At 41.6% G+C, this 124,480-nt stretch overlaps 1 protein-coding gene across 1 annotated transcript; it reads right to left on the bottom strand.

Annotated features, from left to right (window-relative positions):
• Window positions 1-5,217: 5,217 nt before the first annotated feature.
• On the bottom strand, window positions 5,218-101,338 carry CRHR2 (corticotropin releasing hormone receptor 2). Its single transcript, XM_014944859.1, has 11 exons — window positions 100,853-101,338; window positions 100,597-100,716; window positions 63,542-63,627; window positions 46,985-47,091; window positions 32,542-32,659; window positions 28,395-28,548; window positions 25,555-25,615; window positions 19,275-19,347; window positions 9,203-9,288; window positions 7,026-7,161; window positions 5,218-5,292 (listed from the first exon to the last, which is right to left on the bottom strand). Exons 1-11 carry the CDS (start codon window positions 100,968-100,970, stop codon window positions 5,218-5,220), a joined length of 1,134 nt encoding a protein of 377 aa, XP_014800345.1. The 5' UTR covers window positions 100,971-101,338.
• Between the last annotated feature and the right edge of the window lie 23,142 nt (window positions 101,339-124,480).

Here is a 124,480-nt window from a genome sequence, read left to right as displayed (position 1 = left end):
CCTGGTCTGCAATTCTTTTTTTTTTTTTTTCCCCAGAGTCTTTGGCAACAATTCTATACAACCTGGTAACATGTGGATAGTTTTGCAGCACCTGCCAGACTGGGATGTGGAAGTTTTATTTTCTAAGATCACAACAGTGCAATTTTGTTATCATATATAACTGCTCGAGAAGTTAGAACAGTTCTGGCTAGTGATAAAGACTTGTCACACATTTTGGGGTAGAAGCAAATGCTGCTCCTTTCTCCTGGGCCACAAAGGACCAGAACTAACCACTGGACAGGGAGTCCATGAATGCAACCAGCCCATCTCAAGCCTCTGTGATTTAGTTGTGGAGTGCTCTGGAGTCACACTCACAACAGCAATGGTGGAGTGGTGTAGTGAAAAGGAAGATGGAGTGAGGAAGGACCCTCAAACCAGATGCTACCTTTCACCATGCCTGGACTTCTCAGTTTTCTCTCTCTGTCAGGACCCCAGTCTGAAGAGACCTACTGGAGTCACAGTAATGAAGGTGACTCTCTACCAGAAGACACTTGGGTGTGGGAGATGGGTAGTGAGAGGATACTTCAGTCCTGTAATGAACTGCTGCCTGGTGGTCCCAAGAGCAAGGTTTGATCCCTTCAGTTGACTCTATACTGACCAGGCATCCTCCAGGGGCATTTAGGAGTAGAACTCACACTGTTGGGCGCCTCTGCTCAGAAAGCAATCATTGTGGGACATGGAATTAAACTTCAGCCCTCTAGTCCACCCCCATATTCATATTTATTCAGTGATTTGAAGGAAGGCTTAATGCATGCCCTTTGGGTTCAGAATGATTAATGTGAAGTCTGCTTAGATTGATGGGCAGGTGGATGACTAACCATTTAGATGGTGATTCATAGCTGGCAATTATAATGAATAGCCTCCTAAGATGATCAGATCAAAGTAAGCCACTTTGAGCTTAATAGATTTTGAGAGACAGATGGTGCCTGGGTACAGGGTCAACACAAAAATATTAAACATATTTATCCTTGCCTTGCACCTCATTGTGAGAATAATTTACAGTGCCATCTAACGAAGTAACCTGTTCTATTCCTCTCTGGTTATGGTTTCTCTCAGGGTCAGCTAATTGCTTTCCATTTTAAATGTTAATTCATTGATGATTATCGATATTGACCAGATAATAATAGAATATGAGGCCTGTTTGAGCTAAGAATTCATGTTTTGCAGGATGATTTCAGGCACAGGCCTTACTAGTTATGTATCCCTCCAGGACATGGTTAGAAATGAAGGACAGCCACCTTATTATGGACATAGGATTCATGAATTATAGAATAATTAAGGTTAGAAGGGACATCAGAAGGCCTCTGGTCCAATGTCATGATCAAAGAAAGTCCAGCATAGAAATTTTATCCAGCTTTGAAATTATGTCAGGGCCTTATCCAGCCATTTGGAGTACAGCCAAGGGCAGGAATCTCAAAACAGCTCTGGGCTTCTCTTCTAGAGCTTAAATAACCTCACTATGATTTTTTTCACTATGTTTAATTAGGATTTCCCTTGTTTCCTTCATTCAGTTTGACAGTGGAGACTGCTCTTCTCTGTCTAGCCCTTCAACCACTATCACTTTATAAATTTGGGTAATTCTTACAAACAATCACCTTCATTCACAAGCATCCTGTTGCGATACAGCTGTGTTACTATCTCCTATTATGGCTGGTAAGGTTTCCAAGGATCACAGAACTCTCTGGGGGATCAGCACTGGTGGTTGTTGGAAATGATATGAAGCTCCTAATAACAAGGATAGGTGTTCTCTGGAGGCAGGGATCCTTCCTCCGTTATAATCATTATATTTCCATTGTGTTTTTGTTGAGGTAGCAGGAGTGGAGCCAACCCTATCAGTGAAGTTCTCGTTCCTTTGAAGGTTTATCAGTAGCTGGCCAGAAATACTTTATTTCCTTTTCTGGGGGTTGCTGCAGCATCTGAGATCTGACCTCTTCTCCTCCAGACTCCAACAAACAGCAGCCGTAAGACCAAAGCTAACACCACCGTACAGGAAGATACATCTGGAATATGAAACACTATAAATGGATTATTTCCCTCTCTCTCTGAAATACTTTGTTTTCTCTCAGGAGAAAACCATCATTAGCAAGGACATCTGGCTGAGAAAGTAGATAGCGCACTAGAAAGGGAACTGGAGGGAAGATCGATCTTCCTTTAAAGATACTTTGTCTGGAATCAGTCAAAGAGAGAACAGAAAGAAGACCCTGGAGACAAATATATGAAGAACTCCTAAGTAAGCTGTGAGCCCAGACAGCAACAGTGTGATTACCGTGCTAGTGAGTGTCACTACTGTTGTCTTCCCTTGATGCTCTCCTATGAAAAGCCAAAGGTGACAACTGTCTTCATTGGCTTCGTAACAGTGAGCCTCTTTTGGTACTGAATATTGAAATAATGAATATTTTCCCTGAGTTTCCTATCTTGCAGACAATTATAAGGCTACACTTCATATGCCTAAAGAACTACAACCTTCACCGAGACTTTTTTCAGTTTCAGGTCTGGCTGTGACCTGGGTAGGATAGCGATGTTTTTATCAAACATTCAGTTCTTGAGATCATTGTCAGAAAAAATTAGAGGTACCATGTGAGATGATTCCCACACCAGACATTCTTTTGAAAGACAGGCTGTAATCAAATACATGCTATCAAGTTCAGTTACTGGATTGAATTCATCAGCTGGTACTACAGAGGCTGAAGATGATTAAATAGTTTCTGTGCATCTGTACCCTCATCAAAACTTACATAAGGATGAGATACCATGGAAGCATATCCCTGGTTACACATTATTATCTTGTTATAAGTAAACTGATCTAAGTAGAAAATTTCATCAACTAAAAAAACCTAAAGATATTTTAGTGAACTGCAATAAAAATTGTCCAACGGGAGTTTGGGGGAAATGCAGTTTTAAGCCATTGTATCTATCCTTGTTCCAAAGAACTCCATCTTAAACTCTTCTTTTTTTAAATCCAGTTTTATATGTAAATAAATTCAGTCTTGTGATCTGTGAGTTGATAGAAAATATTTTGAAGAGCATCTTGATTTTTGCACTCACTGAGAAAGAAGTTCACAACTTACATTAATTCTTTTTAAGTGGTGTTCAATGTAAACGCATACATATTTTTCATTATGCCATTTTTCATAGCATTTAAAATTCTCAGAAACCTCTCATCCTCAATTTTCTTAGAAGACCAGAGATGCTCTTTCAGATTAAATGAAATTTGCATATTTTGGCCCTCTAGTGCAAGTTGATTTTCTCTGTGTCCTAAAAATCCAACTTTTTATCCATAAATCTCTAGGCTAATTAATATGACTCAAGTGCCAACGGCCTCTCGTGTCCATTCACGGCATATGCAGTTTGTTCAAAACAGCTTCAGAACTTTTCAGAAGCAATAAAACATAAAAAACTGTCAACTTTGTATCTAAACTGTTTCTTCTCCTTAGATTCACTGGAATAACTTGTGTATAATGTGTTGGCCAGGAAAGACATTCATATTCAAAATCTGAAGGATGATATCTCTAGTAAAAGGGCTCAAATGATACACACTCTCTCTCAACTAAACCCATCAGATTAATTCTCACTGCAGCCAACAAAGCTAGTCCAAGGTCTGTATGAAATGTAATCTCAGGCCAAATGTCTACTCTAAAGCATAAGGAAATAATCTGAAATTCTTTTGCATAGAATAATAATTTAAGAGCTTTACTTCTCCCTTTCAATGATCCCACTGCTGAACTGTCAGACCAAATCACTGCAAAATCAGGACCAAGACCTTTTATGGTGATATCTTGTATTACCAAGGTGCCATCTTCAGTTAGAGTGCTGGAGGCACTGCCTTCTCCACTAGAACATCAGACCTATTCGAGCAGCACAGTTGTGTGACCCCCGTGATCCAGGGTAAAAGAGCTCATAGGAAGAGAAACACTCTTAAGTCATAAGGACATGTTTGTTTAAATCAAGGGAGGCTACAAGACATTACAGAGAAAAAACTCTTCTCTGTTTCATGTGGCAAACTTCACAGATATAGCAGTGACAAAAAGACAGAAACCTTGATAACTTTCATTTGTGATCCATATACTCAATATATAGCAAGGGTTTGAGGTAACTATAGTCCCACAGTTAAGGTGCCTGTACTTACTGGGGAAGACTTCACCTCCCTACTTATTGAGAGGCAAATGGAATGGTCAAAATTTATAGAAGGAAAGTTGGAAAGAGAACTGAGAACACTCTGCTGCCAGCATACAGAAGTGGCATTTCCCTATCCTGAGAAAGCAGTGTGGCTTCTTGGTAACACCACCTTACAATTAATGAGGAAGAGGAGAAATGAAGAAAAGCAAAAAAAAAAAATAAAAAATTAAAAAAATAGGGGTGCTTCATTGACTGAAGTATAGAAAATGTTGCAGAGGAGCTGGGTGAGAAGACATATCCATTTTTTCTCATGGTGCCACTCAAAGAGCACACAATAAAATTAGGAAGCAGCACGTACAAAACATAAATCAATACAGCAGGAGTAATTAAGGCATGGAATTAATTTCTGCAGAGACCCAAATTTTAACTGGACAAAGATGACACACTTAAATGCAGGTAAATGAGCTAGCAGTGCAAGTAGGAGAAAAAGATATAAATCTCTACACATTTTGGGGTGTAAGTCAAACACTGAAGGATATTAATGAAATACTTCTTGCTCGAGTAGCAGTACCTGAAATTTATTCTGAGGAACACCACCAACCCCGTCCCCAGCCCTCTTTTCTGTACACAACAGGTATTGATCACTCAGAGATAGACATCCACACAGAAAAAATCACTGACTCAATCAGCAAGGCAATCCCATTATAAAAATGGGCCATCTACAGCATACCCTTAACAGGAGCCCAGCTCAGAAGTAATGCTAATGTATGTCCAGAAATCATATTTGTAATTAATGAGAAACTTCAAAGAAGTCTTAAACTAAAGAACAAACATTTTACAATCTGAGGAGACTTCTTTTCCTCTGCCCTGACCTCCCAGGGAATCACCTGAATTTGATAAATCTTTGTGAACAAAGGACACCTGAAAATGAGGGCTGGGAAACTCAGAGGCACATTAACAAAAACTTCTGCAAAAGCAACAGACTGATGGGACTGTGATCCCGTGTAAAAATATCTTTGCTCTCTGTAACCAGGCATCCAAGTAGGTTCCACCACCCAAGAATTAATTACACAAACAGCAAGGGACGCTACTTACCTCACCATTCAAGAAGCAGTAAAATACTGACACAAAGAAACCCTGGAAAGAATAAAAAGCAGTCAATTATTAGGTAAGCATTTTACCCTGCAGTATTGGGGATGGAAATTTATCCTGGGATCATCCTGAGCACAAACACAATCTTGTTGAGATCACCCACGTCTAGACAGATAAGATCTTTACCCTACAACTTGATGAGAGAAGACCCAGTGTTTGCAGCTCACAGGTGAGATCAGAGAGCGTGAATAGAGGGGATTCTCACTTCAGCTGTGCTGAAGCTATCTAGAGCTTCCAGCTGCCTCCCCAGAATGGCACAGACCCCTCACAGGAGCTAGGTCGTGCCTACCAGCTCTTTGTGGATGTCTCAGACACTTACAGGGACGTCAAATGGCCTTAGATGGTCTTGTGTGGGCAAGTGTGTCATCAGGTTGCTCACATTCATCGGAGCTGAATTGCTCTGTGGAATCTACTGACAGCAGTGACTAGACCCCTGTAATGACTGCAAAGACTGTAATGACTATAATGGAAGCTCAGATGACAACACGATGACACTCTCATCTCTAAACCTGTGAGTGAAATCCTACCCATTTTGCTTTCAGCAATGGACTGTAATTATTGCCACCATAAAGGAGAGATTCCCTGTGCTTGCTTTCTTACACATGCCTCCATCATGCTAGCAATAAAACAAGCAGAGTAACATTTTTTTGAGACATAGAGCATCAGCAGATAAAAAAATACAACTAATTTTAGGGAATGAATAATGTGGATTGTTTCACTGGTAAAAGTTAAAGTTCTTTTGTTCATAGATTTAAAAGGACATTTTTCATTTTGGATATTCAGTTGTGATTTCTGGTGGGATGCTCTGTGTTTCAAAGCTAAATATGCCATCAGTAAAAACAATAATCCAAAGATCAAAACTTTTTTAAACCATAACCCTAGATTTGGCTTGACAGGATGCGTGTTGTATATTTGTATTGACGTGCTGGGTATCAGAGTACTTGTTCCTGGAGATATCAGAGGTAAAACATCAATGTCAAACATATTTTCACTCCAGTTCAAGAAGGTCTTTAAAGCAGAGATAAAGCTGTAGCACAAATCTAAGCAGAAATGTGTGGCTGAAATCCATTCAAGGTCTTCAGTCACTTTTGGTTTTGTGCCAAGTCCAGAAAGCTGGGGTAATTACTGGCATCCCCACTGCCTTTTACATCCTGGCAGAACTCCTATTAAATTCAGGGGAGGGAGGAGGTAGGGTAGGAGTTCTCAGCTGGTATGGTCTGATGGCTGAGTGCACACACCATTGCAAAAGAGCTGGAGTGAGAGGCTGGGAAATACAGCTAATGTCTTTATCACATGAGCCCAACAGGTAGGAGATGTTTCCCTTTGTTTTAGCAACATCTAGTCTTAAGTCTCAGCTCACTGTCTGCTCTGTGAAGACAGAGGTGCCTTGGGAGGGTGATTCATCATCCTCTCTCAGGCTAGAATGAAACATCATCTCTCTCTCCATTGACTTTAGATGGAGCCCCAGCGAGGAGCTGCAGCTATAGATTGAACACAGTGATGATGTTAAGGGGGACAAATCCCTCCAGTACACACCTGAGAGGAGATCTCCACTCCATATGACAAGCTTATATATCTGTTACATAAACATGAACAAAGCTGAGCTACTTTCAACTAATATTTCTGTCAGGGACTTCATTGCCCTAAGTTTCATGGCTGAAAAGTATTAGGAATCCTTTCAACAGTACCCGATACCAGCTGCAAACTGGCTGTCTTACCTGAAAAGACTGCAGGAAGGAATTGAAATAGATGAAGACGATCTGGGAAATGTCATCCTCACCAGGGTTGACAAAGAAAAGCATGTAGGTGATGCCTAGCAGAGGCAGAAGAACTAACGTGGCCTTGACTGCCTTCCTGTGGGCAGGAAACAGAAAACCCAAGTGAACACAAGAAAGAACAACTGTGTTATCTGAACTGCTGCAGATTGCCACTCCTGAGACATGCTGCTAGAGCACTTGCTGAGGATAGCAGTGGAAGTCTGTATTTGCACAGTAATAATTTGAGCTTTTTCCCAGGAGGACATCCAAGTTTTAGGCACTTCTCAGCCTGCCTGCACAGGAACAGGCCCAAGGTTTGTGACCAGCGAACCATGTAACCCTCGGTGGAGGCTCCTGAAGTCCTCAGGCAATGAAGAACTTGGGTTTCTTAAGGCTCAGGAAAGGATATTTCAGAGGGAACCTGACTGAGGTTCCAGTTTGTAAGGCTGGATAGAGTTTGGCAGGGGAGCAGGGCAGGAGCAACAGCCTCCACTTTGGGTTGGGAAGCCACAGGTGAGTTTGCTCGTTAACACTTTCTGACCAGTGCCTGACCACCTGGAGAAACATGTTCTGGGAAAACCTTTGAATCCTGTTATTTGTCCCCACACCCTGGACTCCAGGGCACAAATGGGAACCTTTTTTATACCCCTCCCTTTCTCTCTCCAGACAGTTTCTGTCTTATCAATGAGGCTTGCCTTAGGGTGAAGTCTTGAGACTCTCTGCAGGTTTGGTGAGTGATTTCTTATACCTCAGGGTGATGTGATAAATGCACAATTTAGCTGCTGACCAGGGCAGGAACCCTGTGCCCATGAGACCTGTTCTATGCCCATCTTTTGATTCTGTCAGGACTCGAAATGCTTTCTCTCTCTCTGCAACACCTGCACACCCAACTCGGTTGTGAAGGACTCTCTTATAAATAATAAACAAGCAGGTGGTGCACAGTGAAGCGTAAGCAATTATTAACAGAATTACTAGGGGCTAATCTTTGTTATTGGTGCTACAACAGTGTCTTGGGATGTCAGCTGCAGAACAGCACCTTGTTGTGCTAGATACTGTACAAACACAGAAGGCTGCAATTTTGCTAAGTCTGTATAAATCTCTGTATAATTCCATAAGAGACAGACAAAGGCAGGCAGGTATGCAGGCAGGGGAGCACGAAAACATTGCCAGTGTCAGGACAGAGTGACATTCTTAACAAAGTAGCTGCCACATCATTTAATACTTGCTTAACAAACGTTTGGAGTGCTCAGCTTTAGAGCAGCAAGGTTTGCCCCAGGCTTTCCCGGAATGATACAGCTTTCTGTTTAGGCTGTGAAAAAGAAGATTCCCTCACAGAGCTTGTAACGAGGATAAAATCACTGTCATCTGTTCAAGGATGAAGGGCAGTTACTTTAGATTGCCTCAGAATCTAATAACTCTAATGCTCCCTGCAAACTATGGAAGGGATAAAAATGTACTGAGATTTGAATCAGTTTTTTTTTTTTATGCTACTTTTAGTTTTATGGCATGAGGTTTCAGCATGAAAAAAGGGGTGTTTTTCCCCTTCATTTCTCAGGAAATGTGCAGAGCAGAGTCTGAACAAGAAAATTGGACTACTGCATTAACTTCACATTTGTCCCCAAACCTCAGACAGGAGTAAAAGGAAGGAATCAGGCAAAACAACAAATCCCTGTTATTGCAGCAAAACTGCCTCCAAAGTCAAGAGGAGGCTGATTTGAGGACATTGAGGTTCAAGCCCCAGCTTGATACACTGAGATTTTATCTAGAAACGATTTAGAGGAGTGCGACCAACCTTACTCCACAAAAACTGTGTTGTTTCCCAGTGTGAGGACCTGTTTGTCCATAAATGCTCCCAACACCTTACAAGATACTGTGATCTGTGATGCCACCCACTGAGTGGGTACACAAATGCTGGTACCAGCTAAAGGGCTTCATTCCCACACCCTGCACTTTAAAAAGAACATTAAACCTTACTGGAAATACCTGCCCTGTGCACAGTAATCATTATTAATGATACTGCTGTTGATTACAGATGTGATATGAATTTTTTGGCCCAGGCTCTTTTCTTCTTTTACTTCTGACTCTGGTAGGATATTAGTGTGAACAAGGATCTTAATATGCATATGCACATGACTTACCTGTACTGTATCGTTTCTGAAGTGGTTGAAGCTCTCAGCTTTGTCATTAAAATCCTAACTATGTTAAACAGAAATACAAAATTTATCTGGAAAAGAAGGAAGAAAGAGGGAAAAAATAGCACCAGTCAGTCAAACAGTAGCTTAAAGGATGTGATTGCATCTTAAAAGACTCATCCTGCAGTTTCAATCTGATTGAGCACAGCCTTTTGGTTTTACCATTGATTGCAACAAACTCAGAAGTTTACTAGAAATACCAGATTGTGCTGCAAACATCCAACAGCTATTAATGTTTTCAAAGCAGCAATGAAAATGGAGTTAAAAATTAATGGTCCCAGCGCGGAACTTACTTTTACTCCCTTTTACTCCATTCCCAGGTGCCACAAGGAACTAAGGGTGGGATTTATTTGGCTTTTTGGATCTGTCTCTGGCTCGGCTCATCTGTGGAGCATTTGGCAGAGCTGTGCTGTGTTGATCTGGCAGGCGTTTGAAACCATCCTCCCGTTCCACAGCAGGTGGTAATGGTTAGGTAGGGCTCCCCAGACCTGACGTACAAGACTGCATTGCAGAGATCTGAATGTGAGCTAGTCACACTGGACTCCCTCCGTACTCGGTGGAGGCTATAGATTGCACTCCACAAGAGACATTTAAAATCGAGCAGATGAATCATACCTGAAAAATGCCTATTTTTTTTTCTGCACGGGCTTTAAAGGTGAGATGATGGATTTACCACCTCCCTCTTTAATCTGCTGAGCTAGGTAATTATTTCTGTTACAATCTCACCACTGAGAATTGAGATTTGCTCTAATTACTGTTGTAGCATCTGCCAGCAACTTTCTTACATAAGTTTTCTCTCAGTGTAAACAGGAAAGGAAAAGAAAAAACCTGAAAAGAAGATCCTGATTTGTGATCAGCAGAAGGATTTGGCACCTAGGAGCAAGTTTTGAGTTGCTTTCAACACATAAAGTAGGGTAGCTTACAACATCCTGGTCTGTCTCAAATTTGTCGGCGATGTATATGGTCAGAAGTACAGGATTGTTATCTCAGGATTGTGGAGGTCACAACCTAAGCTTGTGAGGAGATATTTCTCTCACACACATTTCCACAGTCCCAGGGCTCCTGGCATTTTGCAGTCTATGAATGGAATAATTCTGTGATTGACTTCCAACTATTTACAAACCCTGTAGCAGAGCTGCCAACTTAAAAGTGTTCTCAAAATATGTTCTTCCCCTTCCCCCCTGCCCCGTGCAATGTGCTATATTTCGATGATTACAGTATCTTGGCATCCATCATATCATTCCCTGCGGTTACTGTAACATGGTTCATAACAAATGGTGCAATAAGCACCTGAACAGACACTGGCAGCATTGGGAATTATGTACATTAAACAATTATTATGTGTGAGAAAAAAAACGCTGCTGTAGGAGTTAACGTGACATTTTTTGAAATTATTTTCTTAGCAGAGCAGGGCCCTAGGGAGTACAAGAAATAAATAAAACAGTGCAGTTTGTATACTGGTTCTTGCTAGAATTGTCTTTGTCATATTTAAGAGCTTGAGGTCAACTGGTTCTCACTTTATTTATCAGAGACAAAAACTGCTCCATATCACTGGTTTGACTTGAATCTTAAACTCCTCACTTTGGTGACTGCACTGTTCCTCAACACCAGAAAGAGAAATGTTCAGGCAGTGTCTGCTGAGAGGGACGGGGGTGTCCTTCACCCATAGAAGGAAAACTTCTGCCTCAAAGTCTGCTACCAATTCTTGAGGTTTCTCGTTAGCTCAGAGCCAAATTCATGTTTCTTCTATCAAGGATGCAAAAAAGGCAGCAATCCAAAACTTGCCACTTTTGCAATCATAATGGAAGGTGCCAGATGGAATCGCAGGCTCTTAGGCAAGGGCAAGTTCCAAAAAACTAATCACATGTGATTAACATGATGAACTGGATAGGAGAAAGCATTTCAAGTTTCACGAGTCCTACTTTGATGTGACAGCAGGGAAGTTGACATTCACATTGCCACAGGCTGCATCAGAAAAATTAGGGATCTTCTCTGAAATTAAATTGCAGAAGTGTGATTCATCAGTCCAGGAGGAGAATTGCTAGCTGAAAAGTTTGAGAGTTACTTCACCGGAAATACTCTTATTCTACATAAACCAGTTTTTCATTCTCCCACTCTTTGCCCAAATTCCCCATGCAAGGGTTGCAGAAAGGAAACAATGATGACGTACAGAAAGGATGTATTAATATTTGTCACCTAGATTTTCATCTAAGTTCGCACTGATCCCCAGTGACAGCTGGCTCATTCATCTGGTTGGCAGCGTTAATACTGATTGTCTTAGTTGTCGCTCACTGTGCTGGGTACCACCACAGAATCACAGAATGGCAGGGGTTGGAAGGAACCTCTACAGATCATCTAGTCCAACCCCCTGCCAAAGCAAGTCCACCCAGAGCAGGATGGGCAGGGTTTTGAATAGCTCCAGAGAAGGAGACTCCATAACCCCTCTGGGCAGCCTGTTCCAGTGCTCTGGCACCCTCAAAGTAAAGAAGTTTTTCCTCATCTTGAGATGTAATTTCCTGGGTTCCAGTTCGTGCTCGTTGCCCCTTGTCCTGTCACTGAGCATCACTGAAAAGAGTTTGGCCCCATCCTCTGACACCCACCCCTTCAGATATTTATAAGCATTGATGAGATCCCCTCTAAGTCTTCTCTTCTCCAGGCGTCTCCTCTGAGTTAGACTGAATGAAATCTATCTTGATAGTCTTAACATTTCCCACTGGAACAGCTGTGAATACAGAATCATGCTGATTTTTGGAAAAGCATGAAGGAACAGAAGAAGACTTTTTTGGCTAATAGTTGGCTGCCTGAACCCATTTGCCACTTGTCATTTACAGAAAATCTGTCCCACTTGCTCACCCAAGGCTCCAGAAACACAAATGCCACCCTACCTAACTGCAGAAACAAACTCAGACCTGGGAATTTCATTGCCTGTCCTCATGCTCATGAATGGCTGCTCTGTAAATAGCAAACCTGGATCCAAACTCCTCTGGATTCTTAGGCAGGGTCCCAAGCTTAAGCTGCTCTGAACTCCAGACCTAATGTTTACTCACACAATTACACTTTGCAAACATTTAATAAATGAATTGAAAATGCCTGTCAAAGCCCTGGTAGTCATCTAAGGACAAATGTCATACCTGGTCATCTGATCCCCAAGCATCAAAGAGTGTGAGGACAACTACTCAATGACAATGACTCACTGCCCAAGTACAGAGTTCTAGCTTTCACCAACAGGCAACTCTTGAGGACTTTCTGAGGCAGGCATTAGAAGCTCATCGCAAAGAGCAACATCAAGTCAGGAGAATCCTATGGCCTTTTTTTAATGCATAAAGTAAGGTTAGAAAAATCATTCACATCTGCTTCTGGCTTTAGAATCTATGAATAATATATGCAGCTCTTTCAAGGCTTTGTTTTCCACTTTCTCACAGGGCGACTTTCCACAGCTGTCACTGCACCAGGACAGGACACGAGTGCAGCCTTTGGGTTGTTATGCACAAAGCTCCTGCTACTGGCTTCATCCCACAGGCTGCTTCAGGAAAGAGAATAACTAATTCTTCTAGATTAGCTATCTAAGAGAGAAAATTGAAGTGACTTGGCCTTGCCTATAAAGCCATTCGATCACACAGTGAGGATAAGAAGGGTAAAAGCATAAGGAGGCAAGTTGGATTGGCATAATTTCATTTTAGATTACTTCTAGGTAGCTGGTTATCCCAGGTTCTATTTATATCCAGTGGAGAGGAACAGGAAATTTTCAACAGTCGTTCATTTGACATATTTTAAATGAATGTTTTTGGAAAAACAGTGCTTGGACTTGAACCAGTTGCCCACACAAACCATCCAGTGATCTTCAGATTGTCCAGGGGTACCCCACCTGAGCTTCAACTGAATGAATGTGGCTGTATCTACTGAGGATCTGTGACATTATACTACAGGAAAGATTAAAAAATGTTTTGAAGCACCAACATCAAGGGTTCCCTTTTGTCTCTATTAAGGTCTCTCTAGGAGATCTTGATGACTTCAATAGGATAACCTCTCAAAGGCAGAGCTTAACAAGCAAAAAATTCCAAAGCAAAAGATGCAAATGTGGTAACATCAAAATACTTGCTTCTGCTTTTGCCTCCTAGAGACACATTTCAGTATGTTCAATTTTAATGATTTCTTTTAAAAGAATGCTCCACTTCAGAAAGACGCTTGGCTCAGTAGGACCTTTAAGTAGCATTCAAAGAGATGTAATCTGAAGATTTTTATTGTCCATTCGTCCACACTGGGCCTGATATGACTGCTCATAGTTGAGTTTGAGTTTGTTCAGGATGGAAGACACAATCTGGGACTCAAACAGGGAACAGGCTGCTGCACTTCAGCAAAAGCTGAAGTCTTTGAAATGAAAAAGGAGCTATTTTCTCAGCTGGAGAGAATCCATACAGTTCTAGTGACTACCACATTGATTCTGATTTACAAGGGAAGAAGATGAAGCTTCTGGAGTTTATTCCTTTTATATATATATATAGTAGCATTTCAAAGGAAGAAAGAGCTTACTACTGCAAAGTGAGTTTTCCTAGAAAAGAGCCTCTGTACTGTATCTAGCAAAGTACACAATGATTTGTCAAGGACTTTCTTGTTGTTATTGGAGCTCTGTGTCAACAAATAAATTTATCTCAGAACTGGACAGCTCTAACAAAACCCACACATCAGTTCCATAAAAGGAGACTGACGAATGTACATTTAAGAGAAGTAATGATGACAGGCAGTGCATCCTTTCTATTTATCTTTACTCTCATTTGGTATTTTTAATAATTTCTGTTTATACATGTTTTCTGCTTCATAATGGAAAACAGAACTAAGGATTTTTCCCTTGATATTTATTGACAGATAAAATTAATCCAAAGATGAGGTATCAAAGACAGAATAAACCATCTTATTTCATATTCTCTTAATTTCATTTATGAAGTGGTAAGAACATAATTCTAGCTGGAATAAGACCCTCTCCAACTACAGATGGGAAAGAAGTAGTTTTCATACCTTGCCAGGGCTTTGGAAGCTTAGCGTTTCCATTTCTAAATTGAGATGAAAATTCAGAGCCCAAAATGGAGTTATAAGCCAGTGATCCAAAAAGCATTTGGACCACCTGTTTTGGCACTGATAAATTATAATCTGAACATACAAATCCAGAAGCTCTTTTGAACCAAAAGAAATTTTTCAGTAAAAGATTTCAGCCATAAAAATTTTCTGTCATAAAACCCAAGTTCCATTTGAAAGGAAATTTATCTCCCTTAGTGAGATGAAATAGCCAAAATATTTCAAGATACCCAAAAGAGGGAATGCTGACTGTGAAGGCTTCTTTGCAGTTTTCCTTAAACTCAGGAGTTTAAATGAGGAGTCGTTAAGCTCTTCTCTTTCTCTTTTGAGAGTGTAATGGGCACCTAGCATTTATTTTGCTCATTTCTGCTGGGCTTCCTATTTTAAGCTTGACAGAAAACTCATACTTCTTTGCTTCCTAGACAGTTTGCTCCTCTTCACTCCTAGGAAATGTAAATATTATTTTATTTAGATTTTGCATTTTTATGCAATGTGGTAAAATTCATCCCAGGATTAAGCCAACCAAATTGGCATCAGAGTAATCATTTTAACTGACTGATTTAGGGACTCACAATACTAAGTGACCAGCCAATAGCATGGCACATGAAATCACATAATATAAAGGTAACACAATGGGGAAGTAAAGCCATCTTAACTTTCCACGAAGAGTTATGAGCTCTGGGTATTTTCATTCACAAAAGAAGACTGGAATTACACTAAGCTCTGGGTATTTTCATTCACAAAAGAAGATTGGAATTACGCCAGCTCCCTGAAAACTTCATCTTGGTTCCCAGTGGTATTCAAGAAAGGAAAGAAAAAATGTTTGGCATTACTGAGAAAGAAAAAGAAAAAAACCCCAGAGAACAGGATGCTGCTATAAAATTCCATTTTTGTGGTCATACTTTGAGTACTGGGGCAAAGTTTGATCTTGCCACCACAGAAGTCCTACATCGTTACCGATTAGCACATCATAAAGACCATTTCATTAAACGTGTCAGCTGTGTCCTGAGCAAAATTCTCCACTGCAGTAAGGATGAGCCCATCTTCTTAAGGACACTTAACTCTTCTACAGCACTTGCCACCCAGGAATGTCAAAGCATTTTACAAAGGAAGATAAGTATCATTAAGCTTGCTTTATAGCTGGGGAAACTGAGAACTAGAGCAGCAATCTGTCTTGTTGAAAGAGTAAATAACTGATGAAGGTAGAGACAGAATTGAACTCCAGGGCTTCCTATCAGCTTGTATACCCACTTATGCCAGCAGTTAATTGATTGTGGTGAATTATTTTCAACGAGATCCAAAAAAGCAGAGGTTAGAAAACTGTTCAGTTCTCAAGCACAAGGGAAAAAAAATCTATTAAACCTGAATGCAATTCAGTTTTTTTTAAAAAACCTGAATATTTGATCTGCCTGTTCAAAAAACCTGAAAATTTAATACAATTTTAGCTCTGAGAAATATTGCAGCTCATATCTGGGGTCAGTCCATAACAGTAGTTACTGAGAAAAAAAGCAGCTCAGTTAACTGCCTCCAGTGCCTATTTTCTGAGGTTCATTCTCTGATCTCGCTGTGTTTTCATGGTTCAACAATTCTTTGACAGGGATACAAATTTAAAATTGCACATAAGAAATGTAGATCTCTTAATAAAATCAGGCTGAAATTCAGTTTCCTGGCATGTATTTCCAACCCTTTGCCCCTTCTTTACCTTCAGAGAGGGATGTATGATTAAAACTTGGTTATGCCACTCTGGGGGGAGATACCAGAGATATAAAATCCCACTAATTTGAAGAGAAAATACCAAAGAGAGTTTATTTTTCTAGTACTATCAGAAATTGAATTTCAAAGCATCTAAATTACCGGATAGTTAGATCTCTACTGGGATATGCTCAAACCAAAATCCATTCAGGAATGAAACAAAGAAGCGTGATTACCTATATTACCTTCCTCACATTTTTTGTCAATAAAAATAAAAGTTTCTCACCCAATATTCAGGATCAGCATTGATGTGCAATTTCCTTTGCCTCTGAAATTGTTTTTCTGTTTTCAGTCCAAGTAAATGTTAATGTTTTTTTCTAAAGACAAGTAGGAAAGCAATCAAACAAACCTCTCTACTGGATTGTTTGAAGTTTTTGTACCCTGAGATGTAATACAAGAATAATATGGTTTAAGGATGGACTTGAGGACTGCTACCACGATCAAAGGGCTTTATTTTTGGCCAGTCTGCTTTTCCCAGTGAAGCTCAGAGCTTCTGAATGACCTGTTTTTGGCATTATGTTATCTTGTGCTGCAGCAGTTCAATGCATAGAGGCAAGGAAATGAAAAATCAAAACCAGTGGGAATAATTTTTGACAGACAAAATCCTCCTTTCTTTTAAAGAGACTTAGCATCTTTAGAAGCAGGTTTTAGCCCTCTGGAACTAAGAATATTTACCAACACGAGCACTTGAATGGCCTTGCCCCTGGCTGGTATAATGATGCCTCTTGAACAGGTAATGATGTCACCTTTGTCTAACAGGTAACCAAAACTCAGCTGAGCTGCACACCGGGCACTTGGCTCTGAAGTGGGTGGAACCAGTTTGAATTGCCACAGGCTGAGTGCTCGCATGCAGGCAGGAACTGTAATTTGATGGAGTTTTTAAAATTTTAGCTTTAAGTGTAAGCCCTCTTTTGGAAGTAACTCATTTCTTCTAGTATCATTTGTATGTCTTTATCTTTCCAGAGGTACACTGGGGTAGTTCTCTCACAGCATCGTCCTGTATGTTCTTTCATAAAACACGAACTTCAGCTGAACATTTAAATTCTTCATCAGTTCAAATCTAACTCATTATCTGTGACTGGAAGAGGTCACAGGGTTGTACTATTTTTGAAATCTTTGCATCTTCCTTTTCTGGTGACCACTGCTCACTGGAGGGAAGAAGAAAGCAGCACTTTGTCTCCATCTTTATATGTTTCTATAAATACATTAGCAACAAAAGGAGGGCTAAGAAGAATATCCACCTTTTTTGGATGCAGAGGAAAACATAGTGACCAAGGCTGATGTATTTAACACCCTCTTTGTCTCAGTCTTTAACAGTAAAAAAAAAAGACGGGGGCACATTTTAGTATTCAGGAGTGTATTGTAACAGGAGTTTTCAGATTTGCCTTTCAGACTATATTTCCAGAGAGCTCTTTACTCACCCAGAAGTCCCTTCTGATGGCAATAACCTTAAGGAGAGGAAAGGAAGAGCTTGCCCTTATGTTACTTCTCTAAAATGCATCAGCTGCTTTCTACCCCACAGTGCAATTACTGTTGTTATCTCATGAATGCTTTAATTAGAGCTCAAGTGCAGGCCAATGTGGAAAGGTTCAATACACAACGTCAGTTCAGGGCAGTATGGTTATAAGCTCAGTTTATAGGAGTCTCAAGGCTGCTCTAAATTAGGGGCAGATATAAAGCTCTGTATATAAAGGCAGCCTTCAACTGTACCTCCATTTTCTGTTCCTCTTTGGGGTCTTTAACTAGAAATTAGTGTTCTGGGGAGAACAAAGTTATCTTCATGACCCTAAATTACCTATGGTATCTGCCAGAGGTGCTATCCAAGGATTTTACAGATCTTGTTAACTAAAGTGCTTATGGTACACTCACAGATTCACAGACTTCTAGTCAATGATGTGAAACCTAAATGCTCCAAGTATTGCAAACTTGCTACCTTGTGGTATCTAAATAGGATTTGTTTGTGAGTAAGTCTCTATATCAGTGAGTCTATTTATTGTGAAGCTCTTTGTGGTTTTGGGATGGTTCCCTTGGTGCCATACAATTACATTGTGTGTATCACACGGATCTTATTTCTCTCCTTACAACATAAAGAAAAGACTTTTTACATAAAACCAGACTCCTGCTACCTTTTCTTCTCTTTTCAGCTACACACAATATGAACTGTTTGCTGCATCTCAACAATTAACACAGAAATTAACTCTCCTGATTTCAGGTTAGGAAATATTCAGTTTGGTAGCTGGCTTCCTAGGCAACAGAGAAGCTTTTTTTCATGCTGAATCACATGAAAGGCAGGGCACTAACGAAGTGAGAGCACAAAGCTTCTTAACCTTGAAAAAGCTGCCAGTGGCTGCCTATTCTGGAGCATTTGCACCTTCCCCATGGGTACTGGAGGGGCGTAAGGGACAGCTATACTGAACCTTGGATCCCTAAGACAGAGGATCCCACTGAGCCCTGTGAATTTTCTGTTAGGACATCTGCCTTCTTCCTAAGTGGCTTTTACTGCAAAGGAGTGGATGAGTAGAATTGGGTCTTTTCAGCACTGTCCTTTCTAATAGCATTGATCTTTTTCATCCACACCCAATATTTTCTGAGAAGGCATCAGTGCACTTTGGTTGAAGGTTCAAAATGGTTTATGCATGAGCTTCCTTCTACTGTTCTTTGGCACAGGAGTCAGTGTTGGGTAAACACATAAACAGCCTGGGAACTGCACTGAAAAGGAAACTGAACAACAGAAAAGCTAACAAACGAACACACACAATGATGAGGAGGAAGAAGATGTAAATGACTACAAGGAGGTGCAATTCCTTACCACAATTATCACATTTTTCTAATCAATGTGCATGATGGAATTGCCCTAGTACTCAAAAGCTTCAAGTAGACGAGGAGATATTGTAATGTACCTTCAGTTTTTGAACATTTTTCCTTCCCACATCTCAAAACATTGTACAAAGGAAGGCAAACAGCATTACAGAGGGAGGAGGAAAGAATTGCCTAAGGTCAAGGAAACAGCCAAAAACAGATCACTGCAATTCTGACTTTCACTGTTAGCTCTTGTGGCAACTTCAGAGAACAGCTGAAGTAGTTTGACCTTGTTTGTTTTATTTTACATAAAAGTACATGTGGAACATTACAAATGCCTATCAAATTATGCCTCAATGGTAGATGGCAGTGTCCTTCCACCCACATACATGCTTACCAGAAGAACAAGAATCACTGGCCCTTGATATATATAGTCGATATATTTCCCTGGCTCTTTTCCAAACCAGCATCTGTAAGAAACAAAACAAATAGAAAAAAAATTTACAAAGGGGAATGTATTTCTTTTAGACTTTAACATCAAGGACACCACAGAGAGATGTTCCCTTTTTCCACAAGTTGTTTAATCATGTACATAATTGGCAAGTGACTGAGTTTTCTGCCACAAAGCCACTTTTTGTTTGGACACAGACCTGAGCCCCATTTTCCCTTCCCATTACACCATTCATGTCCCCACTATGTTATGGCTATTTGCCATGTAAATATTTCTAGGAAATGTGAGAACCTGCTGTAAGGAGGATGCAGAAGAGGTGTCCTGCTGGCTCTCAAAAAGGAACGAAAGAAATATTCTATGAAAGGAGAAAAAACTGTTATCTTTTGCAGAGTCCAGCGATATTTAAATTCCATAAAGTAAGGACTGTTACTAGCAAATATGTCTCAGGCTGGAGGAAATGCTGTCTAAATAAGGTACTGGATGAATAAGGAGTTTATCCCATTGGCTTTGAAACAGGCTGGTGACCATCAAATCCAGTATATAGTATAGAGACATCATCTGAAGCTAGGAAACACCTGATCCAACAAAAGTAAATTTCCAAAAAGGAAATTTCCAAAAGGAAATCAGCTTAGGTTAAGTGAAAGCACAGGTGAAGTGAAGGGCCTCAAACTAGCAGAGAGCCTGGATGGGTCACGTGTGACCAAGTGCTGGCTTGACTCTCACTTCCACTAATTACCAGTGTTTTTCTCCCTGCTGTTGCTACACAACAGACCAAGCTTGTGATTTAACAGTGACCCACCACCGATGTTCATTTCATTCTCTTAACTGACAGTAATAAAATCAGTTATATTTATGTCAGTAAATGAATAAGAAACTGGGATTAGGCCTGGACTCAACCATTTACACCATTACATTTTCCTTGTTGCAGTTTTGGCCTGGGCCAGACAATAGCCAACTCCCAAACGACTTCTGGGGAACAAATCTGGAGCTAGCATGAGCCAGAGGACAATCCCAATAGTCTACAAACTGCACCTACCCTGATTTGGAGACCAAGAGGGTTTAATAATATGGATATGAACTATTCCATGCTATTTGGACTCCAGCCCCAGGAACGATTCCAGGTGCAGCTAATTTAATATTACAGATAAAGCCACATGGTCTGGATCCTGGTTCCATCAAGTAGAGGCAACGTTGCTACCACAATGCCTTAAAGCGTTTTTTTTTGCCCTCAGTGGATACCACACAAAAAGTCCACAGAGCAAAAAAGATGTCTTCCCTGTCCCTTGTGACAAAAGATAAGCTTAGGGCCACTGGAGACTTGAAAACAAGGGTAATCCCTGAGCCAAGGAGGCCATGGAGACAGGTGCAGATTTGCACATTTACAAGCATTCAGGAAATATTACTTGTCGCCTCAAATAGGTCATCTGTAAGACACAACCTCATGAGTCCAAGGCAAACAAATTGAGACAAGGAAAATTATGGTACAAATGGAATTATTTTGAGTCACATAATGCCCCCAAAACCTTTCTCCAAAATGTGTTCCTTGCCTATTGCAAAATCCTCTTACTGAATTGAATGTACAGAAATATTGAGATACACAGCAGATATCTAGGAATAGAACTCAGTATCACACAATTGTTTGCCTCTTCTTGATTCAGTTTATATGTCTTTTAAGTTCCAAATAAACATAAAACATTATTCCCTGGTGCACTGGCTGCAAATTACTGTAAATTGATAATTTTGCAACCAATCTTCCAAAATTTGCTGATGAGAGCAAGACTTGGAAAAAGGTACTTCCTGCAGCTGAGTTATCATCCAAGAAGAATCCCCAAGGCAGTCTTAAATGAAGGAAACTGATTTTTGGGTGGGTTTTTTTGTTATGGAGATGGAAAGATATGAAGAAAAATTAATTGCAAGAGATGCCAAAGCAGGAAACACAACTCTCCAGGACTTGCAAGACCTAGATTTGAGAGAGGTTTTGAAGGGCATTTTGGGAGAACTATATTGCCTGAAACTCAGAGAAGCAAGATCTATTAGAGAAGCTGGCTGTTCTAGCAGAGGAATCTAGCAGAGGGACTAATAAGGAACAGACTGAGGCACGTGGAAGAACTTAGTGGACTAGAAAAAGCCAGCAGAGAATTTGGAACAGAGCTGGTAGAGCACAAATGATGTTCCAGGGCAAAGGCTGCTCATTGCTCTTTGGAATTTGAATACTGCTTAACTGTAAGACCATACTGAAAAGCAAAATGCTGACATATATTCTCTGAAGGCCAGTATTAGACCAAGGCTGCATTGACTGAAGCATCATGTGTATATACACACTTCCACACAATTTGAGGGAACAAGGTTGTTGCCAAAGAAAGACTTCAACACAGGGACATCCGTGGGACCTTAATGCTCCAGGAGTTATTGGAAAAAAAAGAATAAAGAGCAGCAGTTTTTCTAGGAAGGTGTTAATCTTATTAGGCTCTAAAACAGAACTGTTACACTGTAATCTAAACGTTTCTAATACACCAATTGAATCAGGAGAGTAATGGCGAGAGGACAGATATGACATTACATATGTTTGCATATGATCAGCTGTATTCCACATTTACAGTCTAACTGTTCAAACTGGGTCCTTAGCTGAGATATTGCAAACTTTTCTGCCTGTCATCTTAACTCTTACTTTAAATCCAACACAAGCTGTTATTTCTGCAATAGAATCAGGACTGCACATTTCTTTCGAACCAAAAAGAGAAACCCAAACCACTGAAAATTAATTGATGCATCACAAGTTTAATTCCATCTATGTGAAAAAACAAAAAAGCCTTTTTCTTTTTCTTTTTTAACCTCTGAAAGAATAAACAAACACTCCCTGAAAATTGAAGAGCACAATTTAGGAAGACAGTTCTGATTAGACTCAGATATGTAAACATACTTCTATTCAATAGCACTAATTAATATTCTTCATGGTTCTCTGATAGTTCTTTACATAACAAAACCCAACACTGGTTTTATCACTGCGGTTAATTAGATATTACTAATGTTCTTCCCCTTACCAGCTGTCCATCAATGAAATTACAGTAGCTCTTAATCATTTGTGTGCTTTTTCTTATTGAGACTTAACAGTACTTTTTTCAGAGTTGTCAGATTTTGCTAAAGAACTGCTAAACGCCAGACAGGATGTTTGCCACAGTACCAATATTGAGACAAATACAGCCTCGATATGCAGAGCACGGTCCCTAGTAAGAATGAAAATGAAAACATTAGGAAGCTGGTTGAAGCATTTTCTTAATGTTCTTCCCGTGTGAAGGACTATTGTGACTGTTTTACACTCCTGTGTGAAAGAGAGACGTAATTTGAATTCTAGTTCAACCTCCAAACAACGTAAGTTGCAGTTCAAATGCACAGTCAGATGAAGAAGAGCAGTTTCCCGTTTTGATCTGAATTTTGGGCTGTCCACTGGGATACCCAAACAGCCTTGGAAGCTGCAGGAGAGTACATGTTCTCTGCATGTGTCCAGTTTGTTAGGTCTAACCTCATGGGGGAATAACACATGATTTCCCCTGTGGTCAAGATAAATGGAGCATAACAGCTAAGCTGATTGGGGAGATCAGCTTGCTTTCATGAAATAGCTGAGGCTGGCAGGGACCTCTGGAGATTGTCTGGTCCAGCAGAGTCATTTGATGCAGGATGCTCAGAGCTGTGCCCAGCTGGCTTTTGAGTAGCTCCAAGGACAAAGACTCCATAACTTCCCTGGACAACCTCTTCTAGTGTCCATCCTCACAGTAAAAAGGTGATTTTCAGATGGAATTTCATGTGTTTCAGTTTGTGCCACTGCCTCTTGTCCTGTCACTGGGCACCACTGAGAAGTGTCTGGCTCTGCCTTCTTCATACACAAGACATTAGGTTTAATTGTCAGGGTCAATCAAGAGTAACCTGGCACCTCGCTTATCAGTAAGCACGTGGGGCAGATGATGTGTATATGGGTTTGTCCATGGCATGGATTTAAATGCACAAGTTCCATTTGATAATCCACCCAAGGCACAGAGCTTGAGCCTTAGAGACTCAACAGGAGCAGCCCGGATATTCTGCATACCAAATGGGATCACTTCGTCTTTCTTGCTCTGCTGCCTGTATTTTGTATCTCCCTTTCTTCTGCTGCACAGGATCTGGGCCAGTCACACCTTCGCTGGTGAAAGGTGGCATTCATACCTCTGTAAACATGTCGTGTCTTTCTTCACATCCGTAACACAGTGAGGGGAGATTCTTTCACATTCACTTTGTGGGTATACAGTGATGGTGAAAGGAGGCAGTGGTACCGATGGTGCAGTGGTTTCTTCATCTACCCACCTTGTGTGCAGTGCAATCTCAGTTGTTGTGGCATCTATCAAGGGTCCTACCTTCCATTATTTCTTTTGGCAGTGATGAGCAGCCTTCCAAAATGAGGTGTTCAGACCTTGGTGTTGAACTCACAACAGGAATGTTTGGTGTGAATCACCAGTATTAAAGCCCATGGTGTTTTGCCTCAGTTTTGGTATTTTGTTTCATGCTGTTTAAGGTGACCAGTTCCCTCAGCTCTAGTTCTAGAGCTAAAAGCCCTACTTCAGCACAATGAGACAGCTGCCATGCTGCCCCAGCTTGTGCACGACCACAATGAGACAGCTGCCATGCTGCCCCAGCTTGTGCACGACAACCACTAGAAGGAATGTGACCATGCATTATTTCTTTTGGCAGTGATGAGCAGCCTTCCAAAATGAGGTGTTCAGACCTTGGTGTTGAACTCACAACAGGAATGTTTGGTGTGAATCACCAGTATTAAAGCCCATGGTGTTTTGCCTCAGTTTTGGTATTTTGTTTCATGCTGTTTAAGGTGACCAGTTCCCTCAGCTCTAGTTCTAGAGCTAAAAGCCCTACTTCAGCACAATGAGACAGCTGCCATGCTGCCCCAGCTTGTGCACGACCACAAAGCAGACCCAGAATGTTGTGATCCTTGACCCATCCAGAAATAAGAAGGTCTGTGAACACAGAAATTAGGGAAATCTGGTGATCTGAGGTTAACACCCAGGGCTGATTGAACTGGACACCCAAGGAACAGGTTCCAACAGAAGTTTTTCTTGCCATTTTGAGACTACCGTATGAATTCTCTTGTATGGTTATTGTAGGCAGGGATGGAATCACACAAAACTCCCTCGGTGAAAGGGTGTCTGTCTGCTTGACAATAAGTGTAAATTCTGGAAATTAGATTATCACCTTCAAAGTCATCTTTAAAGCTACAGAAGAGAGATTGGTCAAGGGTTCAAAAGTTTGTGGGGAGCAGAGAAGAGGAACTTAGTAGTGCATAACAGAATTCCTCTCACACCTACAGCAGAGATGCCCAAAGCTGAGCCAGTCATCCTCTCCACCTCCCTTTTAGTCAGGAGAGATAGTGAAGGTAAGTCTAGTTCATCCAACCTACTTTGGACATCTCCTTCCAGATGTGATGAAATGCACCCCAGACTCATATACTGCTTTGTCTGATCACTGCTGATCACACGAGACCACAGATTAGAGCAGAGGCAGACACCTACAAGGTGGACACCTACATTTAATCAGACGCACTACAGACAGACAGTGTGGCCATATGAAAAACAGATTAATGGAGAAAAGAATTTTTTTAACATTAGGGAAGGGAGCTGTCACAGAGAATAGACATTGATCCAAACGCTAGTTGAAATGTGCAACCCGAGCTGTATCTGACCAATATCGATGTTTGAGGGAAAAACTCCCAAAACACAGATGCCTCTTTCTCTTCCATATTTTTCAATTTCATGCACTAACTGCTTCCAACTGGAAAAGCCAGAAACAAAAATGCAAAAATTCCAGCCATAAGACTATTCTTGGCAGACTGTCAACCGAATCCTGCACACCCAGATGGCTAAATCCTTTAGCACTCAACTGTAGTTTTTACCAAGGTCTTACTCAAGCAAAACTCTCGTTGAAAGAGATTAACCTGACCCTAAATCATGTATAAAGCTATCAAATGAAAGCTTCAGGGCTCGGCCAAGGATATTTGGGAAAGGTATTTCTGGGAGTTGACTCAGGTAGTGCTCTGAAATTTGAGATGGTCTGGATTTGGATGGAGATAATGTGACCTCTCCTCTTTCCTATCAATCAGGATTATTTCTATATTACCAGTTCAGCCTGCAGCAACTTATTAATTTATTTAGAAAGCCACATAAACACAAACGTTAACATCACTTACTGTTCATTTTCATAATATAGTTTGCCAATGGCCCAGGCAATGATGATTGGGCAAGGAATACCTGCAACAGCAAAAAAATCAGGAGTTAATCACAACCCATGCATGGCTGGATGATACAGATGTAGATTCAGATTTGTGTGAGAAGAGTCTTGATTAATGAACAGAAGACTCTAAATACAAGTGGTCCTATCTTGGTATACTTGAGACATCACAATTGCTAAGGCCTCTTTATTTGTGCTTGGTTTGTGCTAGGCCTTCAGAGTCCAGCTGGTTTGAAGATTTTTTGGAGGAGGAAAGTGTGCTCTTCAAGTGATTGTGTTGTCTTCCATCTTGTTCACAATTGACTCAAAGGATCTGGTGCACATTTCCCCCATGTTTTTTTGGGCATGAACAGACAAAATGTAGCCATGTCCTTTCTCCTACAGATGATCAGAGGGCTGGGGCATCTCTCTTATGACAGGCTAAGAGAGTTGGGGTTGTTCAGCCTGGAGAAGAGAAGACGCCTTATAGCAGCCTTCCAGTATCTGAAGGGGGCCTACAAGAAAACTGGAGAGGTACCTTTTACAAAGGCACGTAGTGATAGAACGAGGGATAATGGCTTCAAACTGGTAGAGGGTAGATTTAGATTAAATATCAGGAAGAAATTTTTCACTAAAGTTGGTGTGACACTGGCACAGATTGCCCAGAGAAGCTCTGGACGCCTGGAGATGTTCAAGGCCAGGCTGGATGGGGCTTTGAGCAGCCTGGTCTAGTGGGAGGAGTCCCTGCCTCTGGCAGAGGAGTTGGAACTTGATGATCTTTAAGGTCTTTTCCAACCCAAATCATTCTATGATTCTATGAGAACATTTGACTTTTCCTTGTGAAGTGAAGAACAGGGATTTGAGCATAAAGATGATAAAAGATTGTGTATGGGAAGGCAAAGCAGAGCTGGAGAGCACCCAAAATGGTGAGAGGAAAGATATATTCAGCTTACACCACTCCTACATTAGTGATCAGAGACCCAGTGCGCTCTGAGAGAGGTAGAGAGGGAAAATACCAGGGAACAACACACGGGGTCCGTGAGAGCTGTGTGAGCAGCTGATTTTCCAGTTTGGTGACAGAACTGAGAAATATTGAAAAAAAAATGGAATCAATTCCCCACATAAACATTTTCTTTCTTCTACAACTCCTCTTTCCTCCCATTTGATTTTGGATTGAATGATATATTTTGTTTTAAAGGCTATTCCTGCCTTCAGAACTGCAATCCAATTACTTTTGCTCAATTCTGAGAGGAAGAGGCATTTCTGAACAAAATGTCATTCTACTTCCAGAAAATAAAATATTTGCTACTTTTTTCCACCTTTCTTCTTTCAACAGAAAAGAACTGTCAAATTCACAAGTTCTGTTTTACCTCAGATTTTGCATTCAAGCAAACAAGCTGTCCACATGGGGCTTGTCTTGCCAAACTGGCCAAGTTAAAATCATGGATATAGTGGTTGGGAAGGACCTCTGAAGGTTTCCAGCCCAATCTCCTGCTCAAAGCAGAGCTATCAACACCAGCTAACCTCAGCCAGGGCTTAGCCTTGCTGAATTTTCAATACCTCCAGGGTGAGAGATTCCACAGCTTCTACATCATCTGTTCAGTGTTGCCCTAACTTTTTGGCATATTTTCTATTTTCTTAATGTCCAACTGGAACCTCCCAGTCTGCGATTTGTGGTAGTTGTCCCTTCTTATAACATATCCTATTATCAAGAAGAATTTGGCTCCATCATCTTTGCAATTATTCTTCAAATCATTCTTGGTACCCAAGAGATCCCTCCTTAGGGATCCCTCCTCTTTGCCAGATTAAACAAGCTCAGCTCCTTCAGCCTCACTTCACATGTCATGTCGTCTAGATCCCTGATCACATTGACAGCCTTCTATTGAATAATCTCCAATTTTTTCACATCCCCTTTGACCTAAGAGACCCCAAACTGACCACAGTATTCCAAAGGCAGCCTTACCAAAGCTGAGTAGAAAGTATTAATAACTTCCCTCAGTCTTCTAGTCCCAGATTATGTGTTTTACCATATTTGTGACGAGGAGGCACTGATAGCTCATAACAAGCCCACATCCACTGCAAGCCCTACAGCCTTTTCAGCAGGGCTGCTACTCCAACAGTTGATTCCCAGCCTGCGCTGATGGACCAGCTTGCATGGATGCAGGTAGAGAAAAGGAGCAGCCTTTGCTCTGGCCCAGGCTGACACAGTAGAAGGGAGGTAACAGCATGCAATGAGCTCTTTTTCTGTCTTTGAGTAGCCACAAGAATAGTACAAAGTTGACATGTGGCTCTATCAAGGGCTGCTTTCTAGGAACAAACCCTTCAGCAGACAAAAGGCAGCTGTAAGGTTGGACTGGCAGATAATTAGGCTTCTCTTCTTGTCAGCTTCTCGCTTAGAAGCGTCTCGTCTGACTCTGGAGACCGAGTGGTCCAGAGGGCATGGACAGTGCATTTTCTGTTCCATGTCCTGTGAAGCAGCAGTGTATAAGAGGCTGTGCTCACTGCTCTGCTGATCAAAACGAAAGGGACATGGTATGAACTGCTTTACTCCCAAAATGCTGAGCCTGGGAGTTCTCTTTCTGTCCTTAACACCAGCTGCCCAAGGATCTAAATGAAGAAGATAAAACCAGCAATAACCTATTAGCTTTGTGTCATCACCGCAGTGAAGAACCAAACCTGATCTCATGTTCTGACAAAGCTAGATTTGAATGTCAGATTTCACCACAGTGAGATTTTTAAAGTCTATTCTTGCTGTTTTTGTCTTTATCACTTTAATGCCAGGTACCACGCAACACCATTTTAAACACACAAGGCACTTACACCATCCTATGAAGAGAAAGACCCATTTCCGCAGTTTGTCTGTGGAGTAAGTCATCACGATAGCGGTGTGTAAGTAGCAGCCTTCCACAAACATCCAGAAGAAGTTGGTCACCACGAAATAATTGTAGACGGTGGTAATACATCGACACCAGGGCTGGAAAGGAAACAGAAAAGAACATTTTAAAATCATGGCGAGAACATTAAAAAAAAAAATTCTATATCTGGTTTTTCCCTTAAAAATCAACGCTAGAATTCATTCATGGGACACAGATTTATCTTGGAAATGGAATATCTTGGGTGCTGTCAGCAATTCCCAGCTGTGTCTGTGAGTTTCTGCTGAGGCTTGGCTTTGACCACAACACGCAGGATCTCCTGTACCTGAGCATGTCTGGAAAGTGAACATGTCACAAGGCACGTCCACAGCAGCAGTCTGCAAGCAGTTTGAGAAGCAGCCACGTGGAAAGAAGACAAGAGGAGGCAGGTCATTTGACTACAGATGATCTTTCAGGGAGGTACAGCCATAGCCCAGGGTCGTATCCAAAGATGACGTAAGAGTCTAAGCATATTTTAAGCGGAATAACCCACCTGCTGAGCAATTCCAAGAAAATGTAAGATAGAAGTTAATATTACAGTCTCGCTTCATTTCCACAGAAGGGAGGAAGCACAACAGACGTTTAGAAAAAAGATATTTCACTTTAAAGATACACTTTTCTCAGCTAATTCATCCCCTCTGTTCCTGCCATTAGTGCTTCAGGGTGGAAGTCACATCACTACACACAGCACCCCTGAATTTTGCCATAACTTCAACGGGAATTTTGTAGCAGTTAAGACATCTTCTCCTAATGGCTGTGCAGTGAGACCACATCTGTGGAATACAAAATCAGCTGCAGAGAGGCAGATGGGAACACCACATCAATAAATCACAAGTAACTGCTGATGGTAATTTCCACACAGAAATCTGGGAAAATTTCTTTCTGGCCAAGCAGCCATTCAGCGTATTCCCTGAAGCATGACATTAATTACCTATGTTAGCTGGTATCACTGATGTCATTTGGGTCTCACCATTCTCCAGCCTTTTAATTAACTCTACTAAAGTATTTGAAACTTTTGACCCTCAGTTAATTTTATTTCAGACTTCATATGCACGAGGTATTGATGATCTCTAGGCAGTCAACAGAGCAGCAGATGCACTATCAAACCCAGCAAAATGCTGTGGACTAAGAATTTATTGGACAAGACACACAGTTACAGAATGAGAGCCCATTCACGAGTTGTGATCACTTCTGTTTATTGAGCTGAAATAAACAGAAGAAATCTTTTGGATGTGTTAATATTTCATTAAGATTTGAAATTTAGTTTGGCTTCATCTGTAAAATAGGATTAAAAACCAGAGCAACTGAGAAGAAGATGAAATGCTTTATTTTCAAAGTTTTGTTTAAACCAAATTAAATTTTCTTTTTTGCTTCTCCTCTTAGCCTGAGCAAAGGAAAATAAAACCACAAACCAAAAAAAACCCCTATTTTTTGGCTAACACCAAACAAATATCTTAGCTCCATTCCTGACCCCCAAACTAGTAAGACCAGGTTTCCAAAGACTCTAAGTCTCACATTTGATTTTTCAAAGTTATGAGCATGAATTAAATCTTTCCCTGTGGTCTCATTCTCATGTAAATTTTCTGATATAATGTCTAGACTCTTGTTCCACTCCTTGGAACTCCTCAGTTGCAACCCCTACACAGTTTTTGTCCTCTCCACGACTGCCCATTTTCATAAGAATTGTAAAAAATAATTATATCTGAGCTCATTGTTCCTGTGTCACAGCTGAGTGGAACTGACCAGTGAGTTGGGAAGGCACTGGGACAGATAGAGACAAATACTTATGGTGGTGGTGAGATCTCCTTCTGCATCGTTTCCATAGGAAACCAGAATAAAATGAATTTTGAGCAATTCCTTTCGGAATTGTGGATTTATTTTTATTAAATAATAAACCCAATTAGCAGAACTCATTAATTTATACCTTTTCATTTATTTGACTGAGGATTCTTGATCCCCACATGTACCCATCATTAGGCTCCAGGTATCTTCAGCAATTCCCCTTCTTGATTTATTAGCATAAGCACTATAACTTCATGCAGAATGTTCCCACATTGAGTCCTTGATGCTTCTGTAACTGCATTCATTATTTAATCTCCACTGATCAGCACAGAAGAGATCTCATCATTAGCTGGCATAAATGATGTTGCTCCCATTGATTTTGGTAGCATTATTTTAACTCTGACGTATACCACAATAAGACCATAACAAAGTTATCACTAAGCTTGTATAAAGCTCTTTCCCAAAAAGACTGCAGTGTTCTGCAGAGACAAGATGCATTAATGAAAACTGAGGCATGTGAGGATTTGTCCGTACATTTATAGGTTTATATTTTCCTTGGTGTTTTGTGGTCGTATTTTAAAAACCATTTGAGTGCCTGACTCTAACTGATTTTTCCTAAATAACTGTAAAAATTTGTATTAAGACTTGCAGTATTTTCATGAGAGTAAATCACGCAGCATAAAACTGTCAACACTAAAGCTCATATACCACCATCTTCTGTAGCCTGAAAATGTCAGAAACACAGACAAAGCAAACAGTGAGTTAACACAAGCCACGTCTTCTCAAAGGAGCATCTGGTTGAATAATAATACAAAGTTATGAACAGATGTCCCAAAAAACTTTGATTCTTAGATTTCTTTATCTAGGTACTAACGACTTTTCTATTTGTTTTCCCAAAGTATGGGATTAAAGTTCAGATATCAAATCTCACATTTGAAAAGTTAACCAAGGACAATGAGTACCCATCTGACAGTAAAATGAGTGGATATCCAGGCTCCTGAGGTGGTTTCTAATTTCTACAGGACCAGCTCCTATGCAAGTGGAGCCCCATTGATTGATATCAGCTCATAATCTATAAGCACTTTAGTCCACCTGCTTTCCAAAGAGAAAGAGTTTGAAGGGGGGGTGTGTGTATGCCTGTGTGTTTGTAGCACACTGTTTTTTCTTGATTATGGAGGTAAATATCAGGGGACAACTCTAAAAAAAATATTCCACTCTAAGAATATTACAAAGGGAATAAGAACAGTAAAAACTTTAGCCGAAGGACTATCAAAAAGAACTATTCCCCAAGAAAATCAAGAGAAATGTTTTTTCTTTCAGAGTGGATGCTTTTAACCCACTCCAAAATCCTTGTATTACTTGGGCTGCTGGGTGACTAAACAGGAGGAACCTTGAACTGGCTCTGACTCTCAATCACCCATCAGAGAGCTGACGTCAATCACTACACCAGCAGAAAATTCTTCCTTGCTTTTTTGTTCGCTAGGTCAGTTTTCCACCAGTTTAGTGAGTTCAGCTTCCAAGGGTTCAGTCCTCTCCAAAGGATCAAGAAAAGGACCAGAGTTAGTGCAAAATAAGCAGCAGGAGTCGGAGTGAAGCGTTGGGGTCCCTGAAGGAAGGAGCCACCCCTTTCAGTGACAGGGACTTGCTGCTGGATGCAGCCCATATCACAGAGGCCAGTATGGTGAAGAAGGGATTAGCAGAAAAATGGACCTTTTTTATTCCAAAAAGGCATCAAGAAGCAAAAAGTGTACTGTTTCAGGCCCTATCTCTTATTTTCTTGGGAGTCCCACTGTCTGCAGACAGCAAGGTGCCCACTGTCATCGAGGTAGCTGACTCAGAGCCTCAACAGCCACATCAATTATTTCTGTACTCTGTTGATGGAGATGTTGCCCTCTGGAATGAATGTTTTCCCTACACAACTGCACATCACTGCAAGATGCTCTGACATAAATGTTCAAGAAACACCAAATTTAGTGTCTCTCACAATACTGTGTCTCACAGTGTATAAATATGGAAAGTATCTACGGTCAATGAAGAACACAGATAAGCTTTTGGGCGGGATTTTTACTTCAAACCCCTCCTTTGATATGAAGTAATGAGGAAATAAATGAAGTTTTTGCAAATCTAAGCTCATATTCTTCATCTCATTGAAATTACATGAAAGTCACTCTCAGCATGTGGAAAGGTGCCCTTTGTAATACTCTGAACAACTTTCAGCATCACTGGCTGTCCCCAAACTACATGACAGAGACATGCTGCCTCCCAGCACTTACTTCATTGCTTTCATGTATGTTGTGATCTATCATTTGAAGCAGGAACCACATCACATTCCTCAGGATGAATGTGGTGATCAAGTTCCAGTGGATAATATTCCGCAGGCATCGGATACTCCTAAACAGGGAAATACATTTTAATCATCATATATAGTGAATATATACATATCTACTTTAATGACTATATAAAATAAACAAGCTAATTCTGTTGACTTGAAAAATTTCTCATGGTTTAACCCCCTCCACTACCTCGATTACACTATGAAACAGGAGGTTTGTATGTCCAATGGGTCAGCAAGAACAGTCTCTGAGGCTGTCTGTAGCTTATATCTTTACCAGTAAGCATACCTGGATCTGGTCTGGGGTAAATTGCCCAGCCAGTTCCACAGCCAAAGCCCAGGTTTTGGAGTGTAGTCATAACACAAATAAATGACATAAATATAAAACAGCAACGGGAAGATGCTTCTTTCCCTTGCTATACACCTTTCTTCCAGAAACACAGCATAACATTTTGCAAAGCCATGTACAACGATTTGTTTTGATAACATGAGGAGCTCCCTTTGACAAGAATCAATTCAAGCAAATCAAACAGGATGTACTGGGAAGACCCAAATATTCAAATGGTCATTTCACCCTTGGTTATCATTTTTGCTCCCCTCCATCCCATCCCATCCCATCCCATCCCATCCCATCCCATCCCATCCCATCCCATCCCATCCCATCAGCTCCGTTATGGGTACTAGAACTGATAAGCCCCTAAACAACCAGGCTGCACACGTTGGAGTCTGTTGCATTGTTCACAGAAGGAGATTTGGTGACAAATACCCATGCTGGAGTGGCAGTGGAGTAGTTTACATTTGATTAGTGTCTTGAACAGGCTTGATGTGTAAAGTTCTAAGTATTCAGACCCATTAAGGTAACAGGAGAGCACGGACTGCCTGGTTTTCAGCCCTGGGCTTAGCTGGCTGTACCAAGATTTCTTAAATGAGGTAGAGCTGCATATTCTCCTTTCCCAGAAAATATTTGTGCCTTGTTTTAGACCTTCCCCATCCCCCATTCAGATGAAATGTAAAATATGAGCTATAATAAGTTGGGACAGTGTCATGAAACAAAAGAGGGGACACTTTAAATAGTGCTTGCTGCTGAAGCCAGACAGAAGGTTACTCGCTGCAGATTCAGTCTAAGACAAGAGCATTTAGCATTTGTCTTCTCATTCTTTGCGAACCAGTAAAGGAAAGCGAGTGCCAAGTTGCAGCTAAATGCAAAAAGCTCCAGTTACTAAAATCACCTCCACGGGGGTTCAAACAGCCAGTGCTTTTCCCGGGCTCATTGGGTTAGGATTCTGCATTTGCCATTGTCAGTCTCCCTGGTTGCAAAAGAAGCTCTCAAATACCATGGGACAAACACAGAAAGTGGTGTTCTTAAACCTGCCCAACTGTACCTGACCGTAGCTTATCCCAGTGACAGCAAAAAGAGAAGGCACAATCCAGTAACCAACTTTGCTGTTGCCTCAGGTCTTTTGCATGACAAACAAGCCAGCCTTTGAAATAACAAACACTCTTTTGCCATCATGAAACACTTATTGCACTTCTCCTAGGACTTGATAAATCAGTCTTAGGGCCAGAAGCAATTCTGTTATGTCCCTCAGCCTCACAAATCTCTCAAAGATTTCACAGCAATCCAGCAAAAGAACAAATAGAAGACCTTCCACATATGAGGTACTGCAACTTACAGATTGATGCTCAGAGCTATAACCCTACTAAGTGAATGTTAAAACAACTTCTGAGTTTAACAACTCAGGCGCCAGGTATGAAATTGATATTTGGTTTTGAGAGCTTCAGTGACTCATGACTGGAGTCAATTTGGAAAACAAATCTCCAGCTCCGTTTGCTTTTATTTAGGCTACAAAACCTAAAAGCGTTGCTCTCAGTGGAACCTGTGCTATCAGGGAACGTGTCAGAGACACGTCTCACTTGGAAAATTTCACTTCTTCACACAAGGCAAAGGTTCATGCTTAGGCTTTCAAAGAAACTAGGCAACCAACCCCTACTGGCTTTCACCCTGAACCCCAGGAACCCACCCGGCTCAGGACAGACTTTGAAATGTGCTATTAAGATCTGTTCTCTGTTTATCATTCTGCACATAAATATCCCGTGGCTGTTGTTCACCTAGATGTTTTATTCACTCCCTCCAGGTTAAGGATTAGCAGATTAAGGAAGGAGTTTGAAATACAGCTTCTAGGGGTAGAGGGAGGCAGGGGACTAGAAACTGAGGAAATTCAGGTCAAAATGTAGAGTTACTGGCATGAAATTAATTGCTTTTGAGAGCTCTAACAACAAAACAGATCCAGCACACTTGCCACCTGAATGTATTTCTTGACAGAGAGAAGATAAACAAGTGGGGAAAAAAATATCCTTGCTGCATGCTTCCATTTAGATGTAGTGTAACCATCCCATATGCTGGAATGTCACTAAATTTGTCTGGAATAAACCTTAATCCCACACGATTTACAGCAGGACATTGGTCTGGCTGAAGAGGCAAACAGGATCAAAGACAAAGTTGTAAACTTTTTGGTTTAGTTCCTAAAAAGAGCTTCCTCCCCCTCCACCCCCCCAATAGGATCCTAATCATCAAAATCACATTCTCTTCTGTGGTTTGGAATATAAAGACAACCTCAGCACGTCCAGGCTGCATGATCCCTGCCCTCCTTACTACTTCTTGCTCCTACTGTTTTGTCTTCTTTGCCCTGTCTGCATCCAGCTTTTGCTGGGATCGTGAAACGCTTGGGACAGAGGCAGATTTTCAGTGATGTGTGTTCAGTATCCAGAGCAAGAGAATCTGGTCCGTGTTGGGAACTGCCAGGCTCTACAGATAATTATGATTAAAACTCTCCTTGTTTTCAAGATGCCACATGTGCTGAGGGAAGATGTGATCCTGGTATAAAATTAAGGAAAGTATAAATGTGGCCAGCAGCTGGAATTTCCCAAAACCTGCTAAAAAGCTTCCTGGATTTGGGGCTAACAGAGTAATGAAGAGGCTGTGGAGCAAGTATTTTGCTTTTCTGGCTGCAGTCTCTCCCCAGCCACATTCCCCACACGTTGCTGCCTTGGCAAAGCAGCACATCAGGAGAGGGGCAGGAGCTGCTTTTGTGATGTCTGGGCCACTACTCTGCTGGTGTTAATAGCAATTAGGGTTTTAATGGAAACACCAGTATAGTCAGGCTGAGAAACACACAGCCGCAAAGTTTCTCAATGGCTCAGGCAGGGATGTGACCCCAGGCACAGAATAGTTTTAACCTCTTCTCTTTTGTTGTTGTTGTTGTTTTTCCCTTTCCTTTTTAGTAAGAGTCCCAACTGGAGACTCAAAGTTTGTTTGTGTTTGTAGAGAGCCCAGAGCACATGGTTTCTGTTTGTCTCTGTCTCCTAACCACTACTAGCAGAGAAATCACAGTGGCAGTAATGTGATTTGTAGCCAAGGGCAGGAAAAGCTGGAGACAGGACTGTGTCAGGATCCTAGCAGGGAAGGAGAAACAACAGCGGGGTTAATACGGTGTGTGGAGGCTGCAGGGCACCCAGGTGGAGGACTGCAGCGAAGTCAATTGGTGTCACAAGGGGAAGATCTCTTGCCAGCCACCTGAGAGAGCTGCTCTCATTTACCGGCACTGCTGGTGAACATTATCATCACAATTTAGTACATTTAAAGCATCTAGAGGAATACTGGATGAGATGAGGGGCCCCTCATTTCAGGCACTATTCACATGAGACTGTTCCGTTGGGCTCAGGAGCTTACCCCATGCATAAAGTTTATCTGTGTAGCCAGGATGGGGTCTGAGGCGGGCAGTGAATGAAAGACGTGTCCCAAATTGGGCAAGAAAGGCAGTGAGTAATGGGAGACCTGCAGCGTAGTTAATGTTTGGTGAAAGGGCAAAGCTGACCTTGTCATATTCACTCATCTCAAAGCCTGAGGAAGAATAATACTCATAGGAGTAATTTGTCCTCCACAGCCCTTTTCCTGGCTCTTGGTAGATGGAAGCTGGCTTAAATTTATAAGCCTTAATTTAAATTTAAATACGCCTGTTATTCATGAAAACGACCTGTCCCTTTTTGAAAACTTTTTAAACAGTCATAACAGCCATATGACAATTAGCTCCACAGTTCTTTTCTCCTTGATTAATTATTGCCTTCACTGTGTGTAGGCAAAAGGTAAGCAAGTGCTCCAGAACAGCACTAACTGCCCTCAAATGCAGCACTGAAAAGGAATTCACATCACATTGTAAATGGCAGGAGGTCGAATTTGAAACATGTTGAACTGTATTATAAATTGGCGAATTGAGCTTCCCTAGAGTTGCGGTGATTGGCATGAATGCATTCCCTCCCAACTCAGAAGCCAAGAAATCTGGAATTATTCCTGCCTCAGCAGGGAGATATCACAATCTGGAGAGTGTGGCAGTGACAACATCAGGGAAATGAGAGCACAGAGACCAGAGCTACCTTCTCAGGAGGGCAAATAGTCATGGGAGAGGGGGGAGAAATGGGAGATGAGGGGACTGACTGCTAAACTGCTCCTTCAGACACAATCACAGCATCACTAGGAAGAAATTTTGAGTTCCAGGGGCATTGAAAGTCCCCTACCATAAAACACCAGATGATAGAAGGTTTTGTACTCCTCTTCATGTTGGGTAATATTGTTCATGCCATTTCTACTTGTTGATGTGAACTGAATGGCCCAAGTGTAGCCCAGCTCCCAAGAAGAACAGCATAAGCCACCATCCCAGGGAGCCTGAAGGCGAGCACATCACAAGGCACCATGGACTGAGGCTATGGGCTTCCATTAAAGAGCCCTTTCCGGTATTTGCTTCCTCCTCTGATCCTTTTCAGACAAAAAGTGTTGGTCAAGGCCTTGGCTGGACTCCTCTACTAACTCTTCCCTGGTGCATGGCTCCAAGGACGGGAGCAATAAGAAAAGAGGCTGTAGCGGTTCAGTCAGAATAGACTTAAAGATTGAGGCCACAACGTAAAGACACAAGAACTTCCATATTCAGTCAGGCCAACGAGCCATGGAGGCTGTGAGTCAGTCCCCAGTGGTGAACAGTAAAAGGCAGTTTGGGAAACAGGATGGGGACCAGGGGAGACAGACCATTAGTTGCTCCTTGCTCTTACCTCCTTGCTTCTGGCAGTCAGAGGTTTTAAGATACCTCTGATTCAGAGACCACATTTAATCACATTAAATCACTTTGCTGGTGGCCGCAGCTCCTCACAGGAGTCACTGAACTCCTTTTCTGGTTTATGTTCACTGAGGTCAGGCCATGGCTAATGCTACTAACATGATGGAATGAAGAGCTCATAAGCTGTTATTCACAGTAAAATACGTTTGCGTTAGTTCCTCTCCTCTGCTTGCCTGTCCCCTCCCAAGGGCTGCATGAGGAGGCATTTCCTCACAGCTACATTCCCTCCTGTCCTTTGGGAATTGCAGGGAGGAGGGACTGAAAGAGCCTGGAACTGGACAGCAGGAAACTGCTTGTCCCATGGGGTGTGGGAACAAGCTGGGAGGAGAGGCTGGTAGTATCTCCAACGTGTGCTCCTGAAGTAGCACACTTCATACAGCAATTTGACTTCTGGCTGTACCCGATAGCAGACTTTGGTCCTGAAATACCTCCCTCAAATATAGCAAGTAGAATCATAGAATCATAGAATTTTTGAGGTTGGAAGGGACCATTCAGATCACCGAGTCCAACCATCAACCCAACACTGACATAAAACATCCCTAAACCATATTGCTGAGCACCACGGACTCCACCACTTCCCTGGGCATCTTGTTCCAGTGCTTGATAACCCTTGTCCCAATGTTGATAATCCAAGTAATGTCAGACAGGCACATGAAAGTGGTGTAGGAGAGAGAAGAAGGAAAAGGATTTCCTTGAAAAGAAGGACTTATAGTTTCTGACTTAGAGGAAGAAAAGATACTGCCACTGGAAGCATCTTAGAGGTTTATTGGATCCTCCTGCTTTCTTAAGACCCAGTGCTTTGCCTGCTATGGAGTGATCTCCAGACGACTGCTTCTGATGAGGCAAGGGTTTCCACTGAGGCTCTGCTGTGCAAGAGTCCTGCTGCTGTGTCACTCCTCCTGCCAGTGTGGGCAAAGGAGTCCCCACGCCAGGCAGGCAGGACGTTTGGCCAGGAGTCATGGCTCAGAGCACAGCCACTTGCCTCAAGGCTAATGATGTGAGGCTTTGGACAGAAGAGTGTGGCAAGCGACAGCATATTTTCATCAGAGTCTGAGTTATGAAGTACCTTGCTTTATATTTACAGGAAAACGTGTGTGTTGCAGTGAGTCGAGAGTCCCAGAGCATGTCTCTGGCCGTGCTGGCAGGACCCAGATAAGATGATCTGGGAGCACACACCTCCCACTCAGGGCACACACACAGAGCCCCATAAAAGCATTAGCTTCAGTTCTGCAGCGGGTTAGACACAAAGAAGCAATTAAGGTGAAAGCAAACATACTTCTCTTTGGCCTTCCTAATTAGTAAATCAAAAGGCAGGTGTATGGTGGGAAATTACACATAATGACCTCTTTATTTGATTTGAGAACAGACCATGTTTCAAGCCCAAATGTCATTCTCACTGGTATCCCGGACTGCCTGGTGTGCGGGTGTCAGAACCGGGCTTCCATGTTAGGAACAAGAGCCACAAATGCAAAAGAAAAAAAAAGCAAATTTCTGAGTTTCTGATTGTTGGTAGAGAAAGTACATCCTGCTAATTTTTTCTGCCAAATGACCTTAATCGTGTGGTTGGATATAGAAAGCAGAGAATTAGAAAATCCATTCTTTTGACTTGGGAAATGCTGTGATCTGAAAAGGTAGAAAATCTGATCAACTCTGTCTGTACAGGTGGCCTCACTGATTCCGACATGTGGATCTATAAAAGGATTTCTAAAATAGCACTGGTAAAACTCAAAGTAGGTTTTTTGTTGATTCATGGCTTTTTTCCCCCTCAGTCTATCCATAAAGCAGTATTTTTCCTCTGGGATGTGCAGAGCTACTCTTTTCTGATTCAAAGCATGACACAAACAATTAATATTAACAATCATAATAATATGCCAGCATGGTCGAAAGCTTGTGGAATTAGTTGAATCATCTGCATGGAAATTATTGCAAATGATAACTTTATTAAAGAAGCCTGGAAACCTTCTATTAATTCATGTAGTATTCCATTAATAACGATGTTCAATTAAGCCAGCTGTATGAAAGTCTGTCTGAAACCAGTTGGCAGGAGAAATCGGAGAGCGCTTTGCTGGCGCCTTTCCCATTCCATGACTGGTGAACAAGCAGGAAGGAGAATCATGGACAGCACTTAAAAAATGTTTTTCCCCTTTAGTTTTTTCTAGGGCAGGCGAGGCTCATGGGCAAGCCATAAATGGCATGGAGTGGGAATAATACCTAGCGGGAAGCTATTTCCCAGGCTCTGGGCCTGTCACGGCCTATTTGCTCTCATCCACATGGAGGCCTCTCCCCTGAGGTCCTCACGGTTTCTCCTGTTCAATCCCTGCATATATTCTGGTACTAACACTTACAGATGGGAAAAGCAGCTGGGGAGGTTGGCAGCAAAAACGAGCTTCTTGGTGGCAGTTGCCTGGGGGAATATAAATAATCCCACAGGAAATGCAAGGGTCGGTTGCAAGGGAAGAGTGAAAGTCTGGAAGAAAATAACAGCTTTATCACGAGGACAGGGGGGAAACGCTCAGGTGAAGAGGAGAAGCAGCAGCTTCCTTTAGTGTTTAGGATGTGCATAGACCCTAAAAATAAACCTATTGTGGAACCATCTGTGCTCTACTCAGCCTGTTCCAAAGCTCCTTTCTCTTGCTTTGAAGCCAATTTTTAATCACAGGACACGGGGCATCTTGCCTGCTTTAGACACAAAGGCTTAAAGCACTGATGCTCCCAGGGTTGGAAGGATGCAGCCAACACAACACAGAACAGCATCAGTGGTAGGACCAGACTGTTCACTGTCAGCGTTTGTGCCCAGGACGATCTGGCTGTGTAGCATGGTGAACAAGGGTCAAAAATGGCCTTCTGCAATCTCCCTATGAACACGCTGACAATGAAGAGTATGGATAATTACAGGACACAACATCAGCCTGTGCTTTGCCCCCAGTCAGTGCACAAAGAGAAATGCTGCCCCTGAGAACTAGGTGGTTAAATATGGGCTCACTGAAACCCAGCCACTGGGTCCTCCAGTCTAAGAGCACGGCTCCAATCTTGGCTCTACCATCAGCTCTTCCACTGGAGAAAACTACTCTTGCTTTCACAGGAATGACACTGTCAGATACAGATGACTTCATTTAGCGTGGCATGTGCTTGTGGTTCAGCTGCTTGAAAAAAAAGATTTAGGAATCTGCTCTAATTTGCTTCGCTAAATCACAGAATCTTCATGGTTGGAAAGGACCTCTGAGATACTGAGTCCAACCATACACACACAAAAGACCCTCACAATCTCGGCCACTACAGCATGCAGGTCAGATGTCAGTCATTTTTGAATCAAACAGAAAACGGGGCTGTAAAGTATCTTTTTAGCAAAAGCTACCTTGCAACTCGAGTTTTAGTACCCATAACAAACCAGCTTTAGAGCAGCAGGGGCACAGTACGTGGCTACAGCCCTCTGGGGTTTATCTAAGCCATTGCCTCATTGACACAGGTTGCATTCATCGGTTCAGACTGTGGAAGGGTGAATGTCTCCTATGGAGAGTGACCATTGCAACCAGGTTGCACAAATTAGAGTGAGGACTTCAGAAGCCAGACACCGAGAGCTGACAGCCGTTCATCTGGTTTACAGCTACTGTTTGGGAAATGTAAGAGTGCACAGCATGTCCTCGTTCATAATCCCCTTCTGGGACTATGCACAAAAAACAACAAAATCTGAAAACAAATTAATCTAAATGACCAGCTACGGAACTCAGGGGTTATGCTGGTTTTTTGTTTTGCTTTTAATACAATTACACAATTAGCAATGTTTATTACACCATCTACCTTTGCAGATACTGTGTGGATAAACTAAGGAGGAAAGTCTGAGACACTGACTGCGATTCACACTCTCCTTGGCCTCATTTCCACCAAAACATGGTGTGAAATATTTCATTATTTTTGAGTATTTGACCAGGAGTTCAGGAAGGACCATGTAAGATCTGCCTGCTCCTTCCAAATATTCATTCCTGAGCTTGGTCTAAATTCATTAGCCTCATGGTGCTCATTGCACGTGTAGAAATGTTTCAGGTGGTTCAACCTGGGCACCTCCCCCTGGAAGCTGCTGTTTCCATCACTCCCAGAGACAGTCCCCATGCCAGCAGGACTGTACACGTGAGATTTAGGGAAGACCCAAATGAGGGGGATTTTCCACCTCTCTCATGTTTTGCTTGACAGAGTGACGTGAAGCAGCAGTGTTCACCTTTTAGATTAGCTTTTAGAAGAGAAGATGACTGAATGCTGAACAACTGCGGTGGAGTTAGTGAGGGATGTAGATGTGCAATTCCTGGGATGAAAACTGAAATTGAACTATTTAGCACTTGAACACCTGCAGGTGCATTTGCAGCCAGAAACTAAACATCTAGGCTTGAAAACATCTCTGATTCTCCTTCCCAGAGATGACTCAGGGCATGTTCTTGTTTTGAAGTAAATTGCACTTCTGAATGTGATTCATATCTAAACTGTAAAGACCAAACTTTACTTTCTTCCTTCATCTGAAACCTTGGAAAATTTGTTAGGCTTTTTCCACTGTTCCCCAAAAACCATTCCATCGTTATCAAGAGGAGACCAGAGCACAGATGATTTTTAGCCAGTCAGTCAAGATAGATCTAACCTTGCAAAGAGCAGTTCTATTACCAGAATTGAAACAATTTAGTGTCCATCTCCAAAAACACTGCCTCATGGCTAAAATCTTGGCAATGATAGAGGTATACCACTGGGAACATATTTCAAGCACAGGATAGGAAGTTGCCTCCTCCTCCTCCAGACCCCAGGTCAACAAAGTCATTGAGTAAAAGTCCTTCATAAATTCCTGAAACTCGAATTTAACTCCAAGTTAAATTTTTCCTCCGTTACATTGCTCCTGGAGCCCTCTGCTCTGTGGGCTGGAAATCATCCTCTAATATCCACTCACAAGTCCCTCTGGAGAGTGCCTATACCCATTTCTTCTTGCACTGACATTGTCCTTGACTGTAAGTAGCTCTTCAGTTTCTGATGTTTACCCAACACTGATGTATTTATAGGCAGCAATAATAGTCCTTGCCAACCTTCACATTTCTAGGCTACAATACCACCATTTCAGATGCAGCTTATGAAACCTTCCTTAAGACTATAGCTCTCTGGGCACACTTTTAATTTCTGATATTATTCCAGGACTTCAGGAGGGCTTTGTTCTCCTCTGTGGTTTTTGCTCTAGGTAGGGTCTATACAAAGAGCCTAAAGAACAAGTCATCCAGATAAGAGACGAGAGGGGGTGGGTAAAGGCATTGGGAAGCAAAGACATTGGCCTAAGGTTAATCAATAGGAAACATGTTTCTGTCCTTCAACTCAGTTCGTGAGATTAGACACTTGAAATGATTCACTGCAAGAGAAGACCATGTTCGAGACCATCTAAGGAACCTGAAGGTGCACAAGTCCATGGGACTTGACGAGATGCACCTGTGGGTCCTGAAAGAACCAGCAGATGAAGTTGCTAAGCCTCTATCCATCACATTCGAGAAGTCGTGGTATTCCGGTGAAGTCCCTATTGACTGGAAAAGGGGAAACATAATGCCCGTTTTTAAAAAGGGAAGGAAGGAAGGCAGGCCAGGCAGTCTCACTTCTGTGCCCAGCAAGATCATGGACAGATCCTCCCAAAACCTATGCTAAAGCATATCGAAAATAAGAAGGTGATTAGTGACAGCCAACGTGAAGGAAATTGTGGATGCCCCATTCCTGCAAATGTTCAAGGCCAGGTTGGATGGGGCTTTGAGCAACCTGGTCTGGTGGAAGGTGTCCCTGCCCATGGCAGGTGGGGCTGGAATGAGATGATCTTTAATGTCCCTTCCAACTCTAACCATTCTATGTTTCTATGATTCTATGGCTTTTAAGTTCAAACTGGTATTAATTGTTGAGATCGCCTACCCACTTTTAGTCTCTGACAGTGTCAGATCACACTGCTCTATAATACCTGCTCTATTATATGGGTGGTCTACATTTCTTCTGACAGGGTTCTACAGATCATTTAATCAAACTCTTCCATTTCTACAGAGACTGCAGGAGCAGTTTCACCAACCACATACCAGACTGAAGCTCAAGAGGAGTTTTAAAGGATCATGGAACAAGGGGGGATAAAGGAACGCAGGACATTTGTTCCCAGGACAAATACCTGTCTACCCGTACTACTTCCTTGGTCACTACTGCACAAATAAAACATCTTCTGTTTGAATCCAGCCAGGTCACTGCTGACCACTGCCAGGAGACCTCAGGGGCTGGTACAACAGCACACTAATAAGGAAAAAGCCAGGAGAAAGGAATTTGGGTGTCTGCATTATCTGCAACAGTGAAGGAAAAATATGATTCAAAAAAACAAAAGAAGCATTCTAAACCTTTTTTTTTTTCTCTCCAGCTTGATTGGTTGATTGGTACTACTGATAGCAAGATTCCTTCTATAGAAAATTTCAGCTTTACTGTTGTGAGAATGTGATTATGTGGGATGATGAGAGCCGTGTCAGCAGGAACTGCCTGCGGGCACCTGAGGGATGGATCAAACCTTTACTATTAATGAGAACACACAGACAATGAGATTCACAGCAGTGCAGATACATTTAACAATGCCCTGTGAAGTGCCCCGAGCAAATCTCTCCAGATCCTGCGTTGGAGATCAATTCAGCTCTACAGCACGTTTGCTTTATGCATAAATCCCTCATTTTTCCTTCTCAGCATATTTCTTTTTGTTTCTGTGCTTGTTTTGCTTTGTGCTGTGAAGAAAACATGGCTCTCGCACTTTTAAGATCACCTACATTTAGACCTTGGGAATCAGCCTTGACTTGGATCTGTAGGAGCTCTCTCAATGACTCATTGCCATTCAGTCTGCACACCAACAAAAATCAAGTCCAATAGAAAGTAAAGTTGGGCTCCATTGTTTATTATTTAGATGCTAAATGCAATGTTTAGTGGCTTATTTTTCATTGCACAGCCGAGAAAATAGAATTGATTCATCTGATACAGAACTGGGGAAAACAAGGCTGGAATAGGTCTTTGGAGTAAAAGGGAGCTCCTGGCTGAGTTCTCCCTTCTCAGTTGTGTTGGGGTGTCCCTGCAACATACACACATGACAGATGCTTTCATTACTTGCTGCTACATCTGAGCTTTCTGACCCTCAAAGTATCCTTTGGTGTATGGTTCCTTAGCATTTAGGACAGTTGAACATTTTTACTGGGGTGGAAAGCGGGTTGTGAATGGAGGGCAGAGGGTTGCATAAGGGACTGAGGAAGATGGGGGTGGGGACAAGATCACATGGGATGCATTTGGAAGAACAGGAAGATCTGCTCTTCTATTGTTTCTTTACCCAGGAATTATCTAAATTTTCCTATTTCACCCAATTAGTAGATACCTTCTTCCATCCAAACTGAAACAGAAAAAAAAGCCCCAAATAATAGCACTGAATTATCAAAACTGATGTGCTCTTGGGACACTTTGAAGAGATAAGCGTGATGAAGAGGTGCATAATCTAGAATTTGTGTAGGGGAAATCCATAATGCAACATGAATCTAGACTGCCTTCACTGGAGCATCTTTAGAACTTTTAAAAACAGCTACAGACACTGAGGTCACGCTGGCTGGACACTAGATGTTGTGTTTTTTTGCATGATACAGTGGGAATTTGAAAAGATGGACCATCTAAATTCACAGCATGTACAGGGAAATGCTGAACTGCTGCGGTCCTTTTAATGCTGAAGCTGATTGCAAAATTTAAATCTTAAAGTTTAAATACCAGAAGAACAATTTAAAAGGGAACAGCTAGATGGCTTCTGTGTTAAAAGCTGGATATATTTATATCATATTATCGAATTGTTTTTGCGTTATTTACTCAAGCACTTATAAAAGATTCAGCATCGAAGCAGGGAATATAGTTATAATGAATAATTTGCATTCTTTATTCAGTGTAAATTAATTCAAGTCCCCAAGCACTATGGGAATTAGCATTATGGGCAAAGTAAAAAGGTTAAAATGGAAGTTTAAACTGATGCATCATAAATGTTTTAAGCTTTTTATTTTTATTTTTTTTTACCAGTAGCATAGATTATTCTGTTTATAGATGTTGGGGTGAAAGAAGATTCCTGTTGTTAAGAAGAAAGACCCTTTTGTTAGGAATGCTCAAGAGGAAGACTTAGCATAAGGCTTTGTAGGGATGCTCCACTCTAGGAAAGCGGTAATTCGTTCACTTAGGTCACTCTCAGTCATCCTATTGTAATCCTGGGGGGGTGGTGTTCCTCCACCTGTTTCTCTTGTGCTACTAATGTAAGATTTTTCTCAAGGATTACCATTGCTTAGCACATCGTGCAGTTGGTTCTGTGCTCAGGTTGAACACTTCTAGACAAGACAGCACAAATAGTACAGAAATACCAGTCAGATAATTCAATAAATAATACAGAAAAATCCTACCAGGCCACTCCTATTAAAATACATTCCTGTGACTCAGGCTGTTTCCACACAATACAATGACTACCTACTGCTTTCCGCTAAGTTTCCCCCTCTCCTGCCCTTTCTCTTCTCCCTGCAGCCCTAACTTTTCTTCACAGACTTTCCTTCACTGAGATACCCATTTGACCTGACAAACTCCCTTCTGTAGCACTGAACCAGGGAAGGGAAGTGCTTCTATGTGGTTTCATTGATTTGAATTCATCATTTCACAAGCACTGCTGGGGAAAAAGCTCCTCTAAAGATGTTTCTCTTGGTATTTAAGAAAGCTCCTGTTCTTTAATGAAAGAAAAATTGAAATTAACCCAAAGCAAAATGTAAAGATTTCATTCTATCTCCTTTGGTCTAGATCTGGGCATTATTTGTCAGGGAATGCAAAATACCTTTTGCTATCATGCAATGTCTTAGAAAAAAAGAAAACTTGCCCCCAAAACTTGCAACTCGAAACTCAAATCCCAGCTTCCCTTAATGAAACACTCTGTGCTCACTGAGTTTTTTGCTGCATCAATAAATCATATACAGTTTCTCTTCCTGAATACAAATAGGCTTTAGGTCCTACACACGGAAGCCACCATCACAGCTCACCCAACACATCAGTCAACAAAACCATGCACATGCTTGGGAGTGTAAAAGCCATGACCATTTTCCAAGACCATACATGACCTGGACAGTGTTATTAGAGGGCTTGAGTAACCCAGTAAGTGTCACACACCCAACCAAGTTAGAAGCATGCAAACAGATTACTCACCTCAAGCACAAGAAAAGCATAAAGGCAACTATAAGGGCCCCTACTGATATACAGTGCCCCAGGTAGTTTATGATGAGAGCAATCTTGTAATGGAGCGCATACTTCCTCTGGAGGTAAAGAGATAACATGATTAAATCAGCATGATTCTCTAAGCACTGACATTAAGGAACAGTTAATCAGTTTAGGAAACAGTAATTACTTTTCTCTACTTTAAAATGATATAATAGCCCCAGGGCTGATGCCTATATATAAGCCAAACATGCTGCCCAGGCACAGAAGTACAGGCTTGGTTTCATTTCAGTTTGGAATTTGTCCACAGTTTCTTAGAAATCTCAGCAAAAAAAAAGTTTTGTTTTTTTCCCCCGTTTTTCTTCAATTTCCTCAGGATTTCTTATTTTCATTATTACTTTTTTCTTTATTACTTATTTCATTATCACTATTTAAAACTTTGTCATTTTAGGGTGACATAGCTACCAAAGACACATCTTCTAACACATATATATATATATAACAGAAGTTATAAAATATTATTTTCTATTTTTTTTAGGAAACTGAATGATCTTAACGAGCCAGTTACACGACTTTCCTACTCAAATGGTTTCGTTTTCATACAAAAATGAATCAGCTGTCAGTAAGAATAAATAATAAGCCCTTTCCATACAGGCAGACTTTTCTCTGAGGTGCATTCCTTGCAAGCTACACTTCTTATCTTTCAAATTGAGGGCAGACCCAATGCAGACTGAAAAAGCTGGAATCTGTTGGTCCTTTCTGGTTTGTTAGGCTCTCTCCAAACTGAGATCTTGTTGTTTTTAGGAGAGACCCAAGTATGCAGTGAAACTTTATGTATTAGTGTCTGCCTCTTTCCTAAGAAGCTGGGGAGATTACTGGTAGGTTCTTCATCCTGTAAACAAAAAATTAAGCACAAAAGTGTTCCCACCTAAAACAGTGAATTTAGTGATGTGACCAAAATTTGACCTTGAAGTAACTGGAACGTTCTTTATTGGTGGGGGGCTGCTGGCTTCAGAGAAAGGAGAAGCATCTCCTTTCTTTGCCTGACAGATAGGAAGAAGTAGAAAAACACTATTCAGAGAAATACTGAAGCTAGTTAAAAATTCATAGAGGCTTGCTACTCTATATGTATATATGTATAAATCCTCCTGAAAAAAATATTTATTTATTAGGTTTTGCATTTTTTTCAGCTTAAGCAGATCTTTCCCCACTTCGGGACTTGTCCTCCTTCAGAAGAATGAGACCTTTGAGAACTAACCACCCAAATTTCCTCCCTTGTGATAAAAATATAGAAGTAGAATCCTACAAATGGCATCAGTTTTCCAATTTTGGTTGAACTTCCTTTGTTTTGTTTTGTTGTTTTTTTTTCCTAACAATTTCCCTTAACATTTTATTCCAGTCAAAGGAATTTGTCAGTGAATGAATGTTTGGATGAAACTACAACCAGCAGCTGTAGTTAATCTGTTGCATTGTTCTATGAAGATAGCATCTTCCAGCACTTTGCCAGGGAGCGAGCAAGCTCTCTTGGAATCATTTTTTGTGATGAAACCTGCCTATATCTTCAGCACATGGAGTAATGTGCTGTTTCTGGACGGAACTCAACCATCTAAGGTATTTATAAGTCTACTATAAAGTCTCCTAAAATAAACTTCCCCATACACAGGCCTGTTTTTTGAATAGCCTTAAGAAGAAAAAAAAACCAACACCCAAACCTACAAAATAGGAATTCCACACTGAGTTTTATTTATCCTTAAGCCACAGGGACACCTAAAGGGGAAGAAAACACACCTGACCTGATGCACCTACCTGAAATGCAAACTTGTACTGTTCAGCTAGTGCCCTGGCAAACTGCCTTGCTTATTTGCTTTCCAGTTTAATTCATAGAATCACAGAATATCTCCAGTTGGAAGGGACCCATAAGGATCATTGAGTCCAACACCCTGCGTCCCACAGGACTACCTAAAACTAAACCATATGACTAAAAAGCGTTGTCCAGAACTGCTCGTGTGGTGCTACAAATCTTCTTGAAGATGACAATGTTTCTCCCAGGCCAAGGATCCTGCTCTTTAAATCTGACCCTTCAGCTCCCTCCTTTGGCTCCTAACCACTTTTTCAACTTCACTCAAGTTTTAAGAAGGTATGGTTCAAAATGTGAGAAAATTAATTGAGAAAAAAATGTAATTAAGCTCCTCTTTGATGCACTGATGCTGATGGAAAACCAGGCATGACTTATTTTTTTCTGCTGCTGACACTAACAAGGTTTCCTGGAGGCAAGTTCAGATATCATAGAAACAAGAACTGCCTCGGTGCCTATGAAAAAACTAAGCTGACAGGGTGGCAAGATCACTTTCCACCAGCCTACATGCAATCTGCATCTCTGGTAGAATTGGAGACAACACCTTCAGGGCTGAAAAACATGTGCCCAGAATCAGCCATGTGTTGGCCAAAGCTCAGTTCATGTAAAATACTTGCGTAAGTCTTTTCTGTCTCACCCTCTTGAAGAATGATACATTTAAAACCATAATAACCTTCTACTATTACTCAATATTCTTCTGCTTCCAGGAAGATATTTCACATCATTAAAATGCAGATTTAAATCTTATTCAGGGTTAGGAGGAGGATCATTACATTAGAAAGGAGATAGACAAGGAGATGGTGTGGATGATCTGTTAGCCTCTCCAGACCACAGCAGGTGACATCACTGTAGTCCTCTTCCATGTCATACCTTGTACATGAGAACCAAGTTACATCAGGCAGGGCAATTATCCTCCAGCCAGCTTCTACCAGGGAAACTGAGGAAGCCCAGCTTTAGGTCTTTACCTGCACCAGCTCTTCACATCTAAGGCACACTGGGCACCCTGCAGCCAGATTTTAGGCTGATAATGGAGTCATTCTGTCTAGAGGACTTTCTCCTTTGCGTTAGCTGGGACGGGACTGCTAACCCATCCAAACCAAATCGGCTAATGATTTGAACTAATAAACACCTAATGACCGCACACTTAGCTCTCCAGATGACAAGGATCTGTCTCCCTCTAACAGAACTCCCTGACAGGTCCTGACAGTGTTTACAGAATGTGTCTTCCTCCGAGGCTCTGCACTCCATTCCCAGTTCAGCCACTTTAGATTTCTTCTTATTGCCAGGATGATCTCATCACTAGTTAAAGACACCACGTCTCCTCTCCAAAGACTTTCAGAAGCAACCGGGAAGTATCTTTGTCATCCAAGATGCCTCTGAGTTCACTGCCTTCGTGTTCTGAGCCAGCTGGAAGCTGGGTAGCTGTGGCTAATGTGACCATGCTCCTAAGCAGGATTCATTAAGTTAAGCCCAGTGTGATGCTAACTCAGCTACACAGCTTGACGCCACCTCAAAAGATCATCAGAACCAAATTCATATCCAGCTGCCATAGGCCACAGAGACAAGACCAAAGTCCCTAATTTATAGCTCTTTTTGGAGGCTTAGATCTACTTTTTGCTTCCTGAGACTCTCATTTGTCCTCCAACAAGAGTATAGATTTGTGCCAGGTGCAGCAAAGGTCCCTTTAACCCAGGAGCTCGTAGGCCGAGTAGAAGCTTTCCATTTGTCAGACAACAAATAGCCAGTTGGATCAAAATGGTTTCTGTACTCGATTCCTGTGCCCGGAGAAGGAGCTAACTGAACGTTCAGAGGCTGGGATTCAGTCTGATGTTAAGACACCTACATTTGGGTGTCTACCCAACATCTGAACCAAGATCTGAAGCAAGGCCTACGAACCTCCAGAACCTCTGGGCTTCCTAGTTGGTCCCGGTGACAGACCTCCATCTGCTGCTGGACACAGGTATTTTGGAAGGCCTGTGTCACACCTGCCAGGTGCATAGAGTATGACTGGGGCCTTTTAAACTACACCCTGTAACCACACACAGGCAACGAAATCCCAGCCAAAGCAGGAATCTAGGAGCAGAGCAGCCCCAGAGCACACTTTGATCAGCTACTGCCACAGGTCTTGACCCCAGGTAAAGCAATGATTTATTAATGTAATCCAGTTAACGTGTGTCACAGGTGCTTGTGCCCTCTAAGACTGACCTACAGCTGAAAAAAGCCTAAAATTTCCATTGCTACGTGACCAACACTCTGTCACAAAGCACGTAGGAGGGGACATGGAGTTGATCTTGAAAAGTCCTGCTCCTGTCCCATGTATCAATCACTGCATTTGAAGTCAAACCATGTAATTCTTTAGCCCTCTAGCTGTGAATGGCCAAGCTTGAAAGTAGAGTTGTTTTCTCTATTAAAAATAAACATGGAACACCTCCTGGCTGATGCTTAGCATCTGCTAGGATCAGTCCATAAATAACAGTAGACTCACGTGTGCCTGCATCTCACCTTTAATCAAAAAGGAGGATTATGGAAATCTGTGGGGATTTATTTATTATTTTTTTTTGAGACCACAAAGCAACCCAAATATTCATCTGTAACACTGAGCATTATGTAGAGATTTCAAAAATATTCACAAATATTAATATTTGCAAAGCTTGTAGCAAAATCTTTAAAGATCTAATAAATGAGTTTTTAAGCTTTTGCAAACAAGGGTGGGGGAACATCTGCACTTTCATCTGTTTAAGGAACATGCTATTTAAGACGTTTTAAGCTATCACCATAGCTGCAAAGTTTTTAAAAGCAAAAAAACAGTATAAAGGAAATAATCCTGTCCTCTAGTCACAACACTTTTCCAGCCTCTTCAAATAAAACTCCTCTCTGTTTGCTTGTGCAGAGAGATGGCAACTGTTCAAGTCATGCAGACAAACGCATAAAGAGCGTCATCAAAACACAGCAGCACGTTCCTGCTCTGGAAGAGCAGACTGCTCCTGTCAGCTCAGCTTTCCTGGACCAGCTAAACCACTTCAAAGACTCTGAGTCTTCCCCCAGCTCTGTTCCCCATTCTCTAAATTCAGTGCTGGCTGCTACACTCTCCACCTCGCTCATTTTTAAGAGGATGATTTCATAAGAAAGAGGAAATCCATTGCAGGCAGAGATGGTCTGCTACCATGGTCTGCTGTCCTCACCAACCCCAGCCAAGCTCTTGCTCCCCCTTCCCTGTGCTGACCCCAGCACTCCTGCAAGAACGCAATAAGGTGGTTTAGGGAATTGATTAATCAAAAAAATGACCCAGGAAAACATTAGTTTTTCATTTTAAGTGGGCAAGAAATGTAACAAGGGGCTGCACTGGGGTGGTCCCAACTTAGGTCAGCTTAAACTGCCATGGTAGCTTCTTCTCTATTGTGCTAGACCACCTTCAACATGTACCAGTCCTTCTGGGTGCCTGTTGTTTTCCTGGTACATTTTTTTCTTGCTTTCTAGAAGCCTCCAGCAAATGGAGGTGGTGGTAGGGGGGGTGGACAACTGCTAAATTACCTACCCAGTGGGTAAGAGTAGGCATTCCTCAGCAGCTGCTGGGTAGTTATCTGTTTTCTGATTCACTTGTCAAAGCCCACATTCAGCAACAACATGGATCTCACAGGATGGATGCTGGGCCACAGCCAAAGCACATCATGACTGTTTTGGGTACAGCACCAGACCAGATATCCCCGAGTACTAAATCTGGACTAGCTCTGCAAGCAGCCCTCAGCAGGTGAGACCTTGTCTTCCTCCTCCTCTGTTCCCAGCGGGCATGGCACACAACTCCAACCACAGAACGAGTGGAATGAACCCCAAAACATAAACAGGCCTGAGCTTCTGGGCTCCACCCTGGTTCTTAGAGGGGGAAGTCACCCCTGGCAGAGAGAAAGCACAAAGCCTGTGTGTGCTTACGACAGCGCTTAAAACAGGAGGAAGAGAAAGAGAACATGGCCTGAAAGGCTCGGAGGTTTAAGCTGTCTGAGGATGAATGTCTGTGAGCCTCCAAGAAAAGCTGAGACATTTGACAAGAAAAGGACTTTGCATAATTGCTGGCAGCCTTTCTGAAGGAGCTTAACCCTATATGCTAATTTCATTCTGTAAACTCCTATATAACGCAAGACTGGCTCAATCTTTTAAAGACAGCTGGGACCCAAGTCTGCTTTGTATGTATTTTTCTGTTGCTGCCCCTTTATATATTTGCTGAAGGAAAACTGGCGTTGAGATTTGGAAAGGCCAGTTGTTGATGAGACCTCAGAACTGATAGGTACAGGGTGGAATCAGGTGGTGAAAGCTTATTTTTCAGTGCCAAAGAAGCTTTTGGTCTTACTGTTATTACTACTAACATTTACTGTAGCAGCTGTATGCTCTGAACAAAGCTAGGAAGGATCTGCATAAACATACATCATCAGGGAAAGCGTGTAATAAAACATCCTTTTTTAAAAACCATGTGAGTAGGGGATATGGAGAGAAGTGATTTGCCTGAATTCACAGGGAGGATTTGTTGCAGAGACAGAAATGGAACCTGTCTCAGAAGTCCCAAATTAGTATATTAACCTTAAGCTTAGTTTTGCATTCACGTATGATGAGAAATGTCATTGAGAAGAATGAAGGCAAAAATACAGACCTTGTCATCCAGAATAGGCTCGCACTGAGAGTAGTTTATCTTGGAAGCCCATGTCCCGTTGCCCAGGCATTCTCTGTAGGCATTTCCTGGTATGGACCAAAATAAAAGAGAGATGAACAATCTTGCTGGACTTGAAACAGCCTAGCAATTTCACAGATTTCAGAAAAGGTTAACAGAACAGAATATTCACAAGGAAAATCAACTTATCCCACCTCTGGGAAGACTACAACAGCCGGTTGAGGAGAGAAGAAGAGAAATAAAGGATAAACACATCTGGAGACCCCAAGTATTTAAATATAATTATTGATAATGTTTTCTTACAGCATATGGGTTCAGAAGACAGCAAAGGTATGAGAAGAATGTTGCAAGAGAAAGCTTAATGTCAGTATAGTCTTTTAAAAACCAGTTAAATATCGTATTTTAAAATGGGCAGAAAGGTTAAGGTCTTCAATGCTCCATCTGGGAGAATGGTATATATATGGGAAACTTATGGCTCCCGTTTATCCCACTGTAAACTAGAAGAGACATTCCTGGAGATACTGATTCTCTAGAGTCTTTGTATGCAACAACATCACTGATAAAACTTCTGCAAAGAACCTGAAGAAGGAGGAAGATGATAACCACATCTCCCAAGCCTGGGGTAGGCGGGCTGGGGAGGTCACACAAGAACGTCTCTGCCCACATTTCAGAAATGCCCACACGCGGGCTGGGCTGTGTTCACCAATCCTCTGTGAAAAAGAAACCACTTTTGATATTTTTCCAAGGTGCCAGTTCTGCCACAACATAAGTGAAAATTGTGAATTGCTTTACTGAAGCAGAGAGATTTCCTGTCCAATTACAATGTCACCCTGAGGAGCTCTGGGAACTGCATGTAGTAATATTGGAGGTGAGGAGGGGAGCTCAATTTCTGGCAAGCACTCCTCATCTCAAGGAACCCAGAGAGAAAACTATGCAGTTTTCCTGTACAAAATACCTTCCTCCACCCATTAAAAGCACATCCAATCCCAAGAAATATTTTTTTCCATGCTTATTTTGAACTGTGTCTTAGAAACAAGAAAATTAAAATAGAACAGGAAATTCAGAAAGATCCCCAAAGGACACATACAGACAACTTCCTAATGAACTCTTCATGATGTTCTCGCTGCTCTTTACCCAAATTCTTTTTGGGCCTTTGCCATGGTCATTCAGTGCTAGTTCAGCACCCAGCCATCAAGAAAATAAGTTGTCAAATAAAAACATCAGACTGAACGTTTCTAGAAGTGTTGTTGACAACAGCCCCTGAAAAAGGCAGAAAGATTTTTGAAAAGGTGCTTTTTGCTACAGAGGAGAAAAGTCCACATAGAAAGCAACAAGTAACAGTTCATCTAGATGTTCCAGATGACACTACATCCGTACAAAATTTCATATTGCTATTGTCTATTTGCACTTTTTCATTGTTTTGTTTTGGAGTGGCAAGGTCAAAATAAAATAAAATTATTGGTAACATTTGGGTCAACTACAGAAACTTGTGCTAAAGGTTAAGGACTCCACCTATCCACACTAACTTTTTCCTCTGCTTTTCTTGTTATTTTCATTTTACAGGTACAGGAACAGAAGCAAAATGTGTGTACGTGACTTCCTGAAAATGACCTGGCAACACCATGGCAGAGCTGTGAACCATCACAAACCACATATTTTACCTTATCAGGCCTCAATGCCTCTGTCTCCTGTACTACATCTTTCCTGCTCATTAAAACCTTCTTTTCAGAAGGATAAATGTGTCTCACGTTTCTTGTCCACAAGAATTATTGGAGAACAGATCATGATTGAGCAAGATTGAGTGTAACAAATGCCATCCATTTCCACCTCTATTTTGATGGGTAGCCCCTCCACTTCGAATATTAGGAGTCATAAAATGTGCCTGTCAGCTCTCTTTCCGTGCAGGAATCCTGTACAACACCCACATCAAAGCAGTTATTTGAGAAACAGCAATCTGGGTTTATGAGCTGTCGCACCAGACTCTTAAATGGTGAGTATCTGAGCAAGAGGAGGATAAAAATCAAACTCTGAATCTCTCTAGTCCAAAGTCTCCTCCAGTATCAGCCACTTCTCGGAAACAAAAGCAGCAAAGAGATCTGACTTCTGGGAATGCCTCATTCCAAACTCTACTACTCATAAGTAATTTATACCCCAAAGCAAAGGTCTACTTTCTTTCTTCCAAATGCCTTACAGCATTAGTTCCAATAACCACATGGAAACAAGTTTCCGATCATACTGAATGTATTTTCATATATCTATTTTAATAACATAATGCAGATCTTTCACCCAGTGCTTCAAAGGAGAAATATCTGATTCAGTGAGTGAGGTAATATTAGAGAGTAGGAGCCTCACTGCAGGCATCTGGAAGAAGAGGCTGTTGTTCATGCACAAATGAATCCCATGCCATATAGTGAATGAGTTTAGGACTTCTTGGGGATTTTGGACCAACCACACGTTCACTGGACAGAGGCTCATTGCGTTCAGTCACATCTGGTGTGTGCTGGATATGCTATATGCACTTGTATATCACTGCAAAGACAACTCCGGATAAAATAATGACAACTTCAAATAACCATCTTAGTCTTCTTCATAACAGCAAACAGCTGCTTTGTAGCATCACTTCTTACTGTCAAAAACAGCACAGAGAAGACGATGAAATAAGTGACAGTGGACTCGATGACAGGCTGAGTCACTGGGACATGCAGTCACAGCACTGATCAAAGCAGCAAAGAGATGCCAAAGAGATGCCAGATACATTGGTGCTACGAAAGACAGCGATGGAAAAGAAGTGTCCCCCAGCTTCAGAGTATGGGATGGAAGAGAAGAGGGAAACCAACAGTCAGTGATCTTAGCAAGAGACTTCTGTGACCTCTTTGGTGACTGAACATACTGCAAAATATTCCCTCTCGCACAGTTTTCCAATCAGAACGGGGACTAATGGACTTCGTGCTAGAAGCACCCTTGCTCGTTGCTTTAAAGCACTGTGTACAAAAAGAGGCTGGATTAAGTTGTTTTTCTTAACGTTTGTCATGAAAAATAAGGAGAAAATGGAACAGTCATGATGGAGATCTCTATTGTAGAAACAAACAATGAACATCCAGGAAGAAAAGAACAGTTACATGATCTTTCTAGGGCAACAATAGCTAATGAGAGCTATCAGCACTATTGCCTTTATTCCTAGTTTAAAATAGGAATCTTCATTTCCTTAGATAAATAGCATACTGAAGAACTCAGTACATTTTTTATTCTTGTAATTTTTCTTCCCTTACTGACTTTATTCTAATATACAGATATATAAAATAAAGAGATTTTTTGGTGGTTATAACTTGTGGTTATTTTTGCTCTGTGTGCACTTGCACTCATATAATACAACTGGACAAGCAGATTTAATCTTCATGCAAACGAATAATGAGCAGTAGGTGACTCATGTTGACACAGGCAACACACAGCCATAATACACATAGCTTTTGACACATCATCCAATATTAATTTCTACACTTCAGTCTATGGCCTCTTCTTCGACTTTGAAGATGTTGATTTCATTTTGTTGTAGATTATTAGCAATGTTTGTGGCACTTAATTGCTTCTGCTTAACCACCAGACCAAGGGACAGGCAAGGAAGAAAAGAGAAGTCCTGAATAAACAGAAATATCCAGTAGAGCTCAGACTGTCACCCAGGTTGCCAACTTCCAGAAAATGTATTTCATCCCCTCCAGGCGAGTCAGTATAACATATGCATATTCATATTTCCTCTAAGGGCTGATTCAGTCATGCTGATCATAGTCATACACTATCAATAAAGCCAATGACAGCAATGGCAGTCTTCCCAGAATGAAACAGCAATTAGAGCCTCTCAGACGGTGAACTGTGATACCTTCCACTGCCGTTCCTGCTCTGTAGTGGTGGCTGCTGGTTTGACAGCCCAATGCCAGACCTTGATTCTACACACTAGCCAATATATCAGCTCCATACACAACATAGATGCACATACACAAAGGCTGTAGAAGTACCAATATTTGCAGTTTTTATGTACTCTAAGGTGATATAAAAGGGACCTTTACAGGCTTGAGAAATGGGGTGACAGGAGCCTCATGAAATTCAACAAAGGGAAATGATCCTCCACCAGAAGGACACAGACCTGTTGGAGAAAGTCCAGAGGAGGCCACGGAGATTATCAGAGAGTTAGAGCATCTCTCCTATGATGACTGAGAGAGTTTGGGTTGTTCAGCCTGGAGAAGAGAAAACCCTGGGGAGACCTTATAGCAGATTTCCAATACCTGAAGCAGGCCTACAAGAAAGCTGGAGGGGAACATTTTACAAGGGCATAGAGTGACATGACAAGGGGTAATGGCTTCAAAGTGAAAGAGGGTAAATTTAGACTACATATTAGGAAGAAATTCTTTACTGTGAAGGTGGTGAGAGAATGGAAGGGGTTGCCCAGGGAAGCTGTGGATGCACCTTCCCTGGAGGGGTTCAAGGTCAGGTTGGATGGGGCTTTGAGTCTAGTGGGAGGTGTCCCTGCCTACGGCAGAGATTGGAACTAGATGAACTTTAAGGTCCCTTCCAACCCAAACCATTCTATGATTCTATACATGCAAAGTCCTGCAGCTGGGTGAGAACGACCACATGCACCAGTATATGTTGTGGGCCACCCAGCTAGAAAGTAGACTGGAAGAAAATGACCTAAGGGTCCTGGCAGACACCGGGTTAAATACGAGCCAGTAGTATGTCCTTGCTGCAAAGGTGGCAAAAGTTATCCTGGTCTGCCTTAGGCAGAGCATGGACAGCTGGTGGAGGGATGTGATCCTTCCCCTCCACTCAGCACTGCTGAGGCCACCTCTGGAGTACCGGGTCCAGCTCTGGGCTCCCCAGTACGAGAGACACATGGATATACCGGAGAGAGCTCCAAGAATGATGAAGGGACTGAAGCATCTCACCTATGAGAAAAGGCTGAGAGAGCTGAGACAGTTTGGCCTGCAAAAGAGAAGGCTTAGAGGGGATCTTATAGATGTATATAAATAGCCGAAGGGAGGGCTCAAAGAAGATGGACCCAGGTTCTTTTCAGTGGTGGCCAGTGACAGGACCAGAGGCCATAGGCACTACAACACAGGAGGTTCAATCTGAACATCAGGAAATACTTTTGTACCATGAGGGTAACTGAACATTGGAATAGGTTGCCCAGGGAGTTTGTGGAATCTCCCTCTTTGGAGATATTTAAAATCCATCTGGACATGGTCCTGGGCAACCAGCTCTAGCTGGCCCTGCTTGAGCAGGGTGGTTGGACCAGATGACATCCAGTAGTTGGTCCCTTCCAAGCTCAACCATCCTGTGATTCCCTGATTAGCAGGACGTTATTATGCTCTGGAACAAATTCAAAACACAGCTTAGGTTCACTGTTTTACATCATTTTGGGACGTATAACATTGACCTTAATTTCATTTCTAATAACAGATGATGTTGCATTTCCAAACAGAATATGCAAAGAAGAATATTCGATGAGTAGCATTTTTTAAATTTTATTTTATTGACCCTGTTGAAGAACATAAAGCCTTTTAGGTAGTGGTAACTCAATCTGTATAGATTGGCCTGGTGGCAGGCTTGTATTTAGTCAGTAAAAGTCCATTAAAAGCATGAAATAAACAAGAGACGGGAGCACAGGGTCCAGGTAAGTGGACGTAATTCTCAGCGGGAAGTTAACCACATCCTTCCAGTCATTAGGGGGTGAAAGACAATTCCAGACACTGCACACACGCAAGCACCACTGTAACGGATCTGGTCTTTGACAACTGGAACTAAGCTGGTTTTGTAAAAGATTTTAGTCATCTTGCTGTGCCTCATGCACATGACTTTCTGACAAGGTTTACATTTCCAGTCATCATTGAAATGGAAATCTGCTATCTCCGACTACTTATGCTTTTCATCCTGGATCCCACGAATTCAGAGTGGCCCTATAATCATCAGACAAGTTCATCCGCTTCTGGGGTGAAGGGAATAAATAGGCAAATGAATAAATAAATAAAACACAGCCTGTTAGGTTCTGAGCTGTGCACAGCTAAGGGTATTTGACTGCTTTGACAGCTTGCTGATCCATGTTAGCTGTCAGCCAAGCTGAAATGAATGGTCTATCAACCAGAAAATCAGAACCCCCACTGAACAAAATCCCTAGAAAGTACAAAGTTTTGGAAAGTGGAGTTAGCAGTAACTATGGCAAGTCCCAGAGAATCACAGATGCAGCAAACAGCTGACAGAGCACAGTGGGTCATGTCATCCATCTCCCCACCAACAGGATTTGTTCAGTCCAGATTAAAAAGCGTAAACCCCAAGAATTTCTAGTAATTGCTTTGTAAAACTATTTCAGACAGTCTGTTAAACCTCTCCACTGGGAATTTTTTTGCTGATATCTTAAATAACTTCCTCCCCGTCCCCTCCTTTTACGACAATTATTGAACTCTTTTTGCCTCTGTATTGCCCTCTGACCAAGTTGCTAACTTGCCTTCCTTTTCAGGGTTGGTTTGGCTGCATATTTACCACAGGCAGAGTCCATCGTAATCCCACATAAATCCAACAGGAACTGCACAATATAAATTCCTTGGATTGGTTGCTCAGATTTCAGAGGATTCAGATCAAATGAGACAAAAGAAACCTGGGCTGCATAAAGGATATGTCACTTCGTGTGTATACTATTCTTAGCCCTTTTCAAAAGTCTCAAAAAAACAGCAAGTGTCTAAAAATAGGGACTGAATCGTGGGGCTATAAATTATTTATTCGTGTGCCATCTTTCCTCTTTGGTGGGTTTCTTCTGATTGTTGCCGTGACAAGCTGGAGCCAGGTGGGATTCACGATGCACCAGCACTGATTGCTATTTCTAGAAATCATAAGGAACAGCAGTCAGACGTCCACGAGACTGAAAAGAAAAACATCTCTCCTCATATTTTATTTGTGAATGAGCGATATTCAGACAAAAATAAGAAGAGGGAAGAACAGTTATCCAACCACTGCTTATTACTTTGTACACCAGCCAACATCACCCTGCAAGCCAAGCTTTGTGCAAAGAGAGGTCTTCTTAGATGTCACGATTGGATCTGACATTCACATAGAATTGCAATGCACTTATAGGGGAGTCTTGGAAGACAGATAAATAATACTTTAGGCAAGAAACGTTCCCCTAAAAAAACATTTCTGACCTCCGCTCTGTCTAGCTCACCAACCTGATGTTTCTTCAGGCTTTCAAGCACACAAGAAACTTTCCTCAGCTTTCTGATGTTTTCCTTTGCCAAGAAGTCCTAAAATACTTTATGAGAAGCTCAAGAAGTCTAATTACGCTCACTTTCTGCATCGATTTCCTATCCGCTAAAAAGCTCAAATGATTCACCCAGGTCATATAACATGTCAAAAGCAAAGGCAGGAACAGAACCTTTTAGAAGTTTACAAGTCCTCCAGACTTCTTCAGTTTAGAAAAACATTTCTGTGGCTTTCTAGCCCAAGGCCAACTCCGTTAGGCACACTGATAAAGATTATAGTCTTTCCAGCACCTCTGTGCTCACTCACGTATACGGTACTTCTGAACACAACTTTCCTTAGACAAACTGAGCAGGTCTAGTGCTAGCTGGACTAAAGGAGTATAAAAGACCATCCAAGGTATACAGTTCTGGTCGTCTGTATCTCTTTCTCCATCTCCTATTTTTCACCTAAACGCTGAGGTCCAAGAATCAACCCTTATTAAATCTTCTCCAGCCAATACCCAGCTGTCTCCTAGAGAGGTTGTCTAGGAACCTACGTGGTGTGTTGCCCTGTTCACTGCAAACCCTACTGAGACCTGGACCCCATGTACATCTCCCTCCTGGGCCAGACAGCTGTTCCCTTGCTTCTCACTTCTGAAAGGTGGGTGGTGGTTAGATCTTGGGCTATGCTTTAACATTCTTAACAACAGCTGATTCCAGGACCCAATTTTTTTTTGAGACCACAAAGCAACCCAAATATTCATCTGTAACACTGAGCATTATGTAGAGATTTCAAAAATATTCACAAATATTAATATTTGCAAAGCTTGTAGCAAAATCTTTAAAGATCTAATAAATGAGTTTTTAAGCTTTTGCAAACAAGGGTGGGGGAACATCTGCACTTTCATCTGTTTAAGGAACATGCTATTTAAGACGTTTTAAGCTATCACCATAGCTGCAAAGTTTTTAAAAGCAAAAAAACAGTATAAAGGAAATAATCCTGTCCTCTAGTCACAACACTTTTCCAGCCCCTTCAAATAAAACTCCTCTCTGTTTGCTTGTGCAGAGAGATGGCAACTGTTCAAGTCATGCAGACAAACGCATAAAGAGCGTCATCAAAACACAGCAGCACGTTCCTGCTCTGGAAGAGCAGACTGCTCCTGTCAGCTCAGCTTTCCTGGACCAGCTAAACCACTTCAAAGACTCTGAGTCTTCCCCCAGCTCTGTTCCCCATTCTCTAAATTCAGTGCTGGCTGCTACACTCTCCACCTCGCTCATTTTTAAGAGGATGATTTCATAAGAAAGAGGAAATCCATTGCAGGCAGAGATGGTCTGCTACCATGGTCTGCTGTCCTCACCAACCCCAGCCAAGCTCTTGCTCCCCCTTCCCTGTGCTGACCCCAGCACTCCTGCAAGAACGCAATAAGGTGGTTTAGGGAATTGATTAATCAAAAAAATGACCCAGGAAAACATTAGTTTTTCATTTTAAGTGGGCAAGAAATGTAACAAGGGGCTGCACTGGGGTGGTCCCAACTTAGGTCAGCTTAAACTGCCATGGTAGCTTCTTCTCTATTATGCTAGACCACCTTCAATGTCTACCAGTCCTTCTGGGTGCCCGCTGTGTTCTGGTACATTTATTTCTTGCTTTCTAGAAGCCTCCAGCAAATGGAGGTGGTGGTAGGGGGGGTGGACAACTGCTAAATTACCTACCCAGTGGGTAAGAGTAGGCATTCCTCAGCAGCTGCTGGGTAGTTATCTGTTTTCTGATTCACTTGTCAAAGCCCACATTCAGCAACAACATGGATCTCACAGGATGGATGCTGGGCCACAGCCAAAGCACATCATGACTGTTTTGGGTACAGCACCAGACCAGATATCCCCGAGTACTAAATCTGGACTAGCTCTGCAAGCAGCCCTCAGCAGGTGAGACCTTGTCTTCCTCCTCCTCTGTTCCCAGCGGGCATGGCACACAACTCCAACGACACGAGTGGAATGAACCCCAAAACATAAACAGGCCTGAGCTTCTGGGCTCCACCCTGGTTCTTAGAGGGGGAAGTCACCCCTGGCAGAGAGAAAGCACAAAGCCTGTGTGTGCTTACGACAGCGCTTAAAACAGGAGGAAGAGAAAGAGAACATGGCCTGAAAGGCTCAGAGGTTTAAGCTGTCTGAGGATGAATGTCTGTGAGCCTCCAAGAAAAGCTGAGACATTTGACAAGAAAAGGACTTTGCATAATTGCTGGCAGACTTTCTGAAGGAGCTTAACCCTATATGCTAATTTCATTCTGTAAACTCCTATATAACGCAAGACTGGCTCAATCTTTTAAAGACAGCTGGGACCCAAGTCTGCTTTGTATGTATTTTTCTGTTGCTGCCCCTTTATATATTTGCTGAAGGAAAACTGGCGTTGAGATTTGGAAAGGCCAGTTGTTGATGAGACCTCAGAACTGATAGGTACAGGGTGGAATCAGGTGGTGAAAGCTTATTTTTCAGTGCCAAAGAAGCTTTTGGTCTTACTGTTATTATTACTAACATTTACTGTAGCAGCTGTATGCTCTGAACAAAGCTAGGAAGGATCTGCACAAACATACATCATCAGGGAGAGCGTGTAATAAAGCATCCTTTTTTAAAAACCGACTGAGTAGGGGATATGGAGAGAAGTGAAGTGATTTGCCTGAATTCACAGGGAGGATTTGTTGCAGAGACAGAAATGGAACCTGTCTCAGAAGTCCCAAATTAGTATATTAACCTTAAGCTTAGTTTTGCATTCACGTATGATGAGAAATGTCATTGAGAAGAATGAAGGCAAAAATACAGACCTTGTCATCCAGAATAGGCTCGCACTGAGAGTAGTTTATCTTGGAAGCCCATGTCCCGTTGCCCAGGCATTCTCTGTAGGCATTTCCTGGTATGGACCAAAATAAAAGAGAGATGAACACTCTTGCTGGACTTGAAACAGCCTAGCAATTTCACAGATTTCAGAAAAGCTTAACAGAACAGAATATTCACAAGGCAAATCAACTTATCCCACCTCTGTGAAGACTACAACAGCCTGTTAGGGAGAGAAGAAGAGAAACAAAGGATAAACACATCTGGAGATCCCAAGTATTTAAATATAATTATTGATAATGTTTTCTTACAGCATATGGGTTCAGAAGACAGCAAAGGTATGAGAAGAATGTTGCAAGAGAAAGCTTAATGTCAGTATAGTCTTTTAAAAACCAGTTAAATATCGTATTTTAAAATGGGCAGAAAGGTTAAGGTCTTCAATGCTCCATCTGGGAGAATGGTATATATATGGGAAACTTATGGCTCCCGTTTATCCCACTGTAAACTAGAAGAGACATTCCTGGAGATACTGATTCTCTAGAGTCTTTGTATGCAACAACATCACTGATAAAACTTCTGCAAAGAACCTGAAGAAGGAGGAAGATGATAACCACATCTCCCAAGCCTGGGGTTGGGGCTGGGGAGGTCACACAAGAACGTCTCTGCCCACATTTCAGAAATGCCCACACGTGGGCTGGGCTGTGATCACCAATCCTCTGTGAAAAAGAAACCACTTTTGATATTTTTCCAAGGTGCCAGTTCTGCCAGAACGTAAGTGAAAATTGTGAATTACTTTACTGAAGCAGAGAGATTTCCTGTCCAATTACAATGTCACCCTGAGGAGCTCTGAGAACTGCATGTAGTAATATTGAGGGTGAGGAGGGAAGCTCAATTTCTGGCTCCTCATCTCAAGGAACCCAGAGAGAAAACTATGCAGTTTTCCTGTACAAAATACCTTCCTCCACCCATTAAAAGCACATCCAATCCCAAGAAATATTTTTTTCCATGCTTATTTTGAACTGTGTCTTAGAAACAAGAAAATTAAAATAGAACAGGAAATTCAGAAAGATCCCCAAAGGACACATACAGACAACTTCCTAATGAACTCTTCATGATGTTCTCACTGCTCTTTACCCAAATTCTTTTTGGGCCTTTGCCATGGTCATTCAGTGCTAGTTCAGCGCCCAGCCATCAAGAAAATAAGTTGTCAAATAAAAACATCAGACTGAACGTTTCTAAAAGTGTTGTTGACAACAGCCCCTGAAAAAGGCAGAAAGATTTTTGAAAAGGTGCTTTTTGCTACAGAGGAGAAAAGTCCACATAGAAAGCAACAAGTAACAGTTCATCTAGATGTTCCAGATGACACTACATCCGTACAAAATTTCATATTGCTATTGTCTATTTGCACTTTTTCATTGTTTTGTTTTGGAGTGGCAAGGTAAAAATAAAATAAAATTATTGGTAACATTTGGCTCAACTACAGAAACTTGTGCTAAAGGTTAAGGACTCCACCTATCCACACTAACTTTTTCCTCTGCTTTTCTTGTTATTTTCATTTTACAGGTACAGGAACAGAAGCAAAATGTGTGTACGTGACTTCCTGAAAATGACCTGGCAACACCATGGCAGAGCTGTGAACCATCACAAACCACGTATTTTACCTTATCAGGCCTCAATGCCTCTGTCTCCTGTACTACATCTTTCCTGCTCATTAAAACCTTCTTTTCAGAAGGATAAATGTGTCTCACGTTTCTTGTCCACAAGAATTATTGGAGAACAGATCATGATTGAGCAAGATTGAGTGTAACAAATGCCATCCATTTCCACCTCTATTTTGATGGGTAGCCCCTCCACTTCGAATATTAGGAGTCATAAAATGTGCCTGTCAGCTCTCTTTCCGTGCAGGAATCCTGTACAACACCCACATCAAAGCAGTTATTTGAGAAACAGCAATCTGGGTTTATGAGCTGTCGCACCAGACTCTTAAATGGTGAGTATCTGAGCAAGAGGAGGATAAAAATCAAACTCTGAATCTCTCTAGTCCAAAGTCTCCTCCAGTATCAGCCACTTCTCGGAAACAAAAGCAGCAAAGAGATCTGACTTCTGGGAATGCCTCATTCCAAACTCTACTACTCATAAGTAATTTATACCCCAAAGCAAAGGTCTACTTTCTTTCTTCCAAATGCCTTACAGCATTAGTTCCAATAACCACATGGAAACAAGTTTCCGATCATACTGAATGTATTTTCATATATCTATTTTAATAACATAATGCAGATCTTTCACCCAGTGCTTCAAAGGAGAAATATCTGATTCAGTGAGTGAGGTAATATTAGAGAGTAGGAGCCTCACTGCAGGCATCTGGAAGAAGAGGCTGTTGTTCATGCACAAATGAATCCCATGCCATATAGTGAATGAGTTTAGGACTTCTTGGGGATTTTGGACCAACCACACGTTCACTGGACAGAGGCTCATTGCGTTCAGTCACATCTGGTGTGTGCTGGATATGCTATATGCACTTGTATATCACTGCAAAGACAACTCCGGATAAAATAATGACAACTTCAAATAACCATCTTAGTCTTCTTCATAACAGCAAACAGCTGCTTTGTAGCATCACTTCTTACTGTCAAAAACAGCACAGAGAAGACGATGAAATAAGTGACAGTGGACTCGATGACAGGCTGAGTCACTGGGACATGCAGTCACAGCACTGATCAAAGCAGCAAAGAGATGCCAAAGAGATGCCAGATACATTGGTGCTACGAAAGACAGCGATGGAAAAGAAGTGTCCCCCAGCTTCAGAGTATGGGATGGAAGAGAAGAGGGAAACCAACAGTCAGTGATCTTAGCAAGAGACTTCTGTGACCTCTTTGGTGACTGAACATACTGCAAAATATTCCCTCTCGCACAGTTTTCCAATCAGAACGGGGACTAATGGACTTCGTGCTAGAAGCACCCTTGCTCGTTGCTTTAAAGCACTGTGTACAAAAAGAGGCTGGATTAAGTTGTTTTTCTTAACGTTTGTCATGAAAAATAAGGAGAAAATGGAACAGTCATGATGGAGATCTCTATTGTAGAAACAAACAATGAACATCCAGGAAGAAAAGAACAGTTACATGATCTTTCTAGGGCAACAATAGCTAATGAGAGCTATCAGCACTATTGCCTTTATTCCTAGTTTAAAATAGGAATCTTCATTTCCTTAGATAAATAGCATACTGAAGAACTCAGTACATTTTTTATTCTTGTAATTTTTCTTCCCTTACTGACTTTATTCTAATATACAGATATATAAAATAAAGAGATTTTTTGGTGGTTATAACTTGTGGTTATTTTTGCTCTGTGTGCACTTGCACTCATATAATACAACTGGACAAGCAGATTTAATCTTCATGCAAACGAATAATGAGCAGTAGGTGACTCATGTTGACACAGGCAACACACAGCCATAATACACATAGCTTTTGACACATCATCCAATATTAATTTCTACACTTCAGTCTATGGCCTCTTCTTCGACTTTGAAGATGTTGATTTCATTTTGTTGTAGATTATTAGCAATGTTTGTGGCACTTAATTGCTTCTGCTTAACCACCAGACCAAGGGACAGGCAAGGAAGAAAAGAGAAGTCCTGAATAAACAGAAATATCCAGTAGAGCTCAGACTGTCACCCAGGTTGCCAACTTCCAGAAAATGTATTTCATCCCCTCCAGGCGAGTCAGTATAACATATGCATATTCATATTTCCTCTAAGGGCTGATTCAGTCATGCTGATCATAGTCATACACTATCAATAAAGCCAATGACAGCAATGGCAGTCTTCCCAGAATGAAACAGCAATTAGAGCCTCTCAGACGGTGAACTGTGATACCTTCCACTGCTGTTCCTGCTCTGTAGTGGTGGCTGCTGGTTTGACAGCCCAATGCCAGACCTTGATTCTACACACTAGCCAATATATCAGCTCCATACACAACATAGATGCACATACACAAAGGCTGTAGAAGTACCAATATTTGCAGTTTTTATGTACTCTAAGGTGATATAAAAGGGACCTTTACAGGCTTGAGAAATGGGGTGACAGGAGCCTCATGAAATTCAACAAAGGGAAATGATCCTCCACCAGAAGGACATAGACCTGTTGGAGAAAGTCCAGAGGAGGCCACGGAGATTATCAGAGAGTTAGAGCATCTCTCCTATGATGACTGAGAGAGTTTGGGTTGTTCAGCCTGGAGAAGAGAAAACCCTGGGGAGACCTTATAGCAGATTTCCAATACCTGAAGCAGGCCTACAAGAAAGCTGGAGGGGAACATTTTACAAGGGCATAGAGTGACATGACAAGGGGTAATGGCTTCAAAGTGAAAGAGGGTAAATTTAGATTACATATTAGGAAGAAATTCTTTACTGTGAAGGTGGTGAGAGAATGGAAGGGGTTGCCCAGGGAAGCTGTGGATGCACCTTCCCTGGAGGGGTTCAAGGTCAGGTTGGATGGGGCTTTGAGTCTAGTGGGAGGTGTCCCTGCCTACGGCAGAGAGCAGCCTGGTCTACTGGGAGGTGTCCCTGCCTACAGCAGAGGTTAGAACTAGATGAACTTTAAGGTCCCTTCCAACACAAAACATTCTATGATTCTATACATGCAAAGTCCTGCAGCTGGGTGAGAACAACCACATGCACCAGTATATGTTGTGGGCCACCCAGCTAGAAAGTAGACTGGAAGAAAATGACCTAAGGGTCCTGGCAGACACCGGGTTAAATACGAGCCAGTAGTATGTCCTTGCTGCAAAGGTGGCAAAAGTTATCCTGGTCTGCCTTAGGCAGAGCATGGACAGCTGGTGGAGGGATGTGATCCTTCCCCTCCACTCAGCACTGCTGAGGCCACCTCTGGAGTACCGGGTCCAGCTCTGGGCTCCCCAGTACGAGAGACACATGGATATACCGGAGAGAGCTCCAAGAATGATGAAGGGACTGAAGCATCTCACCTATGAGAAAAGGCTGAGAGAGCTGAGACAGTTTGGCCTGCAAAAGAGAAGGCTTAGAGGGGATCTTATAGATGTATATAAATAGCCGAAGGGAGGGCTCAAAGAAGATGGACCCAGGTTCTTTTCAGTGGTGGCCAGTGACAGGACCAGAGGCCATAGGCACTACAACACAGGAGGTTCAATCTGAACATCAGGAAATACTTTTGTACCATGAGGGTAACTGAACATTGGAATAGGTTGCCCAGGGAGTTTGTGGAATCTCCCTCTTTGGAGATATTTAAAATCCATCTGGACATGGTCCTGGGCAACCAGCTCTAGCTGGCCCTGCTTGAGCAGGGTGGTTGGACCAGATGACATCCAGTAGTTGGTCCCTTCCAAGCTCAACCATCCTGTGATTCCCTGATTAGCAGGACGTTATTATGCTCTGGAACAAATTCAAAACACAGCTTAGGTTCACTGTTTTACATCATTTTGGGACGTATAACATTGACCTTAATTTCATTTCTAATAACAGATGATGTTGCATTTCCAAACAGAATATGCAAAGAAGAATATTCGATGAGTAGCATTTTTTAAATTTTATTTTATTGACCCTGTTGAAGAACATAAAGCCTTTTAGGTAGTGGTAACTCAATCTGTATAGATTGGCCTGGTGGCAGGCTTGTATTTAGTCAGTAAAAGTCCATTAAAAGCATGAAATAAACAAGAGACGGGAGCACAGGGTCCAGGTAAGTGGACGTAATTCTCAGCGGGAAGTTAACCACATCCTTCCAGTCATTAGGGGGTGAAAGACAATTCCAGACACTGCACACACGCAAGCACCACTGTAACGGATCTGGTCTTTGACAACTGGAACTAAGCTGGTTTTGTAAAAGATTTTAGTCATCTTGCTGTGCCTCATGCACATGACTTTCTGACAAGGTTTACATTTCCAGTCATCATTGAAATGGAAATCTGCTATCTCCGACTACTTATGCTTTTCATCCTGGATCCCACGAATTCAGAGTGGCCCTATAATCATCAGACAAGTTCATCCGCTTCTGGGGTGAAGGGAATAAATAGGCAAATGAATAAATAAATAAAACACAGCCTGTTAGGTTCTGAGCTGTGCACAGCTAAGGGTATTTGACTGCTTTGACAGCTTGCTGATCCATGTTAGCTGTCAGCCAAGCTGAAATGAATGGTCTATCAACCAGAAAATCAGAACCCCCACTGAACAAAATCCCTAGAAAGTACAAAGTTTTGGAAAGTGGAGTTAGCAGTAACTATGGCAAGTCCCAGAGAATCACAGATGCAGCAAACAGCTGACAGAGCACAGTGGGTCATGTCATCCATCTCCCCACCAACAGGATTTGTTCAGTCCAGATTAAAAAGCGTAAACCCCAAGAATTTCTAGTAATTGCTTTGTAAAACTATTTCAGACAGTCTGTTAAACCTCTCCACTGGGAATTTTTTTGCTGATATCTTAAATAACTTCCTCCCCGTCCCCTCCTTTTACGACAATTATTGAACTCTTTTTGCCTCTGTATTGCCCTCTGACCAAGTTGCTAACTTGCCTTCCTTTTCAGGGTTGGTTTGGCTGCATATTTACCACAGGCAGAGTCCATCGTAATCCCACATAAATCCAACAGGAACTGCACAATATAAATTCCTTGGATTGGTTGCTCAGATTTCAGAGGATTCAGATCAAATGAGACAAAAGAAACCTGGGCTGCATAAAGGATATGTCACTTCGTGTGTATACTATTCTTAGCCCTTTTCAAAAGTCTCAAAAAAACAGCAAGTGTCTAAAAATAGGGACTGAATCGTGGGGCTATAAATTATTTATTCGTGTGCCATCTTTCCTCTTTGGTGGGTTTCTTCTGATTGTTGCCGTGACAAGCTGGAGCCAGGTGGGATTCACGATGCACCAGCACTGATTGCTATTTCTAGAAATCATAAGGAACAGCAGTCAGACGTCCACGAGACTGAAAAGAAAAACATCTCTCCTCATATTTTATTTGTGAATGAGCGATATTCAGACAAAAATAAGAAGAGGGAAGAACAGTTATCCAACCACTGCTTATTACTTTGTACACCAGCCAACATCACCCTGCAAGCCAAGCTTTGTGCAAAGAGAGGTCTTCTTAGATGTCACGATTGGATCTGACATTCACATAGAATTGCAATGCACTTATAGGGGAGTCTTGGAAGACAGATAAATAATACTTTAGGCAAGAAACGTTCCCCTAAAAAAACATTTCTGACCTCCGCTCTGTCTAGCTCACCAACCTGATGTTTCTTCAGGCTTTCAAGCACACAAGAAACTTTCCTCAGCTTTCTGATGTTTTCCTTTGCCAAGAAGTCCTAAAATACTTTATGAGAAGCTCAAGAAGTCTAATTACGCTCACTTTCTGCATCGATTTCCTATCCGCTAAAAAGCTCAAATGATTCACCCAGGTCATATAACATGTCAAAAGCAAAGGCAGGAACAGAACCTTTTAGAAGTTTACAAGTCCTCCAGACTTCTTCAGTTTAGAAAAACATTTCTGTGGCTTTCTAGCCCAAGGCCAACTCCGTTAGGCACACTGATAAAGATTATAGTCTTTCCAGCACCTCTGTGCTCACTCACGTATACGGTACTTCTGAACACAACTTTCCTTAGACAAACTGAGCAGGTCTAGTGCTAGCTGGACTAAAGGAGTATAAAAGACCATCCAAGGTATACAGTTCTGGTCGTCTGTATCTCTTTCTCCATCTCCTATTTTTCACCTAAACGCTGAGGTCCAAGAATCAACCCTTATTAAATCTTCTCCAGCCAATACCCAGCTGTCTCCTAGAGAGGTTGTCTAGGAACCTACGTGGTGTGTTGCCCTGTTCACTGCAAACCCTACTGAGACCTGGACCCCATGTGCATCTCCCTCCTGGGTCAGACAGCTGTTCCCTTGCTTCTCACTTCTGAAAGCTGGATGGTGGTTAGATCTCAGGCTGGCTCAAATGATTCACCCAGGTCATATAACATGTCAAAAGCAAAGGCAGGAACAGAACCTTTTAGAAGTTTACAAGTCCTCCAGACTTCTTCAGTTTAGAAAAACATTTCTGTGGCTTTCTAGCCCAAGGCCAACTCCGTTAGGCACACTGATAAAGATTATAGTCTTTCCAGCACCTCTGTGCTCACTCACGTATACGGTACTTCTGAACACAACTTTCCTTAGACAAACTGAGCAGGTCTAGTGCTAGCTGGACTAAAGGAGTATAAAAGACCATCCAAGGTATACAGTTCTGGTCGTCTGTATCTCTTTCTCCATCTCCTATTTTTCACCTAAACGCTGAGGTCCAAGAATCAACCCTTATTAAATCTTCTCCAGCCAATACCCAGCTGTCTCCTAGAGAGGTTGTCTAGGAACCTACGTGGTGTGTTGCCCTGTTCACTGCAAACCCTACTGAGACCTGGACCCCATGTACATCTCCCTCCTGGGCCAGACAGCTGTTCCCTTGCTTCTCACTTCTGAAAGGTGGGTGGTGGTTAGATCTTGGGCTATGCTTTAACATTCTTAACAACAGCTGATTCCAGGACCCACAGCCTGGCCTCTGTGTCCCTACCTCTTGCCCACACTCCCATTACTGACCTAAGTAGGTCCCAATCCAGAGTTTTGCCATTTTAGCAACTTCAGAAAGATCCCATAGACCAAGTTCTGCAACACTCAGAAAAGTGGCCTTTTAACTTTGTTCAATGAAATACACGTTAATATAAAACTCTACACAAAAGAAAGTGCACATTCTTTTTGACTTTCCAGTCCCTTACAAGTCAACCCCACACAGATCTCCTGGGGAAAGAAAAACACAATTTCTTGCAATATTCTTCACTCTTTTCATCCCTCCAGGGTTAAGAAATAGCAACTTCAGAAAGATCCCATAGACCAAGCGGTGCAACACTGTCAGAAAAGTGGCTCTTTTAGACTTTGTTCAATGAAATACATGTTAATATAAAACTCTACACAAAAGAAAGTGCACATTCTTTTTGACTTTCCAGTCCCTTACAAGTCAACCCCACACAGATCTCCTGGGGAAAGAAAAACACAATTTCTTGCAATATTCTTCACTCTTTTCATCCCTCCAGGGTTAAGAAAAACTGTTCCATAAAATACAGCTCTTTGACACTGCATATTCTATTTCTTTATGGCTTAATTTTGATCTGTTCCAGGATTGATATGTAGACAGTGGCAGGGAATTCCCAAATGGTTGCCCTTTCCCAAAATGATCATTCCTCGGAAGGATGATTGCAGATTTATCCTGGAAGCTGCTTTCTTTGTCACATTTACTTACAGCTCCCGTTGTAACCCTTCCATTAATCATTCAACAGATAATAATTATTATTCGTGTCTGTAATTATTATCCCTATAAACTATTAATTTCCTTAGGAAATTGTTTCATGGTTTGTGACTAAGAAAACACTTGTTCTGAAATGCCAGCACCACGCTGTTATAGAAACAACTGAGAGAACACCAAGAAGATGGGGAGGCAGAGACAAGTGAACAGACTCATTAGATTTGATAAATGCTCAGTTAACCCTGCTTTCACAAACATAAAAGTGCACAGGTTTTTTTTTCCTCATACTGATTGACATGACAGAGTTTGGGGCAGTTGTCAAAAGCACTAAGGAAGGGAAACAGGAAAATAATCCCTCCCGAGTCAAAAAGTGCTGCAGTGCCTGACATTCGAAGCATGCCCTGTGATAGTTTGCACAGTTCATGATTTTGAAACAAATGGAGATTATTTTCTTCTGTATTGTTTTACTGTGCTGAATTTGACGTGAAGATGCAGGGAGAGTCCACAACCTCCAAAGGCTGTTTGGCTAATTCCCTGAGACAGCACGTAGAGAAATAGGAATACACATAGAACCCAGTGGTTTTCCACTCAGACTGGCAGAAAAGATAAGAGGGAGATTATGAAGCAACCTGTATTGAACTATTCCTCAGGTTATCACCTTTTCCCTTCACCTGGTTGTCAGCACATAGGAAAAAAAAAAAAAAATGGAAAAAAAAAGGGCAAAAATATTCCAGACCTCTTCCTTCTAGCTGAACAGAAATGAGAATTTGACTCCTAAAAAACCTGTTGCAAAATAAACTTCTGAAATTCATGTTGGGCTCAACATTTGCACACACACCTATTCAAAGTAATCTTTGCTTAAAGGCCAGGTATCACACAAAAGACATTTGTCACTCATTTAACAGCACACACACCTATTCAAAGTAATCTTTGCTGAAAGGCCAGGTATCACACAAAAGACCAGACATTTGTCACTCATTTAACGTGCACAGACATCACTTCTAGTTCAGCAAGTCACAGAAATTTGGACTGCTGGAAACTAAAACACCACCCAAGAGCAGTCCCTCTTCATGCTCGCCCTGTTTTTACACTCCTCCCTGCAGATGGAAATGATCTCAAGATTAAGACATATGAATTCTGAGGTCTTGATGTGGGTGCTCAGATGTAAGTGAAGGTTATAATGTACGTGTTGCTAGATAGACATCTAGTACTATTTGAGGTTGGCATCCATTCCATCTAGGGCATCCAAATAGTGTTAGATTCTTAAGTTTAAGGAATTGAATTGACCCCTAGTGATCACAGCCAGCACAGTCTAGACTGAGATTGAGCTGATCAGTGGCTCTTTATGGAGCTGAATTGTTTTCCATTGACTACATCTCTATGGACAATAGGGGAAACTCAATCACCTATAGCATATATAAGCACCTTCATACAGACAACTAAACTTAGGTGCCTGGGCTAAACAAAATATTGGCCTGGATGGACCTGTAATTTGATGTGGAACAATGACCCCTATGTCTAAGGAATTCCCTCTCTTAAGTCTGGATATTATAACTGTTTTAAGAAACAGAGGCTATCATCCAACCAGTACTCATAGCAATCGTGCACAAATTCCTAGGAAAACTTCTATGACCCAGAACACATAGGAACATCCATCGACATAGATATAGAAACAGAGGCTATCATCCAACCAGTACTCTGAGGAATCATGCACAAATCACTAGGAAAACTTCTATGACCCAGAACACATGGGAGCATCCATTGGCATAGATACCAAGAAACCACATGAGAGAGAAAGGTGTAAGAAAAGGTTCTCACTTTTGGTGAGTTCAACAGGTCATTAATTCTCCTGTTGTTGTGCAGTAGCAGTGAGCTTCTGTGAAGCCCTAAGGCTGGAAGAGGAAATTCATTCCCCAGGGCTGAAGCACAGTTTGCTTCTCAGCCTGACAGACAAGGAGAGCACAGAGCTAGGAAGCTCCCTGCCTCACCCCCTTCTGGAAGACTGTCAGGGCACCAGCTGATAATGATGTTTGATCTTTATAGTAATTGTCTCTTAGTTGAAATTCAGAATTCAATTAGTCATTTGCCATAATTACTGAACGCGCAGAGAGATGGCAATGACAATGAGAGGTGTAACTGTACTTTATTATCCACAGTAAAGCACAGTGGAATTGAGAAGCACTATGATCTGATTAACACAACACTGGGAGAGAGGGGAAAGGAGCCCAAGGCTGGATTTCTCCTGGGACAGCTGACTCAAGAAGACAATTTGTACAGCCTGGTGAGGTAAATGAGCCCCAGTGTGCAGCCTCCCTCTAGTTTCATTTCTGCTGAGGTAAGTGGGAATGTGAGGAGCCTCCCTATTCTCACAGAGCCTCCACTGCCTGGAATTTATTCAGGAATTTGATGGCCTTATGAAATCTGAGTTGCAATCACGTAAGCAAAGCACAGAAGCTCTATGAATGGTTCACGATGAAGCACAGACTCAATGTTCACCAGGAACCCTGACCTGGTCCCAGTTCAGAGCTCTGCAAAAATAATGAGAGAAGTGGTTGAGAAAAGGAGGGGGCGGCTGGGGATGGAACTGGATTCCAAAATGTGCCCATTCATGTGATAATTGCCTGGGGAGATTCAAGCACCTTTTGAAATCGAATTCAGATGAAACCTCCAGTCCAACAGCAGAGGCTGCGAGAAGAAAGCAGCACACAGGAGAGACAAGGGCCCTCAGAAAATAAAAGCAACCCAGGAACACAAGGAAAGACATACATGACACAGGGAGTGAGTCTTGCTAAAAGGTCAAGAGGATCTACAAAACCTGAATATCACAGAATCATCATTAGCATTTTGTCTATACCACAGTAACGTCCATCAGGAACCAGAACAATTGTTCGGATTTGCAGGAATTTTTTTTTGTTGGTTTGTTTTTTCACATCAAACTCTTGTCCAGATCATAGATCCAGCATTTTACAAAAATCATTGCCTTATAGAAAATTACAGTCTTACAGGATGATTCAGACAGATCCTGTCAGACTTGCATGTCTTAGGATGTCTGGACAAAACCACAACACACGCTTCTGTCAGCTTATGCTGTGTTTTGTTGCCAGAAAGCACCCTGTCCTTGAGCCTAAACATCCAGCAGGGAGTGGAAGGAAGAAACAGATTATCTACAAGACAAAAAGAAAGACTGTAAGCACGAGATGGATGACCATTTGCCAAAGTCATGCCTGCCAGCTTTCATAACTAAAACTGATAGAAGAGCAAAAAATATCCAGATTCTTCTTGGCAGATATAAGCCCAATTTGCTGAGCCACAATTCTTCTAAAAATGTGACTTCAAAAAGGGGATAAGAATGGACAAGTTCTTCCAATTTCTGTGAAGTCAACTTGATTCTTCTTAGTACAAAATCCCCTGTAATCATACTGTTTTACAGGATGAGCAAGAGATTCAGCCACACCAAGAGCCTGAATTTTGATTGTGGAGATGACTGCTGATGTGACAGGTTATAAATAGCTGCTTTAATTCATCACAGCTTAGGTTTGTTAGAGATGAACAAGTAAAAGTCCCTGCAAGAAGAGGGAACCACAACAGTCATTCTAAGTCTTAAAGTCCTATTACAGCTAATAATAGTGCTACACGTTCAGTTGATTGTCTCTCCCTATAAATACCCTCCTTCTCCCACTGGGGAGCTGTTTAAAAGGTTTAAAAACAACAGCACGAAAACACTTGCCAGGAAAAAAAGCAACATCCAGCTCACGTGATCTTTCTTACAAAGCCACAAAGAGGAACAGGAAACATTCATTAAAGAAATTACCTTAAAGAGTACTAGGCTTGAACTCCAGTTTTGCCTGCCTGTCTATTGGCTTTTCTCTTCCCATCCTTGAAAATAGTGCTGAAAGGTTTATTGAATAAATAACATAAACCAAGCACAGCACTGCTAAGGGAACACTGTGTCCAAAGATGCTCTATTTGGTAAGAAGGGTGATAGGCATTAGCTGAATTTATAGATATGCTGTGTGCCACACTGATAATGTACCTACTTGTTAGGGCATGAATTTGAAAGTCCACCAACTCCTAAAGCACTCAGGCCTCCTCTTCCTACGCTTTATATTACTGCTTCCATTGCTGTAAACACTGCTGCATTTGCGTGCTTTCCCCAAATGTAGGATGAAACAGGCATCACGTGCCAATCCTTCCTTGTAGGACAGCGTGCGTCAAAGCTTCGGGATCAGACACCTGAGAAAAATAATATTTCATCTAATGTATGCTCGTACTGGACAGACACCAGGAAATTTGGTTTGCAAGTGATATCAGAAGGGAAGTGAAAAAGTATGAGATTAATTTTGAGAGGGTACTGTGAAAGACCATATTGTTCTGTAAGGGCTGTTTTCACGCACACACCACCTTATGAATCAGAGAAGGCAGATCAAAGATACACATTTTGTGCTCTGAGTGCAAGGTGGGACTGTCTGAGGGCCTCCTCGGTCTCTGTTTCAGTCCAGCTTCCCAAGACACCCCCCAACTTGCACACAAATGATTGGTCTCCTCACACGAAAGCCCTCCAGGCACGAGGAATTGAGGAAGACCACAAATAATCTGCAAAAGCTCAGTCACGTGGAAAAGAGGAAAAGAGGCTGTTCCCCTGACACAACCTTATTAATACAACGCATCACTCATTTGGAAAACCTGCTGTTATGTGGGAAGGTGCTTTCTTATCACCTGGTAATTATTGTCTCTCTGGGGGTTTGAAACGGCATGGGAGGGAGAAAGGGGATTTAAAAATCTTGTCTAATTTTATAGCTTATAATGGGTGCTGTCAGCACATGCTGTGACAGTCTAAGAAAAGCATTTCACCAGCTTCGTTTCTTGGCTAAGCTCTCTGATGAATCTTAGGATCCTGAGCTCATTTCAACTAGGAATGGGTAGTAGGACATCTCTGAAACATCTCACATGGTTTCAGGTTCACTGCGGCTTCAACATCTTCACACTCATCTTTTTAAGGCCCAGATACATGCAATCTCATTGCTGTCTGTAATACTCTTCAAAAACCCTACCATGAAAAGGATGAGGATTTCAAATCAGGCCAAAAGCCACCCTTATAATGGTATAGTGTGTTCAATCCCCTGAATGCAAACTATCTTCTGGTGGAAGTCAGTCTTCTTACCCCAGCACCATCCCTAAAGAAATGATGCATCCAGAAAGGACATCAAGCCAAGAAGTTGAGGTGGAGGAAAATGCTCTAGGTGTTTCAAAGAGGATAAAAGAGTTGGTGATGCTTCAGCACATCTCAGATTTACAATTTAATGCAGACAACTGCACAAAGGACCAAAAGGCACGATGCTGAAGAAAGCTCCTGTCATTCAGTAGCTGAATTAGCTTGCTCTTTAAATAGCTGCAGATTTCCCATCATGCTGACATGGATGATGGGCACTGGCTGTTTGCAGTAAGAAGGTAAGAAGAGAAGAAGAGAAATAGAAGAATGCTGACATGGATGATGGGCACTGGCTGTTTACAGTAAGAATGCAAGAAGAGAAGAAGAGAAATAGAAGGAAAAAAAAGATGTCTTTGAAGAGATTTACTGTTTCCTTTCTACACAGAAAGCAATAACATCAAGTAATATACGTTTGAAAGTGCTCATTCACCGAGGAGAACTGTTCAGTGCCCATCATTCACTTCCATTTAGATGAGACTCCCCCATTTAGATACTTAACACCTTCTTTGGTAATAGATTTTCTCTTACAAAAAGAAAAACATTACTGAGAACTCATATATTACATTTCTTACACTGAGGCAGATTTATCCACATCACCATTTCCATTTGAATCACAGAATTAACCCCATGAGAGCAAATTGAGTGTGCACTATTTAACCATTGGGTATTCAAGTGAGGACAGCTCAATTCATGTTCTACTTGGTACCAAACCATAAAATCTTTAATCCCAGGTTTGCCATGAACAACTGTGTCGTAGAAAAAAAAAATTAAAAAAAGTGTGAGCGGGCAGACAAAGTGCATTGGACTTCAAAGACCGAAAGCACATGAAAAGGTGTCTTTTAATCCCAGGTTTGCCATGAACAACTGTGTTGTAGAAAAAAAAAAATAAATAAAAAAAAAAAAAATGTGTGAGCAGGCAGACAAAGTGCATTGGACTTCAAAGATCGAAAGCGCATGAAATCTGTAACACTTTTCAAAGCAACACAGCTTTGACTTCATCTGCCAAATAACAGTGAGCTACTGGCTTATATATCAAATGTGGAAAAGGTGATATTAGGCTTATTTCCTTTGACAGATGAATTAAAAGGTAACTTCTATACATTTTGCTTTTAAGTTAGGATGAAACTTTGATTGCCTTTACAGAACAGTAAATTATGTTTTACGGCAATACAACCTTCACGTGCACGTTATGATTGAGGTACAGGAAAAGCTACATGATAATGCTGAAAAGTACATTAGCTTGACAGTTTGGATCTACTTTTAATTAAATGTGAACACAAAAAAATCTGCAGTGCAACATAAAACCTCTGCACAAATGAGCACCTAAATCCTGAAGCCTTTTCTGTAAAAAGAATAAGCAGCCACTTACAGTTTCTACTGGAAACGTTCATTTCAGCCCAGTGCCTCAAGAGACTAAGTAAGTGCTGTTCTATTAAGCTCTAACACTGTTTGTTTCCATTTTTACTTTACAAATTTTATTTTTAAATACTGCAATAGGGAGACCCATTCCATCTCCAATTGCTCTATCATCTCTTTTTCACAGAGTAATGCAAAATAGCAGACCTGCAGTTTTTAATTCGGGAATGCATTTGCCACCCCTGAAGGGATATAATTCCGTATGTGGGTCAGACCTTATCTCCTAGACAAGACAGGAGGAGAGGAGTAAAGAAAAGGAATAAAGTTTTTTAAAAAGTAACAAAATGCGGTACAAACATCCAAAATGCTAAGTTATTAACTGTCATAATTCACTGTCACAAACCACACCTAGAGAATTCTTTGAGCTCCCTCTCTCGCTTGCAGTGCAATGATGGCTCCAAAAGCCCATGCAAGGAGTCTTTCCATCTCAAAGCCAAGGTGAAACAGGCTTGCCTAGTGCACCTTCTTTTAATCACAGAGCAGTGCAGATGCGGAGCCTTCTTGGTTTATTACAAAAGATGGGCATGTCCAGAGCGTGATTTTGTCAATGCATCTTTTCTCTGTTGACCAGAAATGGAACTGAGAAGACAGTCTTAGATTAGTCATCATTCAGAGATGGTTAAAATTCAGTGAAATAACTCCCACCTAATGTATATGCTCCAAACAAGAATTTATTTTGGATCTTGAGGTTCAGCAAGTACAATGCTACAATTTTCTAACATAGAGCCAAGAAGAATTCTACAGTCGTAAAATCTAAGTCAAACTGTACATTCTTTCAGGAAGGGTGTGATGTGGCAGGGTCACCTAAGGTGCAAATGGAACACAAACCGAGGCATAGCTACCAAAGTTAATACTTCCTGAGTCTGGACTTCGATCCCTCCATGGTTTTAGCAGGAGCAGTGATTTATTAATACCCACAAAAGAACATTTTGAGCCTTCTGAACTAGGTTCTTTCTTCTGAAGTGGCATCTGGAGGTTTCGTACAGCACTGACTTCAGTTACAGCAGCAGAAGCCTCAGAGACCCAGGCCCTCATTGTGCTGCAAGACATACTCACACGAAATAGAAAACAGCACCTCTCCTAAGCTTCTATGAGCTGAGGTTATGAAGAAACAGCATAATAAGAAGAAACTAGATCCGAGCCAGACAGTGAGAAGACTGCAAGTAGCACAATGAAAAAACCAGCCACAGATCACACCTAATAATGAACACAGTTGTGGCAGGACAGGGTTGCCATTGGCCTCCATCAAACCCACCCAGTATGGAACCAACCCGCCTTCTCAAAGCAGCGATGCTTTAAGCACACCACAAGCACATCATGGGAAGGATGGCTTTATGTAAGTGCTCCTGACACTCATATAAAAGCCAGGCTCAACCCATCCATAAAAAAAAAAAAAACAGATTATGAAGTTCACAGTTGAACCTTCACTTCACCTGCTGTAACTTACACAGAGAGATTTGCTGTGTAACACCCCCCAGATGACACAGCAGTGAGTAAAAGACAATTTTACTGTCACTTACACAGTTACAGCCTCCTGGAATAATTCCCATTAAAGATTTTTTTAAAGGAAATCATTACCAAGAATTATTTTCTTCTCAGCTATCTGATCTTAATTATATCATGTAAAATGAGATCATTCGATGCACTACCCTCTAACTCTTCTCCTCTTAAAATAGAATCTAAACCTCTATACAGATAGAAGATTCTTTTTGAAATTACACACAAAGTGTTTAGTATGAAATGTCTTTTCCTTTCCTGTGCACAAGAATTTATCTTTGGATCAATCAATAGAAGAGGGTTAGCAGACTCTCTAATGAGAGTATAATGTTAACTGAAATTTGTTCTCATTATTTTTGAAACACGAAAAGAGATGCACCATACATCATGTAACAGTTTCTTCTGGTCATCATCTGTGAAATTCAGTTAATCACTATAATTAGCTGCTACATGATTGTGCATCCAGAATATGATAGGAAGAAACATTTAGCTTCAGAGAATTACTTGGGATTTAGTTTAGTCTAAGAGAAAAATATTGCTCATTATCTCTGTTTAAATAGATTTACAGTGCAGTACGCATATACCAGTTATTTCAAGTGCCTCTGTTACCTTAGTATTGAAAATAATTTATGAAAACTATTCACAGGATGCTTCAGCCTGCAGAGAATGTTCCTTGATTACATGTGGCCAGTCTACAAATCCTCTTTTAAATCTTTCTACTTTCTCCCTTTTTACCACTTACCTCCGTTTTTCCATCCTGTTGTTCATGATCAGTAAAAATAACTGATCTCAGAACTTAAGCACTGAGTTCCACACACATTTGTAGAAGGATTTTCTGAGTCATACAGTAGCACTAAGCAACCCTTAAGTGTTGCAACCTTCTAAACACTTCTTCTTTCTCTAGCCAGGTGAAACATCTGCATCAACAGAAGTAAGCAGTTCCTGCAGTTATACGTTAGTGCTACTTCCTTTAGCCTTTGGGGGAGTCCTACTTAATTAAAGGGGAAAAAAAATAAATGCTGAAGAGCAAGAGCTTCACCACCTGCTCTTTCCAATATCCTGTGAAACAGCAGTGTAAAAAGACAACTTCCCTTGTGATAGCTGTGAGGGAAACGGATTCACAAACGCTGCTGAAACAGCAGAAACTGATTTCCCCCAGGATCTGTCGAGTGGAGAGCAGTTAGTGAAGGAAAGCCTGGAGGTGCCATGGTGTGGTTCCTTCACATTCAGCTGATGGCACCAGACTGTCTGAAAACTGAGAGCCTCATCTTTGGAGCTAAGTTAGAAAAGGTAGAAGCATACATTCAGCTTTCACAGCCCCATGGAAGGACCACATTAAATAGGACACGATATCAGAAACTCCAGGAAAGTATAAAAATATTTGTAAGGGATGATGATAATTGCTACAGAACAGTGAGTTTGTTTCAACGAAAGAAGATCAATTTTGAAATCCTTTGAAGTAAGACAACCAACCTAGAACTTCAGGTAAAAATAACAAGACAATTTAGTCTGGTATCTATTTTGGGAAAGGATATGTGCTGCAGGCAGAGAGAATTTCTCCATATGACTTCACTAAGCTGTTAAGAGATAAAAACGTCTTTCATTCTGAACGCTGAATCCTCATTGCTTTCTGAGGCCGAAAACCAGTTAGTGTATTTAGCTATAGACCACGTGTTGAATTTAAAACATTTACAGCTGGCTTAAAATACAGCCAGAGATCACCAAAACAGCTATATGAGAAGGATGACTGTAGGGAGTATTTGGAGAGAAGCGATGGGAACACAACCGAGCTGGACCACAATAACATACCCCACCAATGACATCTCTGCCTCTGGCTGGAGCATCAGACACCAATGGTTGGGCTGATACACCTTTGATGTTATTAGCACTAAGTCAAGCTACACCAGGTGCATCTGTAATAACTCAGCAGCTTAAATCACACCTCTGATGCAGAATGGACCTACCCCTTTGCACCGTTCTTTGGGGAAATGACTCATCTCCTTCCACATTCAAGGTAGGATACGCCACCACAAATTAAGTCAACTTGGGTAGACCACATAGAAATTTTAATCTGCAAATTCCATTCAAATGCCCCAGTTTATCTTCCTGGAAGTACTTCCCCAGGACAACGGCCTGTGCTTTGCAGCATTCAGCCCCCATAACCGTATTTCTGAGGTTTAAGAATTTTGAAGGAAAAAAAAAAAAGTTAGAATTAATTTTGCTGTATTTATTTCATAGCCTCCTGTGGCGACTTGACCTTGGCTGACTGCCGAGTGCCCACCAGACCACTCACTCTGTACTTCTCACTTGACCTTGGCTGACTGCCGAGTGCCCACTAGACTGCTCGCTCTGTACTTCTCCTCAGGACAGGGCACACAATAAGATTAAAAATCCATGGGCTGAGATAAAAACAGTTAAATTAAAAAAAAGGGCTGAACCTGGCTCTATCCAACATGGGCAGCCCCAGGCCTCTTCTCACAGAAGCCACTCTTGCAGCCCTGCCTTGCTATCAAAACGTTGCCATGTAAACTCAACACACCTCCTCTCTGTCCTTTCTTGTCCTCTCTCATACTTTCTGGCTTTCCAGCAGATATTTTCCAGAGTTTGTTTAGAGCCTTCCAAAAAAAAGCTCTGGTCCCTACACACCACAGCAATGCAGGCAAAACGAAGGTGACTTTTACTGTCGGTAATCACCAATAATCTGGTCCATTCAGGAAGAAGCAAACAAGAAAATAATGCACCAAAGAAACACCACCGCAACAACAAACAACAATATCACAACAAACAAACCTTTTGCCTGATCTTGCCCCAAAAATGAAGTAAATCCTTCTAAAGCTGCAAAGGATCATTTACATTTACACGCATTCATGGGATTCTTCTAAGCGTTCAGGACATTGCTAACACTGGAGCTGAAACCTACTCTCTAAAAAACATTTTTGTGGCTATATTAGCAATTGTTTCCAAAAATGTGTTTCAAAAATCTTTTTCCCTATCAGTGATCTGACTCTTATTTAACTCGTCCATGCAAAGTTTCTCTTCCTGCCAGACCCTTGTAGTCAAAGGCGGGTTTATGTGAACTGTTACTACACGGCGCTTCTCCTTCATTACAAAATTACAAGTATTATGTACAGCAAAATTGCATAATCTGTGTAATTAGCTCATCTCAGTCATCGCTGGCAATGGAAATAGCTGTGAAGGTTGAACAGAGGGGACAGTTAATGACATCCATTCACGGATAAGGATTGTAACTGTAAAACTGACTGGCACCAGCTGTCTGTCTTGTCCCAGAGCACCGAAAGCTGAGATGACCATTAACCAGAGGCACTCAAAAGGCACTGATTTATAGCAAATACCTGCCGTAAACTGCAGCAAACCAGAAGCTGACTCGTAAACAAATTACTGTTTGTGAGCTGGGGCATGGGATGAACAGAGACAGCATCCTCAGCTTCTGTATTAGGCTATGTCAGCCCCACTGATGCATCAAAGCCCCACAATGTATCGTAAAAACCCTAATCCTTCCCCATTCCTAGTTTTTCCTAGGGGTTGTTTTTTTTTTTCCCCTTTACTTTTATCTTCTTTTAGCTCTTGTCCTGACAATAGCTTTATATCTCCCTACCTAAGTACAGGTCGTGATTCTGCACTTTCTTTTAACTGTTTTCACTATTACTTCACTTCTCACACCCGTGGGCTGCCCAGCCCCCAGTGATGCTCCATCACACACCTGCCCTGCTCCCAGCTGCAGCTGCGTTCATGGGGCTGACACTAAACAGGCAATAATCCTTCAGAGGATCAATATACCCTTCCTTTGGTTTTGGCACGAAAAGGCAATGCTGAGCCTGATCAAAGGCTGTTTTCTTCTAACATACTGCCTTTTCTCACGTCACCACCTGAGAGTCTGAATTCCTCTTCTTCATTTGTGCTGCAACGTGGTGTGATGTATTTGAAGTGTGTTTGCAGAAAAAAAATTACTTGAGAAACCAAACTCCGCGTATGACAAATGAAGCAATCTCCACTGATAAAGCAGGACCGCACAATAATTTATCTTCACTGGATCAAGGAATGAGACAAAATCCACTGGATGGGATATCTGACAACAGAATATGTATTATACTAGCAAATGTAGCCTAGGAAACAACTCTGCATTGCAGAGAAGAGCACCGAAGAGCTGAATAAGTGTGATTCTGATACCTAAGCATTTCCTTTGGCACACAGAAAAGTTGCAGGTGCTACAGACCAGCAGATCTGCAGCAAGACAATAAAATAGGAAAATAAAGAGATAGAGGTGAGCTGTGGAAATACATGGTTAAACACAGAAATATATTGGTAACTGTAGCAATCACTTACATAGATTAAACATCCAAGATCATGGATATTTTTGCAACTCTAAAGATGTTACAGTAACTTCAGTTTTCCCACACCACACAAAGGGATGCTTTCCATTCAGCTCATGTTTTCATTATAAGAACAGATTATTATTGCTGAAAGAGTCCTGGAGACCAGGATATTAAGATACTGAATGCCTGATTAGCACTTTGTACTTCTGAAATTCTTTGTTTGAAAACCCTTATAAAGGACTGCAAAACACAGATTCTGTCCTCAAAACTGTCCTGTTCAGTGTGAAAGAAATTAATGACACCGAGGAATAGAGGTGACATATTAGCAGGGAGCTTCTTGCACTCTAAACCAAAAAAAGCAGGAGAGAAGTCCTTACGGAGTTGGAAGGCTTCAGAGTTCCTGATTTATTGGAGTTACTTTAAAAAGGGCAGGACTGAAGGACAGGAGACCGAAGCAGCTTGGCTGAGGTCAGTTACAGGGTATGAAATAGGTCTCATTTACTGTCTGTTCTGACAGTTACAAGCTGCATTCGGCATGAAAATACCCTATTCCTATCCCTTTCTAACTGGCCCAACTACAAACGCTGTCTCATGACTGCAGCAGGTGACCAGAACAACCCCACGTCCCAGATGGATCAAGGCAAGCCATGGTCAGGCAAGTTTTTGCTTTAACTCTGAAAGCTGCTCTTCCAAAGCAACACAGTCAGAACCAAGGTGGTTCTAATGTGAAGCTGTGGTCCTCTCACCCACCTGCCCACCAACTCAAGGGACAAGACAGTCAGAGGAGAGATAGCAAGAAAAGATCACGAAGGAAACTAGTCCATGAATGCCTCTTCCCATAGGAACATGGAAAGAGAGAAAGTACTTAGGCTAAACATGCCAGAAATCAAGCTGCACGTTGCCTTTTCATTTGCAAGACAGATACGTTGGCTTTGACATTTTCTTCTGTTGAGTTTTAATTTGCTCAGAGCCTCTGGTGGCACTGGTGTCGGTAATTGCGCCCGTTATTCTAGCCTGCCTGCTTTGGATACAGTACAGCACGCATCACACTTATTCTTTGTATCTGGTATTTAACCAACAATTCCCTTCTCCCACCTACCGTTCCTTGGGATCTTTTTGCTTGTTGTCTCACAGCTGGCAGCCAGCCTGCATGGCACTCCAGTTCCTCCCCAGAAACACCTTCTGTGTGCCTCCTAACGTTTGCCCCCTCCCTCCATCAGGGTTCATGCACTGTGTTCTTTGACAGCACTAGTATTTGAGCCTTTCCTCACTTGTGCTCTGTCATGCCATCTTTCCATCTAACCTCACAACACTTCGTCCTTAATCATCTGGAAGCTCATTGCTGCTTCTCACCTCTGAACAACCTGCCAGCTCTTGCTCCTGCACAATGGCATTTCTACATTTTAAAACACTCAAACCTGTTCATTAAAGTGTTCTGCAGGAACTCGCGTCCTCACCCATTCCCACAGAGACTCTTACATTCTTCTTCAGGCACAAGGTCTCTGTGACTTTGATCACTTCCACCTTGACCAGTAACCTCCCCTTCCATTCTCAGTCTGCTTGGTTGATGCTCCGCTCTTTCTCTATCCTTTTTTTCCCCCCTCATACTTCCACTCTTCCTCCAACCTTCTGTAATTCTTTCCTTTTTGTAGAAGAGAAATAAATTAGCAGTGGAAGCGAGTCAGTCCCAGTGAGATGACAAATCTTTTAATTCCGAGAACCGTTCTACGTATTTTCCAGATGGCCTCAGAAAGTGTCATCTTCCAGGTGTGGTGGAGCTCCTGCATCAGACATTTAACTCACTGCTTGGATGAAAGCTCCAGATTTGTCAGAGGGACATCTTAACCACCTCACTGGTGCTCTCTTCTCGGAGTTGAACAGAAGGTTTACTCCTCTTACCCCAAGGTAGAAGAGGACATGGATACCACAGTCAGAGCTCAAGTTTCCTACAAGCAGCATCCAACACCTAGATATTTGAAACTTCCAGCACTTAAACTGCTTAACTTCATCTCAAGAAAGCTATTTTTATCTGGTCCTTCTACCTCGAGTATCTGCTTTTCTGAATGAGCCATCAATGAGTCATCAACATTTCAGGATTAAATCAAAGCAATTAGCCCTGCCTTTTCCAGCTGATTTTCATTAAGGTAACATGGCAACTAGACAAAGGTCAGTGCCCTCTGAGACTCACTTGATTCCTCTAAAAGCAAGCAAAGGACGAACTAAAACAAGTAAAATGGTGCAAAAATTACACATTATACATTACTTGGTACATGGAATCCAAAGAAGAGACATTATACATTACTTGGTACATGGAATCCAAACAAGAGACTGAGAGTACTCTTGCTCTGTTACACGTACTGTGAAACAAATTCTTCATATTTTGCTTATGGCTCAAGTGTCCCAGCAACAGAAAACACCATGACTAAGTGCCGTGTCACAGGTGTCCATGAAGAACAAAACATTGATGATAGAGACCACTGAAGGATGAATTTGAAATCTATAGGGCTATCACAAAACCACAGAAATGCTGGTTAGAAGGAGCAGTAGAGTTCATCTAGCCCAACTTGCAATATGTCATGTTGCCACACCATGTTCATTTTCACCAAGCAAAGCCAGGGCTTCCTCAGCTCAGTGCTCAAAATCCCTAGAAACACTTTGTTTCCAGAAGTTACTGGTAAAATCAGAGTAAAGCTTTCAAAGCTACTCATGAAACTAAGGACTTGGACATGTGGACTTACCACAGTGAAAATGCATTTCTTTCCATGAGATTTCAGAAGGTGAATTTTAGCTCAGGTTTACCAGAAGCTGAGTGAAGGCAGTTGATTTCCATATGGTCCCAGAGCATCAATGACTCATTCATGTGTCTGCTCCATTCACGGTTCTTTCTGTGCCAGTCAGGCCACTGCAGGGAATGGGGAACTGAGACTGGGGTTTTGACAGGGAGCCTAGAAGGGGTAATGCAGTGAAGGCAGACAGGAGGCCTGCAGTTACCTAACCAGGTGAAGAAGCCATGAAAAAAAACCAGCACAAATTCACTCCAGGCCCCGTCCCTGCAACTGGAATGAGCGTGGTCCAGTGCTCTACCTCTGCTAGTCCATGTACTGATGCAATCACCGTAACTCAGTCATGGATGGGACTTTGAGCAACCTGGTCTGGTGGGAGGTGTCCCTGCCCACGGCAGGGGGGTTGGAACTGTAAGATCTTTAAAGTCCCTTCCAACCCAAACTATTCTATGATTCCATGGATCTGCAGCTGAGATCTAACAGAGAATCAGTAAAACAGGAATCTTTACTTAACACCCATTCACTGAAAAAATCAAGCTGTTATCTATAGAGCATTTTATATACTCCCATATGAACTGAAACACACTATTATGACGCCTGTGCTCTTCTGACACACTCACCTCTCTGATTCAGCTCACAGACCCTTGTATTTCCCTCAGCATTCACTGAAGGAATTAAACAAAGTGCTTGTGTGAGAATTAAACTGCTATTATTATTGTCGCTGGAATTTATTTTACAGGAGAAACATGGAGTGAATACAGGAGAGATAAAGGGATTAAGAACAGATTAGGATGAAAATGGCATGGCCAGGATAGGAATGGGTTTGCAGGTGGATGGGGATCACTTAACTACAAGATAAGACCTTGGTGGTGATCTTTTAGCTCTCCACCAAGAAAGAATAAGAACAGCAGCAAAACTTAGCATTCATGCTACAGCCTGTCTCCCTTGGACTGGGACCTGCACCACCATAAGCTGCACTTGGATCCATCCCTGTCCTTTTTGAGACTGAGGCTTTGAAACAGAAGGCAGATCCAAATAGTACTTTGTTCCCTCACTTCTCAAACAAAACAAACCAAAAGCCTTCTTATTTTAGTGCTGCAAAGAAAGCCTCCTTAGTCACAGTCAGCTTTGGCGCAGTGCTGCCAGCTGCCAGGTGGAAATGTTCATTTTTAGAGAGGCCTAACGAAAGGGAAATATTTGGCAAATATTGGCCCAGTAATGGGGCAAGTGGCTGAGTTTATAACTGAGGCTTATGTGAAGTGAAAAATTCTGAATCTCAGATTCGATGGCCAAAATGAACCACATGTGGGTCTGGGGGAACCTGGCTTTCTTCAGTACAAAGTGTTGACACCAAAGAATGAAAGGTGTTCACTCCACAGAGGCCTTGTGACCTGGTGGCAGCATCACCTGGCTCCCATACGGTCCCATGTCACCCATAGCATGGGTGCACCACTGCGCAAATCCCTGCAACTTCCCACCCGAGATGCCATCATCAACATCCTGAGGCAGCCCTCAGAAGAGGAAGATAAGTCCTTGAAGAGAGGGGCTTCCAAGTCAGGGGTCTCTATCTCCAGAGAGCACCTGGGACAGAAGAAACTCCTTCCAGGCAGGAACCTGCTAGACATTTTCCCTATGGAAGCCTAACACTGGTACATCTCTCTGCTTTTCATCACCCCATCATCCACTGCCTTTTATTCTGTTGTCTTGGAAAGGAATAGGGTGTCCTTAGTTTATGATATCTAGAAATCCATTTCCAGCAACTAAACACTTCCTGTCCCCACCGGTGTCCAAGGAGAGCTCAAAGCATTTGGTTTGTCAAGTGTATTAACATCAGACAGAAATTAAGATCACTGAAAATACCCTCTGCTCCCAAACTCTGCCTTAGCTGCTCTAGTTGAGAAGCAGCAATCAATGCTGCAAGCCTGGAGATTCTGCAAGGAATAATGACTGCTCATCATGCACTTTGAAGTACACAAATGCTGATGTTTCAGGTATTACTGGCATAATTCAGCAATAATTAAGTTAAATTAAAATTCTTAGCAGTGAGAGAAAGAATCACTAGGAGTTCACATCTAAGTTTAGTTAAAATGCTACCAAAGCAATTTACTATTTTCTTTGTTTCATTTCCACAACACATTTTCCATTTTCCAAATCTCTCCTTTCTCCCTGGCTGACTTAGGACGATAAGGAACTTCACTAATTCTTGTGTCACTGTATGGTCAGTGCTTTCCTACCTCCAGGGGTTTTAGCCAATGCAACTGCATTGGGAATACTTCTCTCTTCTTCTGTTTTCCCAGGGAAAACTCTTCATGAGATCTGGAGAGATTTTTTCTGGCTTATTTTTTTTTTAAAAACCATTGAGTTTCTGTTCTTATTATTTGCTTCAATGGATTGCTTCTCACTGTACAAGTCTTATATAGAGCAGCATCTGGCCCTCTGTTATTCCCAGCACAGCAGAGAAAGAGCTCAGAATAAAGCAATCCAAGTGTTATTGATTTTAGTAATTTGTCCCAAGAGCTACCAATTACAAACACCATGAGTAACATCTGAGGGAATGAGACTGCACTCAAAGAGGAAAATATCTACTAAAAATCCATTCCCCTTCAATTTCCATGGGAAATCATATTTCTCATTGCCTTCTCGAGCTACTAAAAATGGCTATTCTAATCTGGATGTCAAGCCATAAGCAACGTTGTGGTCCAAAACTGAGTGGAAGTTTTCCTTTCACAGGACAGCAGGCCACGAGCAAAGTCTTGCATGACTTTTGGAGTCTGAGAACTTTACTGGGACCAGGACACAGTTTAATATACCTTTCTTCCAAGCCACAGAAATTACAAAGATGCACCTTTACGTGAACAGCAAAGATACTTCCATACCACTGAAGAAGACAGAGGAAAATACAAAGAACCAAAACCCAGTGAATGGACTTACTGATCTGCAGAGCACCCTTCCCACGAGCAACGGGCAAGTTAAGCAGTCACAGCTGAGAAAGGTCTTGTCCCCCTTTTAAGATACTTATTTGTTCCTCTTCTTAAGTAGCAGCACCTGGAGCATCTGTGAAGTACCTGAGGGTCCACAGAGAGAATCTAATAGTCCCTGCCAGGGGACAGTACTCAGGCAGGAGGGATCAGGTTGATGCAACAGGAAGGACAACAGCAATGAACATAGCAAGGAGGAATCCCTGTATCATCAAAATGCAGGTTCTTGTTGACTGCTTCAGTTTCTTTGATAGAGTTGTTCCACCTCTGAATGTCTACATTATGCTTTGCATAGTTCCACAGCTTCTAACATAACACACTCCTGCTTGGGAACAAAGCTTGTGACTTCTCTTCCCTTCGCCTTTCAGAGCAGCCCTGGTGAAACCACCACCTTACCTTCAGCCAGTGACCTGCTCTCAAGCAAGTGCTCCACAAAGGCAGAGTTCCTTCCAGAACATCCTCCACCTCCTCCTCCTCCTCTCTGTCCCAGTTCACTTCCATGAGTCTCTTTTAACACCCATCAGGATGGGAAAGCTGCAGAGGCAGCACCATCAGTAATTAGAGCAGGACAAAGTCCAGGACCGTTATTCACACCAGTTTTCTTTGACCCCATCCATCATTTCCACCCCCAAGCCACTCATTGCAGATGCCCGTGGACATTGACTTTACCTGCACTTTAAGTGACACCCTGTGGCTGAGAGGAGGAATTACGGGTGACCATTCCTTCAGTGACACTCTTCCTAAGGTTTTGGGACAATAAACACAAAGGCTGAAACCCAGTGACTTGCAGACAGCCTCAAGTGTTCAGCAACTGGAGAGAGCAGCCTGATTCCACCTTCCCCAGCAGGGCTTCAGACCTCATCCTCCCACAGCTTGGCTGGATGGAAAATGGGTCACGAGGCAGAATAAAACAAGAAATCCCACATCCACAAGAGAGTCCCGACAGTAGGTGCAGCTGGGTGGGATTTTTCCTCTCTTTTTGACATTGTGAGATGAGGATTTCCTGCTTTGTCTCCCTTTGTAGTGTGTTTATTTCTTCCCTTCCCCATATGTTTCTGAGCCATTCCCTTTTCCACTCCTCCCATGGCCCCAGAAGAACACGATTTTGCAAGTATCGTCTAATTCCTAACTTGTGGGAAGAAACTGAACCTCAGTCCATCTGTTTCCCAACTGGTAGCTGCTGTCAGCTTAGACAACAGCTCGATATCTCATGCAAGCGATGGATAGCTGGATGGGCAGATTCCTTAAACAGGGCCTCACAAAGCCTCCAAAGATAATGTGGGCAACCCTGCGTTTGTTGACCCTCCTGGAGACCACAAGGTTCAGAACCCTCTAAGAGATCCATCATTACTCTCTTGTTGTGACTTTCCCCAGACATCCTGGGTGGTGACCCCTTTGCCACAAGTTCAGGGTTTGCACCCTGAAGGGCAAAGGAAGGAACGGGGCCTCCTGCTGCCGCTGGCAGGTCTGATTGACTTTGGTGGAGGATCAGATGGGCTTTGATGTGCAACAGCAGTAGCAGTTCCTGGCTCTGGGAAACGTGAGAAGTCTACCTCAAAAGTCAAGATTAAACTGAAGAGAATCCTCACACAATAGGATCACAGCAAAGCCACCTCATAACTTACTAATGAAGAACAAAAATACTAATCATTGTTTAATTAGCTGAAGAAAAGGTCCCCGAACATGACTGCAGTAACAATCTTCTTATGTTACTACATGCAATTAACTTCTGAGCTCAATGAAGAAATCACGTTTCACGGGATGATCGTAGTGGAAGAAAGAAAGGTGGGTTATTTTCATTCCTCCTTTAAGTGGTGTTTTCAGTACTCTTCTTCCAAACTGCAAAATCAGAGCGATTTCCTACCGCAAATTACACTTCACAATGGAAAGAAAAAAAAATGTGAGGGGAAAAAAAGTAAAGCCTCTCCCATCTGTGCAAGCACTGAAATCAAGAGCCTCCCACTGCTGCATTTGTGGAAGAATTCCACCTAAACTAGTAAAAGAAAGTGAACAAAGATGGTTGAAATCTTAATTTGGATACAACGCTATTGGAGTCAAGCTGACCTAATCAACTGCAGATTTGGTCTCCACAGAGAGAAGCTTTACAAGCTTAAAAATTATGTTTTAATTCCTCCTCCAGAATTCCAATTCCAGCCTTCTTTTCCCTTTGTCATGCTTGTTTGGTTTCTCATCTGTCTCCTTCCTTTAACTTTCACATACTCTTGACTCCCTAGCCAAAAATATTGGGTTCATCCTCCCAGGATGGCTGAAACACGGCTTCTGCAAAACTGCAGACACTTCTTTTTTTTTTTTTACATCGTTTTTCTAGCAAGTCCATAATTAAAATTGGCTACAAAACATCTCTTCTTACCCCAAATCTCCTTCTGTCATTGAGCATTCCACTGGAATGCAAGCCTTCTGGACATCTAACAAGGTTACAGAAGACGGATGAGGTGGGAATAGTTTCAAGGCTTCGTAGTACTTTTCTGAGTCTGAAAACACACACACATTGCCCAGCAAAAAGAGAAAGTTGTGCATTTGATCTTTGAAACTCTTCTTTCGGAAATGTGTTTTAAATATATAAAGAGCCCTTCAATCCAAATGGCATTGCACCAGAACTGCTCAGCATCTGCTGCCTCTCAGGCTGGGATGCTTCCTCTCACCTGGTCCTTCTCCCCAGCCCACACCTCAGCTGCATCTCCAGAAATCACCACTCATGCTTACAAGCCTGTGCTGATGGGCTTTTTATTCCTCTCTCTCCAATAAAGATGAAAGGCCACCAGAGCATAAAGGGTCTCTGGCTTTTACAAAGGGACTTAGCTTTCAAAAATGCACCCTTTAGAAATCAAACCACAGTAACCTTTGAGGAAAAAGTAATGTGATCAACAAAAGTGCTCAAGACACTAAAATACACATGACAAAACACAAGTGAAAATGTTAATTAAGCCTCCAGGCAAGCCACTCATAAAAGTGCACATTTCTGTAATTATTGGGACAGGTCTCACCCATATAGTATGAACAAGACTCTGTGACCAATGATTTCCAAGCAAGGCTCATGTTTTATATGCGGGCTGAAGCCACCACTCCACAGCTTTGAACAATAATTAATCAGAAAGAAAAGCAGCAGAGGTTACATCTTGATAAAAAAATGGCTGTTTAACCTATGAAAATAAGCTCTTTTGCACTTTAAAAAATTAAATCATCTCTTTAACCTCTTTCAAAAGAGACAGGATGCAAAACGGAAGAACTATTAATTCACTTCTTCAACCTTCTCTTAGCACTCAAAAGATTATTTGCCTCTGTTCAGGCTGAGACAACAAAGAACTGCAGGAATTGTTCTTGCAGTGTGGAGTAAGCCATGTCAAAAGGGACAACTGTGATACTTGTGCCAATGGCACAAGTGTCCATCCATGTGAACAATAGTCCAGTTTCTAAGCCACCGATCTTATCCAAATCATTTTCAACAAGGCAACACCAAATCATTCTCAACAAGGCCACCAAAAATCACAGAATCATAGAAGCATAGAATATCTCAAGTTGGAAGGGACCCATAAGACTCATCAAGTCCAGGTCCCTGCTCCTCAAAGAACTATCTAAAACTAAACCATATGACTACGAATGTCATCCAGATGCTCCTTGAACCTGAAGAGTGCTGTGACTACTTCCCTGGAGAACCTGTTCCGACCACCTTCTCAGTGAAGAACCTTCCCCTAATGTCCAGTCTGAACTTCCCCTGATGCAGCTTCATTCCACTCCTATCGTTGGTCACCAGAGAGAGGAGATCAGCCCCTTCCTCTCCACTGCCTGCCTTGGGGATGTTGTAAATTGCGCTGAGGTGACCCCTCAGCCTTGTCATCTCCAAGCTGCACAAGCCAGGTGACCTCAGCCACATAGCTTAAATCTTGCCCTTGAGGCCTTTCACCCTCTTGGTCGTCCTCCTCTGAACACACCTTCATAGTTTGATGTCCTTTTTATATTGAGGCACCCAAAGCTGCACACAGTACTCAAGGTGGGGCCACATCAGTGCAGTGTAGAGTGTGACAGTCACCTCCCTTGACTGGCTAGCTATGCTGTGCTGGATGCACCCCAAGACATGCTGTGTACACACCCTCAGAACAAGGAGTAGGCAACGATGGACCAAAACCCCATCAGTACAAGGTGAGCAGTACTTATGTGCCTGTTTTCAGCAGCATAGTCCCCAGAGAAGATGATGATGCTTTTTGCAATGCCCAAACCACTCATCTGAAGTGGTTATTTCAGCCCAAGAGCTTTCCTATACGGAGAGAGAGAGGGGGGATTTGCAGAGAGGGAGTTTAGAGCTAAAGAGACTTTTCGTTCCTGCTGATCACAAAAGCGGTCTGGCCTCCTAATGTCACTCCCCAGGTCTGGGTGCAGTTCATCTCAACAGACACTCAGGGATGAATTCAGCTGCCAAAACACAGGCGAGGTGTCATTTGTCTTGGAGTATCTGCAACACCCATGTAGCCTGGAAGATAAACCACAAACGTGCACAAGGCCTGGGCCCTCTGAAACAGGAACTGGGTACCAGGCAAGATACCCCTGGACACACCAACTGGCACTAGCACCTCTGCATGGGCTCCTGAACTCATCTGTACATTCAGGTTGAGCTGAGTAACTCTCTAGGCTTCATCCTCTATATCAATTAGAGCTCCACTAATTTGTATTACAGTTTAGATACTTAAACTGGCTGTTGATACCTACATGGCAATACCTAGAGTTGTGTGTCTCAATCTGCAAGCCAAAGAGCTTCCAATGCCTCCACCTCCTACCTGCAGCCAGCCCAAACCGAGCCGACCAGCCCCAAAGGACAGGTCTCACCATGGAACACCCCTCCACTGCACCAGCTGTCACAGACAAACTCGAGTCAGACAGTGAAGACTTCAACACATTGGCCACCAGATGAACATCTGATCCTACATTTCCCCATTGCAGGGGGTAATTTGTTGGGAAAGGAACGAGCTACAGTAGAGACACTGGAGCCTGTAACACACTGTAAGTACTTGCACGTACAACCACGTTTTTTGCAAGCAGCAAAAAGCGTCTCATTACTGCCCATTTGCTGAATTAATCAAGCTTCGGAATATCCTAATAAGTGAATTAATCTGTTTCCTCAAACAAGAATAAAAGCTTCACACTGTCAAAGCATAAACACATCTAGAGGGCAGCAATGATATTGTCATCTTTCGCTAAATATAGATCCTGAGCAGAGACAAGTGCACAGCCACACACTGCACCAACACATACATTTCCCCCTCCCCCTCCTATTATTTTTTTTTTCCTTGGAGAATAATACATAAGCTTTACTGCAAAACTGCAAAGTTTTAAGTGGATGGCATCATTTGCAGATCCTTGGTCAAAAACCATTTTGCCTATAATCACAAATCACTCCACAGGGTAACCAGATGTCAGTTTTGTCAGCACGACTTTATTTCCCAAATAAAAAGAGAGAGAAAAAAAACAAATCACCAAAATAACAAAATGTTGGAGATCAAAAATACTCACAGACTGACAGACTTTGTTTTAGGAATCCAGCTGAAACTTATCTGAGTCACTCAGCGGCTCCCAAGAGACACACGGCAACACAGACACACGCACAGAATCACCAGGGGAACTTTTTGCAGTTAGAGTGGAAATATTTTATGCAAACAGTTTATTCTATAGTGGCAAACAGTTTTTTTTTTTAAATGCACCAATTCTTGTTCTTAATTTTTTTGACTCAAATACTCTTTCCTTAGATTTTGCTGGCATATTTCAGGGTTTGACAATGCAAACAGTTTATTCTATAGTGGCAAACAAACAGGTTTTTTTTAAATGCACCAGTTCTTGTTTTTAATTTTTTTGACTCAAATACTCGTTCATTAAATTTTGCTGGCATATTTCAGGGTTTAACTGCATTCCCCACCCAAGCACTCAGGGGCTCTGAGTTAGAGCAACAATCAAAGCATGAGAGTTGAGGAGATGGATACCAAACCAGGGCAGGTCCCTCCAAAGCCTTTGATGAGCTGATCTCTGCTGATGGGATCTACTGGTCACATTTTGTCATAAATTTCACACACTACGTGCCCAGAGACTACAACAAAGCACAGAAATAGCCTCATGAGTCTGAGAACTTGGGCTGCCTGGTTTGCCATGGATCAGTGTCTTCTGCTTGACTAAGTCTGGTGTAAGTTTTTCACAGAGTCTGGGCACTTCCAAGTCTGGATTTTCTAGTGTTTACAATGCAAAAGCTTTGATTTATGGAAAACGCTACTGGGTTCATTCCCTCCAGCTGACAAGCTACTTTTATGAAACCGGTAGGAAGGTGGCATCTGTGAGAGATTAATTTCTAAAAACCAAAAAATAAAATCACAGAAATTGATCCCCTCCAAAGCCTTTGATGAGCTGATCTCTGCTGATGGGATCTACTGGTCACATTTTGTCATAAATTTCACACACTACGTGCCCAGAGACTACAACAAAGCACAGAAATAGCCTCATGAGTCTGAGAACTTGGGCTGCCTGGTTTGCCATGGATCAGTGTCTTCTGCTTGACTAAGTCTGGTGTAAGTTTTTCACAGAGTTTGGGCACTTCCAAGTCTGGATTTTTTAGTGTTTACAATGCAAAAGCTTTGATTTATGGAAAACGCTACTGGGTTCATTCCCTCCAGCTGACAAGCTACTTTTATGAAACTGGTAGGAAGGTGGCATCTGTGAGAGATTCATTTCTAAAAACCAAAAAATAAAATCACGGAAATCGATTCAAAAGTTTTATACATATTAGAATGGGAAATATACTCACAGACATACAAAACCAAACTAAAGGTACACCATAGTTCCTAAAAGGCAGCAGCTCACCAACACAAGGTGCCTGACTGTAACAAATATCTGCATTACAACCTAGAACTGGTAAGCCCTTAGTAGGAGGCATTGCACAGTGTTTTTCCTAAACTTAGCTGATTTTGCTCTCAAAACCAGTTCAATACGATATTACACACCATCATTTCACCCTTTGCCTCACCAAAATGCAAAACAGAACAGGACAAATCCACACTACGTGTCCTAGGCAGAAATCTCATGTTGATCCAAGCCATCTCCTGTTCAAACCTTCCCTTTGGAGCTTTATTCACCTCTGAAATCTGCGAGATCCATTTCCCAGTTTTTATCAGTCGGTCTGTGCTAATTTTATTACCTGCACGAGGTGCACGGTCTAAGTTTTAAGCCCATCACAAGCCTCATTAGAGTCAGCCCACAAACTAATGTGGGGAAATCACGCAAGTCAGAGCAGTCAGACCCTGGCAGTATTTGGCCCTCCCAAACTTTGGACATGTTCTGTATGTACCAATAGAATTTCAAAATGCAAAAGCGATTGCACCTTTGTATTCAAATCTTAACTTGTTTTCCTACTGCTTTCCCAAGCCTTAATCACAACTATGATCACCACGAAGCTACTGATTTTACAAGTAGACTCAAACAGTACAGTCCTTCCCTCTTCTGTGCCACAGCTTGGAGGAGCTACACAGATGGAAGAGTATGAGATCACCTGAAAGCCATCTACAGTAGCTTCAGTGAGCTCTGGTTTTCCATTCCGAGCTACATACGCTACCACATCTGGGCACCAATATGCACGACCAACCACTCCTGCAGACATATATCTCCTCAACAAGACTACTCACATTTTATGTGGAAAGGAGAAAAATGTCCATTTTCCCAGACTATGACAAAATAATGTTTCAGCATTTCAAGAATATTTTTTCATCGGTCTTTAATTAACATGCCACTGTTTTAAGAGCAACAGATTTCAGAAAATTTATTAGCACTGTAATACAAGCATCAGCCACCATTGAGAAGGAGAGGACCAGGGAAGAACTCTAAATCAGGTCATTGATGAACTACTGAAAGCACTACCACAGCTTATCGAAAGAAAAACGGGTATTCAAGATTTTTTTTTCTTCCAAGCACAGGAAAAGCATTTGAGATCTCTCCATTGTGTTTATGATATAAATAAGAAATCACCCATAATGTATTTTTTCCCCCCTTCTTTCTTTTGTTTTGGAGAAACAAAAATAAGGCAGTGGAAATACTTACCCATCAAAAAAAAATGAAATGGACAAAAAAGTCACACTTCTTTGAGGTACCTTTTTCTGTGGCTGTTCTTTTAGGGTCTGACCAACTTAATCTGCTCTGAGCTGTCCATAATTCTCAGAAATTTTCTTCTGATCTCGACTGCGACTGTAAAGGTAGTGGACTACCTGCTATGATCCAAGACAGCATAACCCAGCCCTTCGCGTGTTCCCACCTATTTTACTGCAAAGAGCACAGGTCAGAGAATGTAGGGTTTGAGGATGATCTTGCAGTTCTCAGAGGCAACCTCCTTACTCTGCTCAAAGTCAAGGAGACAAAAGCTGGTCCTTAAGAACAAATCTGGAAAGAGGATTTGTTTCGCATAGGGAATACTCAGAATTTTTGTCTAGTTATCTGACCCTTGGCACCTAGAGCTGGGGAAAGAATAAATTCACTTTGAACAAGTTCAAAAATAAGATCTAAGATGACAGGGTCATTCTTTTATGGGACTTATTGAGAATGCCAGTCCCACAAAATTAACACTACCTGAAAATTAGACCACTAACACCCAAGCAACAGTTCAGAGTGAAACATGGAATGAAATGTTCCCCACAGTCAAAAGCAGACTGAGTAGTCTGAAAAAATGAGTGACAAACAAGTGGCTACACATATCACATATTTGGAACTAATATGTTAAAAACTCCTAATGAAAGGTCCAAACGGCATTGACAGATAGGGAAAAGGAAATGAATGCCTGGGTCCCAGAGCCTGAATAATAAATTTTTAGTGAGTCATCATGATTGTTTACCTCTAAGACTTAAGCACCAGTTCCAAGAGATTTCTAAGGAGCGCCCATACTCTCCTGCTTTGAATATTATTTGCCTCATAATATCCTCTGCTGTTTCCCTTGCAGAAATGATGCAGCCACACCAGCCTCATAAGCCAACCGCTGATGAAGTTACTAAACAGATTCCAAATCTCAGCTTTATGTTTGCTAGATACAACTTCCAGCCCAGTTTGTCCCCCTGTTCAGACAGACAGATCTCAAAGGGAGAGTCCTTTTTAAATACAGTTCTTAGGCGTTAAGACCAAGTACTTCGCAACTCAAAAGGTTGTTTAATTATCCAAATGGCTGAAGCACTGCTACAAATACATTCAGCTACACCCATCTACACATGAACAAACACACAAAGCACAGTATACCCTCCTTACATTGCAGAGGGGATTTTTTGCCCGGATCTACCTAACTACATTTAAGCAAAGAGGAATCAATGTCCAAAAGTCTGTGCTTTTGAGAAATCTGCATCATTCCAGGCAGGAATTTTAAATATACAGGCTGGAATGTAGAGGAAATGTTGATTCCCAGGCAAACGGCAAACACTTTTTTTTTTTTTTTTTTAAATGGAAAATATATTTTGGGTCTCCCCAGGCGCCCTCTCAACACCGCATCTGTGGGAGAAGGAAAGGAGTTTGTACTTACTTGTGGTGTTGTATTTGATCCCATTGAAGAACTCCGGGCAGGGTCTCTCTACTAGTTCCCCCGCAGAGGTTCTGGGCCAGCAGGTCCCGATCTGATCAGTGGTGGCATTGCAGTACGGACCTTTGGCGTTCAAAAAGGAGACAGAAAGGGAAAAAAAGAAGCAGTTGAGAAAGCACAAAAGCGACACACACTTTGCATCACAAAGCAAACCGAATCTTAGCTTTTCCCAGCCCTGCTGCTAGGTAATGTTTCCTACCATCAAAGCCCAGGAAAGGGATAGAGGAACTCTCTAAAAAAGTCTCTTGTAAACGATCCAGGAGGCTGCAGTTGACATCAAATTCTTCTAAGATGAACTGAGATATGGTCACATCCATTATTCCCCTCGGGACTGCTGGACTGGATGAGACTCCGTCCCCCTTTTCTGGTTCCTTTTTTTTTTTTTTTGGTTTGTTCACTCTCTTTTCTTCCTCTCTGGAAACAAACGAGCATCAAGCAGCGGACACCCTGCAATCTCCTGTGTGTGTGTGTATGTGTGTGTGTGTGTGAGCCTCTCTTCCTCCCAGCGTGCTGACAACTTGGCTGAGTGTCTGCGTCTGGCTGTGCGCTTCAATCCTCCAAGCTCTTCTTCGCTTTGGAAGAGCAGCTCGGGAACCAATGGGATCCCGCTGAGCCCGGAGTGAGGGGCTTTGCTTCTCTCCGCCAGCTCCCCTGGTCTAGCAGCTCTCCAATGCCGCCTCGCATCGCCAGACTCTTGTATTGCTCTCTCTCCCTCCCTTCTTCTCCCTCTCCCTCTCTCTCACACACACGCACAGATTTATTGTTAGCTTCGGGGATGAGCGCTTTTTGCAAAAATACTCGCTGCAAATGAGAGCCAGGGAGAAAAAAGCCATCAGATGAATATAACTCCTCTTTTTTTTTCCTTTTTTTTTTGTGTGTGTGTGTGAAGCAAAGCAATTCCTGCCTTTTTTCAGTGTGGAACTGAGGATTCAGGTTTAGACTGAACACGAGGAAAGAATTTTTCACAGAAAAGAGTGGTCGGGGATCAAAGAATTTTTCACAGAAAAGAGTGGTCGGGCATCAGAATAGGCTGCCCAGGGAGGGAGTTGAGACACCGTCCCTGGATGTGTTTAAGGGACGTTTAGATGTGGTGTTGGGGGATATGGTGGAGGGGAGAACTTTGTAGAGTAGGGGAGATGGTTGGACTCGATGATCCCAAGGGGCTCTTCCTACCTAAATGATTCTATGATCTCCAGAGATGCTTGGGCAGGGAGGGGGAAGAAGGGACCCAGTCCTGTAGATGCAGTACTGGATAAGGTGTTGGGAAAGGAGAGAAATCATAACAGCTGGGATGAGGAAGATGGTCTGATAGAAAGGAGGTATCAGAACAAAGCAATCCAGAAGAACAACCCAGGGGAGAAACAATTTGGGGAGAGTGAGAGAAGGGTTGGGAATGCAGCCTGGGGAAAACAAGGCACAGGGGAAACACGTCTTTCAGCCCCTCGTGCAGGCTGGACAATTTATTAGGGCAAGGCACAGAGAGCAGAGTAGAACTTTGGAGAGAAGGACAGATCATTCAGGGGACAAGGAAGAAAAGAGAGGCCACAGTCTCATCTTCCAGTGGTAAGAGGGGAGCAAGCATGTCAGAATGGATGAGCACCCAGACTGATCCAGGAAGCAGGAGGAGAAGCCTCAAAGCAAGGGAATTATGACATGAGAAGAGAGGGAAAAGCAAAGGGCTTAACAAACTGAGATTATTATAGAACATGATAAACACGAAGGCTCTGGGGAAGGGGAAAGATGACACAGAAGTTTGGAGGGAGCTGCCCAGATGTTTGGTCACCTTTTGGGAAATCAAAGCTCATTACAATGGGAACTGAGTGAAGTTCTGCACTCTGGGACAGAGAGCAGCTTAGACCTAACCAGCTTTGCTGACTTGCTACATTAGGATATTAGGAAATCTATGAAAAAAGTGGCAAAAACTTGCTAAGGAGGATCATCCAGGACCACAGATACAGAAGGAGCTTAGGAAGCAAACAGAAAACTGACTTCTAAGGGAGAAAAGCAAGATAAGTACATATGCTAGTAGCAGAGATGAATGATGAAACAGAAAGCAAGGACAATAAAGTTTTAGTCGCCAGCCCAGCCCAAAGCACAAGAAGAAGCTTTGATAGAAAAAAAGAAGAGATCCAGAAATGAACTCCTGTTTCCAGTCTGTGTTCACAGCTTTAGATCACACACGGTGCTTACACTGAATTCAATGCAACAGCATTGAACTTCTAATAACATCTGCCTCCTACCCTGCAATGCCTGGACTTCCCCTTAACTCATATTTAAGATTGAGGGGCTTCATCCAAAGACAGGAAAAATAAAAAATCATGGGGTTAGGCAAATAAATTAACAACATGCACTGATGAGAGGACCAGCCAGAAAGCTATTTTGCCATCTGGGAATCTGGAGGGTTTTTAACATTTTCAGATTGTAATAAGGGAAAAAGGGAGGAGTGCCATCGTGGTTTTGGGATGAGCATTTTTGTTTTAAATATGTAAAATCTCATAAAAATAACAAGTGTCCTAACTCTCGAGGCAGCGTGATATTCTGAGGCAAATGAATGCAACTCTCTGCTTCTCCTTCTGGAGCCACGATCTCCTTCCCAAGTGAATGTTTCCATATATATAACAACAAAAGAAAACCACCCCAAAAATAAACACAGAGATGGTGAAGAGATTGTCTAGGAGTGAGTCTGGATGAAGTTTTTCCCCAGTCCACAAAAAATTAGCACCATTGTTTAACAATCTTTTCCAAGTTCTGTAGCTTCTTGATGAAAAACTACTTTTGCAACTTTCCCTGGGTACAGCTGTATTAACAGCTGAATGAAAGATTCCTTCTGGCTGGATGGAGTCAAATCCTGACCATGTCAATTTGACTCACTTGATATGAAAACGTTGCTCTTTATAAAAGAAACAATCCAATTAAACGAAAGATTGACAGAAATATTGTAGCTGCTGACACTGCTGATTCTCTGCGGATGCAGTATCTCTCCGTGATGCAGATGATACAAATAACTACTAGATCTTGCCAGGCAGTAGGGAGCAAAGACCTGCCTTAAGAATTACAGAGCAACCAAAGCAAGCTAGTAATTGCACTTGGCATGCAGAAAATCTTTGCCACCTTAAAAGTGGGCTCGTTTCTACGTGGTGGTATTCATTGGTTTGTCCAGGTGTGTATACAAGATGTGCACAACCAATCTATGTATGAACATCTGAAGGTTATGGAAGTGAAGAAGACAGACAAATAAATGCGCAAGCACATACACGGCTCAGTAAACTTCTTATGCAGAAGAGATACTGGAAAGTGACCTATAGCCTTCTAGTAAAAAAATGACCTCTGTGCATGAGATACGTTATTCCCTGATAATGGAAATACTTGAATGCCAGCCCTTGCACCACTGTTACGCAGCTGGTTTCTCAATCTCCAACCCAACCAACCCCACAGCTGGTAGAACTAGCCAGAGGATATCTGGCCAATTAGTTTGCCCCACTAAAAGTGACTAACAAGGATGACATTGTGCTGTTTAAGCAGCAACACCGAAACTCGGCTCTATGCAGACTCAGGCAGCCAACATACGTGTTCGTGTGGGGTGGCAGTACCTCCAGGACCAGCTGACTGCTCCTTGATCATGTCTGCTAGAGGCACTTCTTCTCCTCAGACACTCAACCTCACAAACAATCAAGAGACCACTGTATATTTCAATACAAAAGATGGGTACTAGGGAAAAAAATAAGAAGGAAAAAGAAAAAAAGCACCAGTTCTCTCCTCATTTCCCTTCCTCAGAGAAAGTAAAGCCCACTGTACCTCATCCAACCTTCTTTTCCCACCACGGTGAATGTTTTATCACCCAGGTTCCCTACACATTGATGTGAAGAGCTCGTGCTTTTGAGGCACAACAGTCACCCATCTCTTCTGGTACACAGCACAAAGCTTAGCACAAGAAATGCACATCATTCATCAAACAACCTGGTTACACCAACACCCTACTTCAGTTCCACTGGCTTTCAGGAATTTACCTCACCAATACAGAAGTATCACATAGGGTCATGGTCCCAGTATTGGCTCTTTAGGTCTCTTTCTTTTAATCCAAGTAAATCCACATCCATACTATCATCTAACATTATAAATGGGTCTGTTAACACAGTCATGGGTCTGTGTTTGGAGCGTGAGACAAACAAGACAGCTACACACACAAATAACTGACTGGAAAGGGCGCTGTGATTTGCAGACCAAGTACAATGCTTTCTGGCTGGACCTCACTTCTACCCGGCCCTTATGGAGTTAACACAGGTCCATGTGAAATGCCATGAACACTTTGTGATGTTCATCACATCCTCACTGAGGGAAAGGCTTAAAATCTCAAAGAAAGGATTCCCTACCTTGGATAGAAAAATGGCAGACAGAGAGAAAGATGAAGGAGGAGGAGAAAGAAATATCTCTCTTACTTGTAAAAATAAAGTCTTTAAATCCCTCATGGACAATCAAGGGACAGAATTAAGCTTGACGGGAGAAATACAGGGTCATCAACTAATTGCTCATACAGCCCAGTTGTTCTAGTTTGGACCTTAGTGACTACCTCTGCATTTGTCTACCTCTACATTTCTGTTACCATTAAATATGAAACAGGAGAGTTTCAAATGGCACAATTAGTTCTTTCCTCATGTCTCCTTTTTCTGTTTGAAAAATGTCCCTCAGCAATCCTTAATTATTGCAATGACCTTTCAACATCTGACTCTAAAGTTAGTGGGGCTGTTCAGCCAGGTAAGGAATGCAAGACCATACACGTTAAGGAAGGTACTAATTAACCAGAGTGGCTGCTGGACCATAAACCTGAAGGCCCTCCTTCTCAACGTGCACTGCAAAACTTCACTTTCAAATGCAGTGACAACATGACCATTACCTGGTAAAATATTTAGCTTTCCTTCTCATTCCAGCAGTTTTCCAAGTGAGAACATGACAGCCTCATACCATACGGAGCAAGACAATTGAGGCAGCAAAAGAGATTGAGGACAGCTTCACAGCCAGTACCTCTAGATCTACCATAGGAATGCCATAGACAGCTGTCTTCTGCTCCACACCATGCCACCCTTCTCCCAATGAATTCTACTCTGCCACAGGAGGAGACACTTCCAGCAAAGCGCTTCTCACATTGAATACTACATTTCTACTCAAAACCTGCTCCTTACTGCATGGACTTGAGATTTACACAGAACGTGCAGAGTTGCAAATCGTTGTATGTGGAGAGGAATATCAGACACAGATAAATACAGATCTTTCTTTCAGTTGATAGACTCATTTGGTAGGAACAGGAGACATCCCTTATTGCCACAAACGAAGTATGACCGTAGCGAGCAAAGAGAAAATGCAAAAATTCAAGTCTGTGGTGATGAATCTTTGCAGCTTCATTGATGTTAGAAAATATTTACTGTGGGTGTAAAAAGATTCAGCAGCATACATAATAAATGGCTTGTAGTTCCACATTAATATATTTCTTTCAGCACATTAATACACTTGTCATTCTCTGCGGCTATAAAACCTGTACAAGTGAATCACGTTACAGGAGACAAATGATGAGACATTGCAGGAAGATTATAAGACCACACAAAAGAACCAACCTTGACACACTCATAAAGTGCCAATGTTATTTTTTTTAAAGTGAGGTGTTTTGGAGGAATGTGCAGAACATCATCTACCACATGAGAGCATAGGAACATTCATTCCAGAATAACAGCGATTTTATACACGGTCAAATTCAGGGTCAGGGCTTTACAGACATACAGGAACACAAAGGACCAATTTTATATATTTATTTATGCCTGGCAAAGGCCCAGTCCTCTGTTTACAGCATAAGCAAATAAAGTAAATTTTAAAAAAGGGCGTCAGGTCACATCTGAACAAATGATGACCATGAAAATATGTCTCATTAGTCCCACTTTCTTTCTGTTACGTTCAACGGAACCGTTGCCAAATATGATGTATAGAATCAGGGGTCTTGCCCTGCTCTCCTCCTTACAACGCATTAGGCAACAAGATCTCTTGTGGCTTGATTAAGGACATGCCAGTGAAGCTGTTGCTCTCTCTTCCTCCCACTCTACCTCATTGTGCTGACTGTCAGCGCATGCTGGGAAGATCTGAGTAGTCATCCCATATTGTCTTAAGCTGGGAGGAAGCACAGAAAGAAAAGGGAGAAGGTAATAAATTGTTCAGAAGTTAATCCCCCATTTAGTTCCATCATCTAGATCATCTAGTTCCAACCCCCCTGCCATGGGCAGGGACACCTTCAGCTAGACCAGGTTGCTCAAATCATGTTGCCCAGTGTCCCATCTCTGACAATGGCCAAAATGAGACGCTTCAGAAAATGAATTAGCCAACCAACAAAACCAGCCTGCTCCAAATTGCCATGTTTTAATTACTAGGACATCCTAAGCAACCTTAACATACGCAATAAGAGAATTAATTCTTTGGGTTGTGTAATTCTTGCCTTCATTGCCCAGCATAAAACATTGTAGCTACAGTGTTGTAACTCATGGTTTCAAACCATCCAGCTCCTACCTGCTTGTGTCTTTCAGAAGCATCAGTGGTCTGGCTGTGAGACCCTGGGCTAGTGACTTGGGTACTCTTTTGGACATCTCTGCCCAACCCTGGTACAAAATCCAGGACTCACAACAGATTTAAACACTGCAGAGTTGCCAGCTCTCAGATTCAGATTGCTTTGACTCCCTGCTTTTCATGAGGTATCTAAGCTGCCGTTATAGCCAAGGACGGTCTAGATTTTGGTACAACTGCCCAAAATACATGTCCAGCACTATCCGAGACACTCTAGCATTACTGAGGCTGGCACATGAGGCTGGCGGATAAGCACAGGACCTAGGGAAGAACCACCCCTTCTGAAGCAGCAGCTGGAGGCCAGGTCTTCAAACATCTCAGATGTTCTGGGACACCCGTATCTAAGCAACCAAATTGAGCCTCTGATATCTATTGATTACAAGGGCTGACAATATGTACGCATGGGCACATCATCTTGAAGACTTAATCTGACTTCCAGCTAGCAGGACAGTATCCCATTCCAGTAATCCCATTCCAGATGCCTAGAATAAAGATCAAATTGTTTGCTGAGATCTTCTCCACTGGCTTGCAGCACCTTGACTCCCTAGAGCGTTTGGCAACTGTAATTCCATGAGTTCAGGCCTATCATTTCTATTTCATTTCATATGATTCTATCATTTCATGTGAGATCAAACAAAAATATTTTAAATTAAACACATCACAAATAAAGAAGAGAATAAAAATGTCCTGTTATGATAGGACTACCACAATTTTAGCAACATATCATTATGTTTAGAGATTTTGTGTCTTAAATTTAATGTAATTATTTACAAGAGGAAACCAATACAATGCAAACACTGTATAATAACTGATTATTATAAGGATTCCAGGATATTCAGCAACCACCAGAGAAATTCCTGGAAATTAAGTGGAAGAAAGCACGAGCCATCATCCCAGCCTCAAGAAATGAGACCAGTAGTTCTCAAGAGCATCATTCTGTAACAGAAAGTGAGGTAGGGTCCAGTCGCACTAGAGAGAAGCTGGAATAATTAGGCATGAAAATGGATTATCATAATATTATTAGGGCCATGATAACGGAGTAAAAAGACACTCATGACTCCCCTGATTTGTGATTTGCTTTTGAACTGCTACCGTATGAGATTGCAGCCCCAGAAGAACAGGATGGATGGACAGACATTATCTCTGTAGCATTAGTTTGTGCCTGTGTCTGGAATCAGTGACCCTTGCTGTCTACATAATTTTGGATACCTCCTGAGACAACCAATCCATCTACCTCCCTTTGGATCTCTTCCCTAGCTTGAATCACTACCCTTTCACCTTTTTATCACGAGAGCCAGTATTTCTGATTCTGTATCACAGGGTACCACAGGTCTTGCTTAAATATAGACTGGGTATTTGAGAAGTCCATAGTGGCAGAGGGATTCATCTCACCTAATTTCAGCCACCTAAAATTTGGGTGTCTAGACTAAGCCAGGTGTCTAGGCTCTTTAACAGTCTCCAGGGAAATGGCCACTTTCAGAGAATGATGATTCATTTAATTTGGAGACAAATAACATCAATAACAATTTGGAGACAAATGACTTCAAGTTCATAACTCTTAGATATTCTACTTAGTAGGGTGTAATTCAGCCCAAGAAATGGTTAGACGCATTTGTATTTTAGATAGAGCTCTCTCCTGATGACACATCACATATCTGAGATGGATATTGGAGCTCTAGATATATGCTAGGCATAAATTGAAGAGCACAAATCATGCAGTGCAGCACGGTTTCAAAGCAGAAGCAAAAATGCCTACATTAAGCTATCTTTAAAAGATAAATCATGTTAACTACTGCTCATAGATATGGTTCGATGGGGAGGTATTCCACTGAAGCCAGGGAGACACCTCCTTTTCATTGAGCCTTGTGTACTATGAATTGTGTTGGGGAGCTCTGCTGCACACACACACTCCTGCTCACATCCAGCAGTTTCGGAAAAAAAGAAGTTGGTGTGGTCACACTCACTTGTTGCACACTGTGTAACAAAAAAATGTTTTAAGATCATTCAGGTCACACAACTTAAAATATTTCGTAATAAAAACGCCCTGCTCACATTATGGTGACACACTGTAAAATGCTGAAAAATATGCATTAGGCTTATTGTTGGATTTGTTGGGTTTTTTTCTAAGCATGTCCCTCGTTAGGGGATATGCTCTTTGGTGAAGGCTATTTCCTTTCATTGATGGGCTCTTTGATGCTTAAACTTTAAGCCCACACTGAACTTTCACTGACTTCAGGTGAGGGGAGTTTGAGTGACTTGGTAAATAGAGGTAATTTGTTGAACTAGGATTTAAATGCTGGTTTGGCTGAAACGCACACATACTTGGTCACATATTATCTTTTCCCTTGAATTTGACTGGTCTTGTATAAAGGTTATAGAATCTTGTTATTCTGACACATACATTTTGAGCCACTTGTAAACTGTGTCCATTTTACAGGTGAGAACTTTCACAGTAAGAATAAATATCGGAAAACAGTTTAAAGCCTCAAAACCAATGTTTTTCTGTTCTTAGCAAGTGTTTAGATAGGGAGAGTTCAATCTATAACTGGTTCCATCAGCATTGGTTACGGTGGATTTTTACAAAAGCCAAGGATCAGTCCCCAAGAATTCAATGCAAAACAGTTGAAGACTGAAATAAGCACCAACATTAAAATAGATTTATTTCAGCAGAGATGTAAAATACCTGTAACTGTCATCAAGTAAAATGAAATTGTTGATATTGTGCTAGATACTTTAATAACAGGTGCAGCAAAAAATTAATCCCATGAAGTGTGGCATTTCCAGTCTACTTGACAGCACAGCTGGGTTTCCTTTCCCACGATGTGTTAATCTGTTTTGTATTTGGTAAACTGTGCATCTCACCCCAATGAATATTAAAGGAAGAGTTTGGGGAAAACATGTAACATTCTGATTAAACATTTTGTCATTCACATGCTCTCACACTCAATCGCAGAGAGAAGCTAACTTATCAACTTCCTGCTAAGCAAGTGCTGCTTCTTTTAGGGAATCACCAAATTTCCTCATTAACCTTTCAAAATCTCCTACCTCTAATGAGAGTAGCCATTCACGATGGTGCGAACTGGCAGTTAGCATAAGCAGATGTCAAACTCCGCAGACTGATGCCTGGAAAAGATATTCCTTTTTCAGCACTTCTTCCCTGCGCCAGCTTATAAAATCACCAAAATCATTATTTACAGCAACACTGCATACAGCAAGCACCTGGTCAGCACAACTTTGCCTTTGGGGGCTATTTAATGAAGAAATAATTACTTCTTGAGAAGAGATTTTTCTGCAGTTATTGCAGTCAGAATACTAATTATTACTTCAGTGAGGACCGAGCTCTCTTCATTTTCATCTCCTGTAAAATTATTAAATACAAAATGTATTAGTTTATCCCTAAAGCATTGTCCCCTTCATGCAAATAGCCTCTCCTAGGCAGAAACGATGCATGAATAAATACATGCTATTTCATTCAGGGAGAGACAGAGAGTTTTTCAAGTGCTATGGAATTCTTCTGGATCAAAGGACCAATGTAAGCAGGACATAAGTCATCCCTAACAGGACTGGAAGCTACAACCTTTGAAATACGTAGCACATATTTCTTCCTCTAGTTTCTAGACTCATTTGGCTCACTGCCAAAGCAATCTTGGGTATTTTTTTCTTGGCCACTGGAGGGCTCTCCTAATTCTCCATTACTGCAAAAGAAACATTTGATTGAGTTTAAAAACATTATAAAAAAGAAAATCTGTTTATAGTTACCTGAATGCAAAAAAAAAAACCAAAAAAAAAACCTCAACAACCAAAACAGGAGAGTTCACTAGTTCACACAAAGAATTGCATGTGGACAAAGTGCATTTTACTGCCCCTTCTTCTTTAACTGCAAAAATGTCAGTACAGTAAGAGATTAATTTCACTGAACAGAAAATTTCCTTTTATTCACAAGATTATCAACTGCACAAGAGATTACAGATTTGAGATGGACAGTAAAGTCTGTCCCCATCACCCATTCCTCCACATACCACGTTGCTGCTCTCTGAAATCACTGCACAACTCAATTCATTTTTGCAGTAAGTGTGCTTTCAGACCTCTGCCACCTCATTTCCAACTTATTTCCCCAACTCAAGACCAATTCCCCCGGCTGGTTCAATTTGCTCCTGATGGAAACACTGATGGATCAATCATTTTATCCTTTGCACATTAATGCTGCTCCTGTGGAAACAGAAGATCATGTAAGGCTTTCCCTGCCCCCAAGGGGAGAGACATGCTATGTCCACGCTGCCATGAGCACTTACAGGCTATTGCCAACTGAGAATTTCTGACAAAGTGTTTCTTTTTATCCTGGTTTGTGTTTTTTCTTTATTGCTTTATTTTTTGATTAAAAGGATTGAGTTAGTTAAGACTAAATTGTCTTGTGGAAACACAGCAGTTTGTTTAGTCTTTTCTCGGGGCAGTATTTCCAGCGCCAAAACAAGAGACAGCTTTGATCATTCCAGAATAATAATTTGGGATGGACTTTCCCTTCTGAGGAGAGAAAACCAGCTGTAGGGTCCTGTTTCACCAAGTTTTGCTCCATACTTTGTCACTCACTGCCCTTAGGTATATCCTAATCAAAATCTCTTTTCTTTTTTTCCCTGAGCCCACTAAAGTGAGCTTTATTCACATGCAGAGAGCTCAGCAGCTTTCACAGGCCTCATGGGAAGGTGCCCACTTCCAAAAGGACACCAGCTTGAATAAACAGTCCTGGCTCTGAGTATTTTATCCCAGATCCGCTTTCACAGGCCTCATGGGAAGGTGCCCACCTCCAAAAGGACACCAGCTTGAATAAAGAGTCCTGACTGTGAGTATTTTATCCCAGATCCTTTGAGACACTCTACCACAAATAGAAAAACTACCTATGATAATGGACAAATGTTGCTCCATACTTTGTCACTCACTGCCCTTAGGTATATCCTAATCAAAATCTCTTTTCTTTTTTTCCCTGAGCCCACTAAAGTGAGCTTTATTCACATGCAGAGAGCTCAGCAGCTTTCACAGGCCTCATGGGAAGGTGCCCACTTCCAAAAGGACACCAGCTTGAATAAACAGTCCTGGCTCTGAGTATTTTATCCCAGATCCTTGAGACACTCTACCACAAATAGAAAAACTACCTATGATAATGGACAAATGGATTTTCTTGGCTTCTGTGACTCTGCTTCTGTCTTTGAATATTAGATTAGCTCGTTGGGCTGGAACACCCTAGGGGTCATTTAAATTGCACTTTAATAATTTGATCTGAATTCCATGGGATTTTTAGTTTGCCGGGTGACAGAAAATGTAGAAAGGAGAAGAACAAAGGTGTAAAATCTGGAGCAGCAGTTTACAGCAGTTTCATAGAACTTTTTTGAAATCTGCAGTTTCCCGAAAGGTGTAAAATCTGGAGCAGCAGTTTACATCAGTTTCATAGGCTTTTTTGAAATCTGCAGTTTCCCAAATGAAATAAATGGTTGGGATCCTTAAATTTTAGATTTTGGTTAGCTTATCCTACAGGCCTTTATGATATCATAGATGTATTACACTTAATAATAATATTTCTGTGCTTGGACCTGCATAAGGTCATCTGCAAACCCAGCCTGGAAGCTCCAGGTGAGAATACTCTGACCAGGTGGATGTGCCATGGTCCCTGCCTGCGGGGAGAAAGCAAAGGTAATTCCTCCAGCACAGTCCTGTGAGTTTAACGTTAAAATTCCTGACTGAAATCAATAGCTGTGTTTCTCCACATCAAGAAAGCCATGGTTTCATTTGAAATAACTGATTATTTTGTGGACGTGCAAGAACAGCCCATTTTACCCTCTTCAGATAAAAACTAAGAACCTCTTTATAAGACACTTCTGAGCATAAGATGCACTTTAAGTGTTTTTTAGAAGAAAACACCACTCTTTTTCAGAAGAATTATACCAGTTTTTATGGATTATGTTCCCTAAAAGTCCTTTCTGGAGGCAAAATGTGTAGAAAATATAAACCAAGTAGTCCATAAAGGAATTGATAGACGGGCATTGCTCAGGCCAGTTCTCCTCTGAGCAGATGATACAGATGGGATCGTTTGTCTCAGTTTAATGGTCTATAGAGTACGTGTCAGTGGTGGAGAAATCTCCAGGCTCCCTTAAGAGTCAAGAGGGATCTAGTCAGTGCAGTCAGTGGACTCTACGGGATGATTTCTGTCATCATAAAGAAGATACTTATGTTGGGTCAGATAAATTGGCTTCTAAAAGTCTCTCTTTCTTACCATTAACTATAAAGGCAACCTGGTCTGACCAGCTCACTGGGACATGTCTGTGCTATAAACGTCTAAACTTAGGGACAGGAATCCCATCTGAAGGTAAAATAAAAGAAAAATCAGGTCTAGAAAATCTTTCCTGAAAAAATAGCCTCAATTTGTGGAGAGCTGAACGCTTCCACTGGGGCTTTGCTTTTGCTTTCATTTTTGTACAATTTTCCATTATGATCTTTATTACGGCGACATAGGAATTCTGTTCCTAATGAGTCTTTATTTAATGAATGATTGTTTCCACCAACCAACAGCACCAACTACGAGAAAAGTGAACAATGAATTGGAAATAACTTCTACAGTTTAAATTACACGTAATTCAAGCAGCATGCCTTTGGCTTTTTAATCTCCAAAAGTAGGCACCATTAAATTTGGGGCCTCCTAGTGGATAGGCCTGGAGAAATCAGCCAACAGAACCAGCATTGCTCCAAGAGATCAACAGTTTTTCATTTCATTGGTATGGATGGCTGTGTCCTGCTCCCCAAAATAACCACGAGAGTCTTTGAAGGGGGAAGTGCTCATGCAGGTAATTATCTGTATTGCAGAAGAATTAGCATCCTTCATAGGAATTTGCAGAAACCCAACTGAAATGATTTAACCCAGCTGACAACTGCTCATGCCTGACTCTGGATACAGGCAGAACGAAAAGGTGTCTCGAATTCCCCTTTAATGTGTTCAGTGCTCGTAGCACTGAGCTGGAGCAGGCTGCACACCCTTCACGTGAGACTGACCTTCCTGTGATTTGCTTTAAGCCTAAAATTAATCGAATTTGGAAACAAAATTGTCTCATAATACAACCCAGCCCAGTAAAACACAGGGTGGGGAAGCTGAAGCGATAGATGTCTTCTTGATACACGGGGCTAGACACGAGGCGGTGGGACCTACTGTCTGTTTCTGCACCATGAGCTCAATCCACTTCACGGACTTCACAAATTCATGGTCTGTGATCAAGCATGTGGGAGGCTGAAACAAACTAACCAGCCAAATCACAGCACCAAAACAAACCATTTCGCCCCATTTTCGGACCCAGTAGGAGTCGAACTGCTCAGGACTAAGAGCTCGGGATCGCTGGAGAAATGCCAGATTCATACAAAACACTCAAAAAATATCCAGCTACTGCAAAGTGCTGAGTTTGGGGATTTTCTGCTGAATAGATCCTATTTGCAGAGAAAATAGATTTTTATTTTTTGGAGTTTACACTTCTACAGTTAATACAGCCCATCAGTTCGGGACTGATAATAATTTTAAGAGCATTAGTCAAGAGTAGAAAATCTCATTGAAGCTCATGCTTTCCAGAATAAATATGAAGGGAAGGAAGGAGGCAAACAAACAACTATAAATTCTTACTGTCTAAAGGATAAAAAACTCTTCCTTTCTGAGCATGTTGAGATCTGCACAGTGTTTATCCCAAGAGACATGCTGATCTGATTAAGCTTCGAGATACTATCATAATAAGAAAATGAATAATAACAATAACAATATGATTTATGACCACAAGACAGATTTTGAGTTTTCATTTCTGAGATTAGAAGCGCACCAGAAAATGAGAACTTACTGGTCTCCAAGAAGCTTTCATTAATGGGTTGAAAGAGTAAAAATAAAGGAAAAACTATTATCCTAGAAAGCAGCTGGGAATCTATTTACACAGAGTGTACGTGGATTTGCAGAGAGATACAGAAAATTAAGGTTTCCAAGACAGAGATGGTCACCTTCTATTTATCTCCAGCGGAGGAATACAAATGCCTCCGTGGATCGATTCATTTTATCTGGTGATTTGCTACCAGTGGCAACTCTCCCTCTGGGGGTGCCTGTTTCTGTACCACTGGCTGCTCTGTGAAGACCAGTTCAGAGATAAACAGATCTTTGGTGATCTGTACCTCTCCAGAAAAGCAAAGTGTTTTGAGCAAGACCCCAACAACCCAGAAACAGACCCTGCATCTTTCTTGTCCTTCTTCAATTACCCACAGGCTGTTCTCTTGCCTTCAAATATCACATCTCCTCCTCTCCCTGCTGCACCAACATAACTAGCCCTCCTTGGGACTCAAATTGTCCTTTTTTCTACTAGTAAAAGAGGGATTTTGTAATGTTTTTGAAGAAACCTATCTGCACTTTAACAACCAATTCAATTCTCAGAAGTCAAAAGTATGAATAGCCCCTGCCTTCATGACCCCAAGAGGAAGTAAACGTTTCTGAACTACATAATCGACACTACAGTGTGCTGATGATAAAAAATTAGATCCTTTCAGCATTAAAGTAGATTCCTCCCATTATGAATCACTGAAAATTATCTTTAGCGGTACCCAAATTGTGGAAGCAGGACAGAAGCCCATAGCAATGGAAAAGAAATGTTACATACCAAGTAGCAAGTGATAGGATGAAAGGAAATGGCCTCCAGTTGAGCCGGGGGAGGTTTAGATTGGAGATTAGGAAAAACTTCTTCATGAAGTCAAAAGTATGAATAGCCCCTGCCTTCATGACCCCAAGAGGAAGTAAACGTTTCTGAACTACATAATCGACACTACAGTGTGCTGATGATAAAAAATTAGATCCTTTCAGCATTAAAGTAGATTCCTCCCATTATGAATCACTGAAAATTATCTTTAGCGGTACCCAAATTGTGGAAGCAGGACAGAAGCCCATAGCAATGGAAAAGAAATGTTACATACCAAGTAGCAAGTGATAGGATGAAAGGAAATGGCCTCCAGTTGAGCCGGGGGAGGTTTAGATTGGAGATTAGGAAAAACTTCTTCATCCAAAGGGTTATCAAGCACTGGAACAGGCTGCCCAGGGAAATGGTGGAGTCACCATCCCTGGAGGTATTTAAACGACATATAGATATGGCACTTAGAGACATGGTTTAGTGGTGGACTTGGCAGTGTTAGGTTTATGGTTGGACTTGATGATCTTAAAGTATCTTTTTCCGACCCAAATGATTCTATGATTCTATGTTTCTATGATTCTAGGATCATGCTTAGAAATGCATTACTCGCTTTCCTTAATTGAACCCCCTAGTTCTTCAGAACAGCATTTTCCTTGGATAATTACAATTTCGTTTATGAAAGAAACCCAAAAAAATGCAGGCCAAAGGCTACAAAAATAAAATGTTTATGAGACCTTAATACCACTGAAATCAGTGTAAGCAGAGAAAAGACCTGATTGTACAAACAAACGGGGTAGAATTAACCTCACCTAATTTCAGGCATCCACAGTGGAGGGTGAATTTTATCCCATTTATTTTAAAGTTTCAATGTGCTCTCACAAGTCTCTTCCTTCATTTTCTGCTTATGCATAACTTAAAATGATCTGAATGAAGTTTGTTTCATTTACGGATTTAATCATTATTTTTTTCATACATGGATTTTCCAAACATGTCAAAGTTTTTACCTTGTCAGAAGAAAACATTTATGTAAATCCAGATTTATTTATTTTTTCCTCTCTGGCAGTAACTGTTGAAAAACAAATTCCTAATGTCAAAATCTGTATGATTTGGAGTTAAAAGGAATACTGAAGGAAAACATTCACCATGTTCTAAATGATATCGGGAGTCAGCAGGTTTCTCCTCTGGGATATGTCTAGAGCAGAACTGGTGAGCTCCAGAGGGGGTTCCACCACCCACTGATGCCTGATGGATGCCTGGAAACTAAGAGCCCATCAGATTATTATTGATCCCCCCCGAGAGCTATTTGGTTTTTCCTCCATATATTTTATATCCTCACTGGACTAGGCTGTCAACAGACCAGTCAAGTACTGAATAATGTATGAGGTCAATCATGATAAGATTAGCACAGACTGAGAAGTTTCCATTTCTCCTGAGACCTAACAAAGGACTATCAGCCTGAATGGAAAGCAAACTCTCTTTGCCTAAATCAGTTTCAGCATGTAAGAAAGGAGGGAAGAAATGCCTTCTTAAAAATGGGCTGTGATAACAAGTACTTATCTGACCATACCCTAACTAAAACATCCTGCTGCTTGTCTTCCAGGCTAACATTACTATTATTTTTTTAATAAAAAACCCAGCCAGTTAAGTGAGGTCTGTTTTACCTTTTCTGAAGGTTTTAAAACATTCAAAAGTGGTTTGCAAAAACTTTTCAAAACCTTATAAAGTAAAAATCTTCCTAAAGGTAAAATTTGTATTATTCTCACCTAGACATCTACTAGCAATCAGAAGTACTAAGATTTTAAGTTGGTTTTGGGGTTTTTTAGGGTTTTTTATTGTTTGCTTTTCCCTATGGGAAATTTTAAATTATCATTGCCTTAAGAATCTGTGTTGGAAATTCCTAAACAGACAAGAATAACAAACACTCTGACTGTAATTATATTATCATTTGGGAACCCCTCGGTACATTAGGGGAACTGAAAGAAAAGGCACTGAATCTAGGTGCATACTCACACCACTAGCTTTATATTCCTTTTCTGCTACTATATGTTGTTATTTTTAGTCTAAGTCCTATTTAGAAATTAACTTACTTACAAGATCATGTTTAAGTGCTTCTTGACACTTTAAAGAGTGTCTCTTGTTAAATACTCTGCCACGCTAACAATTACTGAAAATACCACTTTTTTACATGTACCAAAAGATTTCAGATTTAAACTGTGACCTTGACATAGCATCCAATAAACACAAATATAAGTTTTAAAAACACTTTTTAAAAAAAAAAAATCTTGGTTGTAATATCCCATGACAACTGCTTCTCCACCATGATCTTGTGCAGATATGGCAGCAGCAGAAGAAAACCTGAACATCTTCCAGATATCCACCCCAGCCCTGATCTTAAGAACAAAGCCCAGCTCCAGATCCTGCCCTAACTCATCTCTATCACCCCCATCTTTCTAACAGCTCCACAGGCTCAGGAGGATGGATAAGGACTGGTGGGGACTTGTAGACAATGCAATAATGAAGATGTAGAGAAGGATCTGTGGGTCCCAAAGAGGAGGATGGAGTGAGGTATGTCCTGTATCTCAGGAGTCTGTGAAGGAGCAGGAAGAAAGAGGAGAGAGAGTGGAGGAAGAGCTGGAGAAAAGGGGAAAGACACATAGTCCATCTGTCCCCCAACTTCTCAGCCCCTTCCTATGCAGTGAAATTTCCAAATTAGCAGTGACCCTTCGCTCTCTCTGCTCTCTATCAGGAACCAGTTCAGCCAAATCTCTTAATGTGCAAGGAGCAGCAAATTTATTTCACTGCAGGCAATCACAGTCACACAATCCAGAATAATAAAGTACAGCTACACAACACACACAGCAGCTGCAGTGTTGTGAGGGACAAGGACTCCTATCTGCAACCAGAAACCGTCTCACAACAACTCCTGATTTCAAAAAGTAAATAAAGAGGAAAGCACTGAGAAGAAGAAAGTGAAACAACACTGACTTGAAGTTACCCAACACAATAATTCAACCTGGGAAAGGAAAACATTGCTTCCCCACACAAGGTCTTTGCTAGCACTTAGCTAATGGGGCCACCTCTCCTCCACCCTGGTAACTCAGCTGGAGAGGGCAAAGGGTGGTAATTATAGAGCAGAACTGTCATTTGCAAGGTGTAATGCAATCATGGGCCAAGGGTGAAATATAAAAATAACCATTGGAAACAAGAAATGTTTTAAATTTGGCCTTGAAAATAACAAAGAAAGCATAGGAGAAATAAAGCAAATGGAGAAACATTCCACTACCTGAAGGCAGAGGTGATGGCAAGATGGGGTCTGCTGGCAGCCACCTAAGTACCAGAAGCACTACTGAGAGTGTTTGGCCCAGACTGTTGTTTATGAGGGAGAATGGAGGCCCTATGTTTGCACAGAGCACTTGGCCCAAGGGCAAAAGATCTACCAAGACCAGAGTGTAGAAGGTGAAGGAAACCAGTGATTCAGGCTGCATTGACATGAAGAGAAATTAAAAAAGAGCTCAAGAATGTAGCACTTCTGATGCTTATTAACAGACACTCTGAGATATTTCAGGAAGAAAAGTGTTCTACATACCAAAGGCTGTCATGGTAACAGGGCTAGCAGCACTGTTGTTTCATATTAAATTCTGTAATTGCATGTGCTGAGGTGTTTGGCCACATGTCTCTCTGAGGTAAATCCCACAGCTGACTCCCCCTTAGGCAGAATATCCTGCAACAGTTCACTGGGGTCCTTCAGAACCAGAGTGACTCAACAGCTTGCTTTAACTCAGGTCACTTGGCTGGTGTTTCAGGTTTTTCAGGGGTTTTGCACGTGTTGGAGAATTTCCAGCTACTGTTCAGAACCAACTTTATAGATCAGATGAAGGCTGGATATGATCAGGTAAGATTTGTGTAGTTGTTGGCTTGTCCACATCATTATTCTCTTCCATGATGGTCTTGTCTACATTGATCATTATTTAGTGAAGTCAATATATTTGTCCAATAAACACACCAACAACCAGGACAATTCAGAGCATCCATCAGGAGCATTTACATATCAAGAGCTGTGTACACAGGACAGACAAAGAAGATGGGCATTTTATTATGCTGATCACCTTGCCCTTGCTACATACAAATGCAAACTTCTAAAACACCATTAGGTCTTCTGCCGACCAGTATGGCAAAAAGGTGTTTCTACAGCACAAAACCTTCCCGTCACCATCAGTGTCACGCTGACGTGTATATACTCTGTTTTCTTCACATCAAAATATGCAAGTAGCACATTTCACAAGAGAAGAGAATAGTTATTAGGGCATGGGGCAGAGAGACAGGGATTTCAAATCTACTTCTAGCTCACACTGTGATCTTGGGCACGTTATCTCCCTTGCATTTCCAATAGGCACTGAATAATTATTCATTGTGAACACTTCAGCAGTCCCTTCCCCAAAATCTTATATTTGCCGGAACTTCACACCAGCCACTGAAAACCAAAATTCATATTTTTCTGAGAGTTTCACCTTTGAGCCTCCAAGATTTCTCAAGAACATCAAATTAAAATATTAACACCTAAAAACTCCAGCTAAAAGCAAAAGCAGTTACATCAATCACTTAGAAAGTTCTCGAGGTGCATGTGGGCTTGCAGGCTACTGTGGAATATTTAAAACTTCTGTAATGCAAAAATGTCAGCTGCTTACTTTTAATTGCTGTGGTTTTAGTACCAACCAAGTACCGCAGACAGGCTGCAGAGCGAGAACGCCACTGAAAACCAAAATTCATATTTTTCTGAGAGTTTCACCTTTGAGCATCCAAGATTTCTCAAGAACATCAAATGAAAATATTAACACCTAAAAGCTCCAGCTAAAAGCAAGAGCAGTTACATCAATCACTCAGAAAGTTCTCGAGGTGCATGTGGGCTTGCAGGCTACTGTGGAATATTTAAAACTTTTGTGATGCAAAAATGTCAGCTGTTTACTTTTAATTGCTATGGTTTTAGTACCAACCAAGTACCACAGACAGGCTGCAGAGCGAGAACATCTCAAGTTCTAATATTCCTCCAGTGATGAGGATTGAATTTTTGACAAATCATTTAACTTTCCACCATATATAAAACAAAGATAAAAAGATTGACTCCTCAATTCCATGGATTCTGTAAGAAATTTTTTGCTATTATTTTTTTTAAATTTTAAACTATGGTATTCCTCCAGTGATGAGGATTGAATTTTTGGCAAATCATTTAACTTTCCACCACATATAAAACAGAGATAAAAAGATTCACTCCTCAATTTAATGGATTATGCACGAGATTTTTTGCTATTAATTTTTTAAATTTTAAATTTTAAATTTTTAAATTTTAAAGCTCACCAGAACAAAATATTCCTGTTTGTTGTAAGACTGGGAACAAGAAGTAACTGAAAATGGTGGACTTAAAGTAAAATAATCCATAACAGTCAGGCCTCCTGAAACGAGATGAAGAGTTAAGAAGTGCTCTGAAATCTGCAATGCAGATCAAAAATCAAGTATTCTTTGCTTGTTTCATCTGTGGACTATGGTACTGCAGAAAAACAAAGTAATAGATACTGTGTAATGCTGCATACAGTTTTCCTCAACTGTGTCTCTTCTCAAATAAAATGGACCCATTTATTTCATTTTCTTGTGGATGTTGATGAAATTCTAATGCTTATAATACAAAAATAGAAGGCATAATCATTTCTACTGGGCGTGTTTCCACTGACGCCCCTGAGCTCTCTGTCTCCCTGTTGAAAACGGTCATATAATCGTATCCTCCAGGTGAGGGAAATAGTAGTCAAAAGTTTAATAACATATATAGCTCTATTTATTTTGATTTTCATCTTATAAAAAAATTCATTGTGTTTTTAAAAAGCACATGTACTGGGTGAATTTCTGTATCACTTATCTCAGAGATTTGTATCCTAACGAGCATAAAAAGCTATTTTATAGTAACCCAGAAAAATATATCTTTTCTTCTAATAAGAGTTTTACGTTTGGATCTGAGACGGATTCATAAGAAATTAAGTAAAAGAAGAAAAGTAATCAATCAAAACAGCATTAGAGAACACCAGCCTGGTCTGAATGAATTGGGCAGTCTCTCCCAAGCAGAAATGATAAGTTGTTCAGGTGGCAACTGTGGCATTTAAAATAACATTTCACCCCTTTGAAGTCTAAGAGTTCAAAAACATCTAGGAGAAATAGGGGGAAAAAAAGTGGTGATCATCCTGCATAAATCATTGAGTTTATTTGTCCATGAAGAAAATGGATATTTGTGCAAAGTTTTAAATTAACACAAACAAGAAAATATATATTTTTTTTTTCTGGAGAGATGGCAGCATAAAACAGTCATCACAGTCCAAAATGCTAGAACACAAAGGTTTCAAAGTTCACCCAGTAGCTACTGGACGAAGGACAATTTCAGCATAATGACGCTTTTCATTCTTGAAATAATTAGATATTTATATGTATTTTTAGATATATGTGTATGTTTTTATACATATACATACATGTATAGTAGTACAAAGTAGTACTACATGTATAGTAGTATCAGTACAAATTCCAGAGACCTGGTGCCCGCTGAAGTGTGGCTACACATTGAGGATTCATCGAAAGATTTCACACCCACATTCCCAGTGATGGACTCACAAGCAGCCTCCTTGAGCAGATTAATAATGAAATTGCAACCGTATCTCCCTTCTGATATTAACTCTTTCCCCTTTATTTCCACACAAGGCAGAAGGTAATAATCTTCTGTATGCTGCTAAATTACCTCAGGGTAAGAAAGAGAAGGTTCTTAGGAGTATAATTAATTTCCTGCAGCTCTAGATATTGCAAAGTAGGTATCTGCAGCTGAGTGGGCCTTAGGCTGCCTCTACACCCAACGATAAAATAGGCTTGTTTAAAAATACCACAACAGCCCTATTGGTTCTGCTTAAGTTCCACCTACTACATCTCCCTGTCTTCAGTGGATGCTTAGGGAGGAGCACAGGAACAGGAGACACATAAGCACCCTCCCAGCCTCAATTCATCTCATTCATCTCTCCTGAACAAGACAAGGTTTCTTTGGTCTGGTAAACCTCCGAGCATTTAGCAGTCAAGAGATCACCTTCTAAATGCTTGGCCTGACGTAGCAGGGACGTTGGCACAAGGTGGACTTTCAAGAGGGTGAAGACAGAGCCTTGCAATGGTACAGTTCCCTGTGATGTTCTTTAGAGAGTTTTAGGGAGGACAACCAAATCCACAGATAAGCTACCAGGTTTTTTTTACAGCAGTGCTATTTAGAGCCATGAAATCCAATTCCTGTAGCAGCATTTACACCTTTAGGAATCTAACTGTTTCTCCTTTGTCTCTTTCTCTTAGCTATGAGTATGTGCACTGGGAATATTTACATCCATAAATAAACTTTTTTGTCTAACAAGTTTACGCACATGAGAAACACTGCTCAGTGGAGTGTATCACTGCAGTGAATGAGTTTTCTCATCCAAGTGAAGATACACACAGGGTGAAGTGGTAGAACACTTCAGGTCCTAGTGGCTTACATAAACTGTGTTAACATTTTCCATTATCTTTTTCCTATACAGCCAGCTTCCACACTTTGACAGTTTAATGAGTAAGATGAATGCCTGGAGGGAAAAAAAAAAATCACACAGTTCTTACTTTGTAATGGAATAAGAAAGCTGAACAATACAGAGATGGAGCTTTACAGGTCAGCTTTGCATTTTGACTAGCTTTAGCTCTTAACTATTTTTTCATACATGGGGCTACACAATAAGATGTCTCCACCTAAGAGTTGGAGGCCAAGGCAAATCAATTCCATGCATAACAGAGTTGATTCAGAAAAGGTCAACCAAGTGAGGCAACCGAGAGCTAAACAAGGACAGATGAGCTGCCAGCTGCAGCCTCACAATGGGTGATTTATGCACGCTGAACCTCTGGTCCATTGTCTCTGTTCAAATTCTAGTTCAAGGTAGGCCATGACAGCATCTGTAAGTATGAAGAATCCTACCACTTTCTTTTCCTCAGACCATCCGCTGGATTCTCAAAGAGCTCTGAGCACATCTTGCAACGTCCTAGTAACAGATAGTAGAAGGTCACTCTCTTTTTTTGTTTTCAATAGGTGCTAGTGAAGTACAGGAGTGCTGGCAGGTATGAGTTTATACACAGGGGCTTAAGACACACAGAGTTTATGATTACACCTTCACAGAGAATGGATGGAGCTTCGTCTCACCTGGGTCTGTCCACATGGTGAATCTGGCTCTGAGCGTGGCTCAGGGACACTCCTCCAAAAGAAGCATGAGAACATCCATGTTGTCAAAAGCAGGGAGACAAAAGCACGACAACTATTGCATGTCATCAAGAGCACATCTAGAGGCTCATTCCTATACGGCAGAGCCAACTCAGCCATGGGGTCATGAGGTCTTGAGCATTTTACTGAAATCAGAAACAACAACCACAAAAAAAATCCCATTCTAGCCCATTTCTCCCATTTCCTAAAAATAGTTATCCTCCACTACTATATGTTTCAGACATCCCCTTGAACCACCCCT

The sequence above is a fragment of the Calidris pugnax genome, unplaced genomic scaffold (assembly GCF_001431845.1).
Source record: "Calidris pugnax isolate Ruff unplaced genomic scaffold, ASM143184v1 scaffold54, whole genome shotgun sequence".
In the NCBI taxonomy this organism is placed as follows: Eukaryota; Metazoa; Chordata; class Aves; order Charadriiformes; family Scolopacidae; genus Calidris; species Calidris pugnax.
This window is presented reverse-complemented; position numbering and strand designations above follow the sequence as displayed.

Coding starts and splice junctions, on each gene's coding strand:
- CRHR2 (XM_014944859.1), bottom strand. CDS start 100,970: ATGGATGTGACCATATCTCAGTTCATCTTAGAAGAATTTGATGTCAAC. Junction 7,162..9,202: donor TCAGAAACGATACAGTACAG/GTAAGTCATGTG, acceptor TCCTGCCCACAG/GAAGGCAGTCAAGGCCACGT. Junction 5,293..7,025: donor CCTTCCTGCAGTCTTTTCAG/GTAAGACAGCCA, acceptor TATTCTTTCCAG/GGTTTCTTTGTGTCAGTATT.